This window comes from Anabrus simplex, chromosome 6 (assembly GCF_040414725.1).
Source record: "Anabrus simplex isolate iqAnaSimp1 chromosome 6, ASM4041472v1, whole genome shotgun sequence".
Taxonomy (NCBI): domain Eukaryota; kingdom Metazoa; phylum Arthropoda; class Insecta; order Orthoptera; family Tettigoniidae; genus Anabrus; species Anabrus simplex.
In genome coordinates this window covers 300,875,488-301,010,863 of record NC_090270.1, presented here as the reverse complement: position 1 = coordinate 301,010,863, position 135,376 = coordinate 300,875,488, and the positions used below count along the sequence as shown (strand labels likewise).

The window sequence follows — 135,376 nt, the reverse complement described above, 5'->3', positions numbered from 1 at the left end:
TGAAGGCACGGAGGGAGAAGAGCCGTGCGGGCACGGGGTGGCCGAAAACTTGGACCCAGCCACCCAGCCGGGAAACCAGGATGACGGTTTTAGGGAGGCCAAGAGTGGGAGAAGGAGAAAAGGCGAGGAGAAAGGGAAAGACACCAAGCCTATGAGCCGCAAGGCCCAACAGGGCGGGAGTCGGAAACCGAGTACCCGAGCCGAAAGCTCCACAGACACCTCATACAGCTCGATCATGCCACCACCAGACACTAACACGAGACAGGCACAACAGATAAGACTTCAGCAGACACAAACAAGTAAGCCAGCCACCCGTAAGGGGTCGACCCCCCCCCCCACACCTTACGGTCTACAGTAACAATATTAAACTCATCGAAATGGAGCTTCTCAAAAAGCTGACACATGAGCAGAGAAATTATTATTTCTCCAAGCCGAGAATAAACGCACATGAAGCGATCCGGCTACATATGTCCAGCTTCGAAAGCTATGAAATCGCTATGAAAGTGCTGAAAGGGCTTAATATCAAGTTTGTACAGATATTGCCCAACTCAACAGTAAAGCGGTTTGTAGTGAGAACGCCCAATAACACGTATGTGCCATATGATATCGGGTTTGCCATGCGAGCCCAAGGTATCCAAGCACTTACTGTACACAGGATGCGAACAGGAAACAGGCCAGCCAAGGGCTGCCTCTACCTAGTTGCCGTGGCGGATACCCCGGGAGCGGACAGCCTGCGGAAAATGCGGATGCTGAAAAACATGCTGGTGATAGTCGAACCGTACCGCCCGCAAACCACTGGCCCACAATGTGGGGTGTGCCAGAGGCATGGGCACTCAGGGGCGACATGTCAGCTGGATCCCAGATGTCGCAGATGCGCCGCCTCCCACCTGTCCCGCGACTGCCCCCACGGCAATGATCCAGCGTACTCAAAGTGCGCCAACTGCGAGGGGAAACACGCGGCTAATTATAGAGAATGTCCCCGCCGCAGGGACTACGAAGCCGCCTTTCAAGGTAAAGGGCCTAAGGGTAATAAGCGTGGCAACCCTAAAGCCCCAGCAGGCCCATCAGGCACAGACGCTTCACGTGGACAACAACAACAAATAGGCCCCTCAGGCAAAAAGGACCCATCAGGACCTACAGGCCATTCAGGCACTAAGGGCCGAAAGCAAGGCCAATCAGGCAAATCAGACCCTTCAGGTGGAGGCAAAGTAAACTTGCAACCCCCAAGGACGGAGGGTACACACAAAACCGGGCCCTCAGCCCAAGCACCCGCCACCTCCGTTCAAAGTAAGACCTCCGAAAATAAAAACAGGAAGAAGGCCCTACCCCAAAGACCCAACCTAAGGCAGGTCAAGTCCACGCACGCTCCCCCGGAGCAGCCTCAGGGCCCGCCCCAGGGCAGCTCCACCCCCCGCAAGGAACCTGCCGCTAATAAAACAGCATCCGACCCACCCACCCCCCCAACCCCCAAACCCCACACAACAACAGTCACACCCATCTCACCACCTGCACATGTAACACTAACACAGGCTCAACAGCCAGAGGGAACATGGCAGTAAAGGCGTTCAGGGAAAGGATAGAAGAAATCCTGAAAACCTTCTTTCCGAACCTGAACCTCACGGCAGCCATTACCACTGGGGTAATGATGGCCAACATGCTCCCATTTTCCTGGCTAAGGGATCTGGTTAATGCGATCGCTGACCTCCTGTCCCAAGATGCCTGAACAACACGACGAAGACCACAATAATAATAACAATAACACGCAGGAGCTTCGAGTTCTAATATGGAACTGCCAAGGCGCCAGATCCAGGAAATATAAGCTCGAAGCCTTCCTAGCCGCGAACACCATACACATAGCTCTCCTAACAGAAACCTTCCTCCCACCGGGGAAGAAGTTCACCATAAGAGGCTATAAAATACACCGAAGCGACAAGGCCAATAGAGTCGGAGGAGTGGCAGTTCTGGTAAGGAAGGACATTAAACATATGGAAATTGACTTACCAGAACTGGTCGAGCTGGAGGCATGCGGAATTGCCATGCCAGTGCGAGGAACACTCGTCAATGTAATATCGGCATACTCCAGACCTAAACACCTTAACACACAAGATATAGAATCGGTATTAAGGCAAAATAAAAACACGATCCTAGGAGGCGACCTAAATTCGAAACACGCCAGCTGGGGGTGCCTGAAACCTAACGCAGACGGCGAAAGGCTGTACAACCACATGCTATCTCAGGACTATGTGGTAACAGCTCCCAGCGAACCCACGTTCCTGGCACCAAACGAACAGGTCGACGACATATTGGACATCGCCCTACTGCGAAATATTCCTCAAAGACACACTATAAAGATCATTAACGACCTAGGGTCGAGGCATCAACCAGTAATATTTACACTGGAAGCGAACCCGGAGGAATATGAGAATAACCCCAAGCGCCGACTAAACTATAAAGCAGCCAAATGGGGTAAATTTGAAAGAAAACTCGATTCACTCCTACAGGGGACTGAGGACATACAAATAGTAAACCCAGCCCAAACGGATGAATCCCTAAAAACACTCGTAAATGCGATCCAAGCAGCCACAACTGCGAGCATCCCGGTACACAAACCTAGACAAAACACCAACATGGAAATACCGGCCCACATTAAAGATCTAATACGCCAGCGCAACAGACACAAGCGCAACTGGGCCCGACACCACCTCGATGAAGACCGGATACGTAAAAACGAACTCAGGGTCGAAATTGAAACCGAAATAATGGAGTATAGGTCTCGGATCTGGAATAACAAACTGAGTACGTTTGACACAAATACCAGACCGGTGTGGAACTTAGCGAGATATTTCACGCGAGAACCACACGTGATCCCAACAATTAAGGGACCTAACGGACCAGTATATGAAAATCAAGATAAAGCAGAGGTGATAGCCGACTCACTCGAAGAGGCCTTTAAGCCCAATGACGAACCGTCGGACCCCGCCTTCATTAGGCAAACAGAGGCCAAGGTAGCGGAATTCCTAACAAACGCACCTAAGCCCGAGGTTAAGAAGACTAATATCCACGAAATTAAGTGGATAATAGGTCACCTTAACCCGAAGAAGGCACCCGGCCCAGATGAGATTCAGAACATAATACTTAAAAAACTAACCCCGAAAGCCCTCGCACTACTCACTAAAATATACAATGCAATGCTCCAATTGCAGTATTATCCCGAACAGTGGAAAAAGGCGAGAATCCTTGTATTCGGAAAACCAGGCAAGGACAAATCTAACCCTAATAATTACAGGCCCATCAGTCTCCTGGACGCCCTCAGCAAAGTATTTGAGAAAATACTACTGAAAAGGCTCATAGCACATATCAAGGAAAGAGGAATCATTCGGAACGAACAATTCGGTTTTAGAAACGGCCACTCCGCCCCGCAACTGCTTACCCGGGTCCTAGAACAAGCGACCATCGGACTAAACAAGCGAAGAGACACAGGCACGGTATTCCTTGATATCCAGAAGGCATTCGATAAAGTCTGGCACGAAGGCCTATTAGCGAAATTAATAGACCTCGAATTCCACCCAGGGTACATAAGATTAATTAAATCATACCTGGAAGGCGAGAGTTCCAAGTAGATGTTCATAACACTCTGTCAAGCACGCGACCAATTAGGGCGGGCGTAGCCCAGGGGTCACTAATAGGGCCAATCCTGTTCATTCTATTTACGAATGACATGCCGACAGCGGAACTCACTACCACGCACCTCTACGCGGATGACACTGCTATCACACTACAACACTTTCAGCTAGCATGCGCCCGAAAGAGACTACAAGTAGCACTGCGAACTCTCGAGCCCTGGCTAACCAAATGGCGTATCAAGGTCAACGTTGACAAATGCCAAGCTGTGATGTTTACTAGGAAGAACAGACGCACACATATGCCAGCCAACATAAAACCGCTCAAATTATTTAATCGAGATATAGCATGGCACGACAAGGTCAAATATCTAGGAGTAGTCCTAGATAGAAAACTAACCATGCTATATCACATTAAAGACATCCAGCGAAAAACAAACGCACGACTGGCACAGCTCTATCCGATACTGAATAAAAGATCCAGTATTAACAAGCGAGTAGCAATAAACATGTACAAGGCCCTAATTAGGCCGATAATAACGTACGCAGCTCCCGCATGGGGCTACACTGCTATGACGAACCTGGATAAGCTGAAACTAATGCAAAACAAATGCATTCGAGCAGCGGCTAAACTCCCGTATGACACACCAATACGCCACCTACGCGCAATTGCGAAAGTCACCTCCATAAGGCAACACATACGAAAGCAAACACTCCGAATGTACAAGAAGTCATGGGGTAGTAAGGTCAACCCTCTAGTCAGTGGAATAGGACGCTATGACGTCGACCTATACACCAAATACCCCACACCGAAACACATTCTGTTCAGGCACAGGGCCAGGAGGCCGGGGGCCCAAAATCGCCCTCGCTCCTAAACTGACACCAACTCAATAGACCGCACCACTTAACACTATGCACACACACCACAACACCTGTATATATGTGCATGCTTGTTTACTACCCACATCCTTGTCCTAGATTATGTTATTACTATGTTATAGATTTAGCCAAGCGAGGGAGGATTGAGAGAAGAAATACAACACGACGAAGGCAACACAGCCATGAAAGAGACGATCCAATCCAACCCCGCCCCCACCAGCGACAAAGGAGTGGACGAAAAACCCACCCCTGCTAATACCACTAACTATTAATCTATTAATTGTAATTGTACTTGTTCTACAGGACACGAGAGCGGAAAAGCGGCCCGCACTCTACAGAAGAAAAGTAATAATGTATATATAATAGGATGTGTGTATATATGTGTATATATTTACAGAGACAAGTGTGTGACACCAACACCGCAAAGAAGGGACGTCATCAGGCGGGAAAGAAGATGCCCCTTACAACAAGTAAGGCTTGGCACTACTCCCCTTCTCCTTAAAAGGAGACTTGGCACCAGGGACTGCTGGCTGCTGGACCAAGGGACTAACCTATGGCCCAAAGCCCAGACGCCAGCGGACCCGAGCCGCACCAGGCAGTGACAAGCAGGACTGATCCCCCATAATAATGAACAAAAGCTAGGTAAATGGTTATGATTGCATGACACATATTCCTAACTAACACAACCTCTGGTCTTTATCCAGCCCACATCCTTGCATGTGCTATCAAAAGATGTCAGGTTTTACATGTAGGCTCTTTCTTCTTTCTGCCTATGTGGTTTTTCCCTGACCCTTCAATACCATATACCTAACACAATCTCGCCTGGTAACGTGTCTGACATGGAAACAGGCAGATACTCCTTGTATCACTTCCCACTCTACCCAGCTATCTCTTTTCTACTTAGAAATTAATAGCATGTCGGAGGCCATGTAGATTGAGTCGATGGTCACGGCGGGGGAGCGGGCTACGGGGGCCCCCCGTATATAAAAAAAAAAAAGCCTGCAGTCAGAGGACGAGTTCGACAGCCGTAGTGGAAGGACGTGTTCCTCCCGCTCGCTCTCTCTCTCCTCGCCAGGCGCTCTGTACTTTCCCAGTACCAGTCAGGCAGCTGTACTTGTTAGTACATCTTCGAAGGAGCTTTTGTCTAAGCTGAGCACTTCTCAGTGCTCGCTTCTCTCTTTCAGGATTTTATTTCAGGATGACCACGGCGAACTTCAGGGACGCTTCCTATGGCATGGCGTTGGCGAAAGGAGTTATCTACAAGGGAGGCCGCTTCTACACAACGCGGCAATGGATGGAGGACCACCCTGAACCAAAGACATCGTCCTCACCGATGGAGCAGGACGCGTCGCAGACCGAGGTGGAGACGGAGCCGCACAGGGACGGGTGCGACCCCCCTGACGGCTTTTTCTTCTCTGAGGGCTACACCGATCCGGAGTACGAGGCGCTGCTCGTCTACTACAGGCCAGGTCGCCCTGTTCATTCCGAACGGGCCCTAGTCCTGGACAGAGTGCGGCGCCCCCTCCAGGGAGGCAGGAGGCTACCGACGACCATGTCCGTGGAGAGCTTTCTACCAAGAGGCCTTATCATAAGGCATCACGACCAGGAGCGGATGCACGACGTGGAGATGGAGCTCTCTACTCTGTTTCAGGTCGTCCGACTACCTGGGAGGGACGGCGTGCCAGGGACGAACGCCGGCGTCCTCAGGAGGAATGCTGAGCCGGAGACCAGGGAGGCCATCACCCAGACGCCGAGGAGGCTAAGGCATAGGGCGGTTAACACTGACCTAGTACAAGCCACCCGGCCGGAGACCAGCGACGCCACTACGGAGGTGGAGCATGCCGCCCCCTGGCGCCGCGACTGTGCGACCCAGGATGAGCGACTCGGAACTGCGAAGTGGACGCAGACCACTCCTCCAAGGGCCACCTCCACGAAGTGGTCACAGACCCAGGCCTACCAGGAAGGGCCGGTCACCCGAGCGCAATCCAGGAAGGCGCCCCTGATGGCGGATGGCAGCACAGCAGTGGAAAAGGACGCCCCATGGCGTTCGGAGGCTGCTACCCAGGCCCAGCCTGCTATCGTGTCTGTCGAGCTGCAGACCTCGATGTGCGCCCCACAGGACCGGGAACGCAGTCGAGTGTTAGCACCGACCGCCGCCGCCGCCGCCAGCCAGGAGAAGGAAGAAGACGGCGACGCAGCGGAACCACCAGCTACCCCGGGGTCACCAGGCCGGGAGGAGGGCCACCAGGACGAGGCCTCTTCCCCAGCCGGGAAGACACGCCCGGGAAGAAGAAGACGACGCCGGACCAGGAAGCAGAAGGCGACGCCGGCCCATCAGGAGATGGCCACCCAGCCGCAACCCAAGACTGCTCCCAGGACAGCAGTCAGCCGAGGAGCCAATCAGGAGAGGACCTCAGCGGGTAGCGGCAGTCAGGTGAGAGTAAAACGTCCCCCTCAGCAGCTCTTGCAATGAGAAAACGCGTCGCACATATTTCTGAGAACAAGGCTTCGGAGACTGATATTGCAGCCCAGACTCTCGTCCCTTCCCATCGACTCGCCTCACGCAGCTTGCTGCTGCCTGCCTACAGGCGCGGGGACCGGCGGAGGATAGCTGTGCTAGGCTTCGGTCCGTCAGATCGCCACTGCTATCACCATGCGTTACTCATCGTATATACTTCCTCACCTCATCCTTCTGTCTTAAATACACTGACTGACAGAGCAAATGCAACACCAAGAAGGAGTGGTCAGAACTTTATGCCAATTGCAGGGTAGACTGACGTCACTGAGGTATGCTCATGATGTGAAATGCGCCGCTGTGCTGCGCACGTAGCGAACGATAAATGGGACACGGCGTTGGCGAATGGCCCACTTCGTACCGTGATTTCTCAGCCGACAGTCATTGTAGAACGTGTTGTCGTGTGCCACAGGACACGTGTATAGCTAAGAATGCCAGGCCGCCGTCAACGGAGGCATTTCAGGCAGACAGACGACTTTACGAGGGGTATGGTGATCGGGCTGAGAAGGGCAGGTTGGTCGCTTCGTCAAATCGCAGCCGATACCCATAGGGATGTGTCCACGGTGCAGCGCCTGTGGCGAAGATGGTTGGCGCAGGGACATGTGGCACGTGCGAGGGGTCCAGGCGCAGCCCGAGTGACGTCAGCACGCGAGGATCGGCGTATCCGCCGCCAAGCGGTGGCAGCCCCGCACGCCACGTCAACCGCCATTCTTCAGCATGTGCAAGACACCCTGGCTGTTCCAATATCGACCAGAACAATTTCCCGTCGATTGGTTGAAGGAGGCCTGCACTCCCGGCGGCCGCTCAGAAGACTACCATTGACTCCACAGCATAGACGTGCACGCCTGGCATGGTGCCGATCTAGAGCGACTTGGATGAGGGAATGGCGGAACGTCGTGTTCTCCGATGAGTCACGCTTCTGTTCTGTCAGTGATAGTCACCGCAGACGAGTGTGGCGTCGGCGTGGAGAAAGGTCAAATCCGGCAGTAACTGTGGAGCGCCCTACCGCTAGACAATGCGGCATCATGGTTTGGGGCGCTATTGCGTATGATTCCACGTCACCTCTAGTGCGTATTCAAGGCACGTTAAATGCCCACCGCTACGTGCAGTATGTGCTGCGGCCGGTGGCACTCCCGTACCTTCAGGGGCTGCCCAATGCTCTGTTTCAGCAGGATAATGCCCGTCCACACACTGCTCGCATCTCCCAACAGGCTCTACGAGGTGTACAGATGCTTCCGTGGCCAGCGTACTCTCCGGATCTCTCACCAATCGAACACGTGTGGGATCTCATTGGACGCCGTTTGCAAACTCTGCCCCAGCCTCGTACGGACGACCAACTGTGGCAAATGGTTGACAGAGAATGGAGAACCATCCCTCAGGACACCATCCGCACTCTTATTGACTCTGTACCTCGACGTGTTTCTGCGTGCATCGCCGCTCGCGGTGGTCCTACATCCTACTGAGTCGATGCCGTGCGCATTGTGTAACCTGCATATCGGTTTGAAATAAACATCAATTATTCATCCGTGCCGTCTCTGTTTTTTCCCCAACTTTCATCCCTTTCGAACCACTCCTCCTTGTTGTTGCATTTGCTCTGTCAGTCAGTGTATATAGATAACGGAGTGCTGGTATTTCACTCCCGTTTACTTCTACATCCTTGTAGGAAGACACTGCAGGGCTGCTGTTATAGGAGTAATATAGTTTTCTTTTTATTGGTAGATCTGCTTTGCCGGGCTGAGTGACTCAGACGGTTAAGGCGCTGGCCTTCTAACCCCAACTTGGCAGGTTCGATCCTGGTTCAGTCCGGTGGTATTTGAAAGTGCTCAAATACGACAGCCTCGTGTCGGTAGATTTACTGGCACGTAAAAGAACTCCTGCGGGACTAAATTCCGGCACCTCGGCGTCTCCGAATACCGTAAAAGTAGTTAGGGGACGTAAAACAAATAACATTATTATTATTATTAGATCTGCTAAAATGAAACGCAATCTTTCAGGTTTACTGTTCTCTTTTGTTGGTTGGAATCGAACCCGTGATCATGGGTAGGACACCACCACTGATCTTCCGAGGAAGATAATTAACCATTGAACGATGGGTTCGACCGCTGTAAAATTCAACATTGTTATTTAACGATTATAATAATAATAATAATAATAATAATAATAATAATGGTGCATGACATCTACATAGGCTTGGTGGTGACCTAATAATGATAAAATGAATGGCGAAGACGTCATAAACACCCAGTTCCCAAGCCAGGGGAATTAACAGTATGAAGGGGTTGATTCTGAAAATTGAACCGGGGCCGTCGGACCAAAGGCAAGCATTCTATCCATTTAGCCTCAAAGCTGGACTTCAATTTGCTAAACCTTAGGCTACCAACTCGTATGGTCAGGTGTTGAGTATTGGCGGTGGCAGAGGCCAGGGCAGTAGCTTGTGAAGCAGCCTTGACAACACAGCGGGCAGCTCCGTTGCCTGTTGGCTGCAGCTCAAAATGCTTAAGGGTTGATGTTCCCTAAACCAACTATCGAAAAGGGGTAGCCTAAGTCTAGTGGTAGCCCACGTCTTGATACCAGCATACGCCACTGGTTTGCTGGTGTGAGTTAGCGAAAAGCGCAGTCAGTAATCGCCTGAGCTGAGATGTCAGCCTGAAGGAGTATCTGCCTGTTGGAGCCGAGGACTCGTTCCTGTTTCCCTGATGTCGTGTGTGTGTGTGTGTGTGTGTGTGTGTGTGTGTGTGTGTGTGTGTGTGTGTGTGTGTGTGTGTAATTGTAGTGCTTAGTTAATAAATCTTAGAAATAGGACGCTACCAGGTTCTGTACTCATTTATTTACTTATTTACCCGCCAACACGTTACAATATATAGGCCTATATTTATACTTTTAATACGGTACAAGAAGCTACAACCACGTCTACCAGCTAATTATAAAAATAGCTACGTTTCTGAAGAGTACTTGTCCTCGCTCCCAAGTGCTTCAAGAAGTTTGTCGGATTATCTTTTCATATAAAATTAACAACTTCAACTTTGGGTTTAAATTTAACTGCCACTAAGAGTTACTTTTATTCTAAATATTAAGGTATTATAAGCTCCTTACGCCATCTCCAGAGTAAAGCACCATGTTTACAAAATTTTATTTCAACGCAGCAATTTACGTATTCTTTTTGAACTTTTAACTAACTGCTTGTTACCACATTTGAAAAACAAGACATTCGTAAAGATCTACAATAAGGATTGATTATAAGACTTTATCATAAGTGTACTTATAACTACTGTGTTCTACTTGCTAGTCATTTTATTCATATTTGTACCTAAAACAGTATCCTCTTATTTACGTATAAGAACAATCAGGATCCTGATCTATCTATCTTCCTGGTATGAGATTTTTAGGCTGATGATGCTCTCATTGTGGGTGAAACATTTCCCTATATCTAATATGTTAAGAACTACTTCTTAAATTTAAATTAAAAAATATGTATTCAAGAGGTGGAATTTATAATCTAGTATTATTATTTGATTTTAAGTACATTTCAATACGGACCATAACATGAGATTTGTAACATGTAATAGAAACAGTGCTTGAGCTAGTCTCGATAAATCTCAATAAATTTCAAGACCCTGTCTCAGATTGACTATTACTACTTTCTGCGATGTTATTATACTGTCTTCTTCTTTTCCTGTCGCGTTATTCCACACGTGGGGACGCGGGTGCGAAACGTTTGGATTTGCCCTGTTTTACGGCCGGATGCCCTTTCTGACGCCAAACCTACATGGATGGATGTAATCACTATTGGGTGTTTCTGTGGTGGTTGGTAGTGGTGTGTGTCTGAATATGATGAGGAGAGTGTTGGGACGAACAGAAGAATTAATCAGAAGCAGTTAAAATCCTCGACCCCGCCGGGAATCGAACCCGGGACCCTCTGAACCAAAGGCCAGTACGCTGACCATTCAGCCAACGAGTCGGACAGGATTTTATTATACCGTATAGATTAATAAATAAGTTACAGGGTTCTGATCAACTGCAAAAAATACTTTGACAAAGTTGTGAGATGGACAAAAGACCATAGTATGACGGCAAATGGGATGAAAAGTCTGGCTGTAAGTTTCAACGAAAGGAAATGTCCTCTCAGTTTTAGTTACTGTGTTGATGTGTAAAGCCTTATAGGTACGTAACTTATAAGGAATCTGCCACCTGGGTGATCGCCCTACATGCAGGTCAGTGGTGACTGATTGGACTTGAAAAAACCGAAGCATCCAAGTAAAGGTGGATTACTACCCATGGCACAAGACCTTAACTGCACAAAAAGTGAGTTTGTGTGCGGGTGAATCCATGTACTGCAGCGTGAATGGCCATGTGTGTGCTGCACCATGAATGGAAGGGGAGGAATGTTCGCTTTGCTACTTGCTACGAAAGTGTTCATGTTGATTCCTCGTAACTACAATTGTATTGTGGGTTAAGATCTCAAGTAAGCAGCACAGCAGTAGTTACCCCCTCAACTATCTTCCTTCTCCTCAAAGCTAGTGACTGCACACAGGTTTGTACCATCAGGTAGGTGTTAATATAAGGAAATATCTTGATTGGGACAATCACATAAACAAGTTACAGATCTCTTCATATTATTTGACGGTAGGGGTTGTGGTAAGGTTGTGATGGAGAGGGCAGGCTATAAGTCAATGGTAAGACCCCAATTAGGGTATGGTATTCCAGTGTATGGAACCCTCAACAGGATTGTTTCATTTAAGATCTAAAATAAAGCAGCACGTATTTTTCTGGGTGATTTCTGACAAAAAGTACCGTATTGTTAAGAAAATGCTGCAAACTTCAGGTTGGGAAGACTTGGGAGTAAGGAGACTAACAACTCGACTGTTAACAGTATGTTCTGAGCTGTCAGCAGAAATTCATTTCTTGATCTCGTAAGAGATGTAGCGTTCTTTCTATGTGAAGTTTCATCGCTGAAACATGATACAATGATACCATTCATTTCTTGATCTCGTAAGAGATGTAGCGTTCTTTCTATGTGAAGTTTCATCGCTGCACGCTGTCTTATTTGTCAGGAAGTAGAGTAGGCCTACCTATTCGGCAATCTTCTTGCATTCATCTATGGAGCATTTTGTAATAATCAAATGTCTCCATTCAGAAAAACCAAACAAACCACACCCCATTGTGCAACAACGCGGAAGAGCCTTGGCCAACCAAGCGACCGCTGCTCTGTCCGAAGGCATCCCGATTACGAGCTATGGTGTGGTCAGCACGACGAATCCTCTCGGCCGTTAATCTTGGCTTTCTAGACCGGGGCCACCATCTCACCGTCTGATTCTCATAGTCCCGCAATAATAATAATTTCGTGTGGCTATTTCTAGCCGAGTGCAGCCCTTGTAAGGCAGACCCTCCGATGAGGGTGGGCGGCATCTGCCATGTGTAGGTAACTGCGTGTTATTGTTGTGGAGGATAGTGTTATGTGTGGTGTGTGAGTTGCAGGGATGTTGGGGACAGCACAAACACCCAGCCCCCGGGCCACTGGAATTAACCAATGAAGGTTAAAATCCCCGACCTGGCCGGGAATCGAACCCGGGACCCTCTGAACCGAAGGCCAGTACGCTAACCATTCAGCCAGCGAGTCGGACAGTCCCGCAATTGTAATCACGTAGGCTGAATAGACCTCGAACCAGCCCTCAGAACCAAGTAAAAATCCCTGACTTGGCCGAAACGAACCCGGAGCCTCCGGATAAGAAACAGGCACGCTACCACTACACCCATTCTCTTTGACTACACTCGAGGGGGGGGGGGGGGCAGCTCCATTCAGAAAAACGCGATTGATCTGTCTAAAGCATTTGGTAGGGTGGAACATGGGAGACTACTGGCAAAAATGAGTGCAATTGGACTAGATAAAAGAGTGACTGAATGGGTTGCTATATTTCTAGAAAATAGATCTCAGAGAATTAGAGTAGGTGAAGCTTTATCTGACCCTGTAATAATTAAGAGGGGAATTCCTCAAGGCAGTATTATCGGACCTTTATGTTTTCTTATATAAATAAATGATCTGAGTAAAGAAGTGAAATCAGAGGTAGGTAAGGCTTTTTGCGGATGATTTATTCTCTATAGAGTAATAAATAAGTTACAAGATTGTGAACAACTGCAACGTGACCTCGATAATGTTGTGAGATGGACAGCAGGCAATGGTATGTTGATAAACGGGGTTAAAAGTCAGGTTGTGAGTTTCACAAGTAGGAAAAAGTCCTCTCAGTTTTAATTACTGCATTGATGGTGTGAATGTTCCTTTTGGGGTTCATTGTACCGTACGTATATAGGTGTTAACATAAGGAAAGATCTTCATTGGGGTAATCACATAAATGGGATTGTAAATAAACAGTACAGATCTCTGCACATGGTTATGAGGGTGTTTAGGGGTTGTAGTAAGGATGTAAAGGAGAGGGCATATAATTCTCTGGTAAGACCCCAACTAGAGTATGGTTCCAGTGTATGGAACCCTCACCAGGATTACCTGATTGAAGAACTGGAAAAAATCCAAAGAAAAGCAGCTCGATTTGTTCTGGGTGATTTCCGACAAAAGAGTAGCCATACAAAAATGTTGCAAAGTTTGTTTGGGCTGGGAAGAATTGGGGAAAAGAAGAAGAGCTGCTCGACTAAGTGGTATGTTCCGAGCTGTCAGCGGAGAGATGGCGTGGAATGACATTAATAGACGAATAAGTTTGAGTGGCGTTTATAAAAGTAGGAAATAGCACAATATGAAGATAAAGTTGGAATTCAAGGGGACAAACTGGGGCAAATATTCATTTATAGGAAGGGGAGTTAGGGATTGGAATAACTTACCAAGGGAGATGTTAAATAAATTTCCAGTTTCTTTGGAATCATTTAGGAAAAGGCTAGGAAAACAACAGATAGGGAATCTGCCACCTGGACGACTGCCCTAAATGCAGATCAGTATTGATTGATTGATTGATTAAAAAGGGGTAAGATTATTCGACAATAATACTAGCATGAAGCACGGTTGTTTGATTCTTATGGATTTCGATATGGTTTCCCGAAAGCCCGTCCTGCTTAAAAAAGTGCGAAAATTAAATTTCAATTAATTTCGCCACAACACGAGACGAGACACCAAATCGTTTGAAGGTTAATAGCTGCGGAGGGCGAGCTCAAGGTCATATTAACATCTGTTAACGAACGCTATATAATTCATTTATTAGAGCAGAAGCGAAATCTCATGATGTTATCAAGGGATTCGACAGGCTTTATATAAACTGGTAGTGATAATTGTATTTTCAACTGGAATTAGCCACATTATCCTTCCTTATAGGTCCACGTCAGGCATCTGACACACGTGACACCGCACACAACGCCTTCCATTCCAGATAAAAGTGCAAAAAAAAAGGGCACGATCGTCGTCAAACACACTGCATTTGCCGCCATCTGTAGTCCGGTGAGTAGGGTACACTAACATACTGACATTTTACCTTGAACAGTAATGCATTCTAAGGTAATTTCTCCTTACATGTATACAGTCTTACTATTACACAGTGTAGGCCTGTAATTTTTATACACCGTTTATGTGCAATTTGTTACTAATAAACCGTGTATAAATCTCCTGTGTATACATCTGTTGTAGTTATTCACTGCTCTGAACTACTTATATTAGTCCTTAACTTTCAACATTATTTAAAAGAAATTGAATGATGTTACATGACCATACCGGGAGCAAAACATACCGGTAAAAGTCAAGTGCTTTGCCTTTCAGTAATTGTGGCGACATCTGACGTTAGGAAAAACAAGATTTTTACCTCAGTGACGCAATGATTAACTTAAGAGTGGCTACAAGGCGGTTATGAATTAAGCCATATAGTAACAAGGCTCGCCATGCATGGATTGTACCATAAACTGTGTGAATTACTGATGGGCGATATTTCACGAACTGTGATTTTTTCACTGATATCAAGAAATCACGAGTAACGACTGTTACTTTCTACGCTATCACTGTGATCAGTCGTGATTTCACTTCAAGTGATCATCGTGCGCCCTCTTAACTCCATATACAGAACTAGAATGTTGCTACCTAAACTGTGACTGTGATATATGTTGTGATCAGTCGTGATATCACGACATGTGCTGCCGCAACGGTATCCATGCGAAGCGATGCGTTCAACGAAGCAGCATCCCCATGATCACCAACAGTATGGACATTTGTTGATTTAATTTTTTAAGGACGTCAACATATCGTTCAGTATATAATGTATTTGTAGGAATTGAGCACATTCCTCCCGAATATATTAACAACTGAAACACTTATAATGCTCGGCATCGCTTGCAATATCAGTTTCAGGAAATTGTCAGTTGACTCGCAGTGTGGTATTATTTTTAAGCGCGCGTTCAAAAAAATCGTGGTACACGGGACTCTCCTAGAATAGTAACAAACATGTATTTCTCCTGTATTTTGGAATGCCCGGGGGCATATTGTCACTGAAGCTCAGTATTAGGAGCAAGTTGACTGAAATGGCGTTTTCTAGAAAAAGGAAGAACAGTGACCTGTAGCAGTCCTTTAAAGAAGTGGATGAAAATTTCACAATATGTAATATGAGCAAACAGAAATTATCTTAAAAAGAAGTACTTCAAATCTGAATAAACATTTGGAATGCGAGCACCTCTCACTTGCTTTGCCAGAAAGCAGTAGTCAACAATCGGCATGTATCTGATGATACAGACCAGGGATTTTAGACTCTAAAAAAATGTTTTAGGCACCTAAAATGGCTTTTTAAACAAGTAAATAGGTTTTTAAAAGAGAATATAGGCACTTCAAATATGCTTTAAAAATAGGCAGAAAATAGACTTTAAAATATGACAATATAGACCTACACTGTAATGTGATAATTTTTTTAACGTTAAGTACAGTAATGTGGTATAGGCTACCCTTTCTTAATAGGAATAGTTGCAAAATGAAGGCATAATTAAAAAGCGTTTACTACAAACAGCTATGGATTAGGAAACAAAAAATTTTCATCAGTACTGTACTAAAATTAAATTAAATGCGTAGTACTGGTATGCGTATTTATTTGTGAGGAACATTCCTACTGCACTTTTCAGTCGTAGTTTGCTTTACAGCACATAACAATAATCTTCTCCAAATTTTCCACAGTCAGGCTGCGTCTTTTGTCTGTTAAAACAATTTTTAAAGCAGAAAAAATGTGCTCTACACTCACAGATGTTGGAGGGGCATAGCAAAATTTACCTGCATTTTTCAGTTCGATTTCACTAGGTAGGTCTACTTTTCCCCATCCATTACCTGATATATCCTTTCCTGCACTGAATTACCTAGATTCTTCTGCAATACACTAGCCCACCTGTCTTTTATTTTATCCCTTACTTTACCCCTAGTACTTTGTATAATATTCTCAGCTTCCTCAATTACAAAATATATCTGTTTGAGACTCTACTTTTTTTTCTATTTTTGTAATGATTGACTGGAAAAAATGAAAAATTTGCCTGAATATGTGCAATGTCTCTCTGAACACTGGAATAATCCTTTAGCAGATCTTTGCCCATACGACACACATGCAGAGTTGTCTGTTAAAGGCATATTGTCTATCACAGATGTTCGATATAATACAGGGCAGCTTCCATTGAGGAACCCCAACGGCTGTGGTGGAAAAGAACAGAGTGGAATTTCTCTCAGAAGATGGCTATTCTTGATGGAAGCTTACAGAACACTCTCTTCGTTGTTAAAATCAGATTATTTACTGCAGGCAACTTGGCCCTAACTATGTCTGTGAGTCTGTGCAAGGCATGGGCCATGCAAGTAACATGGACATTAAAGAAGGGTAGAAAGTTTTAATGAGAGGTAGAGTAGCAATCATGTAGGAAGCAGCATTGGATACAAGGAGAAGGTCTTTATAATCATCAACACTCCCAGGATACAACAACTGGAACCCCTTGTTGATGATGTACACAATGCTTTGCTCTATTTTCTGAAGCTGCTTAGAACAAAGGAGAGCAGTAAATGCCAATTGGGTTCCAGTTTTCCTACTATAAGATTAGCAATGTACCTGCCCACAGAGTTGTTGTTTTTGTCCACATACAACCCTATGTAAGGACTCCCAAATATCCTCTGTGACTGGCAAAATTACCTCCTATATCTAAGTAGTTTTTCTTTAATGTAGATGTTGAAAGTATGTGTTGTTGGTATATTTCTGTAAACAAATCTCTGAAAACATGACTATGTACGGTACAGAATTCCAGGGGATATTTTCAGCAACTAGGGCTCTAAACATATGAGCATAGAAACTACTGTGGATTGTGGGAGGTATACTTTGTGTGAGCAGAGTCTGTCCAGTGTTACTTTTCATGGTTGATTTTGCTTTGTGACTAGCACTATCAGCATGCTCTTGTGAAGTCTAAAACACAATAATGTGATGAAAATTAGACTAAGATAAGGAATAGCTAATGAATAAAATTTGTAATTTTGAATTATTTCATTTAAACCACTACTACTCAAAAATTAATTAAGAACAAGAACACTCCAGGCCTCAAAAGGTCTTGGCTTTCATTTACAGCTGCTGCGCAGCTCTAGGCTTGCAGATATTAGATAGCCGTGTGGTCAGCACGTCACATCCCTCAAGTGTATTGCCGTGCCTCTTAGACCGCTCCTCATTGTAGCTTCCCAATTGCCCTCATGCAGCTGGGTCAACGCCTTTCCATACCATATATTTTTCTAAATTACTGCCGGTAAAAGAAATTTGCTCACTTCAAACATTGATATAGGAATTAGAAAGATGTTTTTGAAGACTTTTGTGTGGAGCGTGGCATTGTATGGAAGTGAAACGTGGACAATAACTAGCTCAGAAAGAAAGAGAATAGAAGCTTTTGAAATGTGGTGTTACAGAAGAATGCTGAAGGTGAGATGGATAGATCGAATCACGAATGAAGAGATACTGAATCGAATTGGCGAGAGGAGATCGATTTGGCTAAATTTGACGAGAAGAAGAGATAGAATGATAGGACACATCTTAAGACACCCAGGACTTGTTCAGTTGGTTTTGGAAGGAAGTGTAGGTGGTAAGAACGGTAGGGGTAGACCAAGGTATGAATATGACAAGCAGATTAGAGCAGATGTAGGATGCAATAGTTACGTAGAAATGAAAAGGTTAGCACAATATAGGGTGGCATGGAAGGCTGCATCAAACCAGTCTATGGACTGATGACTCAAACAACAACAACTGGTATCTAGGGAAAGGTGCACTGGTATAGTTAACCTTACATTAGGTGGCTGGGAATAGTCATTCATCATTATATTTTTCATTTGTGCCAGATAAATGTGTAGAATTTCATTTCCTAGCACATACCAAATAATCGGTTACAGTATAAAACACGACTGTTACCAATGTTGATCCTATTTTTTCCTTGACATATTGGTTGAACTTCGGCATGTCTACAAAAAACGAATGTAAATAATAAAATTATTATGTTTGTACGCCTAGAAGTAAATTGGCAACGACCGTGTCTGTAATGCAACCAAGATGTAGGCTGTTTATTAAATGCAAACCCTTAGGTGGCTGATTTTCTTATAAATGTTTACACAGAGATAGCCTAGTCACAATAACAAGGCATTCTCTTGATCACAAGCTACCAACGAGCTAGAAAGAGTCCTCAGAAAGAGTCCTCTTTCTAGCTCGTTGCAAGCTACAAATAACAAGCACCAAGCAGCACGGACGATGCGGTGATTGTGATCACGTCACGACTAAAAATCACTGATATCAGAAAATCACGATATCAAATCACGCTGTGACTCACAAATCACGGTATCGCTCATCACTAGTGTGAATCCAAGCAATTCTATGACCCTGCCATGACTGTAAATGCAAAAGATGTGGCGAACCCTGCGAGAGATACCATGTACTAAAGTGCAAATTGAGAACAGAATCCCTGAGAAACTTTTGTAAGTCAGTGTAATACATTATATACTTGTATTCATGCACATTGTGCGTGTTTAAATATTAACAAAACAAGAGTCTAGCTCCTAGTGCTCCTATGGATCAATAGCATTCTCTTCGAGAAATAGTTTCGTGTTTTGCCGCATAGCGCAATCGCAACACTTTGGAAACTTTCGATGAGGGCACGTAATGTCAGGAGCGCGCTGTTGCAGTGGATCTTGTCAAGGTCAGTCTAAACAGGCCTTGATCTTGTAAGCCAGCTGTGAACCGGGTCGTTGTCTACGAGATAAGGAAAGGCCTTCGCATGCGCGGTCTTTTCAAGTAGGCTTACTCAATCACTACTGATCTGCATTTAGGGCAGTCGCCCAGGTGGCAGATTACCTATCTGTTGTTTTCCTAGCCTTTTCTTAAATAATCGCAAAGAAATTGGAAATTTATTGAACATCTCCCTTGGTAAGTTATTCCAATCCCTAACTCCCTTGCGTATAAACGAAAATTTGCCCCAATTTGTCCTCTTGAATTCCAGATTAATCTTCATATTGCAATATTTCCTACTTTTAAAGACATCACTCAAACGTATTCGTCTACTGATGTCATTCCACGCCATCTCTCCACTGATAGCTCGGAACATACCACTTATTACATGTAATTCTCTCTCTCTCTCTCTATCTATCTCTCTCTTTGAACAGCCGTTGCCTACGAGATATACAAGGCCGGGACATAGCTACTAATTTGTCGCTGAAAAAGCAGCCCGACCATGTTCACGGTTTGGCCGCTAGATGTCAAGTTTCCGTTCTGTTCTTGGCGGACTTTCAACATTGTGATATGCGGAGTACTTGTGATGCTGTGTTGATTTTGTGCAATTTATTGTGAATATTGTTTCTGTCAGTGAGTGTCTGTGAGGTTGAGAAGAAGGTGCACTGTAGTGTACCTCTCTGTATTTCGGATGAGAAATGGAAGCAAACTATTTCTACGCAAGGTGATATAGTAGGATCCCTTTGGTTACCTAGGAGTTCTTCTCATAAAACAGATTTCAGTGTAAGCACATCAATTAAGCTTCCTTCTGTTTTCATTGTGTATCCTGTTCACAAACAGGAAAATGTCAAACGCAGGAAGCGTCCAGCTCCCCAAAATGATGTATTGCCATCAAAATGTAGTAAAAGTTCCGATTCAGATAACGATGAACATACCATATCTTCATACGTCATCCACAAACGAAAAAGGAGTACAAGTCTCGTTTCTATATCAAGGAAAGTCTACGAGTATCTCTGTTAAATCTAAAAAAAAAATACACGGATGAGAAAATTAAATATCAGATTACAGAAAATAATCTGTAAATTGAGAAGTGGGATACGGGTAATGAAATCAGAAAAGAAAAGTTTTACGGTATCTGAACTTGACCAAAAAGCAAACCAAATTGAAAAGCATGCTAAAATTGGTTATTTAGGAGCTTTATTCCTGTTAGAACGAATTTAATTTTCTTCTTCTTTCTTCATCCGTTTACCCTCTAGGGTCGGTTTTTCCCTCGGACTCAGCGAGGGATCCCACCTCTACCGCCTCAAGGGTAGTGTCCTGGAGCACCAGACTTTGGGTCGGGGGATACAGCTGGGGAGGATGACCAGTACCTCGTCCAGGCAGCCTCACCTGCTATGCTGAACAGGGGCCCTGTGGAGGGATGGGAAATTTGGAAAGGACAGGCAGGGAAGAGGGAAGGAAGCGGCCGTGGCCTTAAGTTAGGTACTATCCTGGCATTTGCCTGGAGGAGAAGTGGAAAACCACGGAAAACCACTTCGAGGATGGCTGAGGTGGGAATCGAACTCACCTCTACTCAGTTGACCTCCCGAGGCTGAGTGAATCCCGTTCCAGCCCTCGTACCACTTTTCAAATTTTGTGGAAGGGCCGAGAATCGTACCCGGACCTCCGGGGGTGACAGCTAATCACACTAACCACTACACCATACAGGTGAACACAAATTTAATTTTACGGGAAGAAAAAAGAGAAATACGGTGAAACGATGCTAAATATTTGCGTGACGGGCATAACATCGCTCACCAAACAGCGGCATCAATACGAATGTCAAAATATCAGATGTGCGGAGGAAAAGATTGGATCGCTGATAATTGGTGAAAGGACGATTAAACCGAAAGTTATTTATGACCGCAATCTCGATCCGCTTGCTTCCGAGGGCCCGACTCAGACGGCGGGAAGTATCTCGAGGACGAGTCTAGTGTGCTATTCTATCCTCTTTGGTGCTGTATTTCCCGGCCTTGTGTGTCTCGTAGTCGTAGGCAAAGTAGTGATGAGCGATACCGTGATTTGTGAGTCACAGCGTGATTTGATATTGTGATTTTCTGATATCAGTGATTTTTAGTCGTGACGTGATCACAATCACCGCATCGTCCTGCTGCTTGTTATTTGTAGCTTGTGATCAAGAGCATCAAGAGAATGCCTTGTTATTGTGACTAGGCTATCTCTGTGTAAACGTTTATAAGAAAACGAGCCACCTAAGGTTTTGCATTTAATAAACAGCCTACATTTTGGTTGCATTACAGACACGGTTGTTGCCAATTTACTTCTAGGCGTACAAACATAATCATTTTATTATTTACATTCGTTTTTTGTAGACATGCCGAAGTTCAACCAATATGTCAAGGAAAAAATAGGATCAATATTGGCAACAGTCGTGTTTTATACTGTAACCGATTATGTGGTATGTGTTAGGAAATGAAATTCTACACATTTATCTGGCACAAGTGAAAAATATAATGATGAATGACTATTCTCAGCCACCTAATGTAAGGTTAACGATACCAGTGCACCTTTCCCTAGATACCAGTACCGGCAGTAATTTAGAAAAATGTAAGGTATGGAAAGGCGTTGACCCAACTGCGTGAGGGCAATTGGGAAGCTACAATGAGCAGCGGTCTCAGAGGCACGGCAATACACTTGAGGGATGTGACGTGCTGACCACACGGCTATCTAATATCTGCAAGCCTAGAGCTGCGCAGCAGCTGTAAATGAAAGCCAAGACCTTTTGAGGCCTGGAGTGTTCTTGTTCTTACTTAACTTTAGAGTAGTAGTGGTTTAAATGAAATAATTCAAAATTACAAATTTTATTCATTAGCTATTCCTTATCTTAGTCTGTAATTTTCATCACATTATATTATTGTGTTTTAGATTTCACAGGAGCATGCTGATAGTGTGAGTCACAAAGCAAAATCAACCATGAAAAGTAACATTGGACAGACTCTGCTCACACAAAGTATACCTCCCACAATCCACAGTAGTTTCTATGCTCATATGTTTAGAGCCCTAGTTGCTGAAAATATCCCCTGGAATTCTGTACATAGTCATGTTTTCAGAGATTTGTTTACAGAAATACACCAACAACACATACTTTCAACATCTACATTAAAGAAAAACTACTTAGATATAGGAGGTAATTTTGCCAGTCACAGAGGATATTTGGGAGTCCTTACATAGGGTTGTATGTGGACAAAAACAACAACTCTGTGGGCAGGTACATTGCTAATCTTATAGTAGGAAAACTGGAACCCAATTGGCATTTACTGCTCTCCTTTGTTCTAAGCAGCTTCAGAAAATAGAGCAAAGCATTGTGTACATCATCAACAAGGGGTTCCAGTTGTTGTATCCTGGGAGTGTTGATGATTATAAAGACCTTCTCCTTGTATCCAATGCTGCTTCCTACATGATTGCTACTCTACCTCTCGTTAAAACTTTCTACCCTTCTTTAATGTCCATGTTACTTGCATGGCCCATGCCTTGCACAGACTCACAGACATAGTTAGGGCCAAGTTGCCTGCAGTAAATAATCTGATTTCAACAACGAAGAGAGTGTTCTGTAAGCTTCCATCAAGAATAGCCATCTTCTGAGAGAAATTCCACTCTGTTCTTTTCCACCACAGCCGTTGGGGTTCCTCAATGGAAGCTGCCCTGTATTATATCGAACATCTGTGATAGACAATATGCCTTTAACAGACAACTCTGCATGTGTGTCGTATGGGCAAAGATCTGCTAAAGGATTATTCCAGTGTTTAGAGAGACATTGCATATATTCAGGCAAATTTTTCATTTCTTCCAGGCAATCATTACAAAAATAGAAAAAAAAGTAGAGTCTCAAACAGATATATTTTGTAATTGAGGAAGCTGAGAATATTATACAAAGTACTAGGGGTAAAGTAAGGGATAAAATAAAAGACAGGTGGGCTAGTGTATTGCAGAAGAATCTAGGTAATTCAGTGCAGGAAAGGATATATCAGGTAATGGATGGGGAAAAGTAGACCTACCTAGTGAAATCGAACTGAAAAATGCAGGTAAATTTTGCTATGCCCCTCCAACATCTGTGAGTGTAGAGCACATTTTTTCTGCTTTAAAAATTGTTTTAACAGACAAAAGACGCAGCCTGACTGTGGAAAATTTGGAGAAGATTATTGTTATGTGCTGTAAAGCAAACTACGACTGAAAAGTGCAGTAGGAATGTTCCTCACAAATAAATACGCATACCAGTACTACGCATTTAATTTAATTTTAGTACAGTACTGATGAAAATTTTTTGTTTCCTAATCCATAGCTGTTTGTAGTAAACGCTTTTTAATTATGCCTTCATTTTGCAACTATTCCTATTAAGAAAGGGTAGCCTATACCACATTACTGTACTTAACGTTAAAAAAATATCACATTACAGTGTAGGTCTATATTGTCATATTTTAAAGTCTATTTTCTGCCTATTTTTAAAGCATATTTGAAGTGCCTATATTCTCTTTTAAAAACCTATTTACTTGTTTAAAAGGCCATTTTAGGTGCCTAAAACATTTCTTTAGTCTAAAATCCCAGGTCTGTATCGTCAGATACATGCCGATTGTTGACTACTGCTTTCTGGCAAAGCAAGTGAGAGGTGCTTGCATTTCAAATGTTTATTCAGATTTGAAGTGCTTCTTTTTAAGACAAGTTCTGTTTGCACATATTACATAATGTGAAGTTTTCATCCACTTCTTTAAAGGACTGCTACGGGTCACTGTTCTTCCTTTTTCTAGAAAACGCCGTTTCAGTCAACTTGCCTCCTAATACTGAGCTCCAGTGACAATATGCCCCCGGGCATTCCAAAATACAGGAGAAATACATGTTTGTTACTATTCTAGGAGAGTCCCGTGTACCACGATTTTTTTGAACGCGCGCTTAAAAATAATACCACACTGCGAGTCAACCGACAATTTCCTGAAACTGATATTGCAAGCGATGCCGAGGATTATAAGTGTTTCATTTGTTAATATATTCGGGAGGAATGTGCTCAATTCCTACAAATACATTATATACTGAACGATATGTTGACGTCCTTAAAAAATGAAATCAACAAATGTCCATACTGTTGGTTATCATGGCGATGCTGCTTCCTTGAACGCAATTAGTGATGGGCACTATCGAATGTGCACTATCGAAGTATTCGATAGTTTCATACTATCGAAATATTCGATTGTTTTAAACGGTATTCGAATGATTCATTCGCTTTTCAGCTGTTCCCTCCCACATCCCTTCACTCGAAAAGCGAATGAATTTACGACTTCTACTGATTGGCAGCCGATTCAGTTCGTATGATATCGGAAGAATTCTCTCTCACTCTTTCTAACACCCAAACACATGATATCTGTGAGGAAACGGCGGGATTTAAGAACCAATTGAATTGCATTCTAATCATAACATTGCACATTAACCAATTGAAATGTATTATTACTCAAAACAATGCGCACATCCTGATTATACCCCTTATTCATAGTTGCAAATGAATGTCTTGCGCCGTATCAGTGAATAGGTCTTTGCAAAATATTGATTATTAATAAGAGTGCACTTTAAAGAAATAGTTTTTACGTACTTCGTTTTCTAGTTTTCTTACTTTATACTCAATTTTATAGTTTTTTCTTAGTTTTATAGTTTTTCTTCGTTTTCTTACTTTATACCGGTACTCAGTTTTATAGTTTTTTCTTAGTTTTATAGTTTTTCTTCGTTTTCTTACTTTATATTCAGTTTTATAGTTTTTTTCTTAGCTTTATAGTTTTTCTTCGTTTATTTACATAGTCTTAAGTGCTAAAATAAAAATACAACATGAACAGAAAAAAATAGATCTTTAGTGTGGGACCATTTTGAGAAAAGAACTCCGGGCACAGCATTATGATTACTGTGTAAAAGTGAATTTAAGTATAAAAATAACACTTCAAACTTGAGAGATCATCTGAAGTGCAAACATGTAAGTGTATTCAAGAAGTGAACGAGAAGGAGCAAGAGATCCAGATGATCAACTCAGTGCAACTCCTAGTCACAGTACAAGGACAGAACATGTTCCCTGTGCTCCAGTAATTCCATCTTCATCAGCAGGATTAACAGGCATGATTAGAAGAGTTCCTGCTCTTCAATTAACACTTGCTGGAAGTGTTCAGTCAAGAGAACTGTCTGAAGAAAAACTAAATAGAATTAATATGGCATTGTCTGAAATGATTGCAACAGATTTGCAACCATTATCTGTAGTCGACAACAAAGGGTTTAAGAAATTAATTAAGGAATTGGAACCCAGATATTCACTTCCAAGTCGTAGAGTTTTGAGTCGTTCACTACTTCCAGACCTCTACCAGAACATCCAACAGTCTGTTCAAGATGAACTTAATACAGCACGTTATGTGTCTGTAACAACTGATATCTGGACGTCTTCAAGTAACACTTCACACATGACAGTAACAGCTCATTTTATTAATAATGAATATGAGCTGAAATGTTATGTTTTGTCCTCAGTACAGCTCACAACCAACCATACTGGCACTTACTTAGCAGCTGTTCTTAGAGCTATATTTGAGCAGTGGAATATAATGTCTAAGTTGGTGGCAGTGGTAACTGATGGTGGAGCCAATATCAAATCCGCTGTCAGCATTCTAGGACTGTCTCATCTACCTTGTGTAGCACATCTGCTTAATTTAGTTATCCAGCATGCATTGACAGATACTCAGGAACTAGATAGTGTCCTTCAAGCAAGCAGGGCAATAGTATCTTATTTTAAATCTAGTGTTCTTGCTTCTGACAAACTCAAATCAGTTCAACTTCAAATGGGACAGACTGATTTGCAAGTAAAGAAAGATGTAATAACAAGGTGGAACTCTGTCTATTACATGCTTCAGAGGCTGCTTCAAATCAAAGAGGCTTTATCTGCAGCATTGGTATCATTGCCAGGTAGTCCAATGGCATTAACAACAGATCAGTGGAAAGTAATTGAAGACTGTGTCTTGCTTTTGAAACCTATGGAACTTATGACTACAGAATTGTCTGGCCAAAAGTACCCAACCCTATCCTCGATCATCCCTTTAGTAAGAGGGATCCAAATAAGCATTACAGGAAAAACTGCAAGTACAGCTATCGGCAGATCCCTACAAGAAACATTACTGTTTGAAATAAATAAAAGGTTGGGGAAAGTTGAGAAAATGGATCTACCGTCTGCTGCCACAATGTTAGATCCCTGTTTCAAGAAAGCAGGATTTGGAGTAGACAGTAACGCAGAAAATGCAAAAAAAATTATAACAGATGATTTAGCTGCTCTCTTCCAATCAAGAATGAGAATGAATACCCAGTGCCCTACCGGCCAAGACATTCAAGATAATGTTGTAACAGATGTGTATCCTGATGACAATGAATGTCTCCTTGGTTATTTGGATGCTAAAGTAGCACATCATATGAAAAATGAGAATCCAGTGAGTAATGCCATTATCATATTTAGGCAGTATCTTGACCAACCATATGAGGACAGAAGAAAATCCCCACTTGCTTTCTGGAAGAGTAAGAAGTTGGTGATGGAAGAACTCAGCAGATTAGCTGAGAAGTATTTGTGTATTCCTGCAACTTCTGTCCCATCTGAAAGGGTATTTTCAAAAGCAGGCCAGATCATGAGTGTTTGGTGACGAATTGAATGCTGTAGCACACATGTTGTATTACTAAACAGCGATGATTATTCTGGTAGTGGACTGTAGTTTGGTTAAGCACGTGATAAGACCATAGGGCCAAGTCATTCACCAATATTACACGTAATGAAACTTTTATTACAATTGTACATGATTAACAAAATACATAGAAACTATTTACACGTTAAACAATAAACTGAAATGCCTGGATGGCTATTGATTAAGTTGGAGGCCATGTGGCCGTGAATGCATGTCTCGCCGACATGTTGTCTAGTTCGAGCCTGTCTCTTTTTCTTTCCGGAAACCAGATGCATTCTGGACACTCAATAGAGACGCGGACAAGAGCGCGCTCTGTATAAATTTTCTAAGAGGACGGAACATTCTCCCCTCTGTTGATTGCATTCAATCAAGACAAAATACAGTTTCAATGAAAATAACACTAACATAAAACAAAATGTCATCAGAATACAAATACATAATAATAAATGTTGCACTTAAATGAACGTCAATCACTAATTAACATAGATAAAATGAAACAGAACTGTACACTGGTGTGCAGGCTGATGCATTGTTTGTTTTGTTCACAGCTGCACAATGAGAGTTTTTGAATTGTTCATTTTGTTAAATGACTGTACAATATAACTACAAATACAACTTTATACACCAATCAACTAACTGACACTGTAAGGAATCATATTGTCATTTAAAAGAAAACACTACTCGATGGGAAGGGGACACAACTTCACTATTGGTCTCTTGAAAATTCCATGAGCAGTTTTTATGGTGACTGCTCGCACAAGTCCATCGAGACCTGGGTGAAGTTCCTCAACCACACCTAGTCTCCACTGAAGCGGGGGTAAATTGTCCTCCTTGATAACCACCACTGCTCCAAGTTGTATACAAGGTTGCTGGGAGGCCCACTTTGGCCTGTTTTGTAGTTGGGTTAAGTATTCCTTATGCCATCTGGTCCAAAAGTGTTGCACCATTTGCTGCAACCGTTTCCATGCTGAAAGTTTATTGCTGGGTACAAGTGTCAGATTGGATTCAGGAATGGAATTCAAACTGCTTCCAGTAAGAAAATGACCTGGAGTCAAGGGTTGAGGGTCAGTCGGATCTGAGGATAGGACTGTAAGTGGACGTGAATTTAAACAGGCTTCAATTTGTGTGAGCACAGTACTAAGCTCTTCAAATGTTAATGATGAGTTTCCAACAACTCGATGCAAATGATATTTAACTGACTTGATGCCAGCTTCCCATAATCCTCCAAAATGGGGTGAACGAGGTGGAATGTAATGCCAGTTGATACCCTTGTTTGCCAGATTGCTTACAACTTCCTCTTGATGCTGCGGTGATGCTATGAATTGGTGAAGATCTTTTAATTCTCTATCGGCTCCAATAAACGTAGTAGCATTGTCACTGTAGATATCTGCGGGCTTTCCTCTTCTGGCTATGAAACGGCGAAGTGCAGCTAAGAAGGCATCTGTAGTAAGACTGCTGACTACTTCCAAATGTACAGCCTTTGTCGTGAAGCAAACAAATAGTGCGATGTATGCCTTGATACGGACATTGCTCCTCTTGTTAATTGGGCGAAGTAGAATAGGACCTCCATAATCAATGCCACAAACACTGAATGGACGTGCTGGTTGAACTCTATGCTCAGGATAGTCAGCCATGAGTTGATGACTAGTTACGCCTTTCAATTTGTAACATGTTACGCATTTGTGCACTTGCTGTCTGGCTACATTTCTGCCATTCAGAATCCAATAACGTTGACGAAGGGTTGCTAACAACAATTCTGGTCCTGCATGAGCTTGTTGTAAGTGTTCATGTTTGACAATTAGAGTCGTCAGGTGATGTTTTGATGGTAACAGTATTGGATGTTTGGATGAAAACGGAATCGATGCATTCTTCAACCTGCCTCCGACCCTTAGAATATTGTTGTATAAGAAGGGACATAGGTTCCTTATCTGGCTCTTCTTAGAGACTACGCCTCCGTTTTTCAGGTCTCCAATCTCTTCTGAGAAGGCTGCATTTTGTGCAATACGAATGCAGACTTCTAATGAATGTTCCAATTCTTCAACATTTAAAGGCCCAATTTTCTTGTCCCTGGCATGCTTAGTGTTATGCAAAAATCTGTAACAATAAGCTATTACTCGTTGCAGTCTTATTAATGATGAGAATTTCTCAATAATAGTTTCAGCTTGTGTCACTACTAATAGTGTGGATGATTGTCGCTGCTCTGCTATGGCGAGCGAATCCTCAACATTGTTGTTCTGCGGCCAATTTAACTCAGAAGTGGACAACCAGGCGGGTCCTGACCACCAAATGGTTGAGTTTTGCAGATCTGCTGGTCTGACGCCTCGAGAAATCAAGTCCGCTGGATTATCTTGTGATGGTACATGATGCCAGTCACTAGTGTTCGTTGACTGTTGAATGTGAGCTACCCTATTTGCTACAAAGGTCTTCCAACGTGATGCTGGTGATGCTAACCATGACAGTACGATAGTGGAGTCTGTCCATAAATGTGTTTCATTAATGGCCAAGTTTAAGACTGGCATGGTTTTGTGTACCAACTGAGCTAATAATGCTGCACCGAGAAGTTCTAGACGAGGAAGAGTGACTCGTTTAACCGGAGCTACGCGCGATTTAGAGCATAGCAGTTTGACTGATACTTCATCCTCCTGATTCACTGACCGAAGATAGATGCATGCGCCATAAGCTCGCTCGGAAGCGTCTGAAAATCCATGAACTTGAATATTTGCCAAGTCACCCTCAATTAATACGTGGCGTTCTACTTGTATATTGTCAATGTGTGCTAGCTGCATTTGTAATTTTGCCCAGTCTGATGCTAATGGATCTGGCAGTGGGTCGTCCCAGTGAAGTTGATGTAACCATAAGTCCTGCAAAAATATCTTGTATAGTATCACTAATGGACTGATCAATCCTAATGGGTCAAATATAGATGCTACAACTGACGTAGTGGTGCGTTTAGTAATGTTACTGTTCCCTGGAATGTGTTTGATTCTGTTTGCCACTAAGAATTTGTCTGACGTAGGATGCCATGATAATCCTAAAGCTTGTATGGTGTCATCATTATCAAACTGGAAAGGTAAATTAATTTCTCTGTCTTCAGGTGGAACAGCGGCAAGTATAGCTTGATGATTTGAGCACCATTTCCTGATGGGAAAACCACCTTTATTGAGTAAGGCTATGAGTTCACTTTGCAATTTTAATGCTTCAGCGATGTTGGACGCACCACACAGGGCATCGTCAACATAAAAATCCCTTTGTAAAACCGTTGATGCCAGTGGAAATGAAGTTGCTTCATCTTCTGCCAATTGTTTGAGGCACTGTGTTGCCAAATATGGAGCTGAAGCTGTACCATACGTGACAGTCAATAGTTCGTAAGTCTTGATAGCTGTTTGTGGCGATTCCCTCCAAATAATTCTTTGCAACTGCGTGTCATTTTCATGAACCCGAACTTGTCTGTACATTTTCGTGATGTCTCCCGTAAATGCAATGTTGTGTGTCCTAAATCTCAACACAATGGAATAAAGGTCTTGTTGTATAGTAGGCCCTACTAACAATGTATCATTAAGCGACACTCCAGTAGTAGTTTTGGCTGATGCGTCAAAAACTACTCTGACTGATGTAGTTGTGCTTTGTTTAAATACTGCGTGGTGTGGCAAGTAATAATGTTCAGAATCATTTGTTGCATGTAGGCCTACCTCCCTCATGTAAGATAACTGTTCATACTCGGACATGAAGTTTGCATACTGTTCATGCAATACTGGATTTTTCTTGAATTTTGCTTCCAGTTGTTGAAATCGCTGTGTTGCCATATCACGAGAATTGCCCAAGGGTGATCGAGTTTCCTTACGAGGTAACCTGACAACGAATCTTCCTTCAGGAGTGCGTGTGGTGTTTTCCTTGAAGTGCTGTAAACACTGTTGTTCATCCTGAGTTTTGGGTTTAGTGTGCAATTCTTCTATTTCCCAAAATTTACGAAGTTGCGTGTCGAGTTAATCTTCCTTTTTGACAAAGAGAGAAGTGACTGTGTTGCATGCAGGATGGCTGTTTGACTGAGGGCATTTACCAGAAATTATCCAACCCAGATGAGTGTCCTGCAATACCGGGTAATCACCTGCACGTTTTTTCCCATCTGTCTTTAAAATGTTAAAGAACATCTCTGCACCAATGATTAAATCTACCTTGCCTGGACTGTAGAATTTAGGATCTGCTAGTGTGATGTCATTAGGTAGGTTCCACGATTTGTAGTCTAACTCCATGGAAGGCATTTCTCCTGTGATGGCAGGAACCACTAAACAATTTATGTTAGTGTTAAAATCTGATGTTGTGGACTGGAGGTGAATGTCCACACTGTGTTTCAGAGTTGATGAAGAATTGTTAATGCCTACAATAGAAGTGGTGTCTTCTTTACATTTTAAATTTAGTCTGCTGACAGTGTCTGTAGTAATGAGATGAGTCTGACTGCCGCTGTCCAAGAGTCCTCGAACCTTGCGAAATTTACCACTGTGATCCTTGATTTTGACAATAACTGTGGATAACAACACATATGGTTTGTTTCGAGTACATGGATGTTCATTTTTGGTGGTTGTGTGAACGCTGGCAAATACCACCTTGTTGTTCGAAGTAGTTTCGTTAGTTGTACTAGACTTGGGATTTTCAAGATGGAGTAATGTGTTGTGGGCCTTGTTGCATTTGCGACAGTGACTGGATGTACACTCTGACGTTTTATGTGATGCTCTAAGACAATTTAAACAGAGTTTGTTGTCACGAGCATATTGAATGCGATTTGACACTGTTAACTTGAGAAATGCTTCACATGCAAAAAGTCCTGGTGTATGACCTTGTTTACAATAAGAGCACTGATTGTTAATGCATGCAACATGTGTATAGGACGACGGTTTTTTCTTGTGTGAGCTTTCTCTACTACCGCGCACCTTGCCTTGACTGACAGATGTTTGCATGCTTTCAAGGACTTGGCAGCGATGTTCAATGTAAGATGTTAATTGTTTGAGGGAGGAATTTTTGTTGGCGTTTGCTTCTAGTTCCCAGCCCCTCCTGGTTTCATAATCAAGATGATCAACAATATGTTGTGATAATATTACTTCTTCGAGAGGAGTATCTAATTTCAATGCTTTAAGTGCTTGTAAGTTGCTTGAGAATGTGCCGATGAACTGCCTGAGGTCTTCAGCGGTTTCATTCTCCACTGTTGCAATGTTTAAGATTTCTCTAACATGCTTTGCTGCTATCAGTCTCTTGTTTTGAAACCGATCACATAATAGGTTCCAAGCTACCGTATAGTTTGTTTCAGTAGTTGGAAGGTTCTGAATTAATGCTTTAGCTGAACCTTGAACTGCTCCTAGTAAATAGTGAAATTTCTGAATGGTTGCTAGACTGGAATTTTCATGCACCAATAGTTTGAAATTATCTTCAAACGACATCCAATCTTCATAGTTACCACTAAACATGGGTAGTTTAATCGCGGGTAATTTGATGTTGATATTTTCATGCGACGAATTGGAAGTGTTACTTCTGATACTACCGGCATTTTCGTGTTGGTCTGGCGACAATAATACCTGCATTTTTGCCTTCAAACTGTACACAATGTCATCTACTTCATCTCTATCTACCCCATGATCTCGTTTACTATCCTCCACCTCAAGCTGCGATTGAACTAAATCGTATTTGCTTTCTAAATCAATAAGTGCATCATATCTAACCCTAATGTCTGCTAGGTTTTGAGTAGTGTCGTACTTTTCGACGAAAGTTTTGATTTTTGTGATTCTACCTTTCAGATAACCCCGTTGCTTGATCAGCTTTGCGATTTCGTTCTCGTCCATCGTAAAGCACTGGCTCACACAAATGTAAATAATGCAAGGAAAAGGTAATTAAAGGGAATCTGACCTTGTAAACTGAAGAGTCCCACGTTGCATTGTATGTTTCCAATCCTGCGGATATTTCACACGCGTTTCACTTTTGCCGTGTAATATCGGGCCCGGAAATGGACCAAAATGTTTGGTGACGAATTGAATGCTGTAGCACACATGTTGTATTACTAAACAGCGATGATTATTCTGGTAGTGGACTGTAGTTTGGTTAAGCACGTGATAAGACCATAGGGCCAAGTCATTCACCAATATTACACGTAATGAAACTTTTATTACAATTGTACATGATTAACAAAATACATAGAAACTATTTACACGTTAAACAATAAACTGAAATGCCTGGATGGCTATTGATTAAGTTGGAGGCCATGTGGCCGTGAATGCATGTCTCGCCGACATGTTGTCTAGTTCGAGCCTGTCTCTTTTTCTTTCCGGAAACCAGATGCATTCTGGACACTCAATAGAGACGCGGACAAGAGCGCGCTCTGTATAAATTTTCTAAGAGGACGGAACAATGAGTGAGAGGAGGAACAGGCCAAAAGGGAAGAATCTGGATATGTTGCTATTTCTAAACATGAATTTGTAAATGTGACAAAGAGAGACACTCTCAAGAGGTAGGCAGCTGTCCTTTATAAAGGAAACCAAAAACATTCAGCCTGTCAATTAATCTGAAGACAAAACATTAGTAAAATTGATGTTATATTTTTAATATTAATATGTTTGCTGTAATGTATAGCAGTAATTAATATTCTTTTCAAGGGTAGCTATCCAGTGATGATCCCTTTTCATTTTTATTAATTCATTGATGTGTAGATGATTGTGTACATAATAGGAAGAATAATTAAGTATTGGAATAATTTACCAAGGGAGATGTTCAATAAATTTCCAAATAATTTAAATTTAAGATAGACGAGGCTAACAACTAACTGGAAATCTGCCCCCTGAAAGAAAACACTAAATTCAAATCATTGGTGATTGATTGATTTTTGATATTTCTGAATGTATCTATACTGCTAATAATAAGAATTGGCGTCTGACATTTCTTAGAGGGAGGTCCGTTTACTGCCTGCCGAGGCAGGATAAAGGGAGTGGCTGTGTGGTTGCCATGGAAACGAGGGTGGGGCGACTGCGGTTGTCGTGGAGATAACACTTCAGGGTAGCTCGTCTTACTGGGAGTTGCCAAACCTGTCACTGTCACTGATAAGAACCTGATTGTTTGCATAAAAGTGTTACATAAAATCAGCTTCATGGTCCGTATCGCACTTCAATAGATTCACAATTAAGTATTTATTTATTTTCCACCTAGTCGATACAATGATTGCTTAAGGCAATTTTTAATGGTCAAAAGTGGTACATGTTTCGTATATTATCAACATCTTCAGCCACATAACACTGTTTAGATGAAAAATATATAAAATTGACAAAGTAATGCTTTAGAGGAAGTGTCCTTAAAATTAACATAAGATTGACAAGATTAAAACGTCAATAAGCAAACGATGTGGGTAGATTTAGCTGTTGGAGGAATTAGGATGAGAGTTGTTTACCTTGTGAGGGTGCAGATGAGTATAAATCAACCATCACTTATCTACATTTAGGGCTTTTGCCAAGCAGCAGATTATCAATTGTTTACCTTTTCATCCCGTTTACCATCATACCGTAAAGTGCGGTCCATTTCACAACATTGTTGAGGTCTTTTGGTAGTCGCTCACAGTCCTGTAACTTATTTATTACTGTATACAGTATAACATCATCCGCAAAAATTTGGTAAATTTTATGAAGCAGTGAATGACATCATAGTGAGGGTCAACAGTACGGATAGGTTAGTGCTAACGGGCATTTCCGTTGTTGTTGTTGTTGTTGTTAGTCGTTTAGTCGCTTTCGACTCTCCGTGACCTCATAGACCAAAGTGCGCCATTTCTTCCTATCGTCTTTCTAAATTGAGAGCCGTTGTCGCCCTCTTCTTGCCATCAGTCTTCCCCAGCATTAAGGTCTTTTCCAGTGAATCATGTTTTCTCATAATATGACCGAAGTACTTTAGTTTTTGTCTGAGTATTTGACCTTCCAGTGAACAGCCTGGGTTGATTTCCTGTAATATGGACTTATTAGATCTCTTCGCAGTCCACGGAGCTCTTAAGGAGTTTTCTCCAACACCATAGTTCAAATGCATCTATTCTTCAACGCTCAGCCTTTCTTACTGTCCAGGTCTTGCTTCCATACATTGCTACTGGGAAGACCATAGCCTTCACCATACGAATCTTCGTTCTTAAAGTTACGTGTCTACTCTTGAAAATGTTATCAAGGTTGGCCATTGCCTTCCTCCCAAGGAGCAAGCGTCTCTTAATTTCATGGCTGCAATCGCTGTCAGCAGTTATTTTGGAGCCCAAGTAGATGAAACTAGGAACAACCTCCATTGTTTCACCATTTATATGCCAGGAGGTGATATGTGATGTGCGAGTTGGAAATAGAAATGAAGGATGTGACAAGGTGATGAGTATATGTGGGCAAGATATGGAAGTTAGTAGAAAAGGGAGGAGTTTACTGGACTTCTGTACTAGTATGGGATTAGCAGTTATGAATACATTCGTCAATCATAATGGTATTTACTGCTACACATGGGACGGTAGAGGTACCAGATCCATAACAGTATATTTCATAACTAAATTCAGGAAATATGTTAGGAATGTGTGGGTATTCTGGGGATTTTTTGGTGAGACAGAGCACTATCTGATCTGTAGTGAACTAAGTATCTCCAGGTCTAGGATAGAGAAAACAAAATCTGTCTGCAGACAAATGAATGTAGAAAATCTCCAGCGAAATTAGGCACAAGTTCATGGATATGACTAGTTCAAACATCCGAACAACAGATAGTAAGCAGGTTCAGCACACGGAAAGAAAATGGGTGGCATACAGGGATACTGTAGTAGAAACAGCAAGGGAATGCCCAGGAACAACTGTGTGTAATAATGGGAAAAGCAATCAATCATCTTGGTGGAATGATGAACTGAAAGCAGCCTGTAAATATAAAAGGAAGGTATATCAGAAATGGCTTTAAACAAAGACTGATGCAGACTGAGAATTGTACTTAGGTGGAAGAAACAGCGAAACAAATAATTGTTGAATCAAAGATGAAGTCATGGGAAAATTTTGGTAATAACCTGGAGAGGCTAGGTGAAGCTGCAGAGAGACCTTTCTGGACAATAATAAAGAATTGTATTTATTAAAAAATAGGAGACCTAAGTTTTGGAATTACCTTCGTATATTTACGCTGAGAAAAAAATATTATACATCTAATCCTTACAAGAAACAAGTAGATAAAAAACATAATTTTGTATCTAAACTAGTCTAATAACCTAATATCTGAACTATTGTAATATTATATTTACAATGAGGAAGGAGCAGTATTTCACATCTGATCTAATTTAATCTTCACAAGAAAGAGTAAAATAAAAATCGTAATTTCACATCTAAACTATTATTTTCTTCCAGTTCTAACACTTATAATTACATTTATGGGATAGGGCTTAATGATGAATGTTTATAATACATTTTGTGGTTCAAATCAGCATTACAAATTAGAGAGTTTTCACAGAGCTGGTGAATTGTTGTAAAAACAGGTCTAGAGGTACACAAAACTAAAGAATTATTTTCCTGAACTGCACTGTTGTAGACATTGCATAGCCTGTGGAGTGGGGAATAATATAATATAATATAATACTGTTGCCATGACCAATGAAATACCAAGCTCGATAGCTGCAGTCTCTTAAGTGCGACCAGTATCCAGTATTCGGGAGATAGTGGGTTCGAACCCCACTGTCGGCAGCCCTGAAGATGGTTTTCCGTGGTTTCCCATTTTCATACCAGGCAAATGCTGGGGCTGTACCTTAATTAAGGCCACGGCTGCTTCCTTCCCACTCCTAGCCCCTTCCTGTCCTATCGTCACCATAAGACCTATCTGTGTCGGCGCGACGTAAAGCAACTTGTAAAAAAAAAAAAAAAGAGAAAGACCTATGAAATAAGCTACATATTAAAGTCTAGGCTGAGTGGCTCAGACGGTTGAGGCGCTGGCCTTCTGACCCCAACTTGGCAGGTTTGATCCTGGCTGAGTCCGGTGGTATTTGGAGGTGCTCAAATATGTCAGCCTGGCATCGGTAGATTTACTGGCTCTATTACAGAACTATTTAAAATAGTTTTACTGGCATGTAAAAGATCCTGTGGGACTAAATTGCAGCACCTTGGCATTTCCGAAAACGGTAAAAATAGTTAGTGGGATGTAAAACAAATAACATTATTATTAAAGTCTGATCTTGGAGGAAGACAAGCCTACATACATGGCATTCATAGATCTAGAAAAGACATTCAGTAATGTTGATTGGACCAAGCTATTTGAGATTCTGAAGGTGATCGGGATTGTATACCGCAAAAGAAGAATTATCTACAACCTGTACAAAAATCAGTTTGCAGTGATATGAATCGAAGACTATGAAAAAGCAGCAATAATCCAGAAAGAAGTGAGGCAAGGTTGCAGTTTGTCCCCTCTCCTTTTCAGTGTTTACATAGAACAGGCGATAAAGGAAATCAAAGAGGAACTTGGAAAAGGAATCTCATTCCAAGGAGAGGAAGTCAAAACTCTGAGATTTGCCCATGATATTGTAATTCTGTCTGAGTCTGCAGAAGATCTGGAGAAATTGCTGAAAGGTATGGAGAAGGAGTACAAGAAGAAAATGCATAAATCGAAAACAAAGATAATTGAGTGCAGTCGAATGAAATCTGGAGATGCAGGAAATATTAGGTTTTTTTTTTTTGCTAGTGGCTTTACGTCACACCGACACAGGTAGGTCTTATGGCAACGATGGGATAGGAAAGGCCTAGGAGTTGGAAGGAAGCGGCCGTGGCCTTAAATAAGGTACAGCCCCAGCATTTGCTTGGTGTGAAAATGGGAAACCAAGGAAAACCATCTTCAGGGCTACCGACAGTGGGATTCAATCCCACTATCTCCCAGATGCAAGCTCACAGCCACGCGCCCCTGATCGCATGGCCAACTCGCCCGGTGAAATATTAGATTAGGAAGTAGATACATATTGTTTTTTGGTTAATAGAATTTTAACTAATGATGGCAGAAGTAAGCAGGACATAAAATGTAGACTAGCACAAGCAAGGAAGGCCTTTCTTAAGAAAAGAAAATTGCTCACATCGAACATTGATATAGGAATTAGAAAGACGTTTCTGAAGATTTTCCTCTGGAGCGTTGCATTGTATGGAAATGAAGCATGGACGATAACTAAGTCAGAAAGAGAATATAAGCCTTTGAAATGTGGTGTTACAGAAGGGTAGCATTGTGTTTTGTTTTTCCCTTCAACTTCAAAATGGAAAATTAAGAGTGCTCTCCGCTGATTGTCTATTCTTAATGTGTTTAAAGGTTACCTTTCTTCTACTGTGAGATAAGAACACTCTGCTATGGCAGCTTTACCTGCAACCTTCGTCCCAGGCTTTCATGATGAGGCAGCAGTGCGCAGAATGAGATACAATTCACTTGGCAAGACAGGGCTGCAAGTCTCACATTTAGCCTTTGGGGGAGGTGCTCTAGGCAACCATTATGGGTGAGTACAGCAATGCTTCAATTTGGAGTATTGAAGCATTTATAATGAATAGCTTGCCAAATGAAGTACAACACTTCAAAATCTTTCATAAATTGTTATTCATTTTAATTAAAATTTTACTTATAAAATGTGAATTTAGACACTATAAAATATTAATTATAATACCTAATAAATTTAGACACTAGTTAACAATTTTTTTTTTTTCAGTTAATCCATCATCTATCAGAATATTTTTCCAATGATAATAACAGCAACATAAGAAAACGCCGCCTGGAGTTCTGTGAACATAATAAAACACCAGGATTCAAACAGACTGACCAACACAGTATTGATGTACTACAAGAAAATCCACCCAAACCATGGATACACCAGATACATTGACAGAATCAGAGAAGACTTAAAACAGTCTGGCAATACACAGGACACTGTACATGACAGTACAACTTACAGAAACAATATGTAGAATATGTATAGAAGAAGAAAAGATCACATTATAAGATAAAGTTGGAGTTCAAGGGGTCAAATTGAGACCACTTTCATTTGTAGGAAGGGGAATTAGGGATTGGAATAATATACCAAGGGAGATGTTTGATAAATTTTCACCTGCTTTGAAATAATTTAAGAAAAGATAGGGAAGTGTCACCTGGATGGCAGCCATAAATGCAGATCAGAAGTGATTGGTTGTGATTGATAAATGGAATTTAGCCTGTGTAAGGGTTACAGTATGAAGTGAGATAATTCAAATGATCTATTACATAAGAAATATTTGTTTTTCATGTTCAGGTCCTATTCAGAGGAAGAAGCCATTGCTGCTGTCAGACAGGCCATCAAACAAGGAGTCAACTACATCGATACAGCACCTTGGTATGGGCAGGGTCGTTCTGAGGAAGTGCTGGGAAAGGTAACTGAATCAGCCACAATGCACCATTTAATCCTTCACGCAACTAGCATTTGATAATGTTTCTTCCATTGTGGTCACTCAAGGAACACTAACTTCAAGACACAAAGTTTCTTGGCGTTTTGAATGTTTCTCCAGTGTGCAATGTTTGTCTGAAGCATCTTTCCTGTGATAATCTAACCAACAATCACAATATTTGCACAGGCTTTAAGGGTAATGATAATATGTTTTTAATAATGAAATGTAGAATTTATGTATACCAGTAACATTCTTTTATCCATTTGGTATCAATTACTATATTTGAAAATATACAGGTGCTTGATGTTTTCTAGATGGATTGTTGACAGACAATGCAAGGTCCATACCAATGGCAAGATTAACAGCATAGATTCCAACATCAACATGTCACCTGCTGGTCATGTTGCTCCTCAAGTTGTTGAGAATTTTCAGAAATGTAATAGTTTAATGGAAAGTAGTGAGTGTATAGAATTTAATGCCGGGAAGAAGAAGGTGTCAAATACCAGTGGAAGTGTGGATCAGGACGTAGGCCAAAGGGAAAATAACTTGCGAAGTGTTTATGTATGTGACGCATGCATCGTGCATGCAAAAGCGGGAACGTGAATTGACTGTGTTAATTTATTATCTGAACTGGCCTCAAGGGATGAAATTATTCGAATGTTAAGGGAGGACATTGAAAGTATTAAACGTAATAGATTTAGTTTAAATGGGGTGACTGAAGTGCAAACTGAGACATAGTCGGAAGTAATTATGAGGAGTTGCAACAGTAGGCCTAAATCTAATCATGATCGGGGCGTAGGTCTAGGTATTGAATTAAGGAATAAGTTCCAGATCCTTGAATCAATTACCTCTAGTGAAGAAGAATGTGTAAAGGTTAATAACATTCCAACCATTACAAGGAAGCCTGCACTGGAGTTGAGGAAGAAAGAATGTAAGGTAGTTGTGTACGGTGATAGCCATAGTCGGGGTATTGCTGTCGAACTTGGTGATATGCCACTGGGGACTGAAGTAGGTTTTGTCAAGCCAGGTGCTCTGTTCAAAGAGGTTCTTAAGTCAGATATGGAAGAGATGGGAACACTAAATGAGAATGAATACGTAGTTATTATGGCAGGGACGAATGATATTGCTAGAAATGAAGCATCAAATGTGATTTCTGGGGTGAAGAAAGCATTTTGCAAATTAAAGACCACCAATGTAATTTTATGTAAAATTCCACATCAACATGATTTAATTGAATGGTCTTGTGTAAATAAGTTAGTTGATACAAACAGGCGGCCAAATTGTCAAATTCTTTCAAAATACAGAAATAATTGATATGGGCAATATGGGTCAAGGATATTTCACAAATCATGGCATGCATCTTAGCAGAAGAGGGAAAAAGCAGCTATTTAATATGATAAGGAAAAAAATACAACAGACCCCAGGAACAACTATCATGAATAATGCCATACCACTGCTGTTCGATAAAGATGAAGTTGTAATACCAATATAAATGGTCCGTTATTGGACATTATAATTTTTCCAGCTAACTCATTCCTGGTTGCCAGCGTTTCGCCCCCGTGTGCTAGGCTGGGCTCATCAGTTGGTACCTACCACACCTACCAACATGCATGGCTAGTGCATACCGTGGAGGCCACTGCATAGGCTAATTGGAGCCACCGGCTATGCAGTGGCCTCCACGGTATGCACTAGCCATGCATGTTGGTAGGTGTGGTAGGTACCAACTGATGAGCCCAGCCTAGCACACGGGGGCGAAACGCTGGCAACCAGGAATGAGTTAGCTGGAAAATTTATCATGTCCAATAACAGACCATTTATATTGGTATTATAAATTTACTCATTCGGAACCAATATTTCAGATTTCCGATGGGAATCGACATCTATATCAAAATATGAAGTTGCAGAACATTTATAGGTAATGAAAGTAAGAAGAGTTGAGGAAGTAGTTGAGGTGAGTGCTACCACTAAAGGAGGATGCCCAGGAGAAGAAAATCAACTGAAAGGGATTAATGTGATTGTACCTCAATCATCAGAGACAGGAAAACCAGAAAGCACCAAGTACTCAGGGAAAACTCGTGAGGAAACCATTGAGCTCGTCAGTAGCAGTCCCTTGGATGAACGAGGAGAGGAGTTACTGGAGAAGTTGAATGTTGGTGCAACATCAGGATGAACTGAAGGAGGGCAAGCTAAACAACCAGAAATAAGAACGTCATGTAGGACAAGGAAACGACCAGTATTATTAGAACAGGATTTTTTAAGGTAAAAGGTAGCAATAGTAATAATCTAAAGGGAGAGCTAAATTAGTTCCACCAGAATGTTCAGTCTTTAAGAAATAAAATTTTTTTCGCCATAAGACCTATCTGTGTCGGTGCGACGTAAAGCCCCTAGCAAAAAAAAAAAAAGAAATTAAATTCTAAGTATGGAGGTTCTGTTGGCAGATAACCTACGAGGGTATGATCTTTTATGTTTAACCTCTTAACTGGGCATGATGTATATATTTATACGCTGAATGTTACAGGGTAATGGGCATGATGAATATATACGTACTCGTTTTTTACCGCGAATATCTCCTGGGTATGACAAGCTACATTGCCGCGTCGTTCATTGTCGTGTTAATTGATGTTTCTCCCGCACGATGGCAACAAAATACCATATGTGACACTTCTTGAAGCTTATTTGTTTTTATTTTACAACTGTACGGTGCTACTTGTCCGCAGTAGGCCAAATATGGCAGCATCTAGTTCAAAGCGTAAGTTCGAAACGCTCGAAGAAGACGAGATTATTCAACACTTATGTGGCGATTTATCTTCTCAGAAATCCAAAGATGAGTGGTTTGATACAGATGAAGGTGAGTCTGATAGTGAAAGTGGTTCAGAGAATGAGAATGAAGGACAAGATGAACAACATGATGAATCGGATGAAGGCGAAGTGATAGACATGTTTCAAGCTTTCCTGCCACGTGGTGTTTCACGTCAGAAATACGTATTTTCTGGTCTAGTGGTGTAAATGTGGACTTCGACTATGGATACAATGTGTTGGAATATTTTGAACAGTTTTGTTTCAACTTATTGCCGAACACACCAATGTGTATGCTAAACAGTTTTTAGAAGCCCATCCAAACTTGAAACCAGGGTCATGAGCAAGAGATTGGGTGGATACAAATCCAACTGAGATAAAAGCTCAAATTGGACTTCTAATGCTGCAGGGGATATTTCATAAGCCAGAAAACAGTGTGTACTTCTCAAAACGGGAAAGTACCACAACCTCTTACTTTTCGAAAATTATCTCCGAGACAAATCACTGCAGTTCTCGTGAGGTAAATGACATAACTGACTGTGAAGTTAATGTAAAATCATTCACAATGTCACTAGCATGATGTGTAATTCATAAATATTCCTTTCTTTTACTTGTTTTAATTTTAGGTGCTAACATATGAACAAAAACTCAAAATTCAACCAGGTAAATGATCTTGCAGTTAATGAAAAATGGTTCAGAATGTCACATACTTGATATGATATTTATAAATAGCCCTTGCTTTTATTTGTTTCAACTTTCGACTGTAAAATATGGGCCAAAATCTCAAATTCCAACCAGGTAAATGACCTTGCAGTTAATATAAAAATGGTTAAAAATGTATCTAACATTAAAATTAATTAATTAAAACTCCTTTATTTTACTTATTGTATCACAGATTAATGATATTACTAACTTTTCTGCCTATCTTGCCGAGTAACAACAATCTGCTGAAAAAATACACAGGGCAGGTCACACCTAGCACACCAATAATACCCAGTTAAGAGGTTAACTGAACATTGGTTGGTAGAGGATGAGATTTCAAACTTTGTATTAGAAGGTTATGCTCTTGCGAGTAAGTTTTGTAGAAAGGAAATAAAGTGTGGAAGTTCATGTATATATGTGAATAATAATATCAAATGTAAGCTGTTGGATAAATTTGAATATCTAAATGTAGAGGAGCATTTCGAGGCTGGCTTTGTTGAACTAGTGGATTATAAGTTAATACTTATATGCATTTATAGAAATCCTTCTAGGAATGTTGAAACTTTTTATAATAATATGGAAATTATTTTAGTTGGCCTACAGAATAAGAACAAAAATGTAATAATCATGGGCGACTTTAATGTAGATTTTTTAGGGAATAATGCTGGGTCAGATAAGAAAAGGCTAGAAATGTTGCTTTCCTTATATGGTCTAAAGGCAGTTTTAAATCAACCAACTAGAATATCTGGGGATACAAAGTCAGCAGTAGATCAAGTTTTATTGAATGAGGAAATGTGGAATTATGAAACAGAAGTTTATGATACAGATTTTACAGATCATTTTGCTCAAATTGTGCATCTAAATTTTAGGGTAATAGGAAACCTTAATTTAAAAAAATAACAATGTAATTTACAGGGAAAATAGAATGTGTAACAAGGAAAATATTTCATATTTTAACCAGTTATTGGCCAAGAAAACTTGGAAGAGTGTATATAGAAATAACTCAACTAATGAGGTCGTCATTGAGTTTTTGGGTTTGTTCAACTATTATTATCAAGTGGCAATACCAGTCAAAAGGGTACCGTAATTGTAAAGAATTATGGGAATGGGTGGATTACAACAGGAATTAGAAATTCAAGTAGACGATTACGATTTTTAAGCAAATGTGTGAAAGGGAGTAACACCTCATCTCAGTTGAAGGATTATTATAAGAAATATAAGAACATATATCGAGAAGTTTTGAAGGCTGCCAAAAGATTGCATAATGAGAATGAGCTGAAAATTCTAAAAACAGGTCTAAATGTAGGCCTATGTGGAACTTTATAAAAAGGGAGAAAGGTACTCTAGTTCCAGTAAAAAAGAATATTACTCTTACAAATGCCAGGAAAGAAATCAGTGATCCAGATGAAGTTGCAGAAATCTTTAGTAACTATTTTCTAGAAGCAGTTTTGAGGTTAATGGAAAATTTCCAAACATCAATGACAAGAACAAACTTGAATACTGTTCATAGGAATGTATCATCTGTGTTTCATACTCCTGCGACTGAGCAAGAGATAGAGAAGATAATAAAAGAGATGGGTAAAAAGAAGTCTTCTGGTTTAGATGGTTATTCAAACTACCTAATTAAATGCTGTTATCAGTACATAATCAAGCCTCTCTGTTATTTGATAAATTTGTCACTAACCACTCATTAGTTTCCAGACAAATTCAAGGTAACCAAAGTTGTTCCAATACATAAAAAGGGTAATGAAGATGATGCTGGTAACTATAGGCCTGTCTGCCTCCCCTCTGTATTCTCCAAAATACTGGAAAAAATTATGTACGATAGACTATTATCATAATTAGAGAAGCATAATATATTAGCTGATTGCCAAAATGGCTTTCATAAAAATAGATCAACTACCACAGCATTCATTAACTTTATTGAACAGATACATGACATACTAGATGGAAAGAGTGCACGTTTAGGTATTTTATTAGACTTAACAAAAGCTTTTGATATAATTGATCACAGCTTGCTTTTAGAAAAGTTATACATGTATGGAGTTTGGGAATGGCCTATAACTGGTTCAATTCATTTTTAGGGGATAGAAGACATTGTTGAAATATCATATACTGGTACTGATTTGAGCAAAAATGAAATTATGAATGTGTATTCCTGTGCCAGAAACATAGATCATGGTGTTCCACAAGGGTCAGTTTTAGGACCATTATTATTTTTTAATATTTATTAATGATATTGTCCAAATTGTCGATGATATTCAAGGAGTGCAACTAACTTTGTTTGCAGATGATATTACTGTTTTTGTAGCAGATGAAAGTTCTGAAGGGTTGGAATCAAAGGCAGGCAATATAGTGAGTAATATCCTGAGCTGGCTTGAAGATAATAAATTAATCTTAAGTAAACAGAAAACTTCTGTGATTGGATTTCACCATAAGATTAATCTAAATGTGGAAATTTGTCCAATATCATTTGGAGAGACCATAGTTGAGTACTCATCATCAACACAGTTTCTTGGCTTGTGGATGGATGAATCATTAACCTGGGAAAAACATACAGAGTTTATAGGGAAAAAGCTTAGTATTATTTGTTACATGATAATATCTTTGAAAAATAGTTTTAATTTAGAGGCTTGCCGAATAATGTATTTTGCATATGTCCATCGCATACTAACCTATGGATCATTTACTGGGGGAATTCACGATATAGAGAAGTCATCTTTAAGTTACAAAAGAAAATAATTAGAGGAATGGCCGGTTTCGGCAGGACAAGCTGCAAGAAATACTTTAAACTAAATTTTATTTTACCCTTGCCTAGCCTTTATATCTTCCATACATTTGTATATATGGAGAATGTAAACGGTTTCACCATAAACTCAGATGTACATACTGTAGGTATAATACTAGAAACAGACACAGTCTGCACATAGAACCACACAAAACTAAGCTTTATGAATCAAGTTTTAGTTTTGCAGGAGTACATTTATTTAATAAATTGCCAGACTTCATTAAGCATATAAAACCATGTTCAAAATTTAAGAAAGAATTATTCAAATTTGTTTCTAACCATTGGTTTTATTCTATTGAAGAATACTTAGCTCTTGAAAATTAACTTATGTATTGCTTTTTTTTTTAAATCTGTGCTTCTTTACCACATTGTACGAGGATTGGAACTTAAATAGTGGCAACACTGCTGTGGAAACGCTATGCTACGGAATCTAATATTGTTGCTGATAGCACAATTTGGTTACATACCTACCTTACCTCAGAGCAAATGGACTCGCCCTTCCCACATCACCTGCGTGCGCACAAGCAAGAGAAACACAGTCACTTGTGAGCTAGCGCTGCCGCGTTACTGGACAGTGATCGAATCCAAACGATTCATGAACTCGCCCAAGAAACTGGATTAGCACATACGACTGTGCTTCACATCCTGAAGACGCATTTGCAGCGCTATGAGCGCGAAGGAGAGACTTTCTTATGCCATATCATAACCCTGGATGAGACATGGTTCAATTCTACAAGCCAAAGCTGAAACGCCAGTCGAACGAATGGCGTCATTATGGGTCACTACGAAAATTGAAAGTTCGTCAGAGCCCCAGTACGGTGAAGGTTATATTGTTCCTCGTGTACGACTGTGATGGTGTTATCCTAACGCATTACAAATTCCTCCACAGCAGACAGTCAATGCATAGTATTACTGTTCGTTTTTGGAGCACCACCTGCGACCAGCTTTGAGAAAGAAGTGGCAACACTTACTGCAGAATCCACCCATCATTTTGCACAACAATGCTCGGGCGCATACAGCGCTGTGGCTGATTTGTTCGGTCGATGGGACTGGGAAGTACTGTACCATCCACCATGCTCCCCGGACTTAAGTCCTTGTGACTTCGATTTGATTCCGAAGATGAAGGAACCACTTCGTAGCATTCGCTTCAGAATTGTTGCAGAGATTCGACAGACAGTAGACCGCTCCATTCGCACCATCAACAGAACAGGCTCTGCTAAAGGTATACTACAACTTCCACATCGCTGGCAATGGGTTATACACAATGCTGGTGACTACATTGAAGGACAGTAAAGGTTGCTAACATTTAACTCTTTTGTATCTGTTGTAAATAAATAGTTGCCACTATTTAAGTGCCAACCTTTGTATATTTCTCTTTATTTCTCATGGCATGTATATTACTGTGTTATCCTTTGTTGCTGTAAATATGATTATTGATGTGTCCCATACCACTGTATGATCACTTGGATGAAATAAGATACAATACAATACTTCATCAATTTCTGGCAGGCATGGACTATTTGTCCCTTATATTCACCCAGGTTGAACATCAAAGAACTCTTAGCTTTAACACAGAACAACCTCCTCAGAAGAGAACACCCAGCCCATGTGGCAAATTCTCTGTCACTCGTTTACCTAGATTTTTCTTAAATGATTTGAAAGAAGTTGGAAATTTATCTAACTTCTCCCATGGTTTATGCCAATCCCTAATTCATCTTCCTATATATGAGTATTTGCCCTGATTTATCATCTTTAATTCCAAATATAACTTCAGACTTATTTGTTTCCTAATGTCATTCCTCGCCGTCTCCCTACTGACATACAGATTTTAATCACTACAAAATATAATTGTATTGAATAGGTGGACACAGTAATTTTATTCAAGAAAGAATTTTACTTATTGATATGGGACAAAATGAGATTAGTTACTTGTAGCTTGGAACATTCCGCTTAGTCAAACTATTCATCTCCTTACTCCTAAGTTTTCCTAACCCAAAATTTGCAACATTATAACACTACAGTTTTGATGGAATGCAAGCTGATAGCTATGTGACCCAAACCGCATAGTCACTTGTTCAGTTATGTTTTCATTAATTTGAAATAATTGATTAGTCCAGTATTAAAAGTACAATTTCTTACTAATTTAATTATCATATTTATTGTCTTCTATAACAAACCATATTTTGTACAACCTTGTTATTGACGAGGAGTTTCAATTTAAAAACTGTAATTTCCCTCATTTTCGGCCAAAAATTAGTCAATGTTCCAATTTTTATGTCACAGTTGTAAGAATTTATTATTATTGTCTGTTGTTTTGTTACTCATTATGATTGGTTTCCTGTTGTTATACAATGAAATGATGTTCCCCATACCTGCATTTGACTAATAATAAAATATTATTTTCTATGAAACTATATTCCCTAGGTACTCTTGAACTTACAGAATTGTTTTTCTGTTAGCACAATTAATATTAAACAACTGCAACAGTAACAAACTCCATGTGTAATGCAGTATGTATATTTTTCTGTTTTTCACATGTTCAAGGCTCTTCAGGGAGTTCCACGACAAGCCTACTATATTGGTACTAAGGTGGCTCGCTATGATATTGAAGTATCCAAGATGTTTGATTTCTCTGCAGAGAAGACAAAGTGGAGCATAGATCATAGCCTGAAGCTCCTGGGACTTGATTATGTGGACGTTATTCAGGTATTATCACAATGGATAGTCAACAAACAAGACAGCCTATGATGTAAGGTACTCTGATTTATATGTAAAATTTCATTTTTCTCTTCTCAACATAGATTGCAGTATAGAGCAAGAAGCTCCGCATTATAAGATGTTTTAGGAAACAGAGTTATTTTTTATTCATAGAAACAATGTCGACTGACAAATTCCAACCCTGAATGCTTTCTCTACTTCATCTTATTTACCCATCTTGCTCTTGTGTTGATTCTGAGCAAGTCTTAATTCATGATCATTCAGGTGTTACAGTTGGTGCTGGTAATGTGAAAGTTCTGGTAAGAAAGCTAACAGAACAAAATATATACAGGGTCTGTCATATAAACCCAGACCGAATGCACAGCGCTACGGCTGCAGTATGGGAGGCGCATGTATAGTTCTTGACCTTGCAAGCAGCCTACACATGTTCGACCTGGCAAGGATGAGTTTCCCTTCTGAATCTCAGCTGTTGACACGTTGAGACAGTTCTCATTGCAACACCGTATATTCATATGTAAAAGTTCTGGTTTTATCTTAATGATGGTTATGAATTTCATGTTTTTGGTCCGTATTGAACTGAGAATAATATATAAGTAATAATAATAACAACGTAAACGTTTCCACCTTTTCAATACTACAATATATTCACAAAATTATCAATTACACGGTACTAGTTTCGACCCATCTAGGGGTCATCATCAGCCGTATTGGAGCAAAGATCATTTGTGGCGAAATCCTAAGAAAATGTTATTTTAAAGAATAACAAGTGAAATGAGATGTTATTAGGGTAATAGTTAATAATACAAGGAATATACATACTAAGAGGTTTTTAACAAAGAATAAAGTATAAATGGGGTGTTGTAAAAATTATAATCATGGAAATCAGTAAGTTCTTGTATTGAAATGAAATATGGCTTAGGAAGAGGGCTTAAGGTGGGGCTGAAGGGTGCGGGAGAAAGTGTAATTGTCTTGGAAAAGTACCTTTGATTAAATTTAGGATTAAGTTTAGGTTGGCTGCATTATTGTTTCTGACGAAAGTGATAAATAGATCGAAGAGAAACCCAACATACTCTTTACAGTGGCAGAACTCACTCGTGTCTGCCAGAATGTGGTTACCAGATACAATGCCTGTATAACTCAGGAAGGACGACACTTCAGCGTCTTTTATAAGGTAAGATTTCATATAAGATTGTATACACGTTTAAAGCAGGGTGGCCACGTGTGACATACGTTCGGCTGAGGCAGCTGCCGTAGTGCAGAGTACAAACACTGTGCGTTCGGTCTGAGTTTATATGAGTGACCCTATAAGATTATTGGAAACAGAAGCAGAGCAGCAACTTACAATGCCCATGTTATAACTCTGCCGCTGTGCAATATCTCTGCTTCTCAGAAGAGAGTGGAGAGAGGTTGGCTTTCTATTGGCCTCTGCAAAAACGTTTCTCAAATATATTTCAAGAGTGTGAAGAAAGTGCTACTTGTAATCAATCAGATTTGTACTCCTGAGCCCCAGCTTTGGAGCAAATGTCATTTGAATCGGAATAGCAGTGTTCAACCCTTCATATTCTTAGAAAGGCTGTGGTTACCCAGCATCAGATTTATAACATATTCTACTACTACTTAATCGGTTTACTCTCCAGGGTTGGTTTTTCCGTCGGACTCAGCGAGGGATCCCACCTCTGCCGCCTCAAGGACAGTGTCCTGGAGCGTGAGACATTGGGTCGGGGGATACAACTGGGGAGGATGACTAGTACCTTGCCCATATAACATATTCACTGTACCGTATAAACATTTATGGACGGGGTACATTCGAAAGAAAGACATGGGCTCCGATGCCTTGGACTTGATTGATGTTTTATGGTCTGCAATTCAACAAAAAGGTATATGATATATCCCCACATCTTCACACACTACAGATAGATTGTCCCTTGCTTCATCAATCCTTTACATCCATTTATTTCTCAGCTCCTGATGGACTTGTTTCTGTTTCCCAGCTTCCTTTCATTGTACCTGTTTTTATATACATGCCTTGAATTGCACTAATTTGTTCCTTTCCATTTACCTACTTGTACTCCTAACATAATTAATGATAACTATTTTAGAACAATCACATTGGCCCATTTGATGCAATGGTCTGTCATGACTATGGCATTAAAAAGAACAAAACATTTATTTTGCAACCATAGTCTACCAAAAAGTGAAAAGTTACAGAATAAGTTATACAATTGATACCACACAGTTCCTGGTTGAGGAACACTGTGATAAAAGCAAGCTACTTAATCACATTTTGCTGGCTCTCAAGACGTCCTTCAGTAACATATCAAATGACCTGATTTGCCTTGTACTTTGACAACATGATGTCTCAGAGTACTTTGTCATTTTAATGTACTTGCTACATGCATTCCCAAAAAAAGATGTCCGATTCGTGGAAGGATCTTCACATTACAGTCAGTATCCGCCAGGGCTTGTACCCATCATTACTTTTTTTTCAGCCTTATGATGAACACACTCATGTTCTGGCCGATGCCTTGGACTCTTCTCTACACTGATGATGTAGCATGATCTCTAACACCAGACACAAGAATGAAGTGATGGATGTTTTATGGTCTGCAATTCAACAAAAAGGTATATGATATCAGATTCACAAAACATCAGAACGATTGAAGTCAGTGGTGTGGTCCTAACATGAGGGACAAATTTCAAATATCATAGATCTACATATTATCGATAATGCTCCACTTATCAAAGAGGTCAATACAAGCATTAATGGGATTAATTCAGCCTGAATGAAGTGGTGAACAATGACAGGCATCGCTTAAGATTGCTGGATGAGAAAACTACCTCAAAGTGAAGATCACTTGCACTGTCATCCATTCTATAGTGCTCTGTGGTTGCCTGCTACTAAATAGGCAGATCATTAACAAAGCACCATGGAGACATACATTCTCAAGTAGTCACTTGGTTGGATTGTGTTTCCATTGTAGATATGACATTTCAATTGCACCCAGGTCAGATATGATATTTTGGACATGTGCTGTGAGTAAAAGCCAATGAAACTGTAAAGATGGCTAGACTCTAGGAGTCCTTGGAACAAGACCTAAGGGTGACCTAATCAATGATGCGATGATATGCTAAGCAACAATCTTAATGCTCAATCAAACAGTGAACGTGGAGCCGCATAGCAGGTGCTGCTTCTAGGCAGGACTAACACTGAAGAAGAAGTGTTGTATATTTTGAAAATTTAATGAAGGCCTTTCTAGCTGGCATCCGATAGAAAGGTGTTGTCTTCTTAGTTATGAGGTTGCAGTTACATTTTGAAGGTATTGGTAGGCAACCTGCCTCTATGCATTGAATTGATGCCCTATATATTTAGCCAAGAATCAAAAAATCTCATCTGAATTACAATTACTGAGAAAGACATGTTTAATTATTCTTATGTTTTACATCTCTTGCAGGTTCATGATATTGAGTTTGCTCCTTCCCTTGATATGGTGTTGAATGAAACACTACCCGAATTGGAGAAGGCAGTGCAAGATGGAAAGGCACGATTTATCGGCGTCACAGGTTATCCAGTGTCAGAGCTGAAGAAAGCTGTGGAAGGCAGCAGGATACCTATATCAACGATCTTGTCATATTCACGAGATACTCTGATTGATTCCACATTACAGGAATATATTCCTTTCTTTCAGGTGAGCTTGTCTGTGTACAGTCTGTTCTAATAAAGTGACTTCATTAAATGTACTTGTATTTCTAGTGTAAAAGGTTCATCCAGCATTGCCGTTACCCAGGGACTGCCCGATTGCTTATGAATTTGCTATTATTGTTATTATTATTTCATTTTCATTATTGTTGCAATCTTTGGGGAGGCATCTTTTGTGATCTCCACTTGGGACAATAATACCCAGATAATGATAGGACTATAATTTTTAAGCTAATTTTAGATCTATAATATAAAGTTTTCAAAATAAGAGATGGGAAGCTAATCTGACTACCAAACTGACAAATCATAGGATATAAAAAAACTCTTTCCAATCTGCAGCAGACAAAATTATGTTCATGCCGCGCAGCAAGCATAGCTTGTAGGAAGGTTTGACAATTCACTAAAAATCGAGAACAAGTCGTGCACACATTCTGTTGGCTACATCATATTTTTTCATTTGTAATTTATTTTGGGTCTTTGTTTGTATGAATGTTTGAATATTTTGATTGCTGATGAAGAGAATGGATCAATTTCTCAAAACATGTATGGCTGATGTAAAGTAGCATTGTTTTATGTATGTAATAAAGTTTTGTCAGGACAGACCCACTAAGAGCCTTTTGAATTTTATAACTGTGAATGTATTTGTCGACATAGCATGCTGAGATGTGCTGATGTCATCAATAATTGCAAACACTGCTCTTACAAAGCACTTTACGACCAATAAGGTTAGAACTTTTATTATAATTTGGGTCCACCTTATTCAATACATAAAAATTGTTGCTTAGATGTAATTACAACATATATTTGAATCAGAACTAGTTTCGACACCCTCCTGCGTCATCACCAGCTGATATAAGTTCGTGGAAAAATTGACAATCATATAAGTTTATCTACGTCAAATTGATTACATGGACAGCGATCTTTTGAGGTGAGTCACGTAAAAACGATTACGTTATAAGACGTAATTTTATATCTTGCCTCTTCAGCGAAGTGATAGTTTATTACATTCCTATTATTACAGGTCCGCATCGAACTGGGAACGTGGTCCTTGATAACATCTCAAAGGACTTATTGCTCGTTTCCACCTCACTAGGATTGCTCCATTAAAGCGACACTGAAGTTTTTATTGAATTATTTCTACTACGATTCTACGTCAAGTTTTAAGAAGTGCGATAAATTAAGCACATAGTACTTCAAGACTGTTTTATTTTTAAGTTATTGTTCTTTTAAATCCACGTTATTTCATAAGTGAGCAAACCGGTTTGCATATGTTTTTATCAGTTTATGGCATAAGACTTGCAAGTCTTGGACTTGTAGAAAGTATGGACTTAGAGACAGTATAATTTTAACACAATTTCATGTTGTTAATATGGTTTTAAATTGTGTCAATTTGACGTAGATAAACTTATATGATTGTCAATTTTTCCACGAACTTATATCAGCTGATGATGGAAAGGGGTGTCAAAACTAGTTCTGATTGAAATATATGTTGTAATTACATCTAACAACAATTTTTATGTATTGAATAAAGTGGACCCAAATTATAATAAAAGTAGTAATCTTGGTTCAATACAGACAACAATGAAGTTTATTAATTTGACCAATAAGGTGTCAAGATGTGCTTGGAATAGCAATTGAAGATCAAAGGCAGTAGTATACACCCTTGAGTCATTCCCCTTTTTATTTCAACCTCTTCTGTGTGTGATCCCTAGTTCTGACGTTGACTATAGACATACATAAACAGAAAATATTTGATAATGAGTGTGTATTTACAGATTTCAAAATAAGAGATGGGAAACTAATCTGAGTACCAAACTGACAAATCTTTGGATATATTAACTCTTTCCAGTCTAGCTACAAGCATAGCTCACAGTGGTTAAAATTACATTCATGCCGCACTACAAGCATAGCCTGTATTAAGGTTTGACAATTCACTAAAAATCGAAAACGAGCTATGCACGCATTCTGTTGGCTTCATCGTGTTTCTTCATGTATTAGTTACGAGAGTATTTAAGCAGATGGCAGTATTATCTTCCTAAATCATAGAATTTATAGATAGATAGATAGATAGATAGATAATGCCTTTATTGGTGGCGAAGTTAGGGCTCAAGGCCCTCTCTTACACTTAACCACTAGACGAGTATACATGTACATAACTTACACAGTACTTACAAATACAAATAAAACAAATAATATTAATAGCAAAAACAATAGTAATAATATTGAAAATGACAACAAAAGAATCCTTAATTTTAAAATACACAAAGTAAAATCCACTGCAATAATCCGTTCATTCATCCCATTCATTCTTTCATTCACTCAACAATTATCCAGCAAGTCAGCAGGATCTACTCAACAAATACTCGCGGCACGCCACTTTAAACTTGCGATGAGAGGGATTGTCCCTAATGTTCGCAGGTAGCAAATTCCATGCCCTGGACGCAGAGATTATAAAGGAGCGGTTGTAAGCAGCAGTGCGGTTTACAGGTATGGTAAGAGAGGAGCCAGATCTCGTATTGTGGTCATGATATGAAGAGAGGTAAGAAAAAGGTGAAGAAAGATAGTTGGGAGTATTAGTAGAAAGTATTTTGTGCAGAAGTGATAACATGTGAAATTCACGGCGCTGGTGCACTCGAAGCCACGACAATTCCTTATAATATGGTGATATGTGAGCATCATATCGCAGACGAAATATATATCTTACGCAGCTACTGAGGCTCCGGTCGAGTTTCTTGTTACTGTCGCAGGTAATTTCAGTCAACACAGTGTCACAATAGTCAAGTATAGGTAGTATAAGAGAGTGAATTAGTTGTACTTTAAGTCGAACCGAGAATGCATTGCAGAATCGCTTCAGAGGATATAAGCATTTGTGTACTTTATTACATGTGCTTATCACCTGTTGAGTCCAATTTAGGGTCTCAGTCATAATAATTCCTAAGTTAGTCACTGAAGTAGAGTAGGGTATGATTTCATTGTTTAAAATTATTGGAGAGATGTCCCGTTGCTTAAGGGAATATAGGTTTTTACTGGTACCAATAATAATAACTTGAGTTTTATTCGGGTTTATTAGTAAACTGTTTTCATTTGCATAGTCACTAAGATGTTTTAGGTCGGTATTTATTATAGTAATTGCAGTATTAATATCACTCGGTTTTGAATGACAGTAAATTTGTACATCATCTGCGTACACTTGCACTTTGCAGAATTTAAGAGCTTTCGATATATCATTAATTTGGATGATAAATAACAGTGGTCCAAGGACCGACCCCTGAGGGACACCGAGGGTCTTACTTTGCCACCCTGAAGTCATATTTCCCACTGTCACACGTTGCCGGCAATTTTCAAGGTAAGAGGAAAAGAACCAATGAGTATATGCATTAGTAGGTAATGTTGTCACTCAATGTGCTCTAAGACATGATTTCTCACGGCAAACAAGTGATTGATGAAAGTTATATTTTCCATATTTTATGTGACGGTAATGGCTTGGAAGGTGACGTTAGCAAAGATACTTAGAGTGAAGATAATACTGAAGCTATTTAATTATAATTTTATGCACAAATGGGCCAGGAAAGAGACAACATATTATTGCCCAATGTGTGATGTAGGACTTTGCATGCCAGATTGTTTTGAAATTCACCACACAAAGGCAAATTATGTTTAGAAGACTGTATTTTCTCTTGAATAGAAGTCTTTTGTGGTAAATGAAACAATAATTTTACATTTGAGTGCAACTTTTGACAAAATTTATCTATATAAATAAAATTTAATAAGTGCTCTTCCCATTTCTGTTGTTGGTGTTGTTATTATTATTATTATTATTATTATTATTATTATTATTATTATTATTATCATCATCATCATCATCATTATTATTCCATTTTCATTATTGTTGTTTTGTAATTGCAATGAATATTTTGCATAATCAAAATAGATTAAATATAACAGTATTTCAGAAAACTGTACTTACTTAATAATCTGCCAGACTTTTTTATTTGCAAAACATGGTATAGTATACAACTTTAAAATCTCAGGTGATAACTGATGTGAAACAAACAACATTTTTTCAAAACTAGTTGCTCAAACAAGCACAAAGAAAAAAGAATTATGCAAACATCTCATAGAGGTACAGAGATATAATTTTTTTAAATCCTTGAAAATGTCCAGTCCAGAATGTTTGTTAGGGATATTCAGGCTCAGACCGGAATGGGTTAAAAACCACTATTGTGCAATAGCCCCAAAGGGCCATGGACCAAGAGACCACTGCTCAGCCCGAAGATGTGCAGATTACAAGGTATCATGTGGTTGGCACGATGAATCATCTTGATCATTTTCTAGACCAGGGCCATTATCTCACCGTCAGATAGCTCCTCAATTAATTGGAATCATGTAGACTGAGTGGACCTCCAACAAGCCCTCAGATCCAGGTACAAATCCCTAACCTGGCTGTGAATTGATCCCAGGTGGCACACTACCCCTACATTACAGGGCCAGCTATAGGATATATTAGAGAAGCTTATTGGATCGCCACTGACTCTAAAATGAAATACATATAATGTAATTTATTGTACATTTTGAAGTTTAATGTACAGTTATTCCTCATTTTAACACCATTGGGTTTTTTTTTCTTCCCAGAGTGTAGTTGGTGCAACAAAGAGGATGGTGTCAAATTGACGTCACGGTTTAAAACATTAGTTTGGTATATTGTACAGGGATTGTCTGGAAGAGTATTAATTCAACATTTTGCTATTTTCTTCAGGAAAATCTGTTCGTTGCTCATCACTCCCTGAAAGTTAAACGCTGCTTTGAGAAGGCAATAATCACATTCTTCAAGCTCCAAAGTTTCTCATAGGGCATGACCTCAACTTGGATCCCAAAAAAGTATGTCTGCTCTGTTGCTGAGTCTCTTTGTTCCTTCTTAACAGAGTAGAAACATGGACACTGACAGAAGCTTCGCTGAAAATAATTTGAGGCATTCAAGATATGATACTATTGGCATATACTCCAGATTGGCTGGGTAGATCAGGTATGAAACTAAGATGTTTTGACACAGATGAGAAAGGACAAGGAGATTATCAACCCCATCTAGACCCAGAAGCTCACTTACATTGGTCATATCATGTGACACCCTGAGAAGTATGGTCTGCTCCATCTCATCCTGCAGGAAAATATATGTGAAAGGCGTGGCAGAAGAAGGATATCTCGGCTGGAAAATCTACGTCAGTGGTTCGGACTTGCCTCAACAGTCATCTTCCGATCAGCCATCAATAGGGTGACATAGCTGATATGATTGCCAATGTCTGGTTATGGACATGGCACTTCAAGAAGAAGGAGGAGAAGAAGAAGAATAATCAATTTTGAAACTGTTCACTGCTGAATCTCCAGAACAAACCTATCCTGACTCTTCTGTATCGTAGTTGCAAGATCTCACTCGAACCTCTTTACCTTCTTTGAATAAATGGACATTTACAGTTTTCTCTTATATTTTGGAACATTATTATATTACAGGTTTCCTTTTAATACCGCCAGCCCCGTGGTGTAGGGGTAGCGTGCCTGCCTCTTACCCGGGGGCCCCGGGTTCGATTCTCGGCCAGGTCAGGGATTTTTACCTGGATCTGAGGGCTGGTTCGAGGTCCACTCAGCCTACATGATTAGAATTGAGGAGCTATCTGTCGGTGAGATAGCGGCCCCGGTCTAGAAAGCCAAGAATAATGTCCGAGAGGATTCGTCGTGCTGACCACACGACCCCTCGTAATCTGCAGGCCTTCAGACTGAGCAGCGGTTGCATGGTAGGCCAAGGCCCTTCAAGGGCTGTAGTGCCATGGTTTTTTAAAAAATAAAGTTCAAAAAGTATATTTGTGTTTTATTTTAGAATCAGAGTTGAGAGGAAAATGCCTGCACAGAATTTCATGACTGATGTTGGGAAGTTTGGATTTTGAGACTTCTGATTTCTGGTGTTGTCATTCCTGTTATTTTCTAGTTTCAGATGTTATCTGTTGGCCATTTAGTAAAGTAGCATATTGAACATTATGTTATCTCTCTTTCATTCACAACAACCAGTTGCAGACTATCCTGTACACAAATGTGTCTTACTTCAGATTAGAATGTTCATTTTCTGTAAGAGTTGTTTTGTTTTTGAGTAACTGTATGCTATAAATTTTTGGTTGGTTCTTTCTTTAGTCAAAGGGTGTGGGGGTGATTGAGGCAGCTGGACCTGCCATGGGACTGCTAACGAATGGTGGACCCCCGGACTGGCATCCTGCAAGTAATGAATTGAAGGAGATCTGTGCAGCTGCTGCTAACTTTTGTAAGGTATATATCACTGGAGTACTGTATATGAGACTTTATTAACATTCTATACAAGTCAAGTAATGCAACTAATACAGGGTTATTCAAAAAGAAGGAACATATTTCAAAAATTTATTTCTTCCAAACTACAAAAGATAGAAACACAATTCCAACGTACCTGGAAAGAGAAAGAGTTCAATTTTCACTTTTGTGAGGTTTCAATATGAGCACCATGTGTTGCACAACAAATATCAAAACGGTGGCTCATTTCTTGCCACACACAAATCAGACGGTCTCTAGTTATCGAATACACAGCTTCAACAATTCGATGTCGCAAACTTTCAAGAGTGTCAGGCATAGGGGCATAAACACAGGGTTTTTTCGTAACCCCACAGATAAAAATCACAAGGAGTGAGATTTGGAGACCTGGGAGGCCACAGGCGATGAAGGTTATCTTCTGCTCCTCCTCTTCCAATACAATGTCCTGGAAACATCTTCCACTTAAGGAAATAAACAGTTTTGAAGCATGTCTAGATAGGTTAGTCCTGTCACAGTTTTCTCCATGAAGAAGAAAGGTGCGTAAACTTTCTTTACAGATATGGCACAGAAGATGTTCACCTTCGGTGAATCTCTTTCTTGTTCAATAACTGCTGTAGGATTTTCACTTGCCCAAATACTAACGTTATACTGATTAACTTTACTGGAAAGATGAAAAGTGCATTTATCGGAAAAAATTAATCGTTCAGAAAAATTGTCTTTTTCCATATCATCTAGCATGCTAATGCAAAAGTCGTACCTTTTGTTGTAGTCGTCTGGATGCAATTTCTGCAATAACTGCAGTTTGTGTGCCTTCAGGTGCAGACGGTGTTTCAGAACTCGCTATACCATTGGTTGTTATTATTATTATTATTATTATTATTATTATTATTATTATTATTATTATTATTATTATTATTATTATTATTGAATATCTCATTACAAACCCTATTTTACAAGTAGTATATTAGGGCTATAGATAGTGAGACTAAGTTAATATATGACAATTGAATTAAAATAGAGATGACTTATAAATGAGGTAGAGAACTTTCCTCTATTCAAGGGGTAAACTATCCAGTGATGGTCAGATCATGGAAGATATAAAAGTTCATTGGCAGAGAAAATATCCTCAAAACAATTCTTTTTTTTTTTTTATGAAATTAAACCAACTTTCACTAGTCTTGTGATGGTAAATGAATTATTTTTTGGAGCATTTCCAACTGCTTTCTGTGCACCTATCCTGAGGAACAGAATATTAAATCATAAACATTTGATTTTTTGAATGAATTATATATGATTTGATACTATATATCGTGTGTGATTTGTATAATTTCTTTGAAAATGTTGGTGTTCTGAGATGTAGTGTGTATACTGTATATACATTCCATATTCTTCTGATGTGGAAAATTTTCATGTTTGTGTTGATGTCTGCATATTTGTGTTCTCTACCTGAAAGTGGTTGGCAAATGCACATAAAGCCACTTTAAGTTTAAAACATAGCTGTCATCACTAAGTAATGTACCGAGCTCGATAGCTGCAGTCGCTTAATTGCGGCCAATATCCAGTATTCGGGAGATAGTAGGTTCGAACCCCACTATCGGCAGCCCTGAAAATGGTTTTCCGTGGTTTCCCATTTTCACACCAGGCAAATGCTGGGGCTGTACCTTAATTAAGGCCACGGCCGATTCCTTCCCACTCCTAGCCCTATCCTGTCCCATCGTCGCCATAAGACCTATCTGAGTCGGTGCGACGTAAAGCAACTAGCAAAACTAAGTAATGTATGTCACTATCGAACAATTTTCCTGTCTTTAAGGAAAATCTAGTTAATCCTCATTACTCTTGTTTGACAGTTCATATAGGGCTACCGGTAATCGTAAAAGCTCTCAGATTAAAGCCAGGCATCTCCAATTATATTTTCATATATCCCAGCCCATCAAAAGACCAATAGGATATATAGATAGAATAAAAAGTATTGACAGCAGCTGTTACTCATCTCTGAGTTTACAATTTTCCTGTTTAACAAACCACTTCACACTCGATGCACTTTGAATGCAAACTTTTGGGGACACATAAAACAGGCAGCAAGGATAACGTTATTGGTAGATGTCCGACTCGTTGGCTGAATGGTCAGCATACTGGCATTCGGATCAGAGGGTCCCAGGTTCAATTCCCGGCTGGGTCGGGGATTTTAACCTTCATTGGTTAATTCCAATGGCCCGAGAGCTGGGTGTTTGTGCTGTCCCCAACATCCCTGCAACTCACACACCACACATAACACTATCCTCCAACACAATAACACGTAGTTACCTACACATGGCAGATGCCGCCCACCCTCATCAGAGGGTCTGCCTTACAAGGGCTGCACTCGGCTAGAAATAGCCATTAAACGTGAGGTGTGCGGCCAGTATCCAGTATTCGGGAGATAGTAGGTTCGAACCCCACTGTCGGCAGCCCTGAAAATGGTTTTCCGTGGTTTCCCATTTTTACACCAGGCAAATGCTGGGGCTGTACCTTAATTAAGGCCACGGCCACTTCCTTCCCACTCCTGGCCCTTCCCTGTCCCATCGTCGCCATAAGACCTAACTGTGTCGGTGCGACGTAAAGCAACTAGCAAAAAAAAAAAAAAAAAAAAAAAAAACGTGAGGAACTTCATCTTATTTGCCCGTATTGAACTGAGATCACAATTAAAATAAAAATCTTTAAAGTTCCACCTTGTTTAATACAAATACACTGTTGTTAGATGACTTTTTACAACATATATTTATTGCAGTACTAGTTTCGGCGCTCTATTAAGGCACCATCATCAGCTGAACATGCTGATATACTTAACTCCTTAATTTTTATCTAATGGTAAGTTTAAAACTCTTAAGTTACAAGCAAGATAACCCTTGTGAGTCGAAATTGTAAAATCTCATGTGATGTTCTTAAAATTCTGTGATGGCTATAATTTTTTACATTCGTAAAAATAAAGTTCAACAACATTCCTAAAATCATTAAATTAAAGCTGAATCAAGTCCTAAAATGTTAAAAAGTTCATTTCACAGATGCATTAGTTGCCATGTGTTGGATAAAAACTCGTCGTGTTCATTAAATTGCCAGACTGTGCCGTCTTCCGATGTTTGTTGATATGTGGGAGCTTAGTTCTTATGTTATGTTTCTAGTGGTTGGAACTGATTATTTGCCCTGATGTTATTAAGCGGGCATAGCCTCTCAGTTCAATAACCCTGTAATGATGAAAGTCCTCTGTTAATAGAAAAGCTAGATAAAGATATTAAGAACCTGATTGAATCAAAATGTTATTGAAGTTGACTCACCTCAATGGTTATGTACTTTGTGCGGCGTCTGCAGCACGACGAGTGTGTCTGCTCGTGTCGAGTGCGATGTGATGAAGCGCTAAGGAAGGGGAAGTAGGGGCGGCAAGAGGAATGTTTCTGGAACGTTGGCAATGTAGGAGAGGGTCCGGGGGGCGTTGCGGACAAATACAGTAGAATGAGAAACTGTTACGTAAAGTTCGAAAGACGCACAAATTTTCCGGAATTCTTAGCTTGTTGAGTAATAGAATCAAGCAATCGTATAATACTTTGGATTTCTCGGAAATTTCATTCAAATTTAGGTTAGCGTTATAATACTGGTCTAGATGTATTAGACACGCTTCTGTGATGTCAAGCCTCGGTCCCTTGGATAGTGTTTCCATTATTTCAAGATCGTGATCTATGTCTGTGAATTTATGTTTATATTCATGGACGTGTTGGCCTACGGCTGAAAATCTATTGTATTTCACAGCATTGAGATGTTCTTGATATCTAACATTAAAACTGCGCCCAGTTTGCCCTATATATCCGCTCCCACAGTCTTTGCATTCGAACCTGCTGTATACACCTGATTTAGAGTATGGGTTGACTTTATTGACAGCTGATGCATTATGCAAAATTTCAGTGGTTCTGTTATCTGTTTTGAACGCAATCCTAATGTTACGTTTCTTAAAAATGTTCGTAACTTTATAAACCTCTTTGTTGAACGTAAAGTTTGTGATTTCTTTTGATTCAAGTTTATCTTTAGTCAGGGTTGTGGGGGGGCGATATTTAAATTTACTTATTATCCGCTCTATGAAATTCCCTTTAAAGCCATTGGCCTTAGCCATAGCTCGAATAATGTTCAGTTCCTTGTCCCAAACAAACTTAACACAATAAATTCCAAACTCAACAATATAGCCAGTAAATGTTGACGCTTAGAACAAACAGTTCACACTCCTATTATAAATACTAGAATCAAGATAACTCATATTTATTACCATTGTTTTAGTAGTTTAATAAAAACACTGGTCTTGTAAACCAATATTAAGATATTTCTTCTAAAACTCAGAGGAACTGATAATTATTCGAGCTATGGCTAAGGCCAATGGCTTTAAAGGGAATTTCATAGAGCGGATAATAAGTAAATTTAAATATCGCCCCCCCACAACCCTGACTAAAGATAAACTTGAATCAAAAGAAATCGCAAGCTTTACGTTCAACAAAGAGGTTTATAAAGTTACGAACATTTTTAAGAAACGTAACATTAGGATTGCGTTCAAAACAGATAACAGAACCACTGAAATTTTGCATAATGCATCAGCTGTCAATAAGGTCAACCCATACTCTAAATCAGGTGTATACAGGTTCGAATGCAAAGACTGTGGGAGCGGATATATAGGGCAAACTGGGCGCAGTTTTAATGTTAGATATCAAGAACATCTCAATGCTGTGAAATACAATAGATTTTCAGCCGTAGGCCAACACGTCCATGAATATAAACATAAATTCACAGACATAGATCACGATCTTGAAATAATGGAAACACTATCCAAGGGACCGAGGCTTGACATCACAGAAGCGTGTCTAATACATCTAGACCAGTATTATAACGCTAACCTAAATTTGAATGAAATTTCCGAGAAATCCAAAGTATTATACGATTGCTTGATTCTATTACTCGACAAGCTAAGAATTCCGGAAAATTTGTGCGTCTTTCGAACTTTACGTAACAGTTTCTCATTCTACTGTATTTGTCCGCAACGCCCCCCGGACCCTCTCCTACATTACCAACGTTCCAGAAACATTCCTCTTGCCGCCCCTACTTCCCCTTCCTTAGCGCTTCATCACATCGCACTCGACACGAGCAGACACACTCGTCGAGCTGCAGACGCCGCGCAAAGTACATAACCATTGAGGTGAGTCAACTTCAATAACATTTTGATTCAATCAGGTTCTTAATATCTTTATCTAGCTTTTCTATTAACAGAGGACTTTCATCATTACAGGGTTATTGAACTGAGAAGCTATGCCCGCTTAATAACATCAGGGCAAATAATCAGTTCCAACCACTAGAAACACAACATAAGAACTAAGCTCCCACATATCAACAAACATCGGAAGGCGGCACAGTCTGGCAATTTAATGAACACGACGAGTTTTTATCCAACACATGGCAACTAATGCATCTGTGAAATGAACTTTTTAACATTTTAGGACTTGATTCAGCTTTAATTTAATGATTTTAGGAATGTTGTTGAACTTTATTTTTACGAATGTAAAAAATTATAGCCATCACAGAATTTTAAGGACAACTCATGAGATTTTACAATTTCGACTCACAAGGGTTATCTTGCTTGTAACTTAGAGTTTTAAACTTACCATTAGATAAAAATTAAGGAGTTAAGTATATCAGTATGTTGTTTTGTATTGTTATATCTTTAAGTTTTCTCTACTTATTGCGCAGCTGATGATGGTGCCTTAATAGAGCGCCGAAACTAGTACTGCAATAAATATATGTTGTAAAAAGTCATCTAACAACAGTGTATTTGTATTGAACAAGGTGGAACCTTAAAGATTTTTATTTTAATTAGAAATAGCCACACGAAATTAAAAATTAAATTCATAGGTGACCTTTTTTATTAAGCTCAATTATTTTTGAGATGAGTTTTCTTTCTCTGCTATGTGTAAAGTAAGAAAGGAAACATTTTGTGTAAAGAAGTTGGTATGACCAGAATGTATTCCTTCTTTCACAAGACATATTTCTGTATCTGTTCCGTTCTGTACAAATATTGATCAAATTGGGTAAGGAAAAAAAAAAACAACATAAAGGAAGAATGATTGATATAGACAAGGACAGGAAGACATACCCTTCTTCTTAACTGATTACAATGTAATGTTAAAATTATATTTTTATGTATGTGGTCTTTTACTCTAATGTGTGCGAGTCTTTGAGTAACTTCTTTTGCAAGTCTCTTTTCCATTTGCCCTGAATGATAAGTTATTTACATTCAGCTTTTGTTTGGTAGTTGGTTAGTTGTCACACAACCAAGTTATTAATTTATTATTTAAAATATTATTTTTAGGAACAAAACGTAGAGTTGGGCAGACTTGCCATGTACCACACCCTTGCTCAAAAAGGACCAGCCATGCATCTCGTTGGTATGAATAATCGAGAACTTGTGCGATCCAATCTCGATATCTTGCAGAACGGAATTAATGACTTGGAAAAACAAACATTACAGGAAGTCAAAACGAGGTAAGTACCATCACAGGGTGTAACAATAAGGTGTGGTCAAACTTTCAGGACACAGTCCTGACACGTAGAAGAAAGAAAAAAATATGTTAATGAACATGGCTTCAGAAATGCACTATTTCCATATTAGAATTCATTTTCTACAATTAACCCTTAGCACTCACGCAGTGGGCCATGCCTGACCACAAGAATATCCCACATAGATCCTATGTCGGGCAATGCCCGACATGATTTACTTCATTTACGCATTTTTACGTAACCCATAACCGTATACAACCACAACTGTTATTTTTGTACATACACTTTAAATACATTTTTTTTATTTTTCTTTACAGTCTATCCAACATTCTAATCATTGAAAATTTACACAACAGAAGGGATACTACAATTATATTGATAAATATCTTCAATCCAGTGCATTGTCGTGAATTTACGACGTGTATTTTTAATTCAACGTATTCTTATTCGACTGGTTACATAACCAATTTAACTCAAGAAGAATTACCATGATCATCCCTGACCTAATCTTCTACTACATGATTAATTAGAGCCCTTGTTTTGTATATATTTTATTCTTCTAATTTCTACTTGCTGATGAATACAGCTTAATATGGACCTTCACCAAATGTTAAAGAAAATGGATCCATTTCAATTTCAGACGAATGCCGTTTGACAATCTTCCTACCAACATTAACATATATATTTTTTAGACTAGATTATGAGAATGACCTACAATTGTTTTAACTTGTTGTTTATAAGATTTACTGATAACTTTTTAATAATGGTATCAAAAATAACTTTTAATGTCACATTTTATTCCAATCTTATATGACTGATTATTGTAAGACAGTCTTAAATGTAACTATTATTTTTAAAGTTGTTCATAGTGCTGATGATGCCCGTTAAGAAGGGCGAAACATGTTCACGATTTTTCAATTATTTATAATCATTTAACCACAATAGTGGTAATTGTAAGTATTGACTAGGTTGACATTAAACAAATATTTTTTTTAAAATTATATGTAATGATTTACTTCCTTATATAACTCCTTTTTCGGGTTATGTATATGCATGAATTACAGGTACAGTAATCTACTGCCATCTTTCGATGACAGTTTGAAGCCATGTATGGCTATAATCTCTTCGTATTCTGGCTTTGTGTGCATTCTTTGAACATCATGCAAGTTTGTAAATAGACGTTGTTTAGCAACATGGTGTCGTTTGAGCAGAATGAGAAGGAAATAGCCAGACTTTTAGATGAAAATGACATTGATTTCAGTGATAGTGAGAGTGATTTTTAACCGTAGAGAGCCAGACAACGATATATCGTTGTTTCGTATATACGCGTAAGGTGCCAACCACGATATATCGTTGTTTGGGTAGCGCGCAATTCTATACGAGTTAGTACAACTTGGGCCGTCAAATTGCAACATCTTATGTGTCGAGTCCATAGATAATTGTCATTAGATTTTAACTACGCCGCTAGATAGTGCGTAAATTCATTCGCTATCATGCATTGAATTTCTAAAGTCCGTGTTCATTTACGACGTATGATCTCCATGCCGCGTGAGTAAAATGGTGACTAGCGGGAGAAGTTATTTTGTTAACAATGACGAACTGGCTGTATATCTTAATATTTTTAGTGAAGAAGAGGATGATGAAGACTCTGATGAGGAATTCATTCCTCCAGCAAGTGAGGAAGGGTAAAGTTAAAGTGTTATTGGGACTGATAACGGCGAGTTTTCTGTAAACACTCAACCACGTGTTCATTGTCCGAATGTAAACATTGGAAGTGGTAATGACCGTCTGAGTGACAGTACTGATGATGATGATGACGGCTGTAACAATATCCAACAGCAACAATTTCCTGTTTTCCGTGAAATTCAATTAGGTCAAGATGCAACATACCAACCCTAACCTGATTATTATGATACTCCTAGCCCGAGACACACCCCTTCGTCAGACGCAAACCTATAACGTATTTTTATTTTATTTTTCACGACTCAGTTATTGAATCTCATAACTACAGAGACAAGCAGATACGAGAAATCATGTCTTGTCACCATATGCCAGAGCACAGCAGTGGCGCCCGGTTACATTGACTGAAATGAAGGCTTTCATTGCTGTTTTTTTGGCCGAGCATATTTTCTTATGGGGTCAAAAACTCCCATTATTTTCCGTGGTTTGGAAATATGCTCTCAAGAAACAGATTCCAATTGATCTTGAGATTATTTCATCTTGTGAACAATGATAATGTATCACCATCTGGTCACCGTGACTACAACCCATGTGCCAGGTTCGATCCCATTGTTGAACATGCCAATTGTATATTACGATACCATTGTACATAACTCTTAAACTATTGAAGATAAAAATGTAAAACTTTACATGTTTATTCATCTAAAATAGGACATTTCAAATAAGTCATCAATATTTACCGTTGAGTTGAATTTTCTGTTTCGTTTCTGATTTTTAATTTTTGGTGTTTTGAAAGTGTTTGGAAAATATTTTTTTTCAAAATACTCAAGAGCATTTTAGTGCTGTAATTTAGTTCAGCAGTAAGAATGTCTTCTTGTTAACATTTAATAAAAAATTCAAGTCATAGTTATAATATTTGTGAACTATATAGTCCACAGAGTGAGAACCTGCAAAATTCTCTAAATCTGTCTGGCACTCTTGGCATACTGTGAGCAATCGGGCCTGGCACTAAGAGGGTTAATTAAGTGGTGAGGAAGATATTGCAGAACTAGACTGTGTTAGTGAGTTGAGTGATAAAGATCCCGATAATGAGAAAAATATGCTAAATGGCAGTGCTGGTACCTCTATTAATGGCTGGAGGGAATACCGTGACACAGACTTGGACTTCAAAAGAACCCCATTCACAGGTACGTCAAGTTATAAGCCATTGCAAGGGACTAAACCTAAGAGTGAATGTGACCTTTTCCAATTATTCATGACTGACAATTTATTGTTAAAAATTGTGCGCGAGACTAACCAGTATGCCAGTGTAAACATTCAAAAGGTTGCGCCCCTCAGACGTGAGACTATTTGGAGATCGTGGATAGATGTTATTCTTCCTGAATTCAAAGCATTTTTAGGCATAATCCGAAATGTGGCAATGAACAGTAAACCTGAATTGCAACGTGAGACAGTGTTTTCATGCAAAACTTGTAGAAAAAAGCCTGGATTTCACCCTAGCAAGTGCTTTGACAAGTTCCACACAATGCACAATGAATTACAGATAAAAAGTGACTGTCTGAGATAATTTCAGGCTTAAAAATGCTGAACATTACACCTGAATATTGTATTATAATTGTATTTGTTTTGTGTTTGCTTTATTTGATTGTTTGATTTTTATAAATATGCTGTCCATATGTTTATGCTGTCTTTTATCCCTCTGCAAGTAGAGCTGGAGTGTCAGGAGTGTTCGAAAAAGAAGAGGAGGGCTAAGAGTTAATTATGGGAAACACACATTAACTTATAACACATCAAAATTTATACACCAATTTCTAAAAAAAACATTACCTAGTCTTGTCTTAAATAATTGCAAAGAATTTGGAAATATATTGAACATCTCCATTAGTAAATTATTACAATCCCTAACTCCTCGTCCTATCAACGAATATTTGCCCCAATTTGTCCTCTTGAATTCCAACTTTATCTTCATATTGTAATCTTTCCTACTTTGAAAACACCACTCAAACTTAATCATCAACTAATGTCATTCCATACCACCTCTCCACTGACAGTTCGGAACATACCACTTATATATAAATAAAAAAGTGTATATTTAAGATCCACCTTTTCACCACAACAAATAATTTTATTCATATATTCTCGTGAATATTGCGGGACATGTTTCAGCCTATGTGGACATCATCAACCACGTTCCCTTAGTACAGATTAAACTTAACAGCAAGAATATGTCTTAAAAACCCTACACAATTAACAAACAAATAAAAACATGTTATCCTTGTCAAAGTAAATGGATAAAAGTCTAATGAGTCTTATAATGTGATATTTTTCCTTCAGGTGTGTAACATCTCTTGTTTTTAGAGTAGCATGTTACTAATAAAAATTGCACTTATACATGTTGCTTGTAATCTACATACAGTCTTGAATCTTAAAATATCTTCTTATAAAACAAACAGAATTAGAACTGTAAAACTGTTTAAAATGTGGGAATATATCAACAGTCTACTTGCTGTGAAGTGAAGGGCATTTCTTTCACTGTCGTTAGACAAAATGGACCATATATTACTTGAAGGAGGTGCAAAAATTCTGTGCACTACTGTAATGTCCAACATTTGGAAGAAAGGGAAATATAAATGAAAATACGTAATGTGCAGAAATTGTCAAACTGTCGTGTGTGGTGGGTTCTTAAGTGTACTCACCCCCTGCTTTCTTCCCACAGCTGACAATTGTTCTCTGTCTGGTGTTGTATCTGTGCATGGGGGGGGGGGAGGAGTGTTTCATCTGTCAATGAGTGGAAGGGTGACTCACTTACTGCTACCTGCTATACTGACAATTGTTCTCTGTCTGGTGTTGTATCTGTGCGTGGAAGGGGGGGAGGAGTGTTCTGTCTGTCAATGAGTGGAAGTTTTTTTTTTTCTTAGATAAGTCACTTTTTTGATACCTAATAATGCTAACAGGGAAAATATTTTCTCATAGAGAGGATTCTTATTGTCTAAAATTGTAGTTATTACTATCCACACAAATTAAAAAAATTCCATTGCATTAATGAGATTACCTTTGTTAATTCTTTTTATTATTATTCTCAAATCTTGCTCTATGGATGTATAAGAGTGTCCTACTTCGTCCATATGGGTGCTCATAGCAGAAAACTTACAATGTTTACCCGCATTCAGGTATTCCATGTACCTAGTTGCAAAGCTTCATCCCGCAATATTCACGAGAATATAAGAATAAAATGATCAAAGGATTATTTGTTGTGGTGAAAAGATGAATCTTTAATATAACTTTTTAAATTTACATATACTAGACATTCACCGCGGACCTAAAATAAGATTCATAATGTGTAACATACCACTTAGTCGAGCAGTTCGTCTTCTTTCTCCCAAGTCTTCCCATCTAAACTCTGCTGCATTTTCTTAATGCTATTCTTTTGTTGGAAATCACCCAGAATAAATCAAGCTGCTTTTCTTTCAATTTTTTCCAGTTCTCAAATCAAGTAATCCTGGTGAAGGTCCCGTACACTGGAATCATACTCTAGTTGGGGCCTTACCATAGACTTATATGCCCTCTCCTTTACATCCTTACTTCTTCTTCTTGATATGTTTCTGCTTATGCAGGCTGCTCATTTACATCCTTACTACAGCCCCTAAATATCCTCATAACCATACCATACCCTGTATTGACAGTCCCATTTATATGATTACCCCAGTAAAGACCTTTCCTTATATTAACTCCTAGGTACTTAGAGTGATCCCCAAAAGGAACTTCCACCCCATCAATGCAGTAATTAAAACTAAGAGGTCTTTTCCTATTAGTGAAACTCTCAACCTGACTTTTAACCCCGTTTATCATCATATCATTGTCTGCTGTCCATCTCACAACATTGTGAGGTCTTCTTGCAGTTGCTCACAATCTTATAACTTATTGTACTTCTCTATACAGTCTGACATAATCTGCAAAAAGCCTGATCTGCGATTCCAGTTCATTAGGTACTCATTGGGTTGTATTTCTGTATTTGTGCTCTGTTCCTAGTCTTACCACCTGTCTTCATCTTTATCTTCTTGTCTCTGCTATTTTCCTGTATTTATCTCGCTTTGTTCTTATCCTACATTTTCTACATCCAGACTGAATCTGTCAAGATAGCCCCTCATTGAGTGTTGAAGCCCGTCATCGTGATGAAGCTGGGAAGCAGAAATAATCTTGTCAGGGCTAGGAAGAAACGGATGTAAAAGTACTGGGACTAATGAGGAGAGAGCTCATCTATGTGATATATATGACGATTGTCTTCTGTGTTTTCATATTTATCCTAATATCCTCTTTCTGTTTCTCCCTGTTCTTACACTGACCTATCATTTTGCTTATCATATTGTTTATGTATTTTCTTTCATGTTCCTCACTTGCTCTATATTATTAATCTCATGTGCTTGCTAAACTCCTGCAATTTTCTCTCTCTTATTCTGCTAGAATACTCAGATCAAAAGTGTAAACTATTTTCCCAAACCTTCTTAATACATATTTAGTCAGTGAACACCCTACATAATCCACAATAAACATTTTTTCATTCTCTATATTGGACTTCTATAACTTACAATGTAGGCTACCGAGTATCATTCCATGCAAACTGAATATTAAAATATCTTCTGGATTGAATATTTGAATTTTTTCTATGTGATTTGACGTTCTGAAACTGTATTGCTATCATTCAAATCTAGACACTATGCTGAATTTCTGTTTTGTGTTAATTTTTATTTCTAGTTTTCCTCCTTTATTACATTGAGAAAGTCACTGCTTAACTTACATTAATAATAAAAGTTTTAATAATTTCTTTGTATTTTCCCTTTACGCAATTTTCACATTTGTAAACAACAATTTTTTTTCTTCCAGATTTTTTTCAAAAGTGTCTCAGGGCCATTGGGAAGGAAGGGAGATACAAGAATATTGGAAGAAAATGGAGACTCTTCAGAAGTAAAACCTCCAAGGTATGCACATATTATTGTTTTTATTAACTGATAATTGTAAACTGGTTTGATGCAGTTTCCATGTTATCCTGTCCTGTGTTAACCTCTTCATCTGTTCTAATTTGTTTGTCATTTTCATGTCTTGACCATATGTGGAAAATATTACAGGTCATCCCTAAGCTTAAATGAATGTAATAATCATATGATTTACTGATAAGTAAACAAAGCTCTCTTGGGTTACTGTAGAAATATTCCAGTTTGTGAAAAGGATGTTGTTGTATACAAGGAATTTGGTACTGTATATAGTAACACAACATAAAATTTATTGCTTCAATAGTTTTATACAGTATTTACAAGAAATAAAATGAAACTTGTCTTGAAGCTTGATTGAATGCACGCAGTTAATGCTGTTATTAAATGATAGACTGAAAGTCTGTGGCACAAATATATATTTACAGAGAGAGAGTCCTATATACACATTCACACCTATCTTGAGGAGTAAGTCTATTCCACTCGGAAATGTCCTTAGATAGTCGAAAACTATCTGTTGTGGGATAACAAGTGTAACTTGTAGAGAGAGTCGCGTTAGTATAATGCTATTATTGGACTTAGGCTTGCAAGGAACTTGCATCAATATCTTAATTCGCAGAATGCTAAGATAGTCGTCAGAGCACTGGTGAGGACTTGGGAGGGTAGCAGAATGCTTGACTTGGGGCTCGACTTGGCTATGGGAATCAGGGAAGATGAGGCAGTGTCCTGAGGTGAGACCTAACAACCAGCAATCTGTCCACCCGTTCAAGACACGTTTTTAAGAGGAATGCCTCCGTGTTTGACTTGCGGTGTGGTCTGGTTGTTGGACACCGGGGTAGTCCTCGGTAAGGCGAGGAATGCCGCTCCTTATATATCGCTGGCTGACGTCACCGACGAGCATGCCAGGCGCAGTGCAGTCCTCTCGTAGGCTCTGGAAACATCGGTGATGCGGCAGGTTGCGGAGCTTGTAGGCGCGGAGGACACACACAACACCCTCCCCTCCTAATTACGCTGGTACTTACTTTACTTAAACCTGAAGATACAGCTTTCTTCATGCTTTTCTTGAATGTTTGTACAAAACATTCAGCTTCACCATTAGACTGTGGGTGAAAAGGCGGTGCCAGAATATGCCGAATGCCATTATGAGTACAGAAGTTCTGGAAGTGAGTGGCAGTAAATTGGGGACCATTGTCGGAAATGAGCACTTGAGGTAAACCTTCAGTAGTGAAAATCTTCTGAAGTGCACAAATGGTAGCTTCTGTAGTAGTAGAATGCATTTCTACGACGTAAGGAAAGTTGGATAGAGAATCTATCACTATGAGCCACATAGAGTTGAGAAAAGATCCAGCGAAGTTTATGTGTACTCATTCCCATGGAGAAGTAGCACAAGGCCATGGAGCTAGGTCAGATGACGGTGCGTTCTGATGTATCTGACAGGGGTCACAGTGGCGGATGAGTCGCTCAATGTCGGCGTCAATACTGGGCCAATAGCAGTGTTGACGGGCTAGTTGGTTGGTGCGTGATATTCCCCAATGTCCTTCATGTAATAAGTCGAGAACTTGTCTGCGTAGACTAAGAGGGATAACCACTCGGAAGAGGGTGCCTATTTCCAATAGTATTACTCCGGTTCGAGTCGTGAGACGATGCTGTAGACGATGATAAGGAGCAAGGCTGGTAGGAAGCTTGATTTGAAGAGGTCAACCGTTGCGGATATAAGTACGTACTGTAGCTAGTGTACTATCCTTATCAGTCGCTTTGGCGATGCAAGTAGCGTCAATGGGAAAACTGAAGACTGTGTCTTCAAGTTCTATGTCTAACTGAAGACATGCAGATTCTTGAGAATCGAAAGTAATATCAGGACCTACAGGTAAGCGAGAGAGAGCATCAGCATTACAATGCCGGGATGTGATACGATAGACAATCTGATAGGAGTAGCCACACAGAAATATGGACCATCTTTGCAGTTTCCTTAGAGAATGTTCAGGGATCTTGTTACCAGGGTGGAATAAGTGAACAAGAGGCTTGTGATTAGTTATGATGAGGAAATGGTTGCCGTAGAGATACTCGTTGAAATGGCAAATACCAAATATAATAGCTAAAGCTTCTTTCTTGATTTGAGAGTAGTGACGTTGATGCTCGTTGAGTGTCTTTGAAGCGAAAGCGATAGGACGTTCTTGTCCTTGACGATCCTTCTGGGAGAGAACGGCGCCGAGTCCATAATCAGACGCGTCCGTGGCGAGAGTGAGGAGCTTACCGGGCTGAAAGTGAGTCAGCTTGACAGCGTGGACAAGGGCCTTGTTGATAGTCTGCCAGGCATGTTGACATTGGTGAGACCAATGAAATTTAGCACCTTTCTTGCGTAAGGCGTTCAGAGGAGCTGCTACTGAAAAAAAGCGTGGAATGAACTTGCTATAATAGTTTGCTTTGCCTATGAATGATTGGAGCTGCTTAATGTTCTGCGGTGCGGGCATGCTGACAATGGCAGAGACGTTCCATTCACTAGGTCGAATGCCAGTTTTATCAAGGATATGACCTAGGTAGTGAATTTGAGGTTGAAAGAACGTACATTTAGTGAGATTCGCTCAGAGGCCATTTTCCTTCAATTTGGTGAGGAGTAGGCGCAGATTAAGCAGGTGCTCTTGATGATCTTTGCCAGTTACAAGAATGTCATCAAGGTAGTTAGCACAACCGGGAATAGAGGCAGTAAGCTTTGCTAAATAGCGCTGGAAAATCACAGCGGAGGAAGAGACACCGAAAGGTAGGCGCTGAAACTGGAGAAGTCCAAGAGGGGTATTCAGCGTGAGACACTGCTTGGATTCTTCATCTAAAAGTAGCTGCAGATAAGCTTCTTTGAGATCAACTTTAGAGAAGAACTGTCCACCGTCTAAACGTCGAAATAAGTCCTCAGGGCGGGGAATTGGAAAAACGTCTGTTTCAACCTGAGCGTTGATGGTAGAGCGAAAATCACCACAAATGCGAATATTGCCATTAGGTTTCTGGACTACAACGAGTGGAGTAGCCCATTTACTGGAATTGACTGGAACGACTATACCATCGGCTATCCATCTCTGTAATTCTTGAGTAACTTGGTCCTGAAGTGCAAGTGGGACTGGACGTGCTTTGAAAAAGCGAGGCTTGGCTCCTGTTTTCAGCTGGATATGAGCTGTGTAGTCTTTGGCTGTGCCTAATGTAGAGTCGAAGACTTCTGGAAATTGTTCGAGGAGATCGGTGACATCAGAGGTAGGCTGTAAGGCTGAGACTACATTGACATTGTCATGAATTTGAAAACCAAATAAGTTAAATAGATCCATGCCCAGAATATTAGATGCAGTGTAGTTATTGACTACGAGCAAGGTAACAACCTTATGAATATCTTTATATCTGGCTGGAATAGTGATTTGTCCCTTAATATCAATTTTCTTCTTGTTAAACATAACAAGTTGGACGTCAGCAGGAGAGAAAGACGGCGATCCCAAGTTGTGATACGTAGCAAGGTTGATGATGGAGACAGGTGATCCAATATCTAATTGAAAATCAGTAGAGTGATCGGGGAAAGAGATCGGAATGATGATCTTGCTGGAATTTCTAGTAGGAAGAATGAGATTAATCTGATCAACCTCCATGTTTTGTCGTGTCGTCGTACGAGTTTTCTTTGTCTGAAGAGTACTGGCAGGGCGGGATGTACTTTTACAGACAGTCTTGATGTGTCCTACTTTATGACATCGATCACAGGTGGCTTTGAAGAAGCGGCAGTCACGGCGTTCGTGATGCTTAAAACATCCTCTGCAGGAAGGCAGGGGCTGAGTAGTTTTCTGAGAAATGCACGTCTTCGTAGAAGAGCGAGAAGGAACCTGTAGGGCACGCTTGGAAGAGAGCAAGCGGACCTTGCGGTTCGAAGGAGCAGAATGCGTCTTGGCCGTATGAGATACGTGAGAGACTTCATATTTAGTAGCTATTTCAGCTGCAGTTTTGGTAGTCGTTTCATAGACTGTGGCAATATGCTGGACTTCTTCCAAAGAAGGGTTACTACTTTTTACAGCGTCGAAACGAACCTTGTCGTGGGGAGTATGGAGAATAACCCTGTCCCGAATAAGTGAATCTATGTAGGGCATGCTACAACCATCCTTGGAACAGATAAATTTACAATTCTTGGCGAGACCTCGTAATTCCGCAATCCATTCAGTGTGAGTCTGGTGCGGCTTCATCCTGCATTGAAAAAACTTGTAGCGAGCTGCTACAATGTGAGGATCTTTAGCATAATGATCATTGATGCGAGCGAGTAGCTGTGCAAAAGGAACTTCCGATATCTGCTCTTTGGGGCTTAATTTCTGCAGTAGTTCGCAGGTAGTATTTCCTACAGAACTGAGAAAAAGAGCACGTTGGCGCTTCTCGTCCATGATGGAGTGGCAGATGAAGTGTTGGTGAAGTCTGGCTAAGTACACTGACCATTCTTCTTTCTCCGGGTCGAACGTAGAAAATTGAGGAATGGTGGTGGGCTGTGTAGAAGCAGAGAGGGCTTGTATTGCTGTAAGCAATGCTGTCTGCTGTTGCTGCATGAATTGTTGCTGTTGCTGTTGCTGTTGCAAAGCCTGCAATATAGCCGCTAATTGCTCTGTAGTAGCCATGGTGACAGATGAGACAGGGTGTACAACTTTCGAAACAGCATGTAAGGGGACCAGCTGGAAGCTTGACCTTCAGTTGTACGCCTGTGAGTGAGAGAGAAAAAGAACTGGCGCTGCGAGAATGCCGTGGAGAACAGGTGCGGGTGGGCGAGCCTTGAATGTTGACTGGCTGTCCGTAGTTCGAACGGGGCGTACACTGGGAAGAATTGCACTGTACAAATGCGAAATGCTGGCAGAGTGCTAGCGTAGCGAGTTTGTGTCCTGTAGCGATGTTAATGAAATGGCGAAACCACTTGGAATGTGCGCTGCGCGTGACTTGGACCTCGTTGCCAATGTTGTTGGCGATACACACTAATAGTTTTCTTCGTTGCTAATTTTGTTGAATTGGCAACAAAATTCAACAAAATTCATTAAGTTTTCCTCGTCGCCAAATTTGTTAAATTGGCGGGGCAGTAGTACTTTTCCTCGTCGCCAATTTTATTGTGTTGTATACAAGGAACTTGGTACTGTATATAGTAACACAACATAAAATTTATTGCTTCAGTAGTTTTATACAGTATTTACAAGAAATAAAATGAAACTTGTCTTGAAGCTTGATTGAATGCACGCAGTTAATGCTGTTATTAAATGATAGACTGAAAGTCTGTGGCACAAATATATATTTACAGAGAGTCCTATATACATATTCACACCTATCTTGAGGAGATAGTCTATTCGACTGGGAAACGTCCTTAGATAGTCGAAAACTATCTGTTGTGGGATAACAAGTGTAACTTGTAGAGAGAGTTGCATTAGTATAATGCTATTATTGGACTTAGGCTTGCAAGGAACTTGCATCAATATCTTAATTCGCAGAATGCTAAGATAGTCGTCAGAGCACTGGTGAGGACTTGGGAGTGTAGCAGAATGCTTGACTTGGGGCTCGACGTGGCTACGGGAATCAGGGAAGATGAGACAGTGTCCTGAGGCGAGACCTCACAACCAGCAATCTGTCCACCTGTTCAAGACACGTTTTTAAGAGGAATGCCTCCGTGTTTGACTTGTGGTGTGGTCTGGTTGTTGGATACCGGGGTAGTCCTCGGTAAGGCGACGAATGTCGCTCCTTATATAGCGCTGGCTGACGTCACCGACGAGGATGCCAGACGCAGTGCAGTCCTCTCGTAGGCTCTGGAAACATCGGTGATGCGGCAGGTTGCAGAGCTTGTAGGCGCGGAGCTGAGCGTGGAGGACACACACAACAGATGTCATAACAATAGTCAGTCTTTACTGGAACCAATAGGCCTGTGTTAGAATTGAAGGCCAGTCCTCCCAAGAAATAGAAATTCATCATGGAGTTTGCCAGGGTAGTATTTTACCCGTCTTAAAATCTGCTCTGAAGTGATTATGTCTGAAGCATTGTAAATGTCATCAATAATAGGCTTCTGAGTGAATGGAAAACACATAAACAACTTACATTATGCAGATGGTACAGATCTCCTTGAAGATTTACAAGCTTTGCTCAAGAGAGTTAACACCATGTGCAACAAAAGAAGCTTGAATATTAATGTTAAGATGACCAGGCTTGTGATTATAAGTAGGAATAGCAACACCAATATGCAACTAATGCTTGGTAAAGAAATAGTAGAGTATGTTTCATATTACAGATACCTTGGATGCTGTCTGAATGAGCAGTGGGATTGCCGACAAGAAATCAAAGTTGAGTAAATGAAATACCTACTTTGTAGCAAGCAGCTCAATCAGAGTTTGCGTTCTCAAATGTTGTCATTTCAACATTGCTGTATGGAGTGGAAGGGTGGACTGTAACACAGAATGACTTAAAAAACTAGTCATTTGAATGTGGTATTAAAAGCATATGCTTCACATCTCATGGACTTAAAAGATCAGGAATGCTGTAATGATAGAAAGGATGAATAGAACAACTGAGGTTCTCTAAAAGATCAGGAATGCTGTAATGATAGAAAGGATGAATAGAACAACTGAGGTTCTCTTTTTCCCTCAAGCCTTGTAAATTTGTATATCTTAGTCATATTATGAGGGGGAGAAAAGTATATATTCTTGCAGTTGGTACTCCAGGTTGGTATTTCAGGTAAACATGGACCTGGGTGACATCTCATATCATGCCTTAGAAATATATGGGTGGCATAAATACTAATTTACTTTAGGAAGTTGCAAAATTGAAAGTTCACAGTGCTAGAATGATAACCAATCTTTGATAGAAAAGGGCTCCTCAAGGAGGAGATGAATGCATGACAATCATTGAAGAAAGTGAAGACTTATTGTAGAAATCCATGGAATATATGCACCTAATTTCAAACACTAAATTAAACATGAATATTAACTTAAAATAGATCAAAATGATGATATATGATTGACAACTAATGGATTACAGTAAACAAATTAGAGGTTTTCTGAGTAAGCAAAACTTTTATACACCTAGAGCTCAAAATGACTGCAGTTGGACAAAGCACAACTGATATAAAATCAGAATTGCTCAAGCAAAGGTGACATTTAACACAGAAATGTCCATTCTAACCACTAAAAACCTGTCCAAACTAATGTAATTAAAATCTGCACCTGATATGTTGCTCTTTATGGCTCACAAACATGGACCATTGAGAAAAATAAAGAGAGAAGAGTAGAGGTATTCAAGCTGTAGTGTTGGAGACTAGTGGAATGCCCTGAATGGCAAAAATGATTGAGGATATGTGCTTACCAGAGTTGGAGAAAGGAAATCTCTTTGGAAGGAACTACTATAATGGAGAGATTGGTTTATTGTACCCTTGCACTGGCACAACACCTGTATGATTATTGTTTTGGATAAGAAAGTGGAGAGAAGAAGAGGAAGAGGCAGGCTAAGATTGCAGTTCTTTAGCCAAATCATTGATTCCGTGAGTGAAAAATTTTATGTTGAAATAAAATGACTAAAAGAAGAAAGAGAGGAGTGGAGAAGATGATTAGCTACCCACCAATCTTTTGCTTGAGGAACCAAGAAGAAGTAGGCAGGGATACAAATATGAAAGTTCAGCTACTTGCCTAAATGGTCGGAGTATTGGCCTTCAATTCAGAGAGTCCCAAGTTCAGTGGGTATGTTTGTCTTAATTCAGACATCTCTCTTTATGGGCTACACAGCACAGTACACTACCAACCACTACAGAAACATGCAGTAGCGAATACATCCCTCCACTTAGGCTTGGTGACTCAAAGGACATCTGGCTGTAAAAATGGTTTTAATCCACATGCAGTCCCAATCCCAGTTAATTGGGTTTGCCGAAGTTTAAGACATATATCACTATCAGCCATATTCAATCGTTTTTACGATGTGGCCTCTGTAAGTCCGAAGCAAGGTAGGTTTTCATGAGGTCTCTCCATCTGGGACGGTCTTGAGCGATGTTCTGCCAATTGATCCCAGTAATCTTACGGATGTCTTTATCCCATCTGTCCGGTGATCTTCCCTTAGGTCTCAGATGATCTTTCGGACTCCACTCAAGCAGAAGCTTTGTCCATCTACCATCAGTTCTCCGAGCAACATGGCCTGCCCATTGCCATTTTAGGGTAAGCACCCTTTCTAAAATGTCACTGACCTTTGTGACTGACCTAATGTAATCTGCTTTCTTCGTGAAGCCTAGCATAAACCGTCCCATAACTCTTTGGGTTGTTCTGAGTTTTTGCTTAACAAACTCGCTCATTGTCCAGTTTCACAACCGTAAGTCAGTACAGGGAGAACACTCTGGTCAAAGACTATCTTCTTTAGGTGGATTGGCATGTTGGATTTGAAGATTGAAGAATTTCTTCCGTAGGTTTGCCATCCTAGTTTGATACGCCGGAAGATTTCCAGTCTTAAGTCCCCTGTCATGTTTACGAGCTGCCCGAGATAGACATACTCATTGACCTGTTGTAATGTGGAATTTCTCACATGCAGCTTTCCTGCTGGGGCCCATTTGTTGAGCATTACTTTGGTTTTAGAAAGGTTCATGGATAGTCCCACTTTTTGACAGGCTGAGACAAGATCTTGAATTAGAGTTTGTAGTTCATCGATGTTGTTGGCCAAAAGTGTAATGTCGTCTGCAAACCTTAAATTGTTTAGCCTTTTCCCATTGATTTTGATTCCTGTACTTTGCCAGTTGATTTTTGACAGCTTGGAAGAAATGGGGTCACCTTGCTTTACACCTCTTTGAATTGGAAAATCCGTGGTTGGCACATTGACGTTCACGAAGTCTGATGCCATGTTCGGCTAAGGCTTGCATAACAGCAGCATGGCTCACCGAGTCAAAAGCCTTTTCAAAGTCCACAAAGGCTAAACAGAGCGGCATTTGATATTCATTACTTCTGCTGATAACTTCACGAAGGGTGAGTATGTGTTCGATTGTTCCAAAACCTCGGCGGAAACCTGCTTGTTCAATTGGCTGAGCAAAATCAAGCGTTGAACTGATTCTATTTGTCAGTACCTTGGTGAAAACCTTGTAAAGGACAGAAAGCAAGCTAAAAAGACGATAGTCTCTGATGTCATGTGTGTTCCCTTTTTTGTGCAGGAGAATTATCGTTGCTCTGTTCCAAGAAGGAGGGATGAATGCATTGCGTAGACAAGATGTGAATATTTTTGCCAAGTGGTTTAAAGTTTCATCACCAGCAAGTTTGAGAACGCTAACTGAAAGGTTATCGCTACTTGCGACTGATTCCTTTTTCATACTGTTAATAGCATGTCTGATCTCAGATGGGAGAACTTCCTGGACTTGGGAAATGTTGGATAAGTCAGGCAAAGACAGGTTATTATCAGCCTTCTCGTACAACTTGCTATAGAAGTTTCTGATGAACTCAAGAAGTTCTTCCCTATTGGTAATTCGGCCGTCGTCCCCATCTAATGCAATTAATTGTTTCTTCCCGATCTGTAGCTTCCTTTTAGCAGACTTTAAACTTGATTTTTCAGATAAGTAAGTTCTTAGAGTATCTTCATTGAATTTCTTTAAGTCGGTTTTAATTCTCTTTCTTATGGTTTTGCACAGCTCAGAGTACTGTATTTTGTCACAGTCAGACTGAATTTTCATTTCTCTCCTCTTCTTTAACAGGTTCCTGGTATCATCACTGAGTTTCTTATCCCGAGTATTATTCCTTTTCAACCCTCCAATTACTTCAGCCGTATCCATTAGCATTTTTTCCAGATTTTCACCAGTTGTTTCATGTAGGCTTTGTTGAAGGGCTTGATGGAATTTCTCTTTATTTTCTTCTATATGTTTAAGATATGTTTCTTTTTCTCCCGCACTAGTTTAAGTCGATGTTCCTTAACCCATTCGTATCATTTGACGACCCTAGCTCGTCATAGTTGCTCGTGGCATATGAATCAAATGACGAGCTCTGCTTGCGGCGATGCACAGCTGTACATCAATCCATATAGTTCAGTCACTAACCCACAGATGCCACTTGTATGAGCTGAATTTTGCACATGTGGCTTCGGTTTTTTCCCTTTCACCAGGTTCTCGCACACTTCCGGAACAAGAGATAAGAGAATCTTTTTTCACATAATTTCGCTCTTGTCAGTTGCCATCATGGCGTCAAGCAGATATGCTAGTGAGTGATATTGAAGGCAGTGATGTTTGTGATGATGAAATAGACCCTGAAGTCCTTCGTTCGAGTACTAGCGATGCATATAATAGTTCTGATGACATGGAAAGTGAAGCAAATAACGACGGTGTGCCGAGTCTTTCTAAACAAGCTCGTACCTCGGCACAGACTAACTTGACTGACTGGAACTGGACAAAAAGTGACAATAAACCTGTTGTACATAAGTTTAGTGAATACAGTGGGGTTAGTGAAATTTTATTGAAAAAGTTTGATATGCAGCCACTATCTGAACTCTCAGTTTTTTGTGAATACATGGACACTTTGTTTGACAAAATATCTCTCGAGACAAATTCATATGCAGCAAAACAGTTGAGCAATCCTGCCAGAAAAAAGTTGAAAGACGATGACAAATGGTTTGAGACTACACCTGACTTTCTAGGGCATATTTTGCGTTAGTTATACTAATGTCACAAGTGCGAAAGTCAAGAATACAGTTATAATGGAGTAAAAACAGGTGTATAAACACTCCTATTTTTCATGAAACCATGAGCAGGGGAAGATTTCACGATTTTTACATTTTGTTGACGATGAACAAGTCGATAGTAGTGACAAACTAAGAAAGATTAGGCCTATAATACAACATTTCTGCTCCAAATTTTCAGAATTATATTTACCTTCACAAGACATTGCTCTAGATGAAAGTCTAATGAAATTAAGAGGCCGCCTTTCATATGTCCAGTGTAATAGGTCTAAACGTTCTAGGTTTGGAATAAAAATTTACTAAATTTGTGAATCAAGTTCTGGCTACTGTCTGTCTTTCAAAATTTATGTAGGTGATGATGTAACGGATCCAAGTCTGCCAGCAAGTACAAACGTCGTACTCAACATGTGTGAACCCTTGTTAGGCCGAGGACATACATTGTTTTTAGATAACTGGTATTCTTCCCCAGATTTATTCAAAAGGCTATACGACAAGCGTATGAATGTAATTGGAACTGTTAGACAGAACCGAAAAGACATGCCTCGCGATATCAGTAAGAAGAAACTAAAACGTGGAGAGTATGAGACGTGGGTTGCCAACAGTATGTTGTGTGTGAAGTGGAAAGATAACAAGGATGTTTGCTTTCTCATCACTAAACACAAATCAGCTGACATGACAGGGACAGGCAAACTCAGACGAAAGAGAGGACAAACCCCGAGGGAAGAAGTGATAAAGCCCAAGTGTGGCCTTGAATACCAGAAGGGGATGGGTGGTGTTGACCTTCAGGATCAGGTTACAGCTCTGTTCCCCGTCATGCGACGCACAGTGAAAGGATATAGGAAAATATTCTTTTACCTTCTAGATATGTGTATTTTCAATTCCTTCACTGTGTATCACAAGATCGCTGCTAACAGAAAGACGAGCTACACGGACTTCCGAACTAGCATTGCGCAGCAGCTACTAGAGACTGTTCAGTTGTCGGAGTACTCGGTTCGAGGTCGACCTTCAGCGAGCACCACCCCAACCAGATTACAAGCTAAATCATGGGCCCACTTTCCCATGCGTATTCCCCCTACAGAGAAGAAATCAAAAGTCACAAGAAGGTGTGTTGTGAGCTACAGCCGGGGTAAAAGAAGCGAAAGTTGCTGGCAGTGCAAAAAGTGTGGCGTAGCTCTTCACTTAGAAGAATGTTTTGAGGTGTACCACACCCAACAGACGTACTAAAATAGTGGCATTGGTAAGTTTATTACTTCTTTATCATGCATGCAAATTTTCAGAAAGGAATATTTACTGGTTGGTTTTGTATGATTTTCTAAATAATAGTGTGATGAAGACGGCCGTAGAGCGGTATTTAAATGTGATTTCTTAGTGAACTCCTATGGTATTTAAATGTGAGGTGAATGGGTTAATGTTTGACTCGGCTCTAGCCCTTACTAATCGGTGGTCACTACCAGTATTGAATCTGTTGAGGACTGATACATCTTTAATGATTTGAGGGATGTTACAGAGAACAAAATCAATCTCATTGGTGTATTCAAAATTGGGACTTCTCCATGTCCATTTACACCCTGGGTGTTTCTTAAAGAATGTATTCATTATACGCATGTTGGTGTATTCGGCAAATTGGACCAATCTCTCCCCTCTCTCATTTCTCTCGTCTATCCCATAGTTTCCAATAACAGTTTCACCAGTCTTACAGGTTTCAACCTTCGCATTGAAGTCCCCCATTACTATTTGAAAGTGACAGTCACTCCCCTTCTCACAGGTTTCATGTAGAATCTCATAAAAGGATTCTAACTCCTCGTCTGAATGGCTTGATGTGGGGGCATATACTTGCACAATGTGCATTTCATATCTCTTAGAGAGTTTTAGAACTAATCATGCAATTCTACCTGAAGTACCTTCCAATACAGAGACCCTGTTTACGAGATGTCGACTGATTAGGAATCCTACTCCATTAAGCCCTCCTTCTGGTTCACCACAGTAATAGAATAAATTACCAGAATTCAAAAGGTAACACCCTTCACCTTTACGGCGTACTTCAGATAGACCAATTACGCTCCAGTTGATCTTTCTCAGTTCATCTTCAAGCTCTTCTAATCTGTAATTGCCTAATAGAGAATGACAGTTGTACGTGCAAAGCTGGTAGGTTTGGATTTTTCCTATGATTGTTTCTCTTTCATGAGACATCAAAGTAGCACCCACCCGGAGATCCGATTGTGAGGCTATTTTACCTCCGGAATGTAGGAATTTCACCTTAAAGTCACTCACTGTCTTTTGACTTAAAGGATGTGAAGCATAATTACCACGCCTGCTTCATTGACGGATTGGTGATCCTCCTGCACTGATCAGCTCGCCGACCCAGCTTCCCGCTGGGATTGGTTACCCGAACCTTCCACTGGGTTGCTAGGCTTAACGGGGGCACCTCTTGTAGGTTACATGCTTAGAGTTGGAGTGTGAGAGGCTAGAGGACTCAAACTTGCAGAGTCCTTATGTTATTGTTGCAAGATGGATTGCAACGACGCATCACACTCCCATATATAGGCCATTACAACACTAGACTGTGGCAAGAAATAAAGTCATTGTAAAACTACCAAAAAAAAGGGGACTCTAACTGAATGTAAATTGATGAGGAACCACGCTTCTTTTGGTGCCTGGAAAAAGTCTTTTTTCTTGTCCTCTTAGAACAGATACTAGATGCAGCAGATGAATGGCTATAAGAAGAACAAACTGGCTTTTGTCATAGAAGGTCCTGCTCAGAACTAATGTTCATTTCTGCAAACTATAATTAAGCAATGCATAGAGTTCAGTCGTCCATCAGTCGTCCATTATACCTTAACTTCATTGACTTTAAGAAAGCGTTTGATAGTACACGCCAAGAATAACTGTGGAATATATGGAATTCCTGACTACTTTGTACATGTTTTCAGAAACCTATACCTGAATTCAAGTTCTGTATAAAAACTGAACCAGGTAAACACTCTTTTCTTTAACATACATGCAGTTGGTCAGAGCGGAGTGAGTGGCTGTGCTGTTTGGGTCATGTAGCTGTCAACATTCGGGAGATAGTGGGTTTGAAGCCCACTGTCAGCAGCCGTGAATATGGTTTTCTGCAGTTTCCTATTTTCACACAAAGCAAATCCAGGGACTGTACCTTAATTAAGGTCATGGTCACTTCCTTCCTACTCCTAGCACTTTCCTATCCCATTGTTGCCATGAGAGCTATCTGTGTTGGTACAATGCTAAGCAAATTGTAAAGAAAAGAAAATGGTTGTCAGGCAAGGATAAATTTTGTAGCCATTCCTTTTCATATTAATTATGGATTCCGCACTGAGAAAAACAACATTCAACTCCAACATGGGCATCCTCTGGAATGAGCGACCTCATCTTACAGACCTGGATTTTGCTGACAACATTGTTCTAGTCACAGAAACAATACCAAATTTACAACATTTGATTATCGAGCTAGATAGGATGGCCTGTCTTATAGGGCCATGAATAAATACTGACAAAATGAATACGATGTGTATAAAGAGCGGTAATGTATCTGACTGAATAACAGTAGAACAGTGTGCACTACAAGATGTAGACCGTTTTCCATATCTCAGTAGTCTTATCTGTAATAATGAGGACATAGATGCAGACATTAGCAGCAGAATTGGGAAAGCTTCTGCTGTCTTGCAATGAATGCATCCACATGCTCCAGCTCTACTCCACTATCATCCTACTGATGGCTATGTATGAAGGTGAGACTTGGAAAATCTCAGTAAAACCAACTCACAAGCTCAATGCTTTTCATCAACGGTATTCTAAACATTATCATCACCACATTACAAATGATGAAGTGCTAAAAAGGAATGGTCTGCATAGCCATCACAAAATTGTTGCTGAAAGAGATCAACATTTGCAGGGCATGTTTTTGCAGAGGCAGTAACAAACTCCCCAAAACAGCATTGTTGTGGAATACAGGAATAGGGGAAAACAACGTAAGACCTGGAAACAAATGTTTGCAAATGATCCTGAAACATTGGGATGTGAAGTGGGATGAAGCCGAAAACCTGGCATCTAATTGGATTCACTGGAAACTTGTTGCCCAAAATGTTACATAGCATCGGAGGAACTAAGTCTAAGCAAGTCTTAAGTGCTCCTGTACATGCTAATGATGAGGTGAACTTTAACTGCCATAAAGCTATCATTCCATGGTATACCACAGATCTCTTATGAGCTACAAAAGACCGATGTTCCATGGGAATATAATCTGCTGGATTCATGATGACAAACCTGGGGCATGATATTCGAGAAGCATAGTCATTGACTTCTCACTAAGGCTCCAGCAGTTTAAATTCTAGCCAATGTACGAGGGTAAAATTAAAGAAATCTCTTCCCTGTGATTAACATTTCATGTAAAACAGGATGTTCCATAGCCATGACCAGGATGTCAATAGTTATATAAAACTACAAGCTTGTTTGCTTGCTAGCCTTGATGACAGGGTTGTCTGGAAATATAGTGTAGACTGTCACCGACAGGCTATTTCAGAAACATGTTCTCTTAACCCTCTACTGCATACTGTTGCCTTTTGGCAACAAATAACTTTTCACCTGTATAAATGGATAAATATTGTAGACAGAGGTAGTTTTACGGCACACCTTCAACTGTACAATCAATTAAACACATATCCCAGTGATGCCTTGTTTTTTTTTTACATAACATAAGTCAAAACAGCCCTACAACCAAAGGTACTCCTTCCACCCCGTCAACATCCACGCGAACCAACCACCGTTTATTTTACGTGGGCCCTCCCCATCACATTACCACAGGCTTCAGGAGTACCTCTGGCTCAACCTCAAAGACATTACCGACCTACGGTTCTGCAAGTTGTACTTGCGCCTTGCAGTATGTACCCATGGCCAGTAGGTAGTAATGTTCGGTCTTTGAATGTTAAAAGCTTAGCGTAAAATCGTGAAAAATCGTATATATATTCAACTATGGCAATCCACATCACATATGAGTGTTAAGCTATTAGCCCCAGTACATCTAATACACTGAACATATGTTGAACATTAAAGCTTGAAATTTTCTTCACCAAACGGAAACGAAAAATAATTCATGCAGTAGAGGGTTAAGATGTTAATCAGAAGGAACAAGCAACAAACTACAAGCTTGTTTGCTTGCTAGCCTTGATGACAGGGTTGTCTGGAAATATAGTGTAGACTGTCACCGACAGGCTATTTCAGAAACATGTTCTCTTAACCCTCTACTGCATACTGTTGCCTTTTGGCAACAAATAACTTTTCACCTGTATAAATGGATAAATATTGTAGACAGAGGTAGTTTTACGGCACACCTTCAACTGTACAATCAATTAAACACATATCCCAGTGATGCCTTGTTTTTTTTACATAACATAAGTCAAAACAGCCCTACAACCAAAGGTACTCCTTCCACCCCGTCAACATCCACGCGAACCAACCACCGTTTATTTTACGTGGGCCCTCCCCATCACATTACCACAGGCTTCAGGAGTACCTCTGGCTCAACCTCAAAGACATTACCGACCTACGGTTCTGCAAGTTGTACTTGCGCCTTGCAGTACGTACCCATGGCCAGTAGGTAGTAATGTTCGGTCTTTGAATGTTAAAAGCTTAGCGTAAAATCGTGAAAAATCGTATATATATTCAACTATGGCAATCCACATCACATATGAGTGTTAAGCTATTAGCCCCAGTTAAGAATTGCTGGTACATCTAATACACTAATACACCTATGGGAGTAACAGAGTCCCACTCCCATTTGACAGGCGCGGGACTCATTGGAAACAACTTGGCAAACAAAATGGAATCCGATGGGGTGCTATCAATATTAATGGGGCTTATGGAAGAAAGAAAGTAGAACTGGCTGAGTCAGCAAAGAGGATGCATCTGGATATGCTAGGAGAAAGTGATATTTTGGTAAGGGGAGATAACGAGGAAGAGATAGGAGATTATAAAGTGTTCTTGACGGGTGTTAGAAAGGGAAGGCCAGAGTATGGGGTAGGGCTGTTTATCAGGAATACCATTGCATGCAACATAGTTTCTGTTAGGTACGTAAATGAGTGAATGATGTGGGTAGATTTGGCAGTTGGAGGAATTAGGATGAGAATTGTCTCAGTGTATTCACCATGTGAGGGAGCAGATGAGGATGAGGTTGGCAAGTTTTATGAAGCATTGAGTGACGTCGTAGTCAGGGTCAACAGCAAGGATAAGATAGTGCTAATGGGTGATTTCAATGCGAGAGTTGGAAATAGAAGTGAAGTATATGAAAGGGTAATTGGTAAATGTGGGGAAGATAAGGAAGATAATGGGAATGGCAAGCATTTGCTGGACTTCTGTGCTAGTATGGGTTTAGCTGTTACGAATATATTCTTCAAGCATAAGGCTATTCACTGTTACACATGGGAGGCCAGGGGTACCAGATCCATAATAGACTATATCTTAACCAACTTCAAATTCAGGAAGTCTGTTAGGAATGTACAAGTTTTCCGGGTATTTTACAATGATATAGACCACTATCTGATCTGTAGTAAACTAAGTATCTATAGGCCTAGGTTAGAGAAAGTGAAATTTGTCTGCAAACGAATAAGGATAGAAAATCTCTAGGACAAGGAAATTAGACAGAAGTACATGGATATGAGTAGTGAGAAGTTTCTAATAGTAGACAGTAAGCAAGTTCAGGATATAGAAAGAGAATGGGTGGCGTACAGGGATGCTGTAGTAGAAACAGCAAGATAATGCCTAGGAACAACTGAGTGTAAAGATGGAAAAAAGCGAACATCTTGGTGGAATGATGAAGTGAGAGCAGCTTGTAAATGTAAAAAGAAGGCTTATCAGAAATGGCTCCAAATAAGGGCTGATGCAAACAGGGAATTGTATGTAGATGAAAGAAACAGAGTGAAAAAAATAGTTGTTGAATCCAAAAAGAAGTCATGGGAAGATTTTGGTAACAACCTGGAAAGGCTAGGTCAAGCAGCAGGGAAACCTTTCTGGACAGTAATAAAGAATCTTAGGAAGGGAGGGACTAAGGAAATGAACAGTGTTTTGGGTAATTCAGGTGAACTCATAAGAGATCCCAGGTAATAACTGGAGAGGTGGAGGGAATATTTTGAACATCTTCTCAACGTAAAAGGAAATCTTCCTGGTGATGTTGTGAACAACCAACCTCATGGGGAGGAGGAAAATGATGTTGGTGAAATTACGTTTGAGGAAATGGAAAGGATGGTAAATAAACTCCGTTTTCATAAAGCAGCAGGAATAGATGAAATTAGACCTAAAATGGTGAAATTTAGCGGGAAGGCAGGGATGAAATGGCTTCATAGAGTAGTAGGATTAGCATGGAGTATTGGTAAGGTACCTTCAGATTGGACAAAAGCAGTAATTGCACCTATCTATAAGCAAAGGAACAGGGAGGATTGCAACAACTATCAAGGTATCTCGTTGGATTAGTATACCAGGCAAAGTATTCACCTGGCATCTTGGAAGGGAGGGTGCGATCAGTAGTTGAGAGGAAGTTGAATGAAACCAGTGTGGTTTCAGACCACAGAGAGGCTGTCAGGATCAGATTTTCAGTATGCGCCAGGTAAATGAAAAATGCTACAAGAAGAATAGACAGTTGTGTTTATGTTTTGTATATCTAGAGAAAGCATATGACAGGGTAAAAGCAAAGCAAAGCAAAGCAAAGTCACCTCCGTACAGGCCATGAAGGCCCTTGGAGGAGTGGAAGGTAAAGGCTTCCACCATTGTTAACCTCGGCACAGTATGGGGTAGAGTGGTTAGCTCTACGCCCGGCCGCCTTTGCCCCCAGGAATTAACCTGGTACTCATTTTTGGTGTAGGCTGAGTGAACCTCAGGGCCATATGCACCTCCGGAAGTGGAAATCTCGTTTCTTAAATTTTACGACTTCCTGACGGGGATTCGAACCCACGTCCTTCCGGGCGAACCGAGCACGCCTTTACCGCCTCGGCCAGGCAGCCCCTCATGTGACAGGGTACCGAGGGAAAAGATGTTTGCCATACTGGAGGACTGGAATTAAAGGTAGATTATTAAAATCAATCAAAGGCATTTATGTTGACAATTGGGCTTCAGTAAGAATTGATGGTAGAATGAATTCTTGGTTCAGGGTACTTACAGGGGTTAGACAAGGCTGTAATCTTTCACTTTTGGTGTTCGTAGTTTACATGGATCATCTGCTGAAAGGTGTAAAGTAGCAGGGAGGGATTCAGTTAGATGGAAATGTAGTAAGCGGTCTGGCCTATGCTGACAACTTTGTCTTAATGGCAGATTGTGCTGAAAGCCTGCAGTCTGATATCTTGGAACTTGAAAATAGGTGCAATGAGTATGGTATGCTCGCCTCCGTAGCATAACGGTTAGTGTTATTAGCTGTCGTCCTCGGAGGCCCGGATTCGATTCCCGGTACTGCCAGAAATTTAAGAATGGCAGGAGGGCTGGTATGCGGTTGAAATGGTACATGCAGCTCACCTCCATTAGGGGTGTGCCTAAAAATAGCTGCACCACCTCGGGATGAGGACACGAATTTACTTACTATGAGTATGGTATGAAAATTAGCCTTTCGAAGACTAAATTGACTGGGGCCAATGACCTTCGATATTAGGCCCCTTAAAACAACAAGCATCATCATCACTAAATTATTACAACACTACACCAAAATTGATGTCAGTAGGTAAGAAATCCGACAGAATTGAATGTCAGATTGGTGATACAGAGCTGGAACAGGTCGATAATTTCAAGTATTTAGGTTGTGTGTTCTCCCAGGATGGTAATATAGTAAGTGAGATTGAATCAAAGTGTAGTAAAGCTAAGGCATGGAGCTCACAGTTGCGATCAACAGTGTTTTGTAAGTCAGCTCCCGGACGAAACTTTCTTTAGCCTACATCGGTCTGTTTTCAGACCAACTTTGCTTTACGGGAGCAAAAGCTGGGTGGACTCAGGATATCTTATTCATAAGTTAGAAGTAACAGAAATGAAAGTAGCAAGAATGATTGCTGGTACAAACAGGTGGGAAAAATGGCAGGAGGGTACTCAGAATGAGGAGATAAAGGCTAAGTTAGGAATGAACTCAATGGATGAAGCTGTACGCATGAACCGTTTTCGATGATGGGGTCATGTGAGGCAACTGCAGGAGGATAGGTCACCTAGGAGAATAATGGACTCTATTATGGAGGGTAAGAGAATTAGAGGGAGACCAAGATGATGATGGTTAGACTCAGTTTCTAATGATTTAAAGATAAGAGATATAGGACTAAATAAGGCCACAGCACTAGTTGCAAATAGAGGATTGTGGAAACATTTAGTAAAGTCACAGAGGCTTGCAGACTGAACACTGAAAGGCATAATGGTCTATAATCATAATGTAGGTATGCATGTATATATGTATGTATAGCAAAATGTTTGTTATATTTGCAGGGAATTATCACCATTGCCCCTTCCTCATCTACCAGAGATGTCAGGATACTCAACATACTGTGATATTTGTTCAACGAAGGAATGCACGGAAGGCAGTGTACAATATACCTGGACCAGTGGCTGTCAGTCATGTTTACAAATCAAGGAGAAGAATTTTTAATGTAATCTTTCAAATATGAAATGTTTGTAGATTTAGTAATTCAGATTTAATTATGTTTGAAATATATAACACATATAATTTTAAAACATTTAAATGCATTCCTGTATTCCCAGTTAGTGTTAACAGTTTAATGAATGAATCTCTCATTAATGAAAAAGTTTCAGACACATTGTAGATATCATAGTCAGATCTCTACCTACTCTTTCACAAATAAAATACTTAACAGGCTAGCTCTGTGTGTTACAGCACAGCCATTTATGACTGCTAGATTTGTACTTGGGAGACAGGTAGGTTTTAGTCCCCCATCGGCCAATTTTTCCCATTTCAAGTCCAGTCAAATGCAGTCATGGCCATTTTCTTTCCATTCCTATTAAAATTAATTCTTCTATTAAAATGGATTCATCCATTAAAATTATTAAAAATCTTCCTAAAGAAAACATTTCTCAACAAGAAACCAAAGAAATTATTAGCCTTCTTAGAACAACATTACACCAAAATTGCTTTATATTCTGTTACGGAGATATCCGTGGAGCAGAAAGAGGTGAAAGAAGGTGCGGGTGTTGAATGGGTCTAAGTACAATATCAAAAATTAATTTAAAACTTTAACAAAGGTTATATTTCTCTTTAAATCACAAAGTTAACAAATTTTTCACTCAGTGAAATAATGAAGTTACTGGTACAATGACAATTTCAAGAATTGGAAAATCCAAGATTCAGAACTTAAACTATTTTGGGCTTCAAGCCCCTAGTTTACAAATTTACAATTTTGTAAATGAGGTATAATTTAGGCAAGGGCAGAAATCCGCCAATTCAAGAGCACTTTGCTCCAAAAGTTACAATCTCTAGCCTTCCAGAGGCACCCCTCACTATTACAGAAAACTTAGAAAAGAGCTTACATGCTCTCCAACATCAACAAATTTCTTACAGCCTACTCAAGGTAACATTACATCAAAAATCTGGCCTCTCTAGGCACATTTTACAATTGAAATTACTTTTACATAGGGGTATCTGTTACCCAAACTACTGGGCCTTCGTGGAAAAAGAACAGGTTAGGTTACTGGTCCGAACACAAAATGAATGGAGGCGTACACTTACACTCCTAGATAATGAAGTATAAAATACTAACTGGGCTCTCGACCCGATTATATAGGGGCTCATCCCAAGCTACTGAGGTGACCCGAAAGAAGGTTAATTTAATGCATTACGATAAAGAAAGACAGTTACAAAAAACGTAGTCACCTCAAACCAAGTTGAAGGGGAACTCAAGAGGGTAACACACCCTCTATCGCCGTTTTACAGTTTAAGACTTTATGAAACTTTACATTAGCCGGAAGAATATTTACATTTTAGAAAAAGGTGGTTACATAGTTAGAAATTTGAACCTTCCCCTCGTGTAAGTTGGCAGAGGTAGCTACAGAGAGATAAAACTGATGGCCATTACCTGGGCTGATGAACTGCCTGGCAAAGAATGAGGCGCCTCGCCTCCTGTCTTAACACACACGCTCAGAAATTCGGCGATCAAATCAAAATCTCTTTATTTGCAAATGAGGTGACTACCTCGGTAGCAAATGGTACACTAAAATACATTGTTGTCAAGCACTAAAATTTAAATTAACAAGAGAAGAAGAAAATTTTCCTAGAATACAATATTATACAATTTACGCTAACAATTTTTTCTATTAAACACACAGCTCATCCTTACTAAATTTATCTACTGTTTACAAACTAAATTTATATACTGTTTACAAAATTCTACTTATAATATCTTTTTTTTTTTTTTTGCTATGGGCTTTACGTCGCACATACACAGATAGGTCTTATGGCGACGATGGGATGGGAAAGGCCTAGGAGTTGGATGGAAGCGTCCGTGGCCTTAATTAAGGTACAGCCCCAGCATTTGCCTGGTGTGAAAATGGGAAACCACGGAAAACCATCTTCAGGGCTGCCGATAGTAGGATTCGAACCTACTATCTACCGGATGCAAGCTCACAGCCGCGCGCCTCTACGCGCACGGCCAACTCGCCCGGTACTTATAATATCTCCTGTACTTACAAACATAGTCAAATATACAGTATGTAATTACTTCAAATAATACTATACAACTGGTATAAGATTAAAATTTACATTGCATTTATTTACTTTTTTTTTTTTTTTTTTTTACCCATTTTGGAACCTAAGTAGCATAACGACCTGCTGCGTCTTAACCAGAGCCCCTTTTGCCACCACTTTTCAGAGTTCCTGAAGGGCCTTCACAGCTACCGTAGCAGTCCCAGGGCTCTCGAAGTCCCCACTGTACTTCATCCCTACAGGCAGTCCCCTACTTCAGCTGTCCAAACTCCATAGACCAGGGGATGAAATTAATTTATTCACACACATTTTTTATTTACAATAACCTGCACTGGTCGAATGCCCTCTAACATTTCATTTATTTTCTCTGTTGCTGTTTATTCTCTTCTTGAATATCTGTACAGATTTTGGAAAAGGATCAAACACTACCCCTGGTAAACTGTTCCACTCCTTCATGCCCTTCCCAATGAATGAATGAATTTTATACTTGTGGTCAGTTCTGCCAATATAATTATTTTCCAGCTGAAGCCTCTCACGGATTTCTCCCCATGCTTCTTCTCCTGAGGCTCTATATAATCCTATAAGTCTAGTTTTCTCCCTTCTCTTACTTAAAGTTTCCCACCCAAGTTCCTCTAACATTTCTGATACACTACTCTTTCTCCTGAAGTCCCCTGTTACAAATCTTGCTGCTTTCCTCTGCACACTATCTATTTCTTTTATTAGGTATTCTTGGTGAGGATCCCAAACACTGTTTGCATATTCCAATAATGGATGAACCATACTTAAGTAACTTTTTTCTTTTAATTCTTTGTTGCATCCTTTAAGTAGCCTCGTTATGACATGTAACGATCTGTATGCTTTCCCAACAATGTCATCAACATGACCCTTCCAGTGCAAATTACTTTCAAATCTCACACCTAAGTATTTGCACTTGCCATCTTTTGGGATAACTACCTCATCCAAAGTATATTCAAATTCAGTTTTAAAGCTCCTGTTTGTAAATGTTGTAACAGCTGATTTGCCTCCATTAACCTTCATATTATTTTCTTCAACCAATTGTTGGAAACTCTCAAGGTCCCTTTGTAATTCTGAACAATCCTGAATGTTATTTATTTCCCTATAAACAATTATATCATCTGCATACACTCTTATTTTTGATGTTATATTGTTCCCTAAATCATTTGGATATATTAAGAAAAGTAACAGACCGATTATATTACCCTGTGCAATTCCCTTCCAAACTTTCTCTTCCTGTGATGTATTATTTCCTACTTTGACTTTCTGAACCCTTGAATTTAGAAATGTTCTTATCCAACGTATAACTCGTATGTCCAATCCTATTCCTTCCAATTTCTTTAATAATATTCCATGTTCCACTCTATCAAAGGCTTTGGAAAGATCTATGGCTATGCAGTCTAACTGGCCTCCTGAATCCAACTGATCTGATATGTCCTGCTGAAATCCCACCAGTTGTGCCTCACAAGAAAATTTCTTTCTAAATCCACACTGGCTCCTCATGAACCAATTTTTATCATCACATATCCCTCTGATGTACTTTGCTATTAAACTCTCCAGAATTTTACAAACTATACTGGTCAGGCTGATTGGTCTGTAGTTCTCTGGTTTCTTTTTATCACCCTTTCCTTTACAAATTGGTATTATTATAGCTTCCTTCCATTCCTTTGGTATTACACTATTATTTATGACATAGTCAAAGATACATTTTAAATAAGGCACTATGTACCACCCCATTGTCTTTAATACCTCTCCAGTAATTTGAGCACTTCCTGCTGCTTTTCCTTGCTGAAGCAGTTGGATTTCTCTGTAAATATCTTCATTTGTGAGTGAGAAGCTGCTTGTTTCCCTATGTGTCTCTCCCTCTGTATCTTCTTTTACGGTTTCCAACTCCTGACAATCTTCTACTGAATCTCTGAATTCCCTACTAAATAGATTTGCTTTCTCAGTATCTGTTGAATAGTGTTCACCCCCTTCTCCCACCATTGTAGGAATTTGGAATCCTTTTTCTTTTTGATTCCTAATATATGTGTACAGCTTTTTCCATTTCCCTTTGTGGTCATTACCCTCTTGAAGTATGCCATTCATATAATTCTCTTTTGCTTCCTTTTTCACTCTATTCAGTTCCCTCATTAGCTGTTTTCTAGTTTCTCTATTCTCCCTACCCTCTTTGATTTTCCTGTTTACTATTCTACATTTTCTTTTTAATTTTCTTATTTCCCTTGTATAATAAACAGGGTCTGAGGTTATTTTACCCTTCTTAACAGGTACAAATCTCTTCTCTCCTTCCCAAATTTCCATTAAATTTAGCCCAAAGTGTATCCACATTACTCCCTTCATTTATCCAACAACTGAATTGTGATTTAAGGTAAGTCTCAAATTCATCAACTTTAGTTTTTCTGTATAATTTCTTGTTTTGTGTGGCCCTCTTATTAAGCATTTTTGGTACGAGTCCTACATCCATTATTACAGCCTTATGGTCACCTATTCCTTCAATTACCTCAGTTTTATCAACAATTTCCCATGGTTTAACCAAGAATACATCTAGCAAGTTATTGAGACGATAGGTTCTTGTACTACTTGTGTAAATCCTCCCTCCCAAATTAACTTATTTGCTAGTTTCTGTTCATGGGCTTCAGTTGCAGCTCCATTCCATTCAACTTCAGGCAAGTTTAGATCTCCCCCAATTATTACCATATCATTATTATTGTTTTTATGAGTATAATCTATTATTTTCTCAAATATTTCCATGTCTTTTTTCTCTTCCAGGCCTATATGTTCCTATAATTCCCACCTCCTTCATATTATCACAAACTAATTTTATCCCTGATATTTCATCCCTTTCACTGTAAACCATTCATGTGAACAGTAAGTTTCCTTCACCAGAATAAACACCCCCCCCCACCCTTTTTATTCTCCTCTGTCTCTACGATAGACTGTATACCCTTCTGGAAATACTTCTGTATTACCCACCCCTTCTCTCAACAACGATTCCACTCCTATCACCACATCAGTCTCATAAGATTCCATCAATGTACCGAATTTTAATTGTTTATTTACTACACTCTGACTGTTTACCAAGAGCAATCTCAGACCCCCTTCCTCCCTAAAACTTGTCTGTTGCAATTGGGTAACATTTGACTCATGAGTTGAGAACTTCCCTGGAACCCAGATCCTTGTACATAGATCTTGATTTAAGGATCTGGGTTTTCTGGCAATTTTTCCTGTATTTGCCAGTTTAGTGGTATGGGTTTTCTTAATTGCAGATTAGTTTGCAGATCTCTGTTGATAATTTTAGCAATTTGTCTACGGAGAGTTGCTTTTCCATTACCATGACAAGGTAGCCAGAAAAACCGCAGCTTATATACCCGAAGGGAAGGTTCGAGAGGATTCTGGACTAATCCGAACACACCCTCTCAATTTTTATTGGACAATTCAAAAAGCGACAAGAAGCCTGCAATAGGCTGAAAAATAATTACGGAAATTTCTAATTGGCCAGATTCAAAACTGGTGGAATGAAAAAGAAGTGTTGCCAACCCCAAAATAAATGAACATTGATTCAGTTATGAAAACCTAGAAACACAAAACTTCTTTAAATGACAAGTTCTTCCACTTTGCACCAGAGTGCATGACCAAGTTTTTGTAATGACATCAATGGAGGAAAGTTTAAACTTCTTGAAGTACACCAAAACAAAATAAATCCAATCAGTTTAGGAAACTTAGAAATGACAAACTTCTCAATTATTCAGTAGTGACATCTTCTGATTACTGTCCCAACTTCCTGCAGAAGCAGTTTCACATTTTGTTGGATAGATAGAGTTCATTAAGGCACTACTTTTGAATGTGCGTAGTTGGGGTATACCTCCCAGTACACATACAACTACAAAATCTATTGCCAAAAAGAAGGGTTAGCCATGGGCTCACCATTATCAGGTATAATAGAAAACATTTTTCTGAATAACTTTGAAAACATCTTCTTAATGGGCCAGTATTCAAAAGGAATCTTACACTGGGGCAGATACGTGGATGACATCATATGCATATATGATAATGACTTCACTAATGCATACCAGTCCTTAGACACATAAGTTATTTACACAAGTCCATCAGCTTCAGAATGGAGCCAGAAACTAACAAGAAAATAAACTATTTAGACATCACAATCAACAGGAATAATGACAACCTTACAAAGTATATAGAAAGCCTACTCAAACGTTGCACACTATTGATAATGAGTTGAACCATCCATACACACACAAAATTGCAGGACTGAATACAATGATCATCGTCATCAATGTCCCACTCCAGTCACTCAGGTGTGGTTAACAAGCCTCCTTCGCACCTTTCTGTCATCCACTTTTCCTGCTCCATTACTTCCGCCACATCCAGTTCAGCTTCTCTAATGTCCTTCCAAATCTGGTCCATCCACCTTCTTCTCGGTCTTCCAACTGGTCTCTGTCCCTTAACTTCTCTTTCTGATTCCCTTCTTGCTACCTGTTCCTTTCCCATTCTTTTTACATGTCTGAACCATCTCAGTCTTGCTTTCTGTATGTTCTGTATTAACGGTTCTATATTCAGCTCTTTTCTGATTTTAATATTTTGAATTCTATCTCTTCTTGTCTTTTTAACCAATGGTCTTAAAAATTTCATTTCTACTGCTTGGATCTTACTATCTTGTCTCTTATTAGTTACCAGCCTTTCTAATCTGTATGTTACAATTGGTATGAAGTACTGTTTAAATAATGATATATACAATATATACAATGATACACAGAGCTATTTCAATACCAATGAGCACAACAGATTTTAATGAAGAGATACAAATCATTAAACAAATCATGAAAGAAAACAACCACCCTCCAGGCACAGTAGATAAACTATTAAATAAGCATAAGAAAAATCGCTGGGAAACCACCACACATGACAAAGAAAAATATGTGGTTCTCAACTACGTTAACAAGAACACATACAAAGTAGCTAATATTTTCAAGAAACAAGGTTTAGAATGAACAGCACACTACAGAGACACGTCAGCAAGTACAACCTAAACAATAAAGACCCTTTCTCAAAGTCAGGAGTCTATGAACTCAAGTGGCAAGTACCTAACTGCAATGCCACATATATAGGCCAAACAAAACGTAATTTCCACACAAGATACAAAGAACACAAAAACACGATCAGATATAATCGGCGTTGAGCCTTCGGGGAGCATATATATGACTGCTCATACCATTTCACAGACATCAACACGGATGTAAAAATTTTACATATCAACAATAAAAGTAGATCTTTGAATATAAAGGAAGCAATCGAAATTTACATCGCAAAAAATGTTAATGTAACTAACCTGAATGACCGTACGCACTTAAAAAATTCCCCCCTCTTCGCTCTACTCACATAACATCTGGACATCACTTACTCATTAAATCAGTGGCGTGCGGTGAACACATTCTTTGCCCCAGCAGCAAAAATACTTTTGAAATACAAGCAGTCGTAGCCACACTCACTCAAGTCAACATTACCATGTTATAAGGCTGCATTTTTCACAGAAAGATCTACCTCAGAAAGGTCTTTCAAGAATATTTTCAACCACAAACTCGCACATATTTGCAAACCGATATTCATGGAAGCGATGACACCATCATAACTTAATCTACAGCAGATTTTAAACAATGTACTTACAGTTTCACCTGGTGACACTTTGTGATAGCACATTACAGTCATGGTTTTCACAAAAATACACTGGGACTAACTATTTGTTTTTAACTTAAAAACCTAACCTAAACTGAATGAGCAAAATCTAACTGGTATTTTACCGTCGCCAAAGTTTTATAGCTTCATTCGTTTATGAGTGTACGTGCGTCAACGACAAATGAAAGAAGATATTCGTCACGTCGAATAACACACATTATATTCATGAAAAATGGCACAGAACTCACGGAAACTTCACCTATAATCCAAGAGGAACACTAAAAAATTCACTATATACTACCATCACAGACAACCAAATACAAAATTATTTTACTTCGTGCTTAGTTCTGTGTTCATGCTGGGAACCTAAATATTTTCCTGCGGCTATCAGAAAACATACTCTACACGTCCCATCGATGAGTTGCTCGAAAAAACTTTATACGTGCCGAAATCCAAGAATAAAATGTATTATTCTATATTACAATCCATTTCATAAACTGGCTATATTTTTATTAGCAAGACGATGTGCAAGTGGCTATACTGTTCACATGTTGTTATTTTTCTTGTAGTCTTTAGGGTGTGGTGCTGAACACTTCAAGTGTCAAGTATTAAAACTAACATAGCTTTCCCAAGCTAGCTGGCCTTTCGCCATAAATTGCCCACAGCCCCACCCCGCTCCCAGGACAAGGAAGCTTCAAGTGAATGCATCAACCAAGTGACTTAAATTTCGCTTGGGCGCTCTCTTTTGTGCCGGCAAGGACACCCAGCTCGCTGGAGAACCTGAACTGCAGGCGAGCGGATTGTCGAGACAGCTGTACTTGGCTTGGTTTATATGTTTGAAGTTTTTTTAGCTTTATATAATGTGTTCTAAGGGTTAATAAGGAAATGTAAATACTGGGGTTCAGTGCACGCCACTGCATTAAATTAGATTTTATCATAATAATATTTACTAGTTACTCTCTATTTCGATTCCTTACTTTATTCACCTGAAATCATTAATTTGCTTTTATCCATATTACATAAAAGTACATTTTAACATGAAGTAGGTTAATTACCTTCTCTCCCCTCTCCAGTGTTGATAGAAGATTCCACAGTGCTCCATTTCCTCTGCCCTATTTCGCCCTCCCCTCTCCATGGTACAGTATACTCATTTTTAACATCCAATAGGAGAGATCCATAAGGCTCCACAGGCCCCTCCCATGCTTCCCCTCCCCTCTCCGCAAGCAGTGTGTTTTACCCAAAAATTTTCATGACCACAGTCCTGAAATAGTGTTTGGTGACAACGGACTTAGCATTGGCAGTCTAGATAAGTACACAAGTTTTTCATTATATTAATACTTGTAAATTTATGTTTTGTCATTACTGGTTCACGTTATTACTAAACTCTTTATCATTGACAAGTTTACACAACGTAAACAATACTGTACATATATAAGCATGTTATAAGTGATTTGATAGAATCTGAGGATGTTTTTGTAGAACGAAACAAGTCATTGTTTGTAAGTATTTTTACAGGTATGCTTTTAGTGTTATAATTTATATTGTATTTGCAGTGTGTTTGAGAGACTAAAAAGTTTTGTTACAGTTAACTAAGTCGACATTGAAAAGTATGGCTTCATTCTTAACAAGCAAAACAACTTACTGGTACGATCAAGTGTTCGACTAGTTTTCATTGTATTTTGGAGAGGACGTTTTTACAAACCAGTACGTGAAAATAAAGCAACAAAATAAAGAGGATTAAAAAAAAAGAACCTACAAGTACATAATTTGTATTATAGTGAAAATAAACTTTTCAAAACTAAATATGCCCTTTAAAAAGAAATTGTTACAACTGAACTATGCGTGTTCCATAATAATAAATTTGGAGCTTAATCTATAAGGAAATAATTTATTGCACAGGAATATTTTCTAAAACCTTTTTTTTAACAAAACTTCCAATAGACCAAAAAAAAACCACACGCCTTGCGCACTTCACGACTATCATCTCTTTTGAATCAAAACTTAAGGGAGGGCTGTCATGATAGCAACTGCTACAAACACATAACAGGAAAGAAATCAAAATTCTCTTAATATCCTCCCCACCTTGCAATTTTTGTTTACACTAATCCACAGATAAAATTGCAACACAATGAAGATAGACAGCAGCATTCTACAATAAAACATTAAATCTTTCATTTGACACTGATTATTCATACAATGCCTGTCTCTTCTGGAATATTTATAAGTCCAAACGTTTTGGTGTTTTCAATATTCTACCACTTCTTGTAGACTTCACTTGTGGATTTGCCACTGCATCAGATGATCCGTGTGAAGCCTTCTCTGGCTGCACCTCCAGGATAGAATCTGGCCGATTGCTCTGTACTACTGCAGATTCATCTGATGAGGCGACTTCTAAGGGATGAAGCCCTTGAACTGGCCACACCCTCTTGCCCACAGCCATTCTCAATTTGACAACCCTGACGATGCCATCCTTACCAGGGTACACCTCCTGGATGACACCTAGTGGCCAATCGACTCGTTTGATATCATCAGCTTCAATCAGCACAACGTCTCCAACGTTCACTTTGCTGGATGTCCTACCTCCCTGTTGAATATGAAGAGACAGGTATTCTTTGCGGAACCTCTGCCGAAGATCGTCCCACAGTTTCTGTAGATAACGCCATCTTAATTCTATTCCTTTTCTGTCGATGGCATCCAAATCTGGCACATCAGTACTGGGTATCTTATGAAGAAAATCAGCTGGTTTCAGTGGTTTCAGATCGTGTAACTCATCGGATACAGATGTCAATGGCCGTGAATTTATAATAGCTTCACAGTCACACAGTATCGTGCTTCTCTTCGCAAGTAACCAAAGCCTTGCTCAAATTACGACGAAGCAGTTCTTTCACCATTCCAATAAGCCTTTCCCACCACCCTCCCCACCATGCAGCAGTGGGAGGGTTGAATTTCGAAGTTATTCTTTCTACGACACAACTGGAAACTATTTCTTCCCAGTTTAACCCTTGCAAAGCGTGGCCAGCCCCTGTGAAGTTTGTGCCATTGTCGGAGTAGATAACCAACACCCTGCCCCGCGAGCAATGAATCTTCGTAGGGCTTGTAGGAATGCGTTTGTTGACAGAGACCTGACAAGCTCAATATGAACTGCTCAAAAGATGGCGCAGGTGAATAACACGAGCCGCGCCTTCTCTCCAGTCTTCAGATACAATGGTCCAGCAAGATCTACCCCGGTGACTTGAAATACTGCAGTGCAGTTAACTCGCTCCTTGGGAAGTGGGGCAGATTGTGTCTCCATTGACCTGGACTGATACCTCTTACATCTCACACAGCTCATTATAATTCGCCTAACCAACTTTCTTCCACCTATGATCCAGAAGTCTTCTCTAAGCATTGTTAATAAAGTTTGAAGTCCCATGTCTTAGACAGGCAATGTTTTTCCATCACCATTCTCTCAACAACGATGTTATCTGAAGGCAGCACAATGGGGTACTTGAAGTTTTCTTTATAATCACCGTAGGCTAACTTTGTTCGTAGCCTTAGAATTCCCTGACTATCTTCCTTTTCATCTTTTGCTCTAGGATCTCTCTGTTCTCTGTTTGAACACATCTTATCAGACACTTTTCTGCCTCGACTACTTCTTCTACAGATAGTTCTCCCTTCCTTTTGGCATCTCGGTGCCGTATGTTGTAGACAAATCTCAGTGCCCAGCCAATCATGCGTAATGTTCTACGGTAACTAGAAAAATAGCAGAGTCTCGATGTAAACTCTTCCTTATCAAATACTGCATTCGTTACGAGAATCTTTCTCTTCTCCTTGTTGACTTCATCCTCAGGAGCCACAATGTCCAATTTAGGCCATCGTTCAGTGTCATCCTTGAGCCATGTGGGACCTTCCCACCACTTACTTTCTACCAAAAACTTTGCGCTCATGCCTCTGGATAGTACGTCAGCAGGGTTTAAAAACGCTGGAACATGATGCCAATCCTTCGGGTTACTGAACTTGTGTATTTCCTCACAATGATTTCCTACGAATACACTCCAGTTTCCTTTTGTCTTGATCCAGGTGAGCACCACTGTAGAGTCACTCCAAAAGTATGTTTTACAGTCTTGGTGGTTTAATGCCCTTTTCACTTGTGTGCATAACTGAGTGGCTATGACCGCAGCTAACAATTCTAGGTGGAGTGTAGTTATCGGTCTTAAAGGTGCAAACCTAGCTTTAGCTTGGACCAACTATAATGACACAATAGAGTATTTTCTGCCCTTAGGAATATACACGTAGCATATGACAACTTGCTGGCATCAGCAAAAACATGAATAGTTAATCCCCTGCTATCAAATTCCCATGGTACAAGTCTTCTTGGAATCCTGCATTGTTTCAACAAAGGTAAGTGTTTCACCCAAGAATGGAATTTGTTTGTTATTTGTTGTGGTAATTTCTCGTCCCATCCACATTTTTTCTCTCCAGACTTCCTGCATCAATAATTTAGGGATTAATGTTACTGGACACAAAACACCAAGTGAATCAAAAATATGTTGTACAATTGACAGTAAGCTTATCTTAGAAGTTGAAAGTGTGGTTAGCTCAACTGTACTGTATTAATGATACAGAACATCTCATCTGACCGAGCATCCCACATAAGACCAAGTATTGAAACAATGTTCTCCTACTCTGATTTTTCTGGTGAACTGCTTATCCACCCTCTTAATTCAAAATGAGCTGAATTTATCATTTTAGTAGATTTTTCAATGAACTCTGTCAACTCTTCTTTGGTTTCACAGCTAGTGACACAATTGTCCACATAGAAAGAATTCTGCAGCTTCTTGGCCATTTTCAGATCTTCGGCTGAAACTTTACTCAGGTGATGCACTATCATTGCTCCTAATAGGAATGGGCTGCACGTAACCCCAAACACTACTCTGCAATGTCGCAATGTGATGATCTTGCCTTTGGAATCTTTCCACCAGAGAAATCTTAGAAAATCCCTGTCATCCTCATAGAGGCTTATCTGCAGAAACACCTTTTTAATATCAGCTGTGACCCCTATGGCATGCTTTTGAAACTGCAACAAAAGTTTGGGAATAATCTCGATTAAATTTGGTCCCTTCTCCAAGCATTTATTCAGCGAACTGCCATGTCTGTCCTTTGCCGAGGCATCAAACACAGGCCTAATTTTAGTAGTTAAACTTGATTCCTTAATTACTGCTCTGTGTGGTAAATAGTGGCCTGACGTCTTGTCATTCTCATTTACAGTCTCCACGATTCCACATTCTATCCACTCCTGAAGCACATCAGCATAATCTTTAAGCTTGTCCAAGTTTATCAATCTTGTAGTGACTGCTTCCAACCTCTTCTCAGCTAACTTCCTGTTATCCAACAATTCTGAATGGCCATCCTTCCAGGGGAGACGAACATCGTATCTCCCTTCTTCATTCACCCTTACAGTTTCATTGAAGTGTTTCACGACTTCCTCTTCCATCTCTTTCTTTGACTGAGACTCTGCAGGGTCCTTTATGCCAACGGTTTCTAACTTCCACAAGTCTGATATATCCATTGCTTTACCACAGGTGAGACTGACTAGTAACTGATTGCCCTTAGCCAGATCTCGGTGACCCATCACTGTCCAACCTAACCTGGTTTCCAGTGCATACATATTTTCATCCAGCTTAATCAGAACTCCTGTAAGCAGCTTCCCCAAAACATCTGCTCCAAGCAACAAATGCACCTCTGGAACATTGACCCCAACATCTGTTAACTGAATGTTTCTAGTTGCAAGAACAGGGTAAACATGTTGAGTTTCTAACCTTGGAACATATCCACATATTTTCTTCTTATCAAGCACCGAGACTGTGCATTTGAAATCCCCTTTTAGTGCTTGTAGTGTTACATCATAAACATTATGGGTCTCTTCGCTGGTTTCTACATTCCCAAACAAACAATGAGACATCACTTCCTTTACCAGTATTTGTAGTCCTACCTAGCGCTTTCTTTGGTTATGTAAGACATTTGTGACCCAGAATCTAATAAAATTTGTGCAAGCTCGACAGGTCCTTCACTACCAGAAACCTTCATAACAAGAGTTTGTAATAGCATCTCTGCATTTTGATGGGCAGTTAAAGTCTCAGTGTTTTGATTATTTTGATTATCCTTTCCCTTTGAATTTTCCCTCTCCTCTTTCTTAGTAACTAAATGAGGACATAAGATAGCACAATGATCCCTTTTTAAGCAAATCATACACTTCACAAATGCTTTACATTTGCTCGAGTTATGCCCCTTCCTTAAACAATGAAAGCAAGCACCCCTTTTCTTCAAAATATCCTTCTTCTCTCCATTCTGGAGATCCCTCACTTTAAAACAATCAGCAGATCTATGGGAACTCTTGTCACACCAGATACAACCTGTTTCAGTGTTCTGACCCTCACCTGAGTACAAAGCAGCAGCAGTGGGAAGTCTCTCTTGTTTACCTGACTTGTATAACATGTCCTCCCTTTTCACAATAAAACTAGAGCAAGTGACAAACATTCTTCAGGTATCTCATTAAGCACAGTAAATAAATACAACTATATACACAAGAGTTAAAATCAACATAACACTATTCGTCCAAAAGAGTGATAAATAACTACTAATTTACCAATGTGTCAGGATGGTGTTGGCCTTTATTACCCCCCTTGAAACAGTGTTATTTTTCCTTCAAATTCAGATACTGAGTAGAAGCTCTGGATGTCAACCAATTTTTAAGGGTTCTTTTGAAGTTACATAGGGGCATATTCTTTACATGGGCAGGTAGTTTGTTGAATAATTTAATGCCATTATATCTATAGTTTTCTTGTGTGTTCCTCAGCCTAACATGTGGTAAATCTAAATCATTCCTATATCTTGTGCTCTTTGAGTGTACATATCTGCGAGTTGTTAGGTCGATGAGATTTTCTTTAGTATTGAGTATACTGTGATAAATGTATAATGAGGGAAGAGTTTTAATTGCAAGGTCATGGAACATAGATCTACATGATTCTCTTGTGGCCTTACCTTTAATACATCTTATTGCCTTCTTTTACCACTTGAACACATCTTGAGAAGTTATTGCACTGAGCTAAATAGCTCATCTACATCCACAAACAACACCGTCACACAGGGACACATGTAGCTCACCCCCATGAGGTGTACCAGGGAAATGCAGCTACAGAACTGGTGAGTCAAACATATCCTCGGACAGACACTCTGGCACTAAAAGCCATATGCTAAAATAAAATATTTAAAAAAATAAATATGTTGTCAGGATTTATTGTGGTGAGCCTTTCACATAACAGCATGGCAAGATTGTCTTTTTCCAATGAGTTGCAGCAGTTTAATGGACACTGTAAGTAATGTACACAATATTTTCCTTATATAGTCAGTATTTTATTTGGAACAGTTTAATCTAAGAAGACTATTTTGAGTAAACACTTTTCTAAGTGAACATTTGGTTTTTAATTTAATAAACAAATACTGTAGTACAGCTGAACCTTGATATCTCATATCACCTCGGGAGTTAATTTTATTTTGAGTTATCAAAATTTTGAGATATAGAGAATACCATTTTTGAGCATATATAGCACATAATTGAATCATATGTATCTACGGGCTTATACTGAATACATTATTTTTAACAGTAGGCCCTATTTAAAAATATATAACTATATTTTGTGGCATCACTTTAATTATAACCCTTTTTATAGTAACTTTTTAGAAGAGAGGATACAGTACATACAGTAGTGAAACAAGAAACATACCCCCGTTAACACCTTTAGTAAAAATCTGTTTCCTCCCTTCACGTTGAAACTTCTCGTCAATACCATGCAGCTGAGATTCGTAAATGGAGCTTGTCATCTGCGACTTTTGGGGTTGCTTTCTTACGTGACTGGTAAACACTTTGCACCCGAGAAACAGCGAGGTTTCGCTGATTTTCTGATCTTTAGAAGTTTTAGTTTTTCGGTTCCTGTCATATAAACTCCCAGCATCACTGCAACCCGTTCCTTACTTGTTAATTGTTCCTCACAAGCCACAAATTCCATATTGCACAGTTAATGTTGCACAACATTCGAGTTACAGAGTATTTTTTGCTTCATGGGAGGAAATGTTTGCTTCAAGAAATAAAGAAATTCATGTAACCAAATTTAGAGTAGTAGAGAAATAAATACACGTGAAAAATAGGACAAACGGCCGGAAAATTTAAGTTGCTTCGAGATACTGAAAATTTGAGTAATGGAGGTTTGAGATATTGAGATTCGACTGTATATGAAAAATGTTTATGTGGAATGACTGATGTATTTTTAAAAAGTTTCTCAATCGTGTATCAATATATTTTATCAAGTGTAATGGCTGAAGAAATCATGTCAAAAAGGATGAAGCATGTACAAATAATATTTGTAAGTTTTAAATGTTAATATGATTGGCTACTTTATTTACTCGCCTATGGCCCCTTCCTTCCCCCTGTTAACTTGTGACTATTTTGGGAAAAAAAAATCATTCAAATGACCAGGCAGCAAATGCAAGATTTCAATTAATGGTAAAAACACACTTCTGCAACATCTGTGCAATGGCCTGTGCTACTTTCTCCCTCTACCATAGATTTCTTAATGCCCTTCCAGTGTGTAATTGGGAAGTGTCCAGTACACATGCAGGAGTGAAAATGAGAAAATCAGCAAGAGAACAAGTTACCACACTGGGTAAAAAGTGGCTGCATGTTAGAAGTGTTTTGGATGTGGAGTGCAATGAATTTATTTGTTCTGCTTTTTGGAGAAAAATGCACATATTTAAAAAAAGAAAAACTACGATTAGCAAAGTGTTATCGGCTGTAAATTATGATCCTGACCTCCCAGATGTAAAAAACCCCATGGTGTAGTGTGGTATAATGTAGCTGGATAGCCCACACCGATCCCAAGTGCTGATGTTTGTGAGAGCTATTCATCTCCCGTGATATATAGTGGTCACACATCCTTGCGCATTTTAGGCCTATGTCGCTTAACTATGAATATCTCTGATTATGAATTAAGGTATGAAAAGGAGTAAATAGCACCAGCCTTAGTCTCTCTAAGCTCAATGTATCACAAGGTGGAGCAGAGTACGTAAAAAATAAGTGTAGTTTAGAAGTTAATCTCGTCGTATAGTGTACGTCAGTTACGATAAAGATTCATTCATTCATCATCTGTTTACCCTTCAGGGTCGGTTTTTCCCTCGGACTCAGCGAGGGATCCCACCTTTACCGCCTCAAGGGCAGTGTCCTGGAGCTTCAGACTCTTGGTCGGGAGATACAACTGGGGAGAATGACCAGTACCTTGCCCAGGCGGCCTCACCTGCCATGCTGAACAGGGGCCTTGTGGGGGGATGGGAAGATTGGAAGGGATAGACAAGGAAGAGGGAAGGAAGCAGCCGTGGCCTTAAGTTAGGTACCATCCCGGCATTTGCCTGGAGGAGAAGTGGGAATCCACGGAAAACCACTTCCAGGATGGCTGAGGTGGGAATCGAACCCACCTCTACTCATTTGACATCCTGAGGCTGAGTTGATCCCGTTCCAGCCCTCGTACCATTTTTTCAAATTTTGTGGCAGAGCCGGGAATCGAACCCGGACCTCCGGGGGTGGCAGCTAATCACGCTAACCACTACACCACAGAGGCGGACTACGATAAAGATAATAAATAATAATGTTATTGGCTTTACGTCTTACTAACTAATTTTACGGTTTTCAGAGACACTGAAGTGCCAAAATTTAGTCCCACATGAGTTCCTTTACATGCCAGTAAATCTACTGACATAATACTGATGTATTTGAGCACCTTCAAATAACACCGGACTGAGCCAGGATCGAACCTGCCAAGCTGGGACCAGAAGGCCAGCGCCTCAACCACCTGAGCCACTCAGCCCGGCTTGCGATAGAGAAATGCTTCAGAGACCAGTAAATAGTAAATTAAAGCTTTGTTTGGACACTTATACCATGCTGGTATGCTGTGATCAGCTCATCCTGACAGATTAAGTACCGGTACATCAAGTTATACATCTATTATTGATGGAAAATTAAAACAAGCCATTAACACTTTTAACAAGAAGCTCCTGATGAATTCCAAGTGTTATGATTCCCGACATATTTGATTCTGTATTTATTTATTATTTATCCATCACACTTCAATACTTGCTTGAGATCCAGAGGTGTACTTTATTTCTAAATGACAGTATGCAACTCTGCTTAAGGTAGCGGGGGGTCCTTCTTTCGCCGTAACGCTTCTTTCTATGATGAGGCCACCACAGCTAAAATACTTTTCAATTTTTAAAAAGTGCGTTCCGTTTTTTCTTTATGACTATATCCACAAATGTGTAATATTTTTAATGTACTATAATGTTTTTTAAAAAACTTTAATAGATGTAAACTCCCTTTTTAACTGAGAACCAAGAACCTCATTAATAATTTCTGTATATTTTGTTCAATGACAGGCTGCTTGGGAAACAGAGAATAGTCATACACATCTCACTTAAATGGTCTGTTGTTAGAAATGAACAATGTTCAACAAGGAATAGTGGATAAACTTATCTCTGCAACTTGTGATCGATCTTCACTTATCTTCGGGCACTTCCGCTACCTACTAAAAGCCATACGCCATTTCACTTTTTTTTCAGTGGAAGGCTCAGAACTAAGCTTCTGTTGTGTTGGATAAGTTGATTTACCATAGGTATACAGGGTGGTTGGAAACAACATGAACTGAGTATATGACTGTTAGAGCGTAGGTCATACTGATAACAAATACAGTAGAGACAATACGCGACAGTCTGTGAGATATCGAGAGACAGCGAACAGAGCTCTGTCTAGCGGAGTGACCTGGCGTTACTGGTTCTGTCATAAGAGCACATGGTATTTGTTTGTGAAGTTTTTGGTGTTATTTATGCGTTTGTAGTAAGTTGACATAAGTAAATAGTAGCATGTGTCATTCCTTTATAACTCCTCTCAGCATGAGTGGAAATATATGTGCTGTGTTTGGCTGCAATAACTATGAAGTAGGTACAGAAGGATTCACAGTCTTTCTTCCATTTCTCTCATGACAAGAAAATGCAAGTAAATACTGTGTTTGCATATACATCTTCCAGTGGCAAAGTGATTTTTATAGTACCACTTCCTAAACTTCTGACCTGCGTGACCCATATTTTAACTGGCTTAAAATATAATAAGCTTATTTTATTCTATAGTGCAGCAGTTAACCTTCAATACCGATGTGTTGTTGTAGGTGTGATCTGTGGGTTTTGATTTAATTCAAGAAAATGCATATGCATATGTGTGTGGCTGGTTGTTTTTCAAGTTAACCCATTTGTAATGCCGTAATGTGCTGTCAAGCACTGAAGAAGAAATGAGTGACTTAAGAAATATACATATTTTGTTGAAACAATAGGATAATGCAAATTTGCTTTACCCTAATATAATGGCAAGTACGATATTGCCTGTAGGGAAATGTTGATGTTTTTGAAGCAAAATTTATAGATTTTCTTTCTGTTAGTAGGCTTCAAGTTAAGAGGAAAATTGTCCAGCTCTTAAATGTTAATTCATTAAATCATGTGTGTAAGGAATACCGTATGCTGATATTTTTATTGACAAGTGTCTTCATATGATGATACAATGTTTTTTAAATGAGAAAAAAGAAATATCTAGCCATGAAAGTTCAGGCAGGAGTGCTAAAGCTAAAATAGTAATGCATAAACAAAAGATCAAGCCCTTTCACAGCAGTTCATTTCACATCTTGGTTTTATGTCTAATTTCAGTCTTTAAATAATGTGTTAAATAATTCTTCATTCATTTATCCAGAATAACTGGGCGAGTTGGCCATGCGGTTAGGGGCACGCAGCTGTGAGCTTGCATCTGGGAGATAGTGGGTTCAAATCCCACTGTCGGCAGCCCTGAAGATGTTTTTCCGTGGTTTCCCATTTCCACACCAGGCAAATGCTGGGGCTGTACCTTAATTAAGGCCAGGCCGCTTCCTTCCAACTCCTAGCCTTTCCTATCCCATCGTCGCCATAAGACCTGTGTTGGTGCGACGTAAAGCCACTAGCAAAAAAAAAAAAAAAAAATCAGAATTGCTTTAGCAACTTCGAAGTTAATATCTTAGAAACTCTTTCTTTCTAGACGTAATTTATTTATCCACTTCCGTATATGCATTTCCATTGATATTTGAATTTAGAACGAATTTCCAGGTCACGCCACTAGGAGCGTCTCCCATTTTAACAAGGCTAAATCCGGAAGTATCAAGAGTGATAAATAATTTGAAAAAGTACGTCGATATCTCGCACCGTTGTCATTTTATCAGCTGCTAAATTTAGGCAAATACAGTAGATTTGATTTAGACAATCAGATCGCTTCGCGGGCGAATTCAAATGGGCTTTACGAGGCGATGTTTCTAAATCTGCACGTGGCTTGGTCAGGCATCAAAATCAAAATCATAATCTCTTTATTTGCAAATGAGATGTCTACCTCGGTGGCAAATGGTACACTAAAATACATTATTGTCAAGCACTAAATTTTAAATTAACAAGAGACGAAGAAAATTTTCCTAGAATACAATATTATACAATTTACGCTAATAATCATCCTTAATAAATTTATATTGTTTACAAAATTCTACTTATATAATATCTTACAAACATAGACAACTCATATACAGTATGTGAAATTACTTCTAATAATAATATACAGCTGGTATAAGATTAAAATTAACATTGAATTTATTTACATATTTATATTTTACCCATTTTGGAACCTAAGTAGCATAACGACCTGCTGCGTCTTAACCAGAGCCCCTTTTGCCACCACTTTTCAGAGTTCCTGAAGGGCCTTCACAGCTACCGTAGTGGTCCCAGGGCCCTCGAAGTCCCCACTGTACTTCACCCCTACAGGCAGTCCCCTACTTGGGCTGTCCAAACTCCATAGACAAGGGGATGGAATTAATTTAATCACACACATTTTTTATTTACAATATCCTGCACTGGTCGAATGCCCTCTAACATTTCATTTATTTTCTCTGTTGTTTATTCTCTTCTTGAATATCTGTACAGATTTTGGAAAAGGATCAAACACTACCCCTGGTAAACTGTTCCACTCCTTCACGCCCTTCCCAATGAATGAAAATTTACCCCAATCGCTTCTGCTAAAATTCCTTCTAATTTTGTACTTGTAGTCAGTTCTACCAATACAATTATTTTCCGACTGAAGCCTCTCACGGATATCTCTCCATGCTTCTTCTCCTGTATAGGCTCTATATAATCCTATAAGTCTAGTTTTCTCCCATGCCAAGAAATGAGCCCCAAACAATAACACAGCGTCGATTTCAGCCAATGCCACAGTAGCGTGCTTGCTATGGGGCGAGCCTATCAGCAGGGAGGTCCTTGTTCAATAGAGATGGGGAATCTGATTCATTTCGAAGAACCGATTCATTTGAATCGATTCACAAAAATGATTCGTTCATTCCATTAACATGTGACCGAAACTATGGACTCAGATGAACCATTCCGTTATGTTATTTATAACTGGCACTGCTTTGCAAGTTACAAGAAGTGAAATGTAGGTAATCGCTAGTACACTGACTGACAGAGCAAATGCAACACCAAGAAGGAGTGGTCAGAACTTTATGCCAATTGCAGGGTAGACTGATGTCACTGAGATATGCTCATGATGTGAAATGCGCCGCTGTGCTGCGCATGTAGCGAATGATAAATGGGACATGGCGTTGGCGAATGGCCCACTTCGTACCGTGATTTCTCAGCCGACAGTCATTGTAGAACGTGTTGTCGTGTGCCACAGGACACGTGTATAGCTAAGAATGCCAGGCCGCCGTCAACGGAGGCATTTCCAGCAGACAGACGACTTTACGAGGGGTATGGTGATCGGGCTGAGAAGGGCAGGTTGGTCGCTTCGTCAAATCGCAGCCGATACCCATAGGGATGTGTCCACGGTGCAGCGCCTGTGGCGAAGATGGTTGGCGCAGGGACATGTGGCACGTGCGAGGGGTCCAGGCACAGCCCGAGTGACGTCAGCACGCGAGGATCGGCGCATCCGCCGCCAAGCGGTGGCAGCCCCGCACGCCACGTCAACCGCCATTCTTCAGCATGTGCAAGACACCCTGGCTGTTCCAATATCGACCAGAACAATTTCCCGTCGATTGGTTGAAGGAGGCCTGCACTCCCGACGTCCGCTCAGAAGACTACCATTGACTCCACAGCATAGACGTGCACGCCTGGCATGGTGCCGGGCTAGAGCGACTTGGATGAGGGAATGGCGGAACGTCGTGTTCTCCAATGAGTCACGCTTCTGTTCTGTCAGTGATAGTCACCGCAGACGAGTGTGGCGTCGGCGTGGAGAAAGGTCAAATCCGGCAGTAACTGTGGAGCGCCCTACCGCTAGACAACGCGGCATCATGGTTTGGGGCGCTATTGCGTATGATTCCACGTCACCTCTAGTGCATATTCAAGGCACGTTAAATGCCCACCGCTACGTGCAGCATGTGCTGCGGCCGGTGGCACTCCCGTACCTTCAGGGGCTGCCCAATGCTCTGTTTCAGCAGGATAATGCCCGCCCACACACTACTCGCATCTCCCAACAGGCTCTACGAGGTGTACAGATGCTTCCGTGGCCAGCGTACTCTCCAGATCTCTCACCAATCGAACACGTGTGGGATCTCATTGGACGCCGTTTGCAAACTCTGCCCCAGCCTCGTACGGACGACCAACTGTGGCAAATGGTTCACAGAGAATGGAGAACCATCCCTTAGGACACCATCCGCACTCTTATTGACTCTGTACCTCGACGTGTTTCTGCGTGCATCGCCGCTCGCGGTGGTCCTACATCATAATGAGTCGATGCCGTGCGCATTGTGTAACCTGCATATCGGTTTGAAATAAACATCAATTATTCGTCCGTGCCGTCTCTGTTTTTTCCCCAACTTTCATCCCTTTCGAACCACTCCTTCTTGGTGTTGCATTTGCTCTGTCAGTCAGTGTATTTTAACTAGAGTAATATCCTTTTTAGAGGTTACAGTCGAAAAATGCTACGCTACTGTCCGACTAATCCTTTCCAAACTTAAGAAACTACCATACGAAATTATACGACAATCGAATTTGAAATTTATAGTAGATATACGAACATTTTTGTGGCAATTCGAAAGTGGATATTGACAGCAGCTCACCATCAGTTCTTTACTTTTAATTTTTTTTTTTAACTGAAGAAATATTTTTAAAATATATAAAACCAAATGTAAACATGATGACCTGACTGTGAATAATCAACCGTGACAAAGCAACAGCTAAGTTACAGTTTTTTGAACTTCGATTATTCTTAACATTCCTTACAATTTTCATTATGTTCGTAAGCTATACTCACTACGTCACTAGCTAGCAACTTTAGGCAACTCTCTGTAGTAGGCAGTGAAATAATAGGAAACAAATCTGTGCCCACATGGGTGTAATGTCATCCTCAAATGGATCATGGTCAAATTGACAAGATTAACGGTTCATAAACAGTAAATACCGGAAGACTATGCCGGGCTGAGCGGCTCAGACAGTAGAGGCGCTGGCCTTCTGACCCCAACTTGACAGGTTCGATCCGGCTCAGAAGGTTCTCAAATACATCACCTTCGTGTCGATCGATTTACTGGCTCGTAAAAGAACTCCTGCGGGACAAAATTCCGGCACCTCGGCGTCGCCGAAAACCAAAAAGTAGTTTGTGGGACGTAACGCCAATAACATTATTTAATAGCCAATAAGGCATTACGTCATCGACGTAAAGCATCTGACTGTCTTTAAAAAAATACAGTCTTCTTTACGTCGCACCGACACAGATAGGTCTTATGGCGACAATGGGATAGGAAAGGTCTATGAGTAGGAAGGAAGCAGGGCTGCCGACAGTGGAGTTAAAACTCACTATGTCCCGAGTGCAAGCTGACAGGTACATGAACCAAACCGCGCAGCCACTTTCTCGGTGACTTATCTTTTTTTTTTTTTTTTTTTTTTTTAGTACGGTTGCCCCTTAATATTCTGCCGCTGCTCAGAGTAACCATAGAAACCAGAAAGGCGAACGCCAAAGGGGGAAATATGGAACAATTTACGAAAATGCCTCAAAAATACTTGAGGTTGTGTGTCAGATAGTAACTGGTTTACATATCACATTCAGAAGAATCTATCACTTGCAGGATTTATGCCTTGCTTTATTTGCTCCCTTCGTACCTTAATAGTCTTGTATTGCCTACATACTACAAAGAAGTCATGGTTAGCTGTTTCACTTCATCTTGCATATACACTTCATGACATGGCAAGATTTAGAAACAATATCGATTCTTACTAAGGGCTGAGAACGAGAACGGGGAGACTTCCATGTTCCACAAGTTAGTTCACAGTAGATCACGAGAACGGGAACCTTGAAGTAAACTTAACGGAACACAACACACACACACACAGAGCGCGCGAACACAACACAGACACTCTGCCAAGCGCTCGCTACGAGCACACCAAGAGAGAGCCAAGCAGTAGCCTTTTTTTTTTTTTTTTTTCTAGTGAGATCAAGTATATGGGAGCCCCAGGGCGAAAAAATATGCCCTCTTACTCATCTGTTTCCTTGGTTACCTGATGAGTCAGAAAAAGTCGCGAGTTACCTACACTGGCGGGGGAAAAATCACTCTTTCCCACCGGAGAAGGTGGGGCAGAATTGAAACCCCCTCATCGCTGGGCCATAACATGATGTCAACTAGGAAGAGGGTCAGTCTTATTGAAACAGAATTTAGTACCTTTTAGTGATTACCTGAACAACGTTGTCAAAAATTTGGAAAAGGCCGAAACTACAATTTGGAGTACAGGAGCCAAGGGCCGCGGTGGCGATAACGTGTGGTTGGCTTCTTGGTCCTGATGACCCGTTTTAGCAAGGAAATCCCCGTATCATTCGATTGCGCCAGGGTGATCCGAGATCTTGTCATCCTAACCTGCTTGAAAATCTGTTGCTGAACAGTGGGTAGTTGAAGATTCTGCCGAATCCTTAAGTTAGAGGTGTACCATGGTGAACCGGTCATGCGCCGCAGTACCTTGTTCTGGAACACCTGGAGTCGCCGAATGTGCGTCTTGGCCATGTAGCACCAGGCCTCACAGCCGTAGAGAAAGATGGGGCGAATGCACGCAAGGTACAAAGACCTCTTGATACATCCCCCAAGGTGCCTATTCAGTAGCAGAGGGCGCAATGCTACCGTTCTGGCGTTGGCTCGCTGTAATGCCTGGTCCACATTCCATCTCCAGGTTAAGGCTTTGTCCAGGATCATACCAAGGTACTTGACACGGGTCAACCATGGCAGCTCAGTACGCCGGATTTTAAGATGACAAAACCTCGGACGCCGCTTCGAAAAGAGGATCGCCTGGGTTTTTTCCGGATTAATTTTGACCTTGTTCTTGGTACACCAGGATAGAAATTGGTTGATCCAGGCTTGCATTTTCGCCGTGGCATCACAATATCTTCGCTGAGCGGTATAAACTGCAATGTCATCAGCGTATTGTTGAATTTCTATACCTGCTACCTTGGGGAGATCGTTCACATATAGGGCGTACAAGGTTGGCGATAGTGCTCCTCCCTGAGGCACTCCTGCCAATAAGCGCCGAGGGGTGGAGTTCTCACCATCGCAGGTGACAAAAAACTGTCGATCACGCAGAAAAGATTGGATAATTTTGACAAGATATAGGGGGACTTTGTATAGGTCCCCCAGTTTCACGATTAGATTGTCGTGCCAGACGGTGTCAAAAGCTTTATCAACATCAAAAAATACCGCTGGCACGCTACGCCGTAATGTGAACGATCTCGTAGCATATTGGACCAGGCGCAATACCGCCAATGGAGCTGAGCGTTTGGCCCGGAAACCAAACTGCTCCGGTCTCAATATCCTACTGGATACAAGGTAACTATTGAGGCGATGGAGAATAAGTCTCTCGAAAATTTTGGACAAGTGGGAGAGAAGACTGATAGGGCGGTAATTTTGCGGAAACAGTCTGTCTTTCCCCGGCTTAGGAATCAGACAAATCTTTGCCGTCTTCCAGGCCGTTGGGTAATAACCCAGGGAAAGGCAGGCCGTAAAGAGGGCAGCTAAAAAGACCACAGCCCTGTATGGGAGGGACTTGATTTCTTTAACGGTGACCCTATCAGCCCCGGGAGACTTATTCTCATTAAGTCCTTTAATACACCGGCGGACCTCCGCAGGTGTGATGTCAGTCACAGTGTCTCGTGGCGTCCTACTTTGCCTGAGAGCTGAAGCTTTTCGTTCAATTTGTCGGTCGGTACGGTCGTCATCGTGGCGGGTGTAGTGTACCACACACTGACTCTCGATCGAGTCAGCGAAAGCTTCAGCTTTCTCCAGGGGGGAGAAGTCGAGACCCCGTCGGCCATGAAGTGCACGACGGGGCTCTCGTGTTCGAGTCAGGCTACGAGTAACCCTCCAAAACTCGCGGTCTGAGTCGTTTTCTGTGAGAGTGCGACAGAGTTCTTCCCACTTTTCAATCTTGTGTTCCAGCAGCCGTTGGCGGACGACACGGGCAAGTTCCTGGTATTCTGCCTTGTCATCTGGGTCGCGATAGAGTTGCCATCTCTTCCGATAAAGATTTTTAATCTTGATCAAATCCTTGAGGAGATCTGAAAGACCCTCCTCAACTTGGGGACTACGGGACGAACGAGAATTTCGGGCAACTTCTTGGATGTGTTTCCTGGCGTTGAGGATCTTGCAAGTAAGATGCTCAACGGCCCTGTCAACATCATCCCGGGAGCGTATGTCGAAAGGTTTAAAATTTCGATCCACATGTTTCCTGAACTTGTGGTAGTCCAAGTTGACGTGAGGGATCGAACGAGTGGGCCCCTCCAGGCGCTCCCAGACAAGATTGAAAACAATGGGATTGTGATCCGAGTTTAACTCGTGGGGAACAACAAAATCAATAGTGCTGTTATAGTATTTAGATACTGTCACATCGATGACGTCAGGTAACCCATTAGCCGGGTATATTGTGGGCTCTGTGGGAGCACACACCTTGACGTCACTGTCTCTCATGTAAGCACTTAAGATTCTCCCCCGAGGATTGGCTACCCTAGAGTTCCAGTCGGGATGCTTGCAATTGAGGTCACCAGCCACTATGGTGGGGACGTGGCCAGGGTTTTCCAAAAGAGCATTTAGTTCCACCAGATTAAAGGGTGCATTAGGTGACAAATATGCAGTAAATATGCGATAATGATAGTCCCGATGTCGGATTTCAATCCCGAGGGATTCCAGTACGGAGTGGGGGAGGGGGTCGAGGACGTGATGGGTAAGACTAGACTTAACCAGCACAGCAACACCCCCACCCTTCATCCCGACTCTGTCTTTCCGGTAGACTACCATATTCTTAATTTTGAAAGGCATATGCTCTTTTAGGAACGTCTCACCCAGTAGCATGATGTCTAGGTTATGGTCAGAGATAAAAGCCTCAAGCTCATACCTCTCACCGACAACGCTTTGACAATTCCAAGCACCAACCCTTAAGTCCATAGTCCGTGGCGTCTGTCGCGTCGTCTAAGGGGCTGAGAAATACCGCATAGCGGCATCAATCAGCACCATGATCTTGTCAAATGTGCTATTGCACGTGCTCAATTTAGTCAGAGTCTCCCTCAGAATAGAGATGAGTCGAGAAAAATCAATCTGCCGGAGCAGACCGATGATGTCAGATAAACCACCGAGGTCGGGGAAGGAGGTTCCAGTACTACTAGGGGAGGGAGTGGGAGCTTGTGAGGGGGCAGCAGCGCCACCGAAGAGGCTCGCGAACGAGACCCCCTCGGTCACAGGTTTTGAGGGTGGCAGTGCACTCTTCTTCTGGGCTTTAAGCTGCACTGCGGTTTTCTGTTTCGTGACAGCCTCTCTAAAGAGGTTGCACCCTCTCCACGAAGCTGGGTGTTCCCCCTGACAGTTCGCGCACTTGGCGGGAGCCTCCGGTTTGAGCGGGCAGGCCGCAGCCAAGTGGTTCTCTCCACACTTGACACATCTCAAGGGCATTTTACAATAATTGGCAGTGTGTCCCAGTCTCTGGCACTTGAAACATTGGGAAGGTCCTTCCCTGCCTCGGTATGCCTCAATCTTTACCTTGGACCCACACAAGTATTGTACGGAATAAATAGTTTTAGAAAATTCCTCATTTGGAAGCGTGACACTGATTACGCTTAGAGGGATAACCTTTTTGGTGGTGGCATCCCTCCGGGTATATTGGTATATATCCTTAGGTTGGTAGCCCAGCGCAATCAGGTCCTCCCTGACCCAATCGATATCAACTGTTGACACGATATTCCGAATTATTACCTTCAACAGCCGCTGTGAGGGCAGCTGGTGAGTGTAGAAGTTGGCATTGGCGGTGTCGAAATATTTTATCAACAGTTGGTAGTCCTGCTCGTTATCAACATGATACTTTAGGGCGTCCTTGGTGTTGATGACCCGAAGGTCGCCAGAGCACCGCTGTCTCAAATATCTGAAATGCTGCTGATAGTTGGTCTTATCAAAGACAACTACCGGCGGCAGCGACTTTTTCTTGGGTGGGGGGGGGGGGGCGTGGTGTCCATATGCTCGACCTCTCCACCAGGAGCGGTTGTCGTGGCAGTCCCATTCCCGTCACACACAGACGGTGGTGGCGCCGAACGGGAGGCGCTGGTCGAGGGGGCGGCCTCGGTCGCCGTCCGGGGAGTAAGCGACTGGGCAGGCACTAGTGCCTCTGGACCGTTGCTACCACTGGTGGGTAGGGCCGAAAGAGGGGCGTATGAATTTAAATCTTTGTTATAAACTAATGTTTGGCCGTTAGCAGTTCGTTTTTTTAGGACATAGCGAGGTCTAGATTTGCCCTTCACCATCCGAGCCGTTTTCCACTGACTATCTTCAGCAGCTTTAGCAGCGGCAAAGGAAGCCAATAGTTTAGCCTGGTCATCTAAAGTAGTGCCTTCCGGTAGAAGATGAATCGTAGAGGTGCTGGTGGTTGAACCAGCAACCTCCGTCAACTTTACCGTTCCCGAGTCCATGTCCGTAGCCGGAGTCGTCATCTGGGTAGCCGGGGCCCGTTTCCTCTTGGTGTCCCCGCCACCAGGCGGGGGACCGTCCGTAGCCATGATTGGGTTGCTCGCTCGAAGGGGTCAGCCAATCGCAGCACGAGGTGAATGTCCAGCAACCCACAACACACCGTACTCGCCCGTCAAACACTAACAAAGCGCGCACACACACAGAGAGATCCTTACTCAACAGCAGTAAGATCGCGAATTTTTTTTTTCCAAGCAGTAGCCGAGCCAGCTCTCCTTCCGCCAAGATCCCCAAGCTCCCGCACTGACTGCCAGCCAATCACAGGGCAGAACAGTCGCACCGAGCACACAGCGAGCCAGCACCCCGCCGGAAGCCAGCTTGCTGCCGCCAAGAGTTCAGCCAAGTCTCCCCTGACGGCAGCCATTTTGAATAGCCGCCATCTTGGAATTTTCTGCGCGGTCCGACTGTTTTGATACAGTCAACCAGGACTTTCTACAGTAAAATTTCTACCATTTTATTATTATTATTATTATTATCACCCAAATATATTTTATTCTTTTTATACTTATTTTCTACAACAGGCCAGGTGAGGAGCGCGGCATAGCGCACCGGTACTGGCACCGCAACCGGCACCCCCCTAAGGGGTGTCCAAACTGAACATATGGGAACTCAAACAATATGAACACATTCGCAGTCCAGCGCTCGCACTGTGCAGACGCTCCCAGCACCAAGCTCCAGAGAGACTAGCACCCTGAAAACTAGCCCTCTCACACTTACTGCGATAACTACGGTACCCAGTACCAACCAAGCAACGAAGCCCAGCCACCAGAGAGCCCCTAGCTCGCTGAGAACAGGCCACCTGCCATACAGCCTGTTCGAACCAACAATCACCAACTGCCAGTCAAGAATAGGCAGAACCAAGCTACCCAGCACAGAGCAATTTGTCAGAGCCCTCAGTGTGGTCATTGGTTCGGAACTCGTCCCGTTGCGACACGGTAAAACTACACTTGTTCCGACCGTGCCCACTGAGCGAGCACCTAACAGCGCGCCGGTCCTCTTATTTGAGTTTGACCGTTCCAGTGTTTTACATAAACACCCAAGTTTCCCCAGCCCTGTCGGAACCACCTCGGTGGACTGAGTAGCCGAGACACCGACATTCCCACTACCAACCATGAACCCACACAGTCCTGATCCACCCAACTTCAACGCACCACTTGAAATCCGAACCAAGGAACTCTATTCCAGCTCCAGCTCCTATCCCTTCATCTTCCCTCTCCCATACGACGCATACAATGACATATCTCCAAAACGGTTGTACCACCACCGCAAAAACATATACACAGCAATAAAACCCGTCATCCAACACATACAAATAGCACAAGAGCTCTGTAATGGATGTATCATCATATTTTCTCTCAACAGACAAGCACACTACAATGCTATATTTGAACATCTAAAAACTGAGAGCATCCAATACAGAGTCTGCTCAGAGTACACCTCAGGCACGGAAACAACTACAAAAACAGAACCTAACATACAGCACTCAGCAACACAAACAGATGACACTGTAGATGATGCACCTCTCACCTCCCCCCTTTCCCCCCAACCTGAAACCGAGCCCGGGACTGAGATCCCATTAGTCTCACAACCGGGCACGGACACAACAAACAAATACACGCAGACCAGGCGCAGACGTAAAAAACCTGCTCCCAGGCCTGCCAGACAGTCAACACATACACCCACGCAGACAGTGACTCGAACCCACGACCCACCCCGCCCCTCCCTTGTCACCCAATGCTTCAACTGCCTTCTGCTACACCACTCTGCAGCTACTTGCTCTGCAGCTACCCGCTGCAATAGATGTGGCGGCTCACACCGCCACACTGATTGCACGGTACCGCGGGACCAGCCGAGGTGTGCAAACTGCCAAGGCAGTCATGCCGCCTCATTCCCTGGTTGCCCCTTTATCAAGAAGGCAGTGAAGGAACACTATAGACACGCCAAACATTTACAGACAAACACTCAACCTACAGCACATACAGCCACCAACACCCTGCCTCACTCGAACCCAGGACCCTACATCCAGCAACCCAGAAACCAGACCATTCAAGACACCACCACCATCCTGAACTTACTACTGCTAAACCTCCTATCGACCCATAACCAGAACCAGAACCCCCCACCCCCCATGCCAAGCAAACAACTTATCATAGACTAAAGTCTCCAAGTATCCCACCCCCGCCAAGTCAGCAAGATCATGCCCTCACTTCCTTAACAGCACAAACACCTCGCTCCTTAAAGCTCCAACTAAACAAAACACTGGAACACTCGGACACCGAAGCGGGTGCACCACAACGAACTGCCGCATTTCCAATGCTGTAAACTTCCACACTTAAATGCTGTATTTCTAAATTAAAGTATCAAAACCACCCGATACTCAGGAATATTAACATATTCCAGCGCACAATCCAGCGGCAAGGCCCGGTCATCCACAGTAACACCGGGCGTGGTCAAAGTGTGGATGGGTGACCATCCATATTTGCCCTTGCCGCTGGCTCAAAGCCAAAATTTAGACATTTTATTAACATCCAGCCATGGCACGCAAAGAATAAGGTTGCATTTACCCATTATACCACAAAACCGCACCCACTGACAGTAAAACTTCTACCATTTTATTATTATTATTATTATTATTACTATCACTTCAATATATTTTATTCTTTTTATATATCTATTTTCTACAACAGGCCAGGTGAGGAGCGCGGCATAGCGCACCGGTACTGGCACCGCAACCGGCACCCCCCTAAGGGGTGTCCAAACTGAACATATGGGAAACTCAAACAATATATCACAGACAACGACATAGACATACTACTCCTTCAAGAGACGAAATTAAACCCACGGAAAAAGTTCAGTCTCCCTAAATTTAATATTTACAGAACAGACCGCGATGAACACGGAGGAGGAACACTCATTGCAATTAAACGTTCAATTTCACACCAGCATATCTATCTACCAGCCCTACAAAACATAGAAGCCACAGCCATACAAATTGACGACAACAATAACACCATGACAACAATCAATTCGGCCTACCTTCCACCCAAGAAAAGACTTCGCACACAAGACCTTGATTTACTCCTCACATACCCACAAGTACTCATCGCCGGCGACCTTAACTCAAAACACACGGACTGGAACAGTAAAACCATTAACACTAACGGAAATATACTACGCAACCACAACCTCAACCAACAATACTTCGTCACTGCCCCCTTAGAACCCACATTTTACTTTACTCAAAACAACACACTACACGCAGACACAAACGACATAGCACTACTGCAAAACATACCACATAACTGTACTATAGACACTATGCCAGCTCTTAGATCTGATCACAGACCAGTACTTTTGCAGTTCGGTGGACATATAAAACACAGGTACAATCAGAAAGTCATTAACACCACTTTAATAGACTGGGAAGAATACAATCAACAATTAGAAGCACTTCTTGAAGTAAATACCTTCCCAGAACCTACGACCACCCAACAAATAGACACAGCCATCACCACCTTCACCAATATAATTCTAACAGCCGCCAGGGCCAGCACACACTACAAACACCCCAGGCCATACACACTCCCGGACCATATCATTAAAATTATACATGATAAAAATAAAGCCAGGACTAAATATCAGCACACTAAATCCCTCCAAGATAAACGAGAATTTAATCGCCTCCACGCCAAAAGTAAAAGAGAAATCATAAAATATCGAAACGAACAATGGAACAATAAATTATCTAAAATAAACACTAAAAACGACAACCCTAATAATCTTTGGCGCTTAGCTAAAATATTCACAAATACTGAAAGAGATATACCCCCACTAAGCAAACCTAACGGCAACACAGCCACCTCAAACAAGGATAAAGCGCAAACATTAGCCTCTACCCTAAAAGAACAGTTTAAACCTAATGATCACTTAATAAATCACCAACATGACCTCCATATTAAAAATATAACTCAAAACTTCTTAAGAACACCCACCCATTCGCCAATAACTCCATTCAATAATCAAGAAATTAAAAATATCATCAATAAACTATCAAACAATAAAGCGCCCGGAGACGATTTAATTCCTAATGCCCTACTTAAACACCTAAACTCAAATATGCTTAATTTACTAACAATCATTTTTAATAGTATGCTTAAACTGGAATATTTTCCACAGCAGTGGAAAATAGCTAAAATCATCTGCTTCCCTAAACCTGGCAAAAATCCCACACTTCCTGAAAGCTACAGACCTATTAGTCTACTCAGCATGATCTCAAAACTCTTTGAGAGATTGCTGTATCTCAGGATTGCAAACATAATTAATAATAAATTAATAAATGAACAACACGGCTTCCGACAAGGACACTCTACTACACACCAACTCCTAAGAGTTACTGAATACATCACACACGGCTTCCAACATAAACAAAGCACTACAGCTATATTTCTCGACTATAAACAAGCCTTCGACAGAGTACATCACCCCAGCTTAATATATAAATTAATTAAATTTAAAATTCATCCAACATACATCAAAATCATAAATCAGTATTTAACCAACCGTAACTTTTATGTCTCAGTAAATGGAATAAACTCGGACCTAGTGGACGTGCACGCGGGCGTAGTCCAAGGTAGTATACTGGATCCGATTTTATTCCTAGTCTATATAAATGATATCCCCCTCACTAACAACACCATCACTGCCATTTATGCCGATGACACAGCAATTCTGGCCAAAAGCCGCAACCCAGATCTAGCAACACAGCACGTTCAAGAACACTTAACACAACTGGAAACCTGGCTCACTAAATGGAAAATCGCAGTTAACACAAACAAAACTAAAGCCATACTTTTCACCAGACGACACATACGACCCACACAATCATTAATACTACACAACCACTCCATACAATGGACACCTACACAGTCACTAAACTGCTAGGTGAGGAGCATTAAATTGCACCGGTACTATCAAAACTAACCAAACCCCTCCGCCCTGCTTAAATTAGATGATGGAGCAGTCACCGCCGAACACATTCAACACACAACACGGAACACGATTCCAAGTTGATGCTCTGAGCAGTGAAGAACTCCAGAGAGCCCAGTCACCGAGCTTGCTTCCCGCATACCGCTAGCTCGCCTGCTTCTTCCGCCCAGTGCTCACCTCACGGTACTCCATAGTACCCCACGTCGCCGCAAGGAGCGCTTCACCGGCCACCTGAGCACTGCGAGCCCTTGCTCGCTCGCCGCCAGCCGCTTCAAGGGTCGCCCGCAAACGGCCGCCATATTGAATTTCACAGCGCGGTCCGACTTTTCAGATATACTCTGAGAAGCCACCGTTCTGTTGACAGCTGAAAACACAACACACACACACATTCACAGGCAGACCTAGAAGAGCCTAGTAGCGACAGCCACGACACTTGCACCCAGCCTGCAAGCCTTTTGCCGCTATCTACCTGATCCTCGAAGAGCCCCAAAGCTCTCGAACCCAGCACCCGCCAGGAACGATCGCCGGAGAGCCCCTAAGCTCTGACAGCTGAAAACACAACACACACACACATTCACAGGCAGACCTAGAAGAGCCTAGTAGCGACAGCCACGACACTTGCACCCAGCCTGCAAGCCTTTTGCCGCTATCTACCTGATCCTCGAAGAGCCCCAAAGCTCTCGAACCCAGCACCCGCCAGGAACGATCGCCGGAGAGCCCCTAAGCTCTCGAACCCAGCTCCCGCCAAGAACGATCGCCGGACGGCAGCCCCTGCAGACAGGCCACCATCAATAGCCTGTTTAAACACCAACAATCACCAACTGCCTTCCAAGAATAAAGGCAGAACAAACCAGCCTGTAAACCCCGTATAAACAGGCCAAGCAAATTTGTCAGAGCCCTCAGTGTGGTCACCGGTTCGGAGCTTGTCCCGTTGAGATACGGAAAAACTACACCTGTTCCGACCGTGCCCACTGAGCGAGCGCCAACCACGCCGGTCCTCAAAATCGAGTTTGACCTAACCAGTGTTTCATCTCCAGTACACTACTCACTCACTATGAACCAACCACGTACTTGGCAGGAAACTTGGCAGGACCAACTAGAAAATACTTTTCAAAATTTTCAAGCAGAACTATCAGCCTATCTAGATTCACCATTCACTCCACCTCAATCCACCCCCAGCCCGCCCAGAAATTTCTCACAGCTCACTCCGCCTCAATCCACCCCCAGCCCACTCAGAAATTACTCTCCACCCTATTCCCCCGTCTCTCCTCAGCACTCACCCCCACCACCGCTCATCCAGCCTACCCCACCGGTATCAAACCGAAGCGACAGTTTTGAAGAGAAAAAAGAAGATGAACCTGCACCCAGCAACGAAGAAGTCGACTACACAGTCCCTCTCTTCTGTGTCAGCGGGAACACCACCTTCCCAGTCTCTCAGAAGTGCATGGTCATTATCTTCAATTTAACAATTCCTGATCCAGTACCAATGACAAGAAAGACCATCATCAGCTCCCTCATGCCGATCTTCGATGAGCACATAGCGGTCATCGAAGAATCTCACAACAATCTGTTACTGGTCACACCACGAAGAAACAAATCAATACCCCATATACTTCGCGCACTGGAACACACAAACGTCTTAACTCCAATAATCATAAATCCACTGAATGGAGATGTCAATCAACAAGTCACTATTCCACCTGAAACTGCAGACCAAGAGACTCAAACCTCTGCCACCACCACATCTCAAAGTGATGATATCCTTGATGACTCAACAATGACTGTCGCAGACATCAAGAACATCCAGCCGAGCAACTCAACAAATGAAGCTGACCACCAAGCCACTGCAGAGAAGAAAACCAAACATTCCCCTCCTACCATAAGTACCATCACCCGAACCCAAACTCCAGTCACTCTCCAGCAGGAAACACAAACCTCCCCAGACACCCAAGACATTGACACACAGACAATCCCAATTCCCCCTCCCCTCCCACCCCCGCTCACCATAAATAAGACAATTCAATCAACGCGCATCAATACCCAACGAAAGAAACCTAAACTCACTCATAACCCGAACCAAGGTCCTTCTACAACAACAGTTCTCAAAACAAAAACCCAAACTCGACCTCCTCATCCCTCACTCACTATACTTTGTTATAACTGCCTCAAACTGAATCATCATGCCGCCAAGTGCAAAAATGCCACTAGATGCAATCGGTGTGGTGGCCCCCACCACCACTCCACATGCCAAGTACCCCGGGACCAGGCTACCTGCGCAAATTGCCAAGGCAAACACGCAGCGTCTTTCCCTGGCTGCCCGTACTTTAAAAAAGCACTAAAACAGAAACAGCACAAAATTACACTCCACAAACAGCAGACAAAAGCTAACACACTAATAAACACACCTCAGCCACTCCTAACCACCCCAACTTACCCACAGACCATGACAAACAATAGCCTCCTTACCCTCATACTCAACCTACTCCAATATCAAATCCAGTCTAATTCAGGGCCCCCTCGGTGGACCGAGTAGCCGAGACCCTGAATAGCCCTAACCAGCACCCCCCCCCCCAGTCCCAACCAAGAGCAAGAACTATCAAATCAAGTCCTCACTTCCTTAACTACAATATAACATCTCAAAACATCAAAGATGAAACACTGGTCGCAGGAGACGAGGCGGTGCACTGCGATATGCTGCAATTAAACGATGCTTTAATATTTAAATCAAATCATTCAACATAAAGATGCTTCTAGCCACATTAACAGTGCTACCAACAGCTAGCACACGTAATTAATTAATTAATTGCGTCAACCACAACGACAGAGCCCTCTGGCGCTTACACTGACAAATCCACAGTTAAGCAACATTGGGCATGGCTAACACCCGGATGGGCGACCGCCGAGACCACCACCTGTCGTTAAACTAAAAATTAGACATCTCACTACCTCAGCCATGGCACTATGCGAACAATGTTGCGTTTTACCATACCACCACATAACCGTAACAAATTACAGTACAAAAATTTCACCATTTTCATTATTATTATTATTATTATTACCATTATCAACTTTTTTTATATTTTTATTTTTCTATATTTATTTTTCTATACTTATTTTCTGCAACAGGCCAGGTGAGGAGCGCGGCATAGCGCACCGGTACTGGCACAGCAAACGGCACCCCCTAGGGGGTGTCCAAACTGAACATATTTTTTCTGTTGACAGCTGGAGCTCGCAGAGTAAACTTCGCTCTCCAGGCACACCACTGCAAGCGGCAACGCCAGCATCAGCTTCAAAGCCGCATTCGGAGCAAATTTGTCGGTCCGCCGCCCATCGGACACCCCCTCTCCTGGGTCGCTCGCTTGCTTCTTGCCGTGGGAGGCACCACTTAAAAATACGTGCGCCTGAAGCAACGACACCCGGGTACAGGGACTCCCAAGCCTCAGCAGGTCCGCCCCATCAGGGCGTTAGACCCCCCTCCACCACCCCCAAGGCCGGCCCCAGGGCCCTTGGCTCACAGTTAGCTTGGTGCAAGTAGGCAGGTAGGCACACTTTAGCTAGCTCCTCACTCCTGGGTACACACACACATCCACACTGCCAGCATGTCAAATCCTGGCACTCACACACCAAACGTAGTCGAGGACAGCCGCGTCGGGGTGGATCGAGTAGCCTCGGCCGGTGACCCCTCTACTACACACTACCCAGCCCAGGACAGAAATAGGAAACTTACAACAACGCCCAACCCGTCATCCAACCAAGTGAAGCAAAGAACTGCAGCCACCGCCAGCACCAGACCTGCATCCACCTCAGACAGCATCAATAAACAACCTGAAGACCTGAGTGCTGAAATTCAAGACAATTTCAACCTCACTGCTTCCACAGACTGCCCCGAGGGACAACCTGCCTCATTACATACAAACTCCGTGCCGCCTCAAAGCAAAGAAAGCAATGGGAGACAAGTGATACCACCAGAAGGCAGAAACATGGGAACGAATTCAACTAATAGTGGACAACATCGCCCATTAACAATTCCAACAAAGAAGCAAAAGAAAAACAATGGAAGGGATGAAACACCCACCAGCAAAACGTCACGAAGCCGAGCTTACAACACCTCAAAGACTGCTCAATCTGAAGGACATAGTAACTCTCATGAAGAGAACTACAGCAAGAAGAAGCGAACTACGGACCACGATCTAACTGCTCAACATAAAAACTCAAACTCTCACTCCGCAACAGTAATAACCAAAGACGCTGAAAGAATAACAGCAGCTGAATATATAAAGGATAACTATCCGATTGACCCCTCAACTGCACTTCAGCAAGTACGAGAAACATACCTCGAACCCACCCGCTCTCAGACACCCAAACGCAAAGGAGATCAGGGAAACTCTCCAAGTGAAATACCTCCTAAGGAAAGGAAAACCCGACAGGAGCAATTTACTTCAGTATCAAGAAAACATTCTGCCAAGCCTCAACGCATCCAGACACAGCCAACAGATATTAATACAAGCAACCGCTTTCAAAAACTAGACGAAGATACGTCTGAAGAAGAAGGAGAAGAAGATGCATCTGCCACCAATAGCGACAGTGAACCAGAAACGACCTCAAGAGCATACCCCAGACATAAAATAACCCCGCCACCAATCACAATTCATACCGACAACTGCCCATCTTATGAACGAAGGAGAAAATTTAAAGATCTCTTCCAAGACAGATTCCAGGCAAGACTCCTTGCAAAGGGAGCAATAAAGTATCAATTTAAACTCATGACTGATTACAACAAGGCCATCGAAATGTTAACAGAAGAGAAGGTGGCCTACTATACCTTTTCCACAACCGCACCAGAAACAATACAGGTAGTCATCAGAAAGCTACCCATAGATACCAGACCCGTCGACATCGCAGAAGCCCTTCAAGAGCTAGATTTCCCTGTCACTGCAGTAGTGCAACTCACGAAATCGTATGCAGCAGAAGGAGATGATGGTGAAGACCGAACCATTCGCATTCGCCAACCCATGCCGCTCTTCGCTGTTCGACTCAAAAACACGCCGATAGCGAGAGAAATATATAATCTCAATTCATTGCTAGACTACTACATTGAAGTAGAAAAATATCGCAACCCCGTAGGCCCACCCCAATGTAAACGTTGCCAGCTACCAGGACACACACAGCGCAACTGCCAAATGGCTCCCAGATGCGTCAAGTGCCCTGGCAAGCACTCAACACAAGATTGCACGTTGACAGACTGGACACAATTCAAATGCTGCAATTGTGGGGGCAGCCACACAGCAAACTACAAAGGTTGCAAGACACTGGTAGCCGCAAAAAATCGAAGCACCTCGGGCACTCGACAAGAAAGACCCGAAAATAAAGCACCACCTCAAACCCCAGCAAGGAAGCAACTGAAGACAGCCACACAAAGCACACCGGACATACTGGATGAAGAACAGTTCCCTCCTCTTCCCTCCTATCAACATGAAAAAGAAGAAGATACTCTCTCGCACTCTGATCTTTCAGCAGTATTACCAATAACCAGAGCAAGTACAATACCAACCTTGGTTCGTCCCAGCATACAACTATCAGACGACCACGAAGTAGCCCGGCAGCAACTGCACAATCTACCGATACACGAGCAATTTCACCTTCTCTCTGAGAGATTGTATTCAACAGGTATCGCTGCACAAATAAATGACATGATGTTCAACATCCTCTATCCGCCAGAAAACCGCACTAGCGCTCAAGTCGCCCTGCAATATATTTTCCTCAGCCATGGCAGTAAGAAGTAATATAGCTAACTCACATCAAGGCCGCCAACTTCGCATCCTTATATGGAATGCTGACTGTATCCTCCCTAAGAAAATTGAATTCACCCAGATTCTCACAGAACAAGAAATTGACATCGCCCTACTACAGGAAACTGGTCTGAAAGAAAAAAGTAAATTCAGAATACCAGGTTACAAAACCTACCGAGACGACCGTCCTGGAGTACGGAACAAAGGAGGCACTGCAATCATCATAAAACACTACTTAAAGCATGAACGTATTTTCATCCCTGCCTTAAATACAATCGAAACTACAGCAATAAAAATCCATACTACTATTGGCCCACTACTCCTAATTTCTGCTTACAAATCCCCAGCTAAAAAGCTCTTTCATTCAGACATGGACTACCTCATGGGACACAACTTACCAACGATTGTCGCAGGAGATTTAAACTCCAAGCACCCCAGCTGGAATTCCAAAGTAATCAATAAATCCGGACAAAAACTACTCACCTACTGCAACAAAAACCCCGTAGTGGCCATCGGTCCAGTGGAACCAACTTACGTGCCCAGGAACCCTCGCCACAACCCTGACGTCCTGGATATCGCAGTACTCAGAGATGTAAATACTCCAGTCGACCTGCAAACATTAATAGCAACAGATTCTGACCATAATCCTGTCATAATGACTGTGGGAACATCCACTACAAAACAAAAATCGGATGCCATCAATATTAAAAATATCAACTGGGTAGAGTTTAGAAAGATCCTGAATCAATACTACAAAGGCAAACCCGAAACCATCCATACAAAAGAAAATATAGACGCTGCCATATCCGAAATCATAGCAAGCATTAAAACAGCAGCCAAATACTCCAAAAAAGGGCTGGCAAAAAGCAACAAGAAAGATCTCACGCCTGAATTATTAAACCTCATCAGATCGAAAAGGGCAGCACGCAAACTCTGGCAAAAATATAGGCTACCTCGCCACAAAGTACTCTATAATCAACTAACCAAGCAATGCAAGGAAACACTTCAAGAATTTTCTAATAAAAACTGGCAAATTACCCTCCAAAACCTCTCAACTAAGGACCACAGTCTATGGCACATGACCAGGGCCCTAAAAACCACCAGAAGAGACATTCCGACTCTAAAAATAGACAACCAAACAGCAATCAATGACTTAGGCAAAGCAGAAATGCTTGCTCAAGGACCTGAAAATAGATTCACGCCTAACACTTCGCCCAACGACCCAGCCTTCACTCAACAAGTTGAGGAGGAAGTGAAAAGATACAAAGAATCCGAATTACTAGGTGCTCCTAGACTTACTACAGTAAGGGAAGTACGAAAAATCATCAAATCGCTAAAAGATCAAAAGGCCCCTGGACCTGATGGAGTGCATAACAAAATACTAAAGGAACTGCCCATTTCGGTTACTGAAAGAATAGTAGAAATCTTCAACGCTGCCCTCAGAATTGGCTATTTCCCAACCAAATGGAAAACAGCAAAAATTATCCCAATACTAAAACCCAATAAGACCCCCTCTAACCCGAACAGCTATCGCCCAATCAGTCTTCTTGACAGTCTTGGAAAAGTACTAGAAAAGCTCATTCATTACAGGCTACTAGAAACTGCTTCTATCAAAAATGCCATCCCAAATGAGCAGTTCGGATTCAGGCCGCATCATTCCACTACCCAGCAGCTAATAAGAATAGTCAACATTATAACAAAATCCCTCAACTGCAATAGAGCAAGACCCGTTATATACCTAGACATTGCTGAAGCCTTTGATCGAGTCTGGATCGAAGGCCTATTATTCAAGCTAAAAAATCTCCACATTGACCCAATGTACTGGAAGATAATTAGCAGCTACCTCCATGATCGTAAATTTTTTGTACTGGTTAACGGCAAAGAATCTGCTCATAAAAAAATAAGGGCTGGTGTCCCGCAAGGCAGCATTTTAGGGCCGTTACTATACCTCATTTTCGCCTATGACATTCCAAAAACTAATGGCACAGATATAGCTATGTATGCTGACGATACCTTAATCTCTGCTGATTCCTTCAAAGTCCAGGTCGCAGTAAACAAAACGCAACTGGCTATAGACAATTTAATGGATTGGTTTAAAAGATGGCGTATCAAGGTGAACCCCCTCAAAACTGCTGCAGTCCTTCACACAACAGTTTGGCACCACAAACCAACAAGCTTCATCACAATAAATAACACTCAAATTCAATGGTCCCCAGAGGCTAAATATCTGGGAGTCATCTTAGATCAAAGGCTTAAATTCCGCAGCCATATACACTACGCCATCACCAAAGCACAACAGGCAGCACACAGCATCTACAGTCTTATCTCCCGACGATCCAAATTATCCACCACCAATAAGTTAATCCTATTTAAAGCTCTCATTAGAACTATCCTATTGTATGCGGCCCCTGCATGGGGTACGGCAAAGGACTGCTACATAAATCGCCTTCAAATCCAACAGAACAAACTGTTAAGAATCATTGACAACTCGCCTATGTATACAAGAAACTCCGACGTCCGCAAAAAATACGGCATCAAAACAATAAAGGAAGAAATCATTGCTCAGGCAAAGCATTTCTACAGTACCCTTCCAAAAACTGAAAACCCGCTAATTAAAGAAATAGCGGAAATGGACGAACATGTTTACTACAAAAAGAAACACCCCAAAACATTAATACTGTTATAGCCAGTCAAACCACCCTACCTGACAACTAAGACTAACTAACCCTGATACCCTGCCATGACATAACCAACAAACAGCCTATAGCTACTAACGGCACACACAGCAACGACACTATTAACATTCAAGTGACTAAACACAATGTATAAACTGTACACAATGTAAATAATGGTACTAACAAATGCACATATATCAATGTAAATAATGTACAAATCATATTGTATATACTAATGTACAGACAAACGGCACCCCTTGTAAATATTTTGACCAAAAGTAGCTAATAAGTACTTAATACCCACCATTGTATTGCACCCTGTCCAAACCTCATTTAATAATAATAATAACTCCCAGTTTCCACTCCGAAACACAAGAAAAGTACTGTATTAAATGAAGAAAACAGCCCCGCGCCCACAAGTACTGCATGCTCGTACCACCAATTGCATACCCCGTTGGAGCACGCCTCACTATTATCAAGTAACACTCCACTCCCTAGCACACAAAACGTCCCCTAGTCTAACTGCCTTACCACTATGTCTCAAGGGTTGCAGCCCAACCGGCGAAGTATACTCCACAGAAAGTCGCTACTATCACGGCAAATTCGCTGCTAGTCCAACTGCCTTACACTTACGTATCAAGGGTTGCAGCTCCACAGGCGAAACAAACTACACTAAAATCGCCGAAAAGTGACACTAGACCATAAATAATACATATATGTTATGCTAGAATCACCAAAACAAACACACGTAGCACTAGCAGTGGTAACTTATGTTTAAACTACTTACCATAAACCCACCTAATAAATATAGCAAAATAAAGCCGAACGCAATAACTTGCACCAAGCAACACCCCCCCATAGGTATGGGACATAGGACCGCATAGGTCGGAGGTCCCACCTTACAAAACCCCTGGCGCCGCCCTACGGGCGGCGCTAGAGGACAGCAAACGAGTTCGGATCGGATCTGCGGTCCCACATTTCTCCACCAGCCGCAGACCACTCACAAGTACCAGCCCAGCCGACTGGCCTTATTAGGCCAACCAGCCTGTAAACCCCGTAATAAACAGGCCAAGCAATTGGTCAGAGCCCTCAGTGTGGTCACTGGTTCGGAACCTGTCCCGTTGCGATACGGCAAAACTACACCTGTTCCGACCGTGCCCACTGAGTGAGCACAAACCACGCCGGTCCTCAAAACCTGA

General features: G+C 40.9%; 1 protein-coding gene across 1 annotated transcript; it reads left to right on the top strand.

Annotated features, from left to right (window-relative positions):
• Positions 1 to 14,307: 14,307 nt before the first annotated feature.
• LOC136876487 (uncharacterized) lies at positions 14,308 to 92,022 on the top strand. Its single transcript, XM_067150484.2, has 9 exons — positions 14,308 to 14,449; positions 38,231 to 38,411; positions 39,195 to 39,312; positions 48,158 to 48,319; positions 51,784 to 52,017; positions 58,206 to 58,337; positions 64,726 to 64,898; positions 71,475 to 71,569; positions 91,694 to 92,022. Exons 2-8 carry the CDS (start codon positions 38,269 to 38,271, stop codon positions 71,557 to 71,559), a joined length of 1,047 nt encoding a protein of 348 aa, XP_067006585.1. The 5' UTR covers positions 14,308 to 14,449; positions 38,231 to 38,268; the 3' UTR covers positions 71,560 to 71,569; positions 91,694 to 92,022.
• Positions 92,023 to 135,376: the final 43,354 nt, after the last annotated feature.

Bases quoted from the DNA above. Each gene is read 5' to 3' on its own strand.
- LOC136876487 (XM_067150484.2), top strand. From the start codon at position 38,269: ATGGCAGCTTTACCTGCAACCTTCGTCCCAGGCTTTCATGATGAGGCA. The intron at 38,412-39,194 runs GTGAGTACAGCA...TTTCATGTTCAG, and splicing joins GCTCTAGGCAACCATTATGG to GTCCTATTCAGAGGAAGAAG. The intron at 64,899-71,474 runs GTAAGTACCATC...TTTTTCTTCCAG, and splicing joins TTACAGGAAGTCAAAACGAG to ATTTTTTTCAAAAGTGTCTC.